The sequence below is a fragment of the Emydura macquarii genome, unplaced genomic scaffold, assembly GCF_026122565.2.
Source record: "Emydura macquarii macquarii isolate MOO-44397 ecotype Brisbane River unplaced genomic scaffold, CSIRO-AGI_Emac_v2 contig_1790, whole genome shotgun sequence".
Taxonomy (NCBI): Eukaryota; Metazoa; Chordata; order Testudines; family Chelidae; genus Emydura; species Emydura macquarii.
The window spans coordinates 2,648,146-2,769,778 of record NW_027131927.1 but is presented as its reverse complement, the minus strand read 5'-3'; the positions used below and the strand labels follow the sequence as shown (position 1 = coordinate 2,769,778).

At 51.4% G+C, this 121,633-nt stretch overlaps 7 protein-coding genes and 1 pseudogene across 12 annotated transcripts; 5 read left to right on the top strand and 3 right to left on the bottom strand.

Annotated features, from left to right (window-relative positions):
• Nucleotides 1-593: 593 nt before the first annotated feature.
• On the top strand, nt 594-8,662 carry LOC137158767 (cytochrome P450 2G1-like). 3 transcript variants are annotated; one of them, XM_067556633.1, is made up of 9 exons: nt 594-737; nt 1,583-1,787; nt 2,127-2,276; nt 3,549-3,709; nt 4,568-4,744; nt 5,797-5,938; nt 6,855-7,042; nt 7,667-7,808; nt 8,481-8,662. In XM_067556633.1, the coding sequence occupies exons 1-9, from the start codon at nt 594-596 to the stop codon at nt 8,660-8,662; spliced, it is 1,491 nt and encodes a 496-aa protein (XP_067412734.1). The 3 variants fall into 3 exon arrangements, with proteins under 3 accessions (XP_067412734.1, XP_067412735.1, XP_067412736.1); XM_067556634.1 differs by having other exon boundaries at nt 594-773; nt 1,625-1,787; XM_067556635.1 differs by lacking the exon at nt 1,583-1,787 and having other exon boundaries at nt 594-786.
• Nucleotides 8,663-14,375: 5,713 nt separating this feature from the next.
• On the top strand, nt 14,376-27,561 carry LOC137158763 (cytochrome P450 2A13-like). Its single transcript, XM_067556627.1, has 9 exons — nt 14,376-14,555; nt 15,387-15,549; nt 17,527-17,676; nt 18,357-18,517; nt 21,509-21,685; nt 21,883-22,024; nt 22,441-22,628; nt 23,631-23,772; nt 25,151-27,561. The coding sequence occupies exons 1-9, from the start codon at nt 14,376-14,378 to the stop codon at nt 25,330-25,332; spliced, it is 1,485 nt and encodes a 494-aa protein (XP_067412728.1). The 3' UTR covers nt 25,333-27,561.
• Nucleotides 27,562-37,167: 9,606 nt separating this feature from the next.
• LOC137158758 (cytochrome P450 2A13-like) lies at nt 37,168-49,500 on the top strand. Its single transcript, XM_067556621.1, has 9 exons — nt 37,168-38,828; nt 39,418-39,580; nt 40,459-40,608; nt 43,884-44,044; nt 44,384-44,560; nt 45,037-45,178; nt 45,588-45,775; nt 46,816-46,957; nt 49,308-49,500. The coding sequence occupies exons 1-9, from the start codon at nt 38,649-38,651 to the stop codon at nt 49,487-49,489; spliced, it is 1,485 nt and encodes a 494-aa protein (XP_067412722.1). The 5' UTR covers nt 37,168-38,648; the 3' UTR covers nt 49,490-49,500.
• Nucleotides 49,501-52,118: 2,618 nt separating this feature from the next.
• LOC137158759 (cytochrome P450 2A13-like) lies at nt 52,119-62,555 on the top strand. The gene is made up of 9 exons (XM_067556622.1): nt 52,119-52,405; nt 53,013-53,175; nt 53,836-53,985; nt 54,611-54,771; nt 55,110-55,286; nt 55,822-55,963; nt 56,372-56,559; nt 57,932-58,073; nt 60,886-62,555. Exons 1-9 carry the CDS (start codon nt 52,226-52,228, stop codon nt 61,065-61,067), a joined length of 1,485 nt encoding a protein of 494 aa, XP_067412723.1. The 5' UTR covers nt 52,119-52,225; the 3' UTR covers nt 61,068-62,555.
• Nucleotides 62,556-64,438: 1,883 nt separating this feature from the next.
• LOC137158757 (cytochrome P450 2G1-like) lies at nt 64,439-76,645 on the bottom strand. 4 transcript variants are annotated; one of them, XM_067556617.1, is made up of 9 exons: nt 76,448-76,645; nt 75,921-76,083; nt 74,261-74,410; nt 74,014-74,174; nt 71,846-72,022; nt 70,942-71,083; nt 70,388-70,575; nt 69,792-69,933; nt 64,439-68,103 (listed from the first exon to the last, which is right to left on the bottom strand). In XM_067556617.1, exons 1-9 carry the CDS (start codon nt 76,631-76,633, stop codon nt 67,922-67,924), a joined length of 1,491 nt encoding a protein of 496 aa, XP_067412718.1. In that variant the 5' UTR covers nt 76,634-76,645; the 3' UTR covers nt 64,439-67,921. The 4 variants fall into 4 exon arrangements, with proteins under 4 accessions (XP_067412718.1, XP_067412721.1, XP_067412719.1 ...); XM_067556620.1 differs by lacking the exon at nt 76,448-76,645 and adding an exon at nt 74,716-74,892 and having other exon boundaries at nt 75,921-76,054; XM_067556618.1 differs by lacking the exon at nt 76,448-76,645 and adding an exon at nt 74,711-74,892 and having other exon boundaries at nt 74,014-74,410; nt 75,921-76,059.
• Nucleotides 76,646-79,132: 2,487 nt separating this feature from the next.
• On the bottom strand, nt 79,133-90,888 carry LOC137159061 (cytochrome P450 2C4-like; annotated as a pseudogene).
• Nucleotides 90,889-93,507: 2,619 nt separating this feature from the next.
• Nucleotides 93,508-102,564, top strand: LOC137158755 (cytochrome P450 2F3-like). Its single transcript, XM_067556614.1, has 9 exons — nt 93,508-93,844; nt 94,558-94,720; nt 96,363-96,512; nt 97,049-97,209; nt 98,106-98,282; nt 100,039-100,180; nt 100,567-100,754; nt 101,401-101,542; nt 102,312-102,564. The coding sequence occupies exons 1-9, from the start codon at nt 93,602-93,604 to the stop codon at nt 102,491-102,493; spliced, it is 1,548 nt and encodes a 515-aa protein (XP_067412715.1). The 5' UTR covers nt 93,508-93,601; the 3' UTR covers nt 102,494-102,564.
• A 6,592-nt stretch (nt 102,565-109,156) lies between these two features.
• On the bottom strand, nt 109,157-119,479 carry LOC137158760 (cytochrome P450 2F3-like). Its single transcript, XM_067556623.1, has 9 exons — nt 119,300-119,479; nt 117,199-117,361; nt 116,302-116,451; nt 115,691-115,851; nt 114,916-115,092; nt 112,227-112,368; nt 111,500-111,687; nt 110,228-110,369; nt 109,157-109,598 (listed from the first exon to the last, which is right to left on the bottom strand). The coding sequence occupies exons 1-9, from the start codon at nt 119,477-119,479 to the stop codon at nt 109,417-109,419; spliced, it is 1,485 nt and encodes a 494-aa protein (XP_067412724.1). The 3' UTR covers nt 109,157-109,416.
• Nucleotides 119,480-121,633: the final 2,154 nt, after the last annotated feature.

Here is a 121,633-nt window from a genome sequence, read left to right as displayed (position 1 = left end):
GCACAGGCCATGGGCTACCCACTTGGCCAGTGGTCCCCACAGTTTTTATCCCGGGCCTCCCCTTACTGTTGTCTGCACTCCCCATCCGGGGCTGCTGTTGAGACTGGGTGGCAGGGCCGGAATAGAGCTCCGGGCAGAGCGGGGCAGGCTGGCGCTCCCTTCCCGCCCCCCCCTCAACATTCCTCTGTGTCCCCTGAGAGGGGGCGTGCCCTGCAGTTTAGGGACCTCTGCACTAGATTATGCTGCACTCCTCCTCCATGTGCTTGGTGCTGTACAAACACAGTCCATGCTGCCCTTTTATTACCCTTCCGAGAGCATTACAGCCGAGCATGTGAACAGAACAAGAGGGAGATTCTCACGGGTGCCAGATCTCTGCACCTAACCTAACCCGCCATGGGGAACCTGACATCCTGGATTCTCCCAAGCCGATTAGTGCGCTGGAGCTGAAACCAGACCCTGTTTACCTGGTTGAGTTTCAGGAGGCCGAGAATGGCGCGATCTCCCCTTACACAGCAGCTGGCATATAACAGCCCAGCTGGGGCTGGCTCTTGGCAGTCACTAGGACAAGTTAGCTGGCTCAGGCGCTGCCCGCCATGGAGCTCGGGGGAGCCGTGACCATATTCCTGGCCATTTGCCTCTCCTGCCTGGTGCTCATTTCAGCATGGAAGAAAATGCATAAGGGAGGGAAGCTGCCTCCGGGGCCGACCCCTCTGCCCTTTCTCGGCAACTTGCTGCAGGTGAAGACCGATGAGCCCTTCAAATCGTTCATGGCGGTAAGCATTGGGCGCTGGCGGGATGGGGGGGTGCAGCAGATCTCCATTCCAGCAGCGTACAGGCCAAGTAACACCAGGGAAGGTTAGAGGCCTGGCGCGTCATGCCTGTGCATCTGTGGAGTAATCGCTAACCATGGAGCCCTGCAAATCCACAGGTAGCTGTAGATATCTGCATCCGCTTGATATCCGGGGACCATTTTTGCAGATTGTGGATTGGATGCGGAGCCAAATTTTATATCTAAAGCCTTGCAACTCTGCGGCTGTCCGCAGATCACTTTTGCGGCTTGGATGTGGGTACAAATTTTGTATCCGCGCAGGGCTCTAGCTGTCCATCCAGCCCCAGAGCTAGCTAGCTATTACTCCAGCCCCATACACCATCAATCTACCCATCCAACCCCCCATGATCTAATCTTAGCTAATCTATCCAGCCAGTCCTGTCCCCACTGCCATTTCTTGGTTCTCCTGACCCCTGCGTGACTAGCTGCATGAAGTGGCTGTCTGATACACCCAGCACATTAGAACGAAGGGTTTGCGCACGGCAGGGTTTCCCTTTGCACTGATGTACGTAGACTGGCGTACGTGGCTGCTCAAGAACCAGAGTCCCAGGGGTTTGGGTCCGATCTGATGTAAATGGGTGCAAATCCAGAGCTGGGCCACTGAAGTCAATGAACTGAATCCCCAGCTGGTGTAAACCAGTATCGCTTCACTTCAGTGGGACACTCTGATTACATCAGCCAGGATCCTCTTGTCCTGCCCTCGCCTGTGATACTCTACGACTGCACCAGTCCATGAGCAACAAGCCAGAACAGCTGCATACCCTAACGGCCTCTTTGTGTTGCTTTCCGCTGCAGCTGAGGGATAAGTACGGCCCGGTGTTCACGGTGCACCTGGGCCCTCGGCGGGTCGTGGTTCTGTGCGGGCACGAGGCGGTGAAGGAAGCCCTGGTGGATCAAGCCGAGGAGTTCAGTGGCCGAGGGGAGCTGGCGTCCATCGAACGCAATTTCAACGGCTTTGGTGAGGAGCAGAGCAGGGCTTGGCGGCTTTGCGCTGCAGGCGACGTCTCGTGCTGGCGGGGGGCTGGTGAGACTCAGGAAGCTACAGGGGGCTCAGCGTGAGGCTGGGAGACGTGACGCGCACTGCAGGGAGCCATGGGGCTGAATCGGCGGGGGGCGGGGGGGTGGCATCAGTGTTAATCCCAGGGCCAGCGCTGCAGGGAGCAGGATGGGGGGGGTGCTCTCCCCTGGCTGTCCGTGCTAACCCCAAGGGGTGCCAGGGGTGCAGTGCGGCAGGCTGTCTCGCTCAGCAGCGCGCGTTTCCAGGGCTGACTCCGTGGCTCTCTCCCACCCTTCCCAGGGGTGGCGCTGGCCAACGGGGAGCGCTGGCGGCAGCTGCGCCGGTTCTCCCTCACCACGCTGCGAAACTTCGGCATGGGGAAGCGGAGCATCGAGGAGCGGATCCAGGAGGAGGCCCAGTACCTGCTGGAGGAGTTCAGGAAAACCAGAGGTCTGCGCGTTTGCATCCCACCGTAACACCAAAGGCTTTACAGTCGCTTTATCACACACCTTTCCCCCTCGCCTAAGTATTATAAGGCTTACGTTGCCTTGGTAACCAAGCACCTCCCTGGGATTTACCTTGCCGTCGGCAGGATGATTCTTCCCATTTTACAGAAGGAGAAACTGAGGCATGGCGTGAGAGACAGTGACTCATCCGGTCACACAGAAGCAGCCCTGGGCTAAGGAAGTATGGCCCAGTGGTGAGGGTGTGAGCCTGAGCTGTGACCTGCTAAGGGTCAGTTCCCGGCTCTGCCGCAGTCTTCCCAGGTGACCTTGGATCAGGTGCCATGCCTCAGTTTCCCCAGCTGTAAAATGGGGATGATAACAATACCTTGTCTTACTGGGGGCGGGTAAGAGAGATGAGGTTGTGGAGGTTGACTCAGCTTCTGCTCGTGAGAGAGCCACGCTTTTGACCTGCACAGAGCTCTGCCTTGGGGGCTGGGGGGAGAGGGGTTGTGACTGTTGCAGATTGAAGAGGGTGAGGTGCTCAGATGCTATGGTAAGATAGGGGCCATATAAACACCTTCTGATTATGAAATCCCAGCTCTCCTGATTCTCCCAGCCTGTCCCATGAGCTCACCCTTTGCTAGGCACCTTGTTCAAGGAGCAAACTAGCTAACCTGTCACCTTAGCATAGCTTGCAGACTTTGCTTAGCAGAGCTGCAGGCGCTCTTGCACCTGGGCTGTATCACAAATGAGCTGTATTTTACTAACCGAGACCAGCAAATCAGCAGGTAGCCAAGGGGCAGTATTTCTGAGTGGTCTGAACATGGGTCTGGGAGCCTGGGATACAAGACTTCTACTCCCGTCTCTGCCACTTGTTTTCTGCACCCTCCCCTGCTTTGTGCCTCAATTTCAGTGGGGCTAAGCAGACTCGCTAATCAATTGGCTTAAGTATATTGCTAGGATTTAAGTGGTGTCCCACGCCCCCAGTTCTCATATGGAACCAGAATCTCAGCTTTTATTTATTTGTTTTTTAAAAAAAAGTTTCTAGCAAATGCAAAGAGAGGCTTGAAAATGTGACTCAGCTAAAAACAGTGCGGCGATTTCTGCCTGAGTCTGCAGAGAGCCTGAAACGATAGCTCCAAGAAGTGTTTGCTGCCACTCTAAACCTTGCTGCCTCCACCCCAGGAAGGGGCGGAGTCACAGTAAAAGGGCGGGGCAACAGCAGTAGAAGATCATGGTGGGGAAATGTCCACCGCTTCCTCTTTGTCCATGTCAGGTTTACCCTTTGACCCGATCTTCTTCTTGAGCCGCACGGTCTCCAACGTCATCAGCTCTGTTGTCTTCGGGAGCCGCTTTGACTACGAGGACAAGACATTTCTGTCCTTGCTGCGCATGATCAATGAAAGCTTCATAGAGATGAGCACTCCCTGGGCCCAGGTACCACCAGCGTCATCCCCGAGGGTGGTGGGCTGAGGCAAAGAATTCCCAAATGTGGCCCCTAATGCTGGGGAAGCCTGAATTGAGACATTCAGGAGAGGATTTCCAAAGCTGCTGAGCAGTGGAAGGGTCTGATTTGAGCAAAGGATGTCCAAATTTGCTCAGGTCTCTCAGAGCACTTCTCTTTCCATCCAGAAAGGCATGGAAGGTGTGGGATTTTTATTTTATTTTATTTTATTGGCCTCTTTTTCATCAGAATCCAAAATCTTGATGAGACATTTTGTCGCAATTTTGAAATCTCCTCTGGGTGGCATGCAAGCCAAACACATTTTATACCAGCAAGAGGAATTAACCGTTGGAAGAACGTTTCTGTGGATGGGGGTGGATTCCCCGTCCTGTGAGATCATGAAACCCACCCAGGCTGGCGATCTTTCTAAAAGGGACAGTCCAGCTAAAGCAGAAGTCACGGGCCGGGTGCCAGGCTCTCTGGGGTGGTTTGCTTTCTGCTTTGCAGGAGGTCGGATGAATCCTCCCTTCAGATCCATGAAACCCCAAACCAGCTGTTGAAAATCCTAGGAGAACTCACTTGTAACAGGGCAGGCTGCCCCTTTAAAGGCCACTGGGGGGCATAGGAGCAGCTGGTCCTGTTCTGGGGAAGATCCTGGCAGGAGAGGACAGGGTAGTGGGAGGCCCTGCAGGCACAATCTGTGTTGGGAAGTTGAGGCGAGGGCTATGCGTGGGTCTCAGAGGGGCTGGTTACTCCCTCCCCCCCCGGTCATTCTTCTGAGGAGGGGCCTATTAGCAGACAGTTCTGTGGGTGATGGGTGAACCCGGTGTCTGCCTTCTTCCCCCGTGCAGCTCTACGACATGTACTCCTGCATCATGCAGTACCTGCCAGGGCGCCACAACCGCATCTACCGCCTCATCGAGGATCTCAAGGCCTTCATCGCCGAGAGGGTGAAGATCAACCAGGAATCCCTGGACCCCAACGCCCCACGGGATTTCATTGATTGCTTCCTCATCCAGATGGAAAAGGTACTGGGCCTGGGACCGGGCCGGGGGGGCAGCTCATAAACCTTCTGGCTTGGAAGCTCTCGAGACAGGGCTTTCTCTGTGGTCTGTGTATGTACAGCACCTGGCGTCCTGCTCCGCTGTAATATACCTAATAGCAATACAAATGTACAGTGCCTGGCACCATGGCATCTTGACCCATGACTGGGGCAGTGCTACCGTAATACACCTAATAGCAATAAAAATCTTCAGCGGCTTGCACAATGGGGACCTGATCTGTGATTAGGATTCCAAGGTGCTACAGTAAAGTGGGTAATAATAAATACTGCTAATAATACAGGGAGTTTGTGGTTAAGGCCCCTGGACTGGGACTCAGGAGACCTGGGTTCAATTCCCAGATCAGCCACAGGCGCCCTGCATGATACTGGGCCTCTCTCTGGGCCTCAGCAGACCCAGTTGTCATCTGGGGCGCCTGCTCCTTCCTCTGGCTAGTCAGACTGTGAGCTCTGAGGGGCAGGGACCGTCTCTCGCTCTGCGTCTGTGCCACACCAGGCACGATGGGGCCCTCCTGGAGGTGCTACTCTGATATAAATAACAGCAGAGAATAGATGGTGGGCATTGTTTCCTAGTGGATAGTGTACAGGATACCTAGGTTCAATTCCCGGCTCTCCCACTGGCCGGTTGGGTGACCAGGGGCAAGTGTGGGCCTCAGTTTCCCCATTTGTAAAATGAGGCTAATGATGCTTACCGCCTTAATAAAGCACTCCGAGTGCTCTAAAAGCGAGGTATTATTATTATATAATCTTCTCAACGGCTGACTTCAGTAGCCTCCGGGCTCTGTGCTGACCCGTTTCACCCAGCCCGAAGCCTGCAGACCCCCAGGAGGCATTCCAGAGACCTGCCAGCCACCCCCAGTTTGACAGCCTCTGCTGGAATGCTCACGTTTTCATGTCAGGAGGCTGCGTGCAGGTTCTGCCCAGAGCAACATCTTCCCTCTGCTCTGACAGACCTGGCGTAACCGATAGGCCCCTGCAGGGATGTTCTCAACCGTCCCTTCCATTGTCCGTCTCCCCCAGGAAAAGAAAAACCCCAACAGTGAATTCAACATGAAGAACTTGGTGCTCACCACTCTCAACTTGTTCTTCGCTGGGACGGAGACCGTCAGCTCCACCCTGCGATTCGGGTTCCTCTTCCTCATGAGATACCCGGAAGTCGAAGGTAAAGAAAGGAAAAGGCTGGATTCTTTAGTAAGAGGGATGTGAGTTTCCATGGTAACAAACTGAGATTTTGTGATTGGCTGCACCATCCGTGACAGCATCAGGGATGGAACCCAGAACCTTCTGCCCAGGCCCCTATCATCTGATAAGGAGAACCTCCATGACCTGTTAGCAGTATAGGGCCTATGGCACATAATTAGGCAGTTCGTTCCACCCAGCGGAGGGCAGCGGCGCTCATACACACCAACACGTGTATAATGAGGCTCATGGGCGGTTCTCTCTGTGCAGAACTGAACCCAGGACCTCTTCTCTAAAAGCTGCCTCTGCTAACAGACCAGCTGTGTTAGCTCGAAGGCGTTAGAGCCATCGTCAACCTCTCTGGGTGCTCTGGCCACTAGATGGCAACAGAGATCACATACAAACACACACCTGCGTGCATTCTAGCCAGCACTATAGTGTGTGACTACGGAGCCCTTTGCAATGTGATTCCAGTGACTGCTAGCATCCGTCCTCTGGACAGGGTCGGCTTCTGCTGCCTCAGAGACACCCCTGTGACCTGAACCCTGCTAGCTGCACCTAAATCAGTAACCGCTGCTCTGTGCCTCCTTCCTTGGCTAGGTGCGGCCACCCCAGAATTCCCGCTGGTGGCCGCTGGTGTTTGAGCTCCGCTGGGCGGCTTTGGGCCAGCCGCTCCTTCCTGTGCCTAGATCTTACCCTTAAATATTAATTACTTCAGCTGCCAGCCCCGCTAGAAGGCCCCTGATGGCAGCAGGCCGTTCCACAGATCATCCCCATCACACAGCGAAATCAGTGAGGGAGGGGGGCTTTAGTGCCGTGAATCCCTGCCTCTGTCCCACGCGGCCTGGGGGCTCTGGTGTGCGCATGGTTTCCGCCAAGCTCTGCCCACGTCTCCGCAGAAAAAGTGCACCAGGAAATCGATCACGTCATCGGTAACCACCGCATCCCCGCCAGCGAGGACAGGATGAAGATGCCCTACACGGATGCGGTGATCCATGAAATCCAGAGGATGACGGACATCGTGCCCATGGGGGTGCCGCACACCGTGATCCGGGACACCCAATTCCGGGGGTACACTCTCCCCAAGGTGCGGGCTGGATTGGGAAGAACGGGCAGGTTTGAAATGGCAAAACCTCCTGGGGTTGGAGTTTGCTTTTCCAAAGCGAAGGGGAAAGGTGGTCTGGAGCTGAGCCCCATTTAGCTGAACTGCCCCAGATGTTCTTAGGGAACATCATGTTACAGTGGCTGTAAATATGCACCTCCCCTCTCTGAAAAGGGAAGGGCAACAAAAACTTCCTCCTAACTTTTCATTAAAGAACGATGTAAGAGGCATAAAATACCGGCACCGACCAAGAAAAAACAGCCCTATCGAGGAAGGGGTGGACCACCACAACCGTCAGCCTTGGGTCACAGATTTATGCCTTGTGCCCTTTTTAGGACACTTGGAATTTCTTGACCTCTCAAGATTTTATGTAACTCTCCAGTCTCGCCAGAGGAGGCGTAGGCTCATATCCCGCCACTCACACCACTGCAGAGATTACAGAGATTCAGGACCCAGATACACAGATATCACTATATGCCCCATTGTGGATCACTGGAACAGTGGCTCTAATGGGCACTCTAGAAATATCTACTATGGATGGGTGGAGGTTGAGATTGGAAGAGATACAGGTGTATTTAATTCTTGCCCCGCTGTTCTCCATTTCGCCAGGGCACCGATGTGTTGCCATTACTGGGCTCTGTTCTACGTGACGCGAAATACTTCAGCAACCCAGAAGATTTCAACCCTGGGCATTTCCTGGACGAGAACGGCCGGTTTAAGAAGAACGATGCCTTCGTGCCGTTTTCCTCAGGTACAAAACCCACCCTCTGTCCTTTTAAGCTCACCTTCTGCTCGCTGGAGCTGGTCATCCTGGAGCTGGGCTTTAGAGCATCCCGTGGGCTTCCTTAACAGATGGCAACTATGGACCAGCCCTATCAAACAATGGTTCCGCCATAAAGTCTTACCTAGTAACTCAGCTCTATGTTCCATTAACTATGTGGTCCAGCTGATAAGGACTGGACTAACGTCCAGGAGACCTAGGTTCTATTCCTGATTCTTCAAGGTGTGAGATCTATTGGCTAGACTGGGAGTCAGGACTCCTGGGTTCTATCCCTGGCTCTTGGAGGGGAGTGGTGTCTAGAGGTTAGAGCACAGGGGCTGTCTGTATGTGTAGCTGAAGGTGTGGGGTCTAGTGGGTTAGAGCAGTGGGAGCTGTTTGCCAGGACTCCTGGATTCTATCCCTGGCTTTGGGAGGGGAGTGGGGGCTGGTGGTTAGAAGAGAAAGGACTGGGAGTCAGAATTCATGGGTTCTATTCCCAGCTGTGCCACCATCCTTGGGCAAATCCCTGTCTTCTTGCTGCTCCTCAGTTTCCCCACTTGCAGTGATACTGACTTGACATGCGCAGATGAAGAGTGCCATATAGAACCGAAGTACCTGTCCATACACCTTCCATCTAGCCCCCGTGTTTCTGTGTCTTTCCAGGGAAGCGAGTGTGTCTGGGAGAGGCTATGGCTCGCATGGAGCTCTTCCTGTATTTCACCACCATCCTGCAGAGCTTCTCACTGAAATCGCTCGTAGCCCCCAAGGACATTGACATCACCCCAAAAATGAGCGGGTTTGGGAACATCCCCCCCACCTACGAGCTGTGCCTGGTCCCTCGCTGAAGAATATGACCGAGGGTTCCACTGAGAATAGATCAATAGATATGAAGGCTCAAGAACCTCCCCCTGTGATTCCTGCATCCAACCCATATCTTGTGGTTGAGCTAGAGCATAGAAAGACACCCAGCTGCAACGTAAAGGCTTCAAGCCATGAAGAATCAACCGTGTGGGTTAGGCTGACTGGAAGCTGGGTTTGATGATACCTCGCTTGCCATTTTTGTACAGGTGGAGTCCCGGTCATTGATAACACCTTGGGAGCTGAATTGATGTGGCTGTGATGGTCCTGTGGGTGGGTTAATCTGCAGGGTTTCAAGTCAGGGTTTGTGGGCCTAAAAGCAAGAGCCCCTAAGTTGTGAATGAAGAAGGAGACTCAGCAACTAGATGGGGCAAAGTTCCACAGGGTGTTAACTTGATTTACATTAGCAATTCAGGGGTGGAATTTCTCTAGTGTTGACTGGAACTGATCAAAATATGGGGACACAATTTTGCTGGAAATTTTGGAGATGTTTTAATTTCTCAAGGTTTGGAAAAGATGCATTTAGAACCATTTTTCTTCCCCCTGCCCCAAATTATTAGAGAAATCTAAATATTTTTCGCTGATCATTTTTCACTTTTCTTTCTTTCTTTCTTTCTTTCTTTCTTTGCCTTTTTCTCTTGTCTGTCAGTCTTTGGTCTTTTTTCTCTTTTCTTACACCTAAAACAAAAGTCAAATGATGGGGGTGGGGTGGAGTGGGGGGTGAAGAAAGAAGAAAAAAATGACCAAGGAATTAAAGATATTATTATAATTCAAAGTTTACCAAAATAATTTCAAAAAGGGATACTTTTTAGTAAAATTTTGACCAGCCCAGCTGCCCCTTTGACTATCAGTAAGGTCATCTTTGCACGGCAGACTCCCATACTGGTTTGTTATTCTTGATCTGGGATATTAGCTGAGCTTAATTTAGCAATTAATTTAAATAAACGAGCCTCCGCATGATTAAACAGGAGACTGTTGTGTTCTGTTTCCAACACTGCCTTATATACCAAAGATTGTTCACTTCACTTTCATTTTTAGAAGGCTCACCCATTTATTATAGAAGAGGTGGAAGGGTACCAGCTTGGAAAACAAAACGTGGCCCATTAATAACGTGTTCTTAAGTAGCTTTTTTGAAAGTGTGGCAAATCAGCTATTTTTAGTCATGTATAAATAACAACGTATATTATCCAATAACACTGTGCTGGGTTCTGACTGTGATTTAGCCCAGTGTAACTCCATTGAGCTTGATCTCGAGCTGACTTACACCAGGTTTACACTCATGTAGCTGCACTGCCTTCAGTAGTTACTCCTGATTTACACCTATTTACCGGGAAGCAGAATTTGCCCTCAGAAACAGTTTTTGCTAAAGTTACCTCTGAGCCCTGACTATTTAAATTTGAAGCAAACCTAATCCACTTGGCAAGAGCGCTCCAGAGTTCCCGATAAACCTGAAGTTAGTGCACAGAGATGGGTTACGCCTTGTGTACGGGAGTGTTTTCAGACTCAATTTGATCCAGTCTGAAACCCCGTTAGAGACAAACTCTACATTCCCCCTGCAGAGCAGGCTGCTTAGACTTGTCCAATTGTTGTGCTGAAAGGGGTTGGTTTGTTGTCCCTGCCTACACGCCTAGTTCTCAGGAGTTTCAAGAGCCTATGGTTTGGAAAACAGTCTGAAAAAATGAGCAAACAAATGGGTTAAGTGAAACATCCTGCGCTGAGAACACAATGAGAACTGACTCAATCAGTGCACATGACAGCAGTGATTGCACTTCACCGTTTCTTTAAGGCAGGACACCAGTTTCTAAGATAACATGGGATTCCTGCCCAGAACATTTTGTTTTATTCAATAGTACAGACAAAGCCGGGATCAAAGTTGTTCTGACTCCCCAGCCAAATGGGGATCCCGATCTTGGCTATAAGTGCTCTTGTAATACAAATTATCCTCTTTTATTAAAGTGCCAACCATAGTTTGCCAGCAGGGTTTACTACTTAGCATCCCAGCATGGATTAGAGCCACAGGAGCAAGTCCCATCAACCCCTCACAGCAGTAAGCTGTTATCTACTAAAGTGGAGCAGCCACTCAAAGGAGATTTGACTTGCAATTTACACCCTCAAAAAGTCGCATGAGATCATGGAGACAAGGGGAAAGGGGGCTGATTTAATCAGGGGTTGAATTTCCAGCAAAGACTTTGAAAGTGACTCGTTTGCAAGCTTCCACTTTTGTGAGTTGGAGCCAGCGTCAGTCATGCCTCTGGTGTCTCTGGAGTCCCTCCAGCCCAGAGAACAATTCCTCATGTTGATCAGCAGGTTCCAGCATTTGGAGGTTGCTGACTTTCCGTAAATTACAGAATATACTAGCGGGTGGGTGGGACCCCAATTGTGCGTGGGGGCACATTTGTTTCAGTGGCACAAGGCCGGGATGTGGGGATCTTAGCAATCACCAAAATATGTGTTAAGTCATTTGTGGCCAGCCCCTCGCTCTCTGCTAGCAGTAGCGCTCTTTGCAGGCAGCTAGCACTCTGTGTCCGTAGGGATCCACGGGGTCTAGTGGGGAGATTTCCTTGGTTTTACTTAAAAACAAAGATGGCAACCTTTCTTCGGCTTGGCTGTGCCAGCCATTCATTTGGCCGCTACGGGAACAAAACGCTTCTGCTGAATAACAGGTGATGGACCCAGATAAAGACAGAGGGCTGCACCACTCCAGGGAGGAAGAGAGAGCATGGTTAGATGCCGAGATGTACGTCTCATGGGTGGGGTGCGAGGGGAATGATCAAGTGTATGGGGGTGGATGAGTGTGAAAGGGTTGGGTGGCTGGATAGACAGACAGATAGATGGGGGAGGGGAAGGCTGTTGCCTGTAGCTGGAATATAGGGTCTCAAAGAGTCAAAGGTGTTAAGATGGCCCTGAAACTGTTGAAGATTAAACCAGGTTTGGGGTTTGAAGCAGAGAGATCTCGGCCGGTGTGGTCCCATGGCAAACGTTATTAACAAGGCCTTTACACTTTTTATTAACTGTGACGTTGGCCTCGGGGAGGGAAGGGGGTATGCTGAGATCTGCAAAGAATGGGGCTGGCAAAGCCCTAAATACAGGTGGTTTTTCTTCCGTAAAATATACAAATCCAGCAACAAACAGCTTCTGATTACCTCACTTGGTCGTTCAGAAGACAAAACACAGTTTCCTTAAAGCCATCCAGCCCTTCGGCTAGCACCCAGACAGCCAAGTCAAATTTGATGGGGATTACTGAAAATCTTTATTCATCGTAAATAAACAAATTCTACCAAGGATCGGACACATTTCCAAACAAGTCAATGAATAATTCTGTTCTTACCCAAATACACGCTTAAAGCCAATGCTTATTAACTAAACTAATATTTACTTAAAGAAAGGAAAGAGAATAATGGTTAAAAGTTCACTATACATACACAGGTGAACATAAAGTTATGTCAGTTTCTAAGTAGAGATAACTGAATTGCAAAGTCTCTGAAATTACCTAGACAGTTTGGGGGTCATCAGAGCTTCTTTGTTAGAAATCCAGTCCAGAGAAATGAAGAATAAATAATCCATGTGCAGAGTTTGTTCAAATTCTCCCATGAGAATTAGCGGGAAGATTCCAGGCTCGGGCTGGGATCCCATTCTTATTATCCAAACTTTCCCTGACAAGTTTGGACAGATTTGAGATAAAAGGAAGCGAGCCGACCGTTTGATCTTTTCTCAATGGGTCCTTCCTCAGACAATACAGTTGTCAATAGCCATTTAAACTATCAAGACAGTTCACAGATGTTTCCTTGAACAGAGAATAGTAATGTATATTGTCCTTTGAAATAAGTCCTTTGCACACATTGGTAATTAGCTGCATTAGCACAGGTAACAGAGAGTTTACTTAAACCCTCAAAGAGCAATACAGGCAAATAATGTTACACCAAAGGTCCATCTAGATGTTAATGTTCCCTTTTGATCTCTTAATCAATAGAACAACAGTAATAGACAGGAAAGCAGATTATCTACATTGCTAACTTCTAACAAGATGTATGTAAACAACATCAAATAACTACCGACAATACACTCGCATATCAAAGCTCTAGTCTACTGATAAGGAATGATCCTCACTACCATTGTATTTTCCTATAATATGTCTTTAAAGGTCAGATTTGGGCCATGCAACTTGCAAAGTTGCTTAGCTTTTTCTGACCCAGTGTCACATTAACGCTACGGGAAAGAAAGAAAGAAAAACAGCGAAGGTCTTTGTCGTGTAAAGTATCGAATAAGGCTGTGGTGGCTGCATGGAATTTTTCTGAGGCAAAACCCCTTGTTTGACAGTCTTTTCGATGGTATGAAAGACGGCAATGACTGTCCGTTGATAAGAGAGGGAAGTTGGCTGAGTTGGGCTGGAGGGGGAAGGGGGGGTATAGGGTTGCTGTTGTTAGAGTCCGATCCTGTTTTCTAGCATGCAAAACAAGACAAACCCATGCAAAAGGGGAATGAAATGGCTGGCAAAGGTCAAAAATGCAGCTGCTGTCTCCCTCGCAGCCTCACAGCTGGAAAAACACAGGTTTGGCAAACCGCCTGATAGCTGTTTTGGGACCTCACAAACTTCTACCAGCCCCGTGCTGCTGCAGGTGTCTCTTGGAGCTGCCACTTTCTTGCAAAATATGCCGTCTTGGCCGGTTACACCAGATTCTTTTTAGACAGAAGGAAAAGTGGGGGAGGGGAAATAAGGTTGAGAAGGAAAAGGACGCAGTGGGGAAAGCAGGCGGGTGTCTAAGAGCTTGTCTACTCTTGAAATGCTACCTAGGATGGCCAACTCTCCAGGTTTGTCCTGGAGTCTCCAGGCATTAAAAAGTCATCTTTAATGAAAGGTTACGTCATGTGCTGAAACCTCCAGGAACATGTCCAACCAAAATTGGCACCTTCGAGCGATACAGCTGTAGTATTTCGCTGTAGACGCCACCTATGGCACCAGGAAGGGTTCTCCCACAGGCGTCGTGAATCCACTGCCCGAAAGGCAGGAGCTAGGTTGACAGAGGCATTCTTTCGTCAACCCAGTGCTGTCTATACAGGAGGCCTGGTCGGCTTAACTACTTCGCACAGAGGGTGGATTTTTCTCACCCCTAAGCGATGCAGCTGGATCGAGCTAACTTTTTAGCATCGCAGGCCTTAGTTGCACATCTCAGGTGGTGTCGGGGATTTAGCTGGAGGTGGTGGTGTCCTCTGGGTCCTGCACTCTGGCCTGATCCAGGCAGGATGCCTCAGAGGCATGAGTTTCTGGGACGGCTGTCCACATGGAGCAAACCACCGAACGAGTTTGAAGTGGGAGCGTGACAAGGTTACGTCCAGGATTTAAGGCTGGGGGTGGCCTGCACTAACAGGGGCTGGATGCGGTGAGCTGGGAGGTCCTGTGCAGTCCTACGTTCTCATGGAAAGCATTTTCAACGTTAGCTTCCTAACATTACCCACCCCACCCCTCGGCCCCTCCAATCTATGTTCAGTAAACGGCAAAAAGCTTTCCTGCTGAAAAATGGGAGCAGACCATCCTCGCAGTGGAGACCCGACGTAAGCCAGCTGGAATCTGACTCCTGATCTTTCTCTGGCAGGAATCCAAATCTTAATTGTAGAACTGAGTTGTGCAACCGTGCTTTCCCGCTCACAAAGCTGTAGCCATTGCAGACGGGCAGTGGAGCGGAGGAAGGTCCCCGGCCTGCCATGGATTTCCTTGGAGCCGTCACCCTGTTCCTGGTCATTTGCCTCTCCTACCTCATCCTCCTCTCGACCTGGAGGCAAATGCAGGGACGGGGCAAAATGCCCCCGGGCCCCATCCCATTGCCCCTCATCGGTAACCTGCTGCAGCTGGACATCAGCGACATGCGCAAGTCGCTCATGAAGGTAGCTGGGCTTTTTGCAGGCGGTCCCGATGTGCTGCAGTGGCTACCCAGCCAGCCTGACCCCGGGTGGGTTGATCGCTCTCATGGACAGGGTCTCAAACCTGCTCCTTCTTTAGGAGCTTTATTGATACCTTGTGAGGAGCTCAACCCAGGATATCTAGGAGGCAGGGAGTGCTGTGTTAGGGGAGGGGCACCTGGAGGTGCATGGGGGGAGGGCAAGGAGGTGTATGTAGGGCCGAAGAGGGGCAGGGTGGGTGGGGTGGGGAAGGGCAAGGAGTGCTCTGTGTTGGGGGGTAGGGGAGCTGTGTTGGGGGAGGGTCAGTGCAGGTGAGGTGGGAAGGGGAAGGGCAGGATTATGGGGCAGTGTTGTGGGGAGGGGGGAGATGGGATGGGGTGGCATGGGGGAAGGGCAGTGTGTACAAGATGGGGCTCAGAGTGTACAGCATTTGGGAGAGGGGGCACCAGAGGTGGTGCATAGAGGGCGGAGGAGGGGCAGGTGTGTGGGGGTGGGACAGGGCTTGCTGTGTAGGGGAGAGGTGCAAGGGTTGGGGGGCATTGGTAGGGGCAGACAGTACCAGATGGTGAGGAGGAGGATGGGCTGGGTGTGTGCGTGGGAAGTGAAAGGTGGTGGGCTGGAGGGTTGGGAGGGAGGGATAGGAATGGGGAGAGGTGATGGTGGGTGGGTGCGGAGGGGGAAGGGTTGGTATAGGGAAGGGAGGAGAGGCCGGTGGGGAAGGGATGCTCTGTGAGGGGCAAAGAGGGGCAGGGGGCATGTCTGTGTGTCCTTGACGTGCCATCCCAGCATCCCACGGCGTCTCCGTATCCACGGCAGATCAGCGAGCGCTACGGCCCCGTCTACACCATCCACCTGGGCCCCCGGCGGGTGGTGGTGCTGTGCGGATACCAGACAGTGAAGGAGGCCCTGCTGGACCAGGCTGAGGACTTCGGCGGACGCGGGGAACAAGCCACTTTCAGCTGGCTCTTCCAGGGCTACGGTGAGTTCTGGCTGCAGATGGGGAGCAAGTCGGGAGATGTCTGCTCAATGCCGACCTGCTCCGGCTGGGAGCTGTCAGTCTGTCCTGTGACAGATGAGGCCATAGGTCCCAGCCGCATGGCAGAGTGAGGGGAAGCCTGGCGCACACCCCAAACTGACTGTTGGCTCCATACTTAGCATTCTCCTAAGATTAAGTGTCAACTCCTCAGGCACCATGACAGCCTGAACGTGGAGTCACAGGCGGTCCCCTTGGGTGCGCCAATCTAGGGGGCCCAACCCTCCAGGATTATCCCGGGGTCTCCAGGAACGAACGATGAAACTTTAATGAAAGATTATGTCCGGGATGAAATCCCCAGGAATACGTCCAAACAAAATTAGCAGCCTCATACCCGCCCCCCACCCCAGCTCCCCGGGTCTGTCTCGCCCTCCTGGTCAGCCTGCCATTGTGACGATGGTCCCACACGTTGAGAATCACATCGTTAGTCGGGTCATTCCCAAAGGACCAATCCCTGACCGCGGGTCCATCACACATCGCACCAAAGACGACACTTGGAGCCGATCCTGCACTAAACTGTCTGAAGAGTTATTAACTAGGGGAAGATAGAGAGAGAGTCACGGAGAAGTTCAAAGCAGGTTGACACAGACACACACACGTGGGTTCCCATCTTATATTTCAAAAAATAATAGGAACGTCTAGAATAAGCAAACTCTCTCTGTCCTTTTGTTAATCATTGGAGATCTTTTGCATCCGCCTAGTGAACTTTGCCCCTCAGGGTCCAACCAACATAAAGATACAGTTTCTCCTAGTTCGGGCTTTTATTCCCTTCTCCTTTACGCAGGGAGCTGATGGAAGGAATTGACTTCCTTGACTCATCTCCCCACCCCAAGAAGAGCAATCCACAAAGTTTCTTGTCCTCTTTGATGTTTCACAAGTGTTCATCTTTTGTCGAGGCGCCTTCCAGGTGGGGCAGGAATGACATACCTTCCAGTGGAGATCTGCCCTTTAATGAATGTCTCTCTCCTGTCTGGAGAGTCACACAGTCACAGAGGCTTATAATACAAATGCTAAAATATTATTGTACAATATGGGATACAGATGTTACAAGTGAGATTAATGTGTGCAGCAATTTACAGGGATTGAATGAAGTCTAAACACTAAACCCATTTTTAGCATTCTTATTCCCATTTTAACATTACTCACACGGGTGAGTCAGACAGGTTCCAGCTAGGTAGCTGTCAGTGATCCACCGAGGCATGGGAGCCTTGGCAAGAGATGGCCCCTGCTTTGCCAGCATCACGGGGATGTGACCTAGAGGCTTGGCACAGAGAGTCTGACTGGGCCATTCCCAGCGACTGGGAAAATAGTTGCTGTCTTTACGCAGCCACAGAACAAAACATGACGCAACTTCCTACCAGTTAGATATGCAGAGACAGATCCAACGCTCAACTCTGTGGCTGTGAGGGGGTCTCAACTCAGTCACCAATCCATAGAGCTTCAATTTTCAGAGGGAAAATCTCATTTCATTAAAAAAAAAGTCATTTTTTTTCCAGTGAAAACCTCAGAGTTTAGAAAAATTCACCTTTGGAGTTCTCAGTGAAAATTGGAGGAGTAAACAAAGTGACAGTATTACCTAGGAAATTTCTGCACTTTTCCCCGCCACACATGTGCCCAGGCACATTCATGCACGTGTACACACACACACACACACGTGAGCTCGCATGTGCACACCTCTGCATTTTGGAGGGCATGAATTGCCTCTTAATGTTATATGCTTGCACAGCACCTAGCGCAATGGGGTCCTGGCCTCTCACTGCTCCCACAGTACAATTACTAAATAAATTCCCCACCCAGCTCTGGGCAGAATCTGCCCAGGGAAAAGGGGCTGATTGCACCGTGCTGCCGTTTCCACTACCCCACACCCTCGTCTGTGTCATGTTTTGGTTAGTAAACGTTCCTTGCTCTCTATTTCCACCCCAGGAGTTATCTTCAGCAATGGGGAGCGAGCCAAGCAGCTGCGCCGATTCTCCATCACCACGCTGAGGAATTTCGGGGTGGGGAAGAGAAGCATTGAGGAACGGATCCTGGAGGAGGCTCATTTCCTGCTGGAAGCCTTGAGGAGCACGAAAGGTTTGTCAGTGTCATATTCCACTGGCGCCAGAGCCACGTGAGCCAAGGGCCAGATCCCCCCAACTGGTATGACTCGCTCATCCCTCCATTACAGTCAATGAACCAATCACTCAATTGACTTCAACACTACACCAGCTAAGGATCTCAAAGCACTTTGCAAAGACGGTCAGCATCAGAACGTCCATTGTACAGATGTGGAAACTGAGTCACAGAGCAGAGACGTGCCCTACCCAAGGTCACCCTCCATGACAGTGATCGGGGTTCTAGCCTAGGACACAGGAGCCGGGGGCCTCAATTCCCTGCTCTGCCAAAGATGGCTTGTCTGACCACGTCTTAATCTCTCTGGGCCTCAAGTCCCCATCTGTACAGTGGGGAGAATGGCCCAGCCCCAGAGGTGGCTGGGAGGGGAAATGCAGTGAAGATCGCAAGAGGCTGAGATATTGCGGCAGTGGGAGCAGATAGTGGCAGAGCCAGGAACAGAACTGGGGGCTCATGAGGGCTGGGTAGCACCCACAGACCCAATCTAGCCAGGTAGGAATGTGGAAGGGGGTGACTGTGGGATCGGGACAGGAGCAACTCGGGACAGCGGGACTGTGGGCTCCGTGGAGAGGAGATAGTCCCTGGCACAACCCTCCCCACTAGCAAGTGCTCCACTCAGCAGTGATTGTGTCCCTCCCTAGGTCTGCCCTTTGACCCCACCTACTTCCTGAGCCGCTCGGTGTCCAACGTCATCAGCTCCGTCGTCTTCGGGGACCGGTTCGACTATGAGGACAAGGAGTTCCTTTCCCTGCTCTACATGATGACTGAGAGCTTCCACTTCACCTGCACGGCCTGGGGGCAGGTATGTGGGGGGAGGGAGAGAGCCCCCCACGCCGCGCCACAGAGAAAGCTATTGGCAGATGAAGCACAAGTTGGGGTGTTAGTTGGCATCTGCTGCAGACCCACCTGGTCGCACTAGGGAACGGGACGACCTGCCTCTCACGCACCTCTCTGTAATGTGTAGGGGAAAAAGCGGCATGACCCAATCTGCGGGATCCCAGTTTGAGGGGCAGATGCAGTTTATGTCATGCTGCCTGTGCCAAAAAACATCTTTGGCATCTCGACATGTGAGCAAGGACAGTTTCCTAGCTCCCAACGTCTTACAGCTGACATAGGGGGATTCTTTGCTGGACCTTGTCAGATTGTAGCAGGGTTCCACCTGCTGCTCTTGCGCCTCCTGCTGGTTAGGCTGGGGAATCAGCTCCGCCAGTCTCAGCGCCCCCTCACAGTGGTGTCTCGCCCGCCGTCACATCTCCACCTTAGGACCCCGCGTCTCCCGCTTCATGACACAGCCCTCCGGCCGCGCCACAATCTGTGCTCCTGCCCCCTTTCCAGGGGATTCTGCAGTCCCAGTCTAGCATCTTCCCGCCATGGTAGCTGCAGTCCACTGGTGTGACGGTCAGCCCTGAGGGCTGTGAATCCTGCAACCTGGGTTCAAGTCTCGGGGGGACCTCATGGCTCTGCATTGGCTTGTGGGGAAGCACTGGAGCTCATGCTGTTTAGATTCCCTGTGTGCAGCTGCAGCCTGCCGTCCAGCCCCCTGCTGTTGAAATACGGGATAAAAGGCGTAAGAACATAAGAACGGCCATATGGGGTCAGACCAATGGTCCATCTAGATTAGTGTCCTGTCTTCTGACTGTGACCAGTGCCAGGTGCTTCAGAGGGAATAAACAGAACAAGTAATCAGCAAGTGATCCATCCTGTTGCCCATTCCCAGCTTCTGGCAAACGGAGGCTAGGGACACTTCAGAGCATGGTTTTGCATCCCTGCCCATCCTGGCTAATAGCCACTGATAGACCTATCCTCCATCAACTTACCTAGTTCTTTTTTGAACCCCGTTATAGTCTTGGTCTTCACAGCATCCTCTGGCCAGGAGTTCCACAGGTTAACTGTGCATTGTTTGAAGAAATACTTCCTTTTGTTTGTTTTAAACCTGCTGTCTATTCATTTCATTGGGTGACCCCTAATTCTTGTGGGATTAGAAGGGGTAAATAACACATCCTTCTTCTGATACTGTACGGGACAGGCAATTTTCTGTTTAAAGAAGGGACGTCCCTTGTAATGTGGGACTGTTGGCAAGCCTAGCTGGGGAAGTTTCAGAAGGGAGCTAATGTTGTGGCAATTTTTTTAAAGGGTAACTGGGATGACCTGGGTAGTTAGAGGCCTGTCAGCCTTACACAGATCACAGGCAAGATAATGGAGTGGTTAACTGGGGACTCTGCTGATAAAGAATTCAAGGAGAAGTAAAATTCAAGCACAGGTAATGTAATTAATGCAAATGAATATGGGTTTATCAGAAAAAATCCTGTCAAATTAACTTGATATCTTTTTTTGAGGAGGTTGCAATCTTGCCTTGTTAAATTAATTGTGTTGATGTAATCTGCATAGACTCCTGTAAGGCGTTTGACTTGGTACCGCATGACCTTTTGATTAGAAAACTTGATAGATATAAAATGAACGTGGCCCACATGAAATGGATTAAAACCTGGTGAACTGATAGGGTCTCAATATGTAATTGTAAATGGGGAATCGTCATCAAATGGGTACATTTCCAGCAGGCCCCCGCAGGGATCAGTTCTTGGCCCTATGCTGTTTCACATTTTTATTAATGACACGGAAGAAAATATAAAATCGTCACTGATGAAGTTTGCAGATGACACAAAAATTGGGAGTAAATAATGAAGAGGGCTGGTCACTGATACAGAGCGACATGGATTGCTTGATAAGCGAGGCACAAGCCAGCAATATTCATTTTTAATACAGCTAAATGTGTACATCTAGGAACAAAGCACGCAGGCCATCCTTATGCAATGGGGGACACTACCTTGGGAAGCAGTGACTTTGAGAAAGATTTGGGGGTCATGGTGGGTAATCACCTGAACTTGAGCTCCCAGTGTGACGCTGGGTGGCTGAAAGAACTAAGGTGATCCTGGGATGTATAAAAAGAGAAATCTCCAGTAGGAGCAGAGAGGTTATTTTACCTCTGTATTAGACACTGGTGTGACCCCTGCTGGAATACTGTGTACAGTTCTGGTGTGCACAGTTCAGGAAGGATGTTGATAAATTAGAGAGAGGTCAGAAAAGAACCATGAGCATGGTAAAACAATTAGAAAACCTGCCTTAGAGTGATTCACTTAAAGATCTCAATCTGTTTAGCTTAACAAAGAGAAAGTGAAGGGGTGACTGGATTACAGTCTATAAGTACCTACATGAGAGTAGATCGTAGGCTCTTCAGTCTAGCAGAGGAAGGTCTAACATGATCCAACGGTTGGGAGTTGAAGCTAGACAAATTCAGACTGGAAATAAGATGTAAACTTTTAACTGTGAGAGTAATTAACCATGGGAACAATTTCCCAAGGGTCGTGGTGGATTCTCTATCGCTGACAATTTTTAAATAATTTTTTTCTAAAAGATCTGGTCTAGGAACTAGACAGAGGAAGTCCTATGGCCTGTGTTATACCAGAGGCCAACGAAATGATCACAGTGGTCTCCTCTGGCTTTGGAATCTCTGAATCTCTGAGTCCCAGAGCTCTGAGACCTGCCTGCCCTGTCCTGCAAGGATCAGGAGGGAGCAGGGATTAACTAGGAGGATTTCAGACAGCCTGGGGAGTGCAGTGAAGAGGATAACTTGGGGTCTCCAGCGATGGACATAAGATAAAGAGACAGAAGGGAGTGAGGATGGATGGACAGATAGAGGGGTGGGTATGGGGACGTATACGGACAGGCAGACAGACAGATCGGCTCTCAATCCCACCGTGTGCTCAGTGGGCATTTTGCTCTCCATTCCCCCCAGCTGTACGAGATGTTCTCGGACACCATGTGCTATCTGCCTGGCCCCCAGCGTGCAGCTTTCAAGCAGCTGGTGGGGCTGGAGAAGTTCATCGAAAGGAAGGTGAAGGCAAACCTGGAGACCCTGGACCCCAACTCCCCTCGGGATTTCATTGACAGCTTCCTGGTCAGAATGCAGCAGGTACTGGCAGGGGGTTTTCAGCCAGGGGGTGGGAAAGGGGGATAATCGCTTGCTACTTGTCTGTGCAGTGCTCGTATAGTGGGGCCCTGATCTATGTAGCACAATGGAGTCAAGGCTGGATTCTGGATTAGTCACACCTCCCGAGTTCTCTCAAGCATCTTGGCTTATTTATTTATTTATTTATTTTCCTTTTAAAGGAAAAGCAAAATCCTTCCTCGGAGTTTTACCTGAAGAACATTGTTATGACCGCGCTCAACATCTTCTTTGCTGGGACGGAGACGGTCAGCACCACCCTGCGCTACGGCTTCCTCATCCTGCTGAAGTACCCGGAGATAGAAGGTAACTGGAAAGGGGGAACAAAGGAAACTCTAAGAAGGGCCAGAGCCTCAGTTGTGTAAATCAGCCTGGCTCTGCTGAGTTCAGCGGCAGTTCCTCTGTTTACACCCGCTCCAGATGGGGCCGGGCATTCACAGCTTAGCAGTGAGTTTGAAATGGGGCCAGGACCTGACTGATTTCACTCCATCGTGATTCAAAGGAAGCCAGCAGCCAGGGAATGCCAGCTTCCCTGGGGTCTGTCCAGAGTCCCACTGACCGCAACGGGGTTGGGGCCGGATGCTGAGCTCAGCTCCCACGGGAAGTTCTCTGGAAGCAGAGGCATCCCCAGGGGGCATGGAGCTGTGCACCAGCCCCTTGCCAAACCCACGCTGAGCCTTCAGCGCAGGGCCCCCCTTTGAGCTCTGCTGACGTCTCTGCAGCAAAGATCCATGAGGAGATTGACCAGGTGATTGGGCGGAACCGCGCCCCGAACATGGAGGACCGGATCCGGATGCCCTACACCGACGCTGTCATCCATGAGTTCCAGAGGTTCTGTGACATCATCCCCATGGGAGTGGCGCGCCGGGTGACCAGGGACACCCAGTTCCAGGGATACACCATTCCCAAGGTACGGCTCCTGGGGCATCTATCCCCTGCCCCCATGGCTGTGTAGGGCTGAGAATTGCCACATTCTCTGCATTTGTGTGCAGTGCTGCAGACAGGGTACTCACCTGAGCTGTATGCCTGCCTGGGAACATGTGTGCTCTAGCGGGTAGGGCACTGGATTGGGGCTTATGAGGCCTGGTTTCTGTTCCCAGCTCTACTACTAGCTCAACCTGTGACCATGGGCATCTCTCTGTGCCTCAGTTTCCCCCAAGTGTCACTTGAACAAAGGGTGTTAACGATCCCTCCTTTTTCTATTTACACTGGAAGCTCTTGGGGACAGGGAATATCGCTCAGTCTGTGCAACAGCTGACACAATGGTGCCTGATCTGTGCAGGCTACTGTAATATACCTAATAATAAAATTTAGAGATGTGGATAAATATTCTTAACCTGGTTTCTAGTGCAATCTCTAAATACACACTGTGGCTAAGGAAAGCCAGGAGGTACATACTGTATAAAGTGTAAGGACCAGAGCCACATCTGGTGAAAATCTACATAGGTACAGTGGCTGGGGACTTGGCCCAGTATTATTATTATTTATATTTTGTATTCCCATAGTGCCAAAGAGCATGCATCATGGACTAGGGCCCCACCGCGCTAGGGGCTGTACAAACACAGAACAAAATGATGCTGCCCCCACAGAGCTTGCAATCTAAGTGTTAGACAACAGTGGCAGCGGGTTTCATGGTTAGAATGCGGAGTCAGGTTTTCTGGCCTCTCTTCCCTGCTCTGGGGAGGAGCAGAGAGCAGGAAATAGAGCAGAGGGCGTTGGGAGACACGTGATGAGTCATGAACTTTGGATTGTAGCCTGGCGAGGCCGCTTGAAATTTAATATTTGCTTTTACTGCAAATTTCTCCCGTGGTTAATAATTACACGTAACTGTGCCCACTGAGGTGCCCAGATACCCAGTGCTGTGGATTATCCATGTTTAATCACTGCTGTTTATCACCTTCTCATCCACCAGGGAACCGAAGTGTACCCGGTGCTGGGATCCGTCCACTACGACCCCACGCAATTCAGCAGCCCTGATACCTTCGACCCCAGACATTTCTTGGATGACAACGGCCAGTTTAAGAAGAGTGAAGCCTTCGTGCCCTTCTGCATAGGTAAAAACCTGCCAGGAGAGCTCAGCTCAGAAGCAGTGAGATCAAGCCCTGTCCCGGCCGTCTGGCTGCTAGAGCTCGCCCTGCTGAGCTGAATTTGCATACAGAGAATTAAGAGGTCAGATCCTTAACCAGTGTAAATCAGCGTCACTCCACTGGAGCCAATGAGGCCAGATCCCCATTGCTTCATTGGTGTCAGTGCAGCTGTTCACACCAGTCAGGATTAGGTGTGCACTGAGGCACCTTGCTGAATCGGGGCCTTGTATTGTGAGTTCTTTGGGGCAGGGACCGTCTCTCCCCTGGGTCTGTCCAGTGCCTAGCACAAGGGCACCCTGATCTCGGGTAGGGCCTACACACACATCAGGAGTAATTATCATCATTATAATCTCTGTGCCATCGAACGGGAGTCGCTTGGTTTCTTTTCTCAGAACGTATTGGCTTGGTTCCTGAGGCAGAACTCTGCACACAAATGTTCCATAAACACAAGTTACTGGGCTCACGGCGTGAGTAACTGGGTGAAATTGTGTGGCGTGTGCCGGGCAGGAGCACAGACTAGATGATCATAATGGTCCCGTCTGCCCTTAGAATCCGAGTCCAGACTCTATTATTACTCTGTCCTCTTTGATGCTCGCAGTCCTTCTCTGCTCAGCACCATTAAAGAGGAAGGTGCAATTCTTCATTTACAGCTTTTTTCGGCAAAACCCAACTGTGTCGCAAATTCATGTCGATTTCGTCAAATTGTTTGTGTTCGGGGGGGAGCGGGGAAGAAGGGGGGGGGGGGGGGCTGGAACCCGCAAACATTCTGAAAAAGTCAAAATGTTTCAACGTTTTCAAAACCAACCCTTTTGGTTTTTCAGCTGGAAACAACTTTACGTTTCACAATTTCCTTTAGCTTTCTTTTTTTTTTTTTTTAAAAAACCAGTAATGTTTCGAAAGGATCAAAAGCCAAAGGGAAAGATCCATGGAAACATTCCATTTGGCCTGAGATGAAATTTATTTTTTCAACTATTCAATTTTACAAAAATATCAAAACTTTTCATTTTCAATTCAACCCAAAACAATTTTTAGTAGGTCTGAGGAATCCATTTTTTGCCCAGCTGCAGTGCGTGGGGCACCCATCAGATCTGTGATTGTCTGTAAATCAAAGACCCACCTGACGGATGCTGCCATCACCTCCAAGCACAGCACGTTATGCAGCTTCCCCTCTTTACATCTTCAGATGAGCTGTGCCCAGTTTCCCCAGCAATCACCACTGCCAGAGTGCTGGTTCCTGACTGGGGCATAGTTTGGACATGGGGTGAGACACTCCACCCAGATTCTCATCTGCCCCTTGAACTCTGCTCCGGCCATACCTTTACGCCTCCTTTTTCTTCTCTCCTAGGGAAAAGGTATTGTTTCGGGGAGATGCTGGCACGCATGGAACTCTTCCTCTTCCTCACCAGCATCCTGCAGAACTTCCGCTTCCAATCTCCCATTGACCCCAAAGACATCGACATCTCCCCGAAGCTGGTTGGGTTCGCCACCATTCCCCACAACTACGAGATCTGCCTTGTCCCGCACTAGCAGTCCCTTGGAAACAGATGAGACTTCTCCGGGCAAACTTGGGGAGGAAGGGGGGAAATCTGAGGATGTCAGGGACCAGGCCAGTCAGAAACAGCTGCTGGTCTGCTCCCTGACTAACTGGACTGCTTGGCAACCTCTGGTTCTGGCATTTGGCTTTTGTCTCTCCACTCCTGATCTCTGGCTTATGACTCTGACTTATCCCTGCCGGCTCTGGGATTTAGCTTCTGCTCCTTCGGTACTGTCCCTTGGCTCATTTCCAGGAGTCCATCCATCCAACTCTCACCTTCACCACTAAGCCTGACCGCCCACGGCCCAGTCAGCAGCAGGGGATGGGGAAAGCGAGAGCCACCCCTTTACCATGTTGAGAATGGGACCCGTCGGAAGACGAAACCAATAGGGTGCATCCATCTAGGGGAATCTGGCTGTGGGAAATTATCATTCAGGGCTAGATGGTGGCTTAGATTTCCCAACTGCTCAAGGGAGTGAGTGAGAGCTTCCCTTTTAAAAAGAAACCTTTTCACATAGCTAGAACATCAGCTTGCCATGACCCAAGACTCCAGCGGGCTCTGTGTTCAAGAAGCTCTATCTTTTGTTCCTCTCTTCCATGGCTCTTTCTCTTGACTTTCTCCTCCAGCACACACTGGCTGGAACCGATCTCCTAGGCCAGGAGCATCCGCAACCAGGAATTCTCTGTTAAACAGTAACTCCCTGTGTTAGCGCTGCCCTGCCATGCAGCACGTCGCCCTGGGCAGTCACCACATTGCTCTGCAGTGGTTTTGACTACAGAAAAGGGGCTCAGTTGCTCCTTCTGTTGAGGCTGAGAGAGTGAACTCAGCACCAGAGCTGGGCACATTTTTTGGATGAAACTTTTTGTCAGTGAAAAATGCAGAGTCGGTGAGAAGGAGCTGTTTCGCGAATCTGCATCCGTTTTGCAAAATTTAAAAAAATCCGAAGAAGCCAAACCATTTAATTTTGACAGTTTCAGGATCTTTTTTTTTAGTTTGAAACAACTTTTCAAAATTCCCTTCCATTTAATTAAAAGCCCATTTAAAATGTTTAAAACATGCTCAGACTCGGAATGAAACACTGAGTTTGGGACTGAAATGTTTTGGGGTTTTTTGACTTTTCGATTTGCTGAAAATGTCTAACATTGGTTTTGGTTCAACCCCCAAAAAGATCTTTTGGACTTGCCAGCAAACCAGAAAAATATCCATTATTAGAATAAGTCTGTTTGGTGCAACCGTTGGCTGGGATTGTCTTTGGATCTGCTCTGGTGCATCCACCAGCAACTCTCAGCATAACACGTCACTGTACGTGAGACTCAGTGTTGGACAGGACTTGTGCCGACTGTCTGCACAGAAATGAATCCGGCCACACTTCTGTCTGCCACTGGAGTGTGCGTCTGTCATTCAGTGTGCCAAAGGACAACCTCCTCTGGGCATCTTTTTAAATATACCCTACAACACAACTTTCTCTTTCACCTTGGTTACACGGTATTTGCAGAAGCCTTTTCTGGCAGCTTGGAGGAAGATGCTCCTCGGAAAATTTCTACTCTTAGGCCTGGTCTACACTTACCTGGCAATTCGGCGGCAGTCGACGGGAGTTAGGTAAGCTACGCAGAGCAGCTTGCGTAACTCCCGTTGACTGCTGTGCTTCCCTTCTGTGCGCCGTCTTCACTGCACTGTGTTCCTGTCAACGCAGCGTTATGCCACTTGAGGGGGTGGATTAACAGTGACGACTTCTGGATCGATTGAGCGGGTCTTCACTGGCTGCTCAATCAATCCAGATAGGTCGATCTGGCGGCGGCGACTTTGGCCACCGTCAGTATAGACATACCCTTAGTTATGTTGGGTCTAAATCTGGAGTAACTCCATTGGTCCTGGTGGAACTCATTGGGTTTACACTAATTTCCTTGAGAGTAGAACGTGACCCATTTGGGGGGAATGGATGCAGTTCTGGATGGAATATAACACACACTCTCCTCTTCCATCACTCCTACAAAAACCTTGACGAGGCTGTTAAACCACTACCTAGCACGCTGATTGGTAGTGTCTCCTTGTTTCCTAGCATTCCTCTGTTTGTACCCATCTGTTCTCTCACACCCTATGTTTGGATTGTAAGCCTTTGGGGGAAGGGACTGTCCTTTTTGTTCTGTGTTTGTACAGCACCTCTCACAGTGGGGCCTGGTCCGTGATTGGAGTTTTAGGCGCTATCACAATGCAAACAATAAATGGGTATTGGATGGCAGTCTAGGAGTCGATCCCTCTCTCACAACATCTGTACTGTGATGCGACGCCATTGACTTCCGTGTAGTTTTCCTGCTGTAGCTCTGTGGAAGGCATTGGAATGACATTAATTTAGCACAGCAGAGTGTACGACTCATTGTGCACTAGGACAGGGACAGCTGGATTGGAAGAGTCTCAAGAGGGCTAGGAACACAGAGGGTCTGGGAGGAGCCAGTATCAGGCGATGATGGAGTTGTTTGGGCTGAAGCTGAGGATCTCAGAGTCTTTGGCAGCATCTGGGAATGTGATGGACAAAGCTGGGTCAAGCAGGAGAACTGGGTTGCTAAGAATGAACGAGGAGGTTGAGTTACATTTTGCCTGGGGAAGAACGAGCCTGATTCTCCACTGACTGCCCTCTTGCATGGACAGTGCAAAGGGGAATGTAACAGAAGGTCAAAAATTTGCATCCACGTAGCCCTGGACATAGGTGACCACTGCAGCTGAGTGAATGTGTCTGTTTTTTTGTTTTGTTTTGTTTTGGGGTGGTTTTTACCCCTTTTTTTTTAGTTTGTTTGAACAAATATAACTGCATTTCAAAAGAAAATGAAAAGACAAAGCATTTAGTTTTGATACGATCAAAATGAGCTGTTTTGGCTTTAAAGAAAAAAATCCATTTTCGGGGGCCAAAATTATTTGCTGAATTTGACCCAAATTCGTGAATAGTTTTGGTGCCACGAAATATGCACTTTTGGGCAAATTTACTATTGGCTGAAAAAACGTCACCAGCTCTCGAGACAACACAAGGCCCAAAACAGGGAAGAATCAGCACTGGATGTTCTCACCTGGGGCTGGCTACTTTGGGGTTTTTTTGGTTTTTTAACACAGCTGTGAGTTCACCAGCAAATGACTCATGTTGCACTGGTGCCACAGCAGCCTTGGAGACATGTGATCAAGAGGCTGACATTACTGGAGGCTTCCGCCAAGGGACGTGCCACTCTCCCCCCCATGTGCTGGCAGCAGATGACTATGGTCTTTTGGCAGCATGGACTGAATAGTGCGCTTTGATCGAAATAAACAATAAACTGGAAGTCTAGAAAATCATGATGATCTGTGACACAGAAATCATGCGCTTTGCACAGGACACCCACAGGGCAAAATATCAGCTGTTACTGCTGTTGTATAGCAAAAAAACCCCAACCCCTGGAATCCATGCATCTGATTTGCAGTTATCCAATCTCTGTGACTAGGGCAGGAGCAGGCTAATTAGAGGGGCAATAAGCTTCCTTTGCTGCCCCTGGTTTTATTTAGAGCAGCCTCAGGGCTGCTCTAACTCATGTTCTGCCCCTTATGGGCCTGGTAATCAGGGAGATGGATCCTACTGACCTAATCTCAGCATGGAAGTCTCTGTCTTTGCAGTTTATTATTATATTCTACTGTGGTACCAGTTTCTGTTCTGGGTGCCCCATCCCCGTAACCCTTTTGGGCGGATGGGAAGTAGATGCCTTTCCAAGTCTCCAGCCCGCTCCCTCCTTCGGCCAGGCTGTCCCCTTTCGTTCAGCCCCCTCTGTACACGTTGGTGGGATTCCCTCCGAGACGTTTTCCACTTGGCTTTATCCAGAACACCTAGTCCAGTTCTGAGAAAACACTTTTTCCAGTTCTGTGGGATCCAAAACACTGTTTGACTCTGGATTTCATCACTCGGGTTCCTTTATTTGGTCTACAGCAAAGCTACGCTGAGTGGATCAGACTCAGAAGTCAAAGGTGCGTACCACCCATCCAAAGTTACACAGACAGCCCCGTCCTTTCTGTACATTTGCACAGGACGTTGCATTTGCTATTCATTGCACCATGCACTTTCAGACTGGCTCGGTTGCTTTGGAGGACCTAAGCTCCGTACAGGCCAGTCCATGGACCATTCGAGTGGTGCCTGATCTCTACATTCCAGGTTTAGCTTATCCACAGTCCCCAGCATCAGGGTGCCGCTGCTTATCTTAGCTCAACCATCCTGACTCCAGCGGGCTTTTGGTCCAGCCCCTCTTTACAATGTAACCTTCCATTCACCTCCCCAGTCATGCCTGCTAGGAAACCAGGCTAATTCCTCACGGCAAGGCGGACCCATCCACGTTTTCAAAATGGCAGCCAGGCCGGCCAAGCAATCGGCTTTTATCGTGGTCGTTCCCCTGGCGTGGCTCGCGATTCCCTTCTACTCCTGCAGCCCCTCTGTGTGGAGACCGACTGGGCGCATAACTTCAATGTGCAGCTCGCCGGTCTGCCATTCTCTGCTCCTCGGTCACCTGCCTCAGGGAACGTCCTCCAGAATCAAGACCCCCCAAGATGCCAGCCACTGACCCCCCCAACGCCAGACAAACCCCTCAAGGCACAGCTTGAATGGCAAAACTCATGGGCTGCTGGTGAACCCGCCTCTTAGGGGAGACTAGCCTGTGGCCCCGCCCCTTCTGCCTGGGGCCACGCCCCTCCCACCCCGAACTGAGCCCCCTACCATAGCTGGTGGGAAGGAGAACCCCTTCCAGCCGGCCCAAGCTGCCAGCCGCCCAGGATGGCTCAGGCAGCCCTGAATCCCAACCGCACGTGACCCCAGCACTGGGTGGCCCCTACCGCCCTGAGTCCCAGCCAGGCCGCACATGGCCCCAGTGCCGGGTGGCCCTGAAGCACCAGCCAGGTGTGGCCACAGCTGCCCCAGAGCGCCAGCCACCTCAAGTCCCTGCCAGGCGGTGGGAGGCCCCAGCGTCGCGTGGCTCCAGCCGCCCCGAGTCCCAGCAGGGTGGCGGGCAGTCCCAGGGCCGTGTGACCCTGGAGCGCCAGCCGTGTGTGACCCCAGCCGCCCTGGAGCGCCAGCCGCCCTGAGTTCCAGCCGGGCGGCCCCAGCACCATGTGGCCTGGGCTGCATGTGGTCCTGGCCATCCCGGGGCACCAGCCGGGTCACATGTGGACCCGACCACCTCAGACCACTGGGCGGCCCCAGAGCATCAGCCACGCATGGCCCCGGCTGCCCTGAGTTCTGGCTGGGTGGTGGGCAGCCCCAGCGCCGTGTGGCCCCTGTCACCCTGAATTCTGGTCAGTGGCCCCAGAGCTGGGTGGCCCTGGCTGCCCTGGAGAGCTGGCTAGGCATGGCCTCAGCCGCTCCAGAGCACCGGAAGCCCTGAGTTACGGTCAGGTGGCCCCAGTGGTGGGTGGGGCTGTGCAGCTGCCCCAAGTCCCAGCCGCATATGGCCCCAGCGCCGGGTGGCCCCCGCCCCCCACATCCCATCCCCACCTGCTTTGGGGGAGGCTGAACTGCATTGCTACTGCAGCGCCCACCAGCCTGGGTGGAGCCACGCCTGGTTGTTTGGGAAGGCTGAGCCTTCCCCCGCCTATTATACTGACCGCCCCTGGCAAAACTGCTGCACACCCCAAAATCCCAGTCCAGCCACTGTCGCACCCCAGGTTCTGGCTCTCGGGCCCCACGAGACTGGGAAGGATCTCAGGGAGGGGAAATCAGAAATACAGGTTAAAAACCTGTGACCCTAGCCTCTCTGGGATAGGAGGGATTGCTGGAGGCGTCTGCTAGAAATGTTCTTTGGGGGGCTATGCCGGCCATGCACTCACCCCACAGCAATGGCTCCCTGTGGGGCTGGGCCCGGCTCCCCTCCCCCCCACTGTTGGCTCTCCTCGGTTGCAGATTCGCAGCCTCTCATCTCCCAAGGATCCCCTCTTCCCCTAGGCACCCCTTTCCTCCATCCTCCAAGGATCCCCCTTCCCCTGGGCACCCCTGATTTCCCTGTCCCCTCAAACTAACCCCTGCTTCTCGACACCCCTTTCTTCTATCCCCAGAGGATCCCCTCTCCCATGGACACCCCTGAGCCCTCTGTCCCCTCAGGATACCCCCTTCCCCCCAATCACCTCAGGATGCCTCCCTCCCCTGGGGTTCCAATCCCCCCAAATCCCCTCAGGCTCTGCCCTGAGAATCTTAGCTCCTCCCAGCGAACCTCACCTCGATCCCCAACATGGGGACTCCACACTCTGCCCCTGCTGACCCCACCTCCTGCTCTCGGGACCCCCCCCCCCCGGACCTCCACTTGGCCAGGGCTCACCTGCTGGTGCTCCCCACATGCCAGAGCCCCTCTCTCCCCATGGCCTGCTCCAGCCGCGGCCTGCCAGCCCCCCGCCACGCCACCTTCCTGGCCCCGGCACCGCTGGATGCGAGGTTGCACCTGCAGAGCTGGAAACGACAAAGCAGGACTAGATCGGGGGGCTGAGGCCTCCTCTACTCCTAACCACACTCTGCCTGTGACAACAATAACCACATGGGTTTTTTTTTTCTCCCCACTCCCTCAGCAGTGCGGCCGGGCCTCCAGGATTGCCCTGCAGTCTCCAGGAGTTAAAGAGTCACCTTGAATGAAATGTTATGTCAGGGGATGACCCTTCCAGGCCAGGAATACGTCCCCCCGAAGTTGGCCAGCCCTCACCCCAGCCATGGCTCCTGCAGCAACCTGACTCCTGTAAGCTGATTTTTAGTTGCTTGACTATAGTTACTCCATTTTTGCAGCTTCTTTGTTTATAAGACAAGGCCGTTCCACTCTGTGCACTAATCATACAAAGTTCTTAAAAATACAAAAAAAAAAATAAGCCTCGGCTAAATTCAGCAAGCTATGCAACCTAAATAAATAATTTGTAGTTAACTACAAAACATTTATAAAAGTATTTTATAAATAATGTATGCCAAATAATATAAACCAATAGTTATAAAAAAAATAAGTTTGTGCCCTTATAAAAAAAAATGTATAATTTTGTCATAAATGTTTAAGTAGTGAAGGAAAATAATTGTTTGCTTGACCATAGTTACTCCATTTTAGTTGGTTTTAGTGTTCCGCTTTCTGTTGAAATCACCCACCCCCTCCTCTTTTCTTTGTTTATGGTGCTTATCTCTGCCAAGGTCAGAGAGAGAGATTAACAGGAGAAATGAGGAGTAGTTTTTGCTTTCTTTTTAGTCTTGGGAAATAGACCAGACAATTTCGATAGATAAGTTGAAATCTTCTGCCCTTATCTTTTATGTTATGCATATCTTTATAATTAGAAGATGTAGAAAGTGTAAAGCCAATATCAATAATAATAATAATTTGAGTGTACCAATAAGCATTAAGAATTTATGCATATGTAATTTCTTTGTTTGTGTTTGTATAAATATGCAAGAGAGCATGCCTTCGGGGTCTCACACTGACCACTTGCTGGGAAGTAAATAAATACTGCTATAAATACTGCTGCAGAAATAAAACTTGGAGACTGCCCAACTACCTGCGTGGATCTCTTTTCTATCTGGTGCAGGGTAAACGAACCTCATTTGGAATCTTTTTCCAACAGTAGCAATAAAATATAAAACTGTCTGTAATCCTTTGTTCAAAGTCTTTTTCCACTGTCCACTTGTGGGCTTAAAAATTAACCTTCTGCAAAATAAACTCTTTTAAAGACTGTCCAGCCTAAAATCCTGTGTGAGTCTCTTATCGGTGCAAAATAACAAACCACACTTAAAATCTTTTTCCAACACTACCCTGGGCAGGGCCTTTCTCCCTGGCTCGCTAACCAGAGGGGGAAGGACCGGAAAACTCAGGCGGAGATGTCTGGAGACCTCCTTGCAGACTAACACCCTGTCACGCTGGCCAGATTGGTGGGGGGGCATTTAGTATATTGTTTGACATCAGTGTGTCAAAATCATAATAATTCACGTGAGATATGCCATGTCAGGTGCTGTTAGAAAGTCTGTAATGTGCTAAGTAAGATGATAATACTTATGTTCATGTGTTATATGTGCAATGGAAGTTATAGATATGTTTGGTATATCAGTATTTCAAATTGTGCTGTCTGAGCGGCATCTCAGACAGGATGGCTGCAGAACAATAGCCTGCTTAATGGCCCATTGAGACACTCACAGGTGCGAGGGGCCCAGGGGGAGAAGCCAGGGATATACCTGATGAGTCACCAGGACTGGCCCATGTGACTCTGGACTCCATTTTAGATCCTGTAAAACTCCACAAACAGCATGGCCAGGGCCAGGAGGTATATAAGGCAGAGGCCTGGGGAATCCATTTTGTCTTTTGTTCCTGTTCAGCTACAGACACGTACCTACCTCTGGATCAATTCACGGGCAACTGAACTGGAGGACTAAGACCCATCCAGATACTGGATGTATGCCAGAGGATCTGTACAAGCCTGCAAACTCCACAATTCTTCTAGAAACCTGATGTGTATGGACTTTTAATCATTTGAATGTATGTGATTGCTTTAATCCTTTAACATTTTTTTATAGTTTGTTTCTTTCCTTTTATTAATAAACCTTTAGTTTTAGTTACTAAAGGATTGGCTGGCAGCGTGGTTGGTATTTTGGGTAAGATCCAAACTGATATTGATCTGGTGCAGTGGCTGACCCTTTGGGGTCAGAGGGAACCTTTTTAGCAAAGAGCATAAAGTTTAACTAACTGGTCTCTTTACTGGACCTAGGGGCTGATTGGGGGCTGGAGACTGGAATGCAGTAAAGGGGGCTGTGTGTATTTGTGTACTGGCTTCTTGATAACCAGTGTGGGGAATCAAAAGCACAGTTTGTGGCTGGTTGGGAAGCCTGGCTTCAGTGCCACCCACCAGTGCTGGGAGAATCTGCTCTCTTTTCACAGCCTGCCCTGACCTTGGCGTTCTCAGGTGGCTGCCCTAGGCACGGAAGGGTCACACCTCCCTCACCCCCAAAGTGAAAACAGTGGGGAGCGGGAGGTTGGAGAGGGGAAAAGCCAGGGCGCTGTGCAGAGAGAGCATTGAGATGGCCAGAGAGGCCGTGGTCAGGGGGTCACCGTGGTCAAGAGGCAAGGGGTGGTGCAGCCCTGGGGTGCAAGGCCATGGAAGGGAGCTCGGGGCACTGGGTGGGAGAAGCAGTGGGGAATTGGGGAGGGGGGGCAGCAGAGGCCAGGGGCACCAAGATACGAGTTCGCCCATGGCACCATTTTCCTAAGGCCAGCCCTGCATGCAGAGGCAGTTGCTGGAGGCAATACAGCTGCCACGCCAGTTCTGAGGAGGCAGGAGCGGCTGAGGGGAACCCTTTGGCCCGGCCGTTGACGGATATGCCGGGAACCGACCCCCAGACCCAAGCGCTTGTGAGGCAGACCACCAAGCGCTACGGCCTCCTGTCGTCTGCCCTGTGGAGGCAGGCGGTGGCGACTCGTGGGAGCTGCTGGTGGGACGAGGTGAACGGAGAAGACGTTGCGCAGGCGAATGAACAATAGGAGGTGACGCTCGAGGACGGGGTGTGATGGGATCGGAACCGACCCGGGGCTGCGTAAATCTAAAACCGGCGGGGCTCAGAGCTGTTTCTTTTCTGAAAACCTCTTGACAGCTCGACGATGCCTTTCCAGGAGAACCTGGACAGCGGTACCTCAGAGAGCCAAGGTGACGCGGGCCCAGCTCGGTTTTGCTCAACACCAGGACACGTTGTTCAAGAGGAGCCCGAGTGTAAAGAGGATGACAGCGATGTGGATTTAAGGGAGACCCTCGGCATACAATTAACGGAGCCAGGCCACCTCGTGAGCACGTGCACCCCGCTGTACGTGTTTCCCTTGATGCTCTCCTTAAACACTGTCTCAAGGAAAAGCTGTTCGAAGATTGTGACGCACCAGGCCAGTGGCACCAGGACTGTGTGAACTGGACTTCAGAGGATATAAACTGCAAGCTCCGGGCCCTGTGTGCTGACCTGTGTTTGGAAAGCCTATTCAATACGGTTATTCCTGTAGGTTATACATTGCAATATCTGTGTGCCAACAGGCAACCGTGGTAAAGGCTATTCAAAACATTCAAGACCCTGAAGAAAATGACCAAACCAAAGGCAACCCGTGTGATGCATTATATTGAGTGTCTGGTCCGCACAAAGAATGACATAACGCTGCTTAGAAAAAAGACAGTTTGTGAGGGGACAAACATGATATAACACTTGGGAGCTGTAAATAAAAATATCTATTGAAAAGGGCTTGGTGACTCTCTGCGTTTCTGTTAGAAGGTCGGCGTGGTTTTGATGGGGCATCTCGGTTTGTTTTCCAGGGGCCGTATGTCTTTTAGATACTAATCCTTTGAGAGAACCCAGTTGTTGTGTCTTTAAGAAAAAAGGCCTATTTACAGCAAAAAGCTGAAATGAGGTAGTAGAATTCAGGGGGTGGGCCAACAAAACGTGTCTAAAATAAAGAAAAAGAAGGCTCCTTTATTCTGTATAAAACAGGGATGTCTAAGAGGTGTGTTTGAATACAATAGGGCTGACTCAACCCTCTTGAACTGATTTGATTTGCCCACTACCTACTCAAATGGCAGGGGTGACTCTTCAGTGATTCTGTAGGCCTAAGTCTAGAGGTGATCATCTGATATCCACCCTTGTTTGTGAAAGGGTTAAAGATAATAGTTATCAGAAATTAGGCTTGCTGGGCATTCACCCCCAGGAAGGGGGTGGGGTGGAGAGGCCGGTATGCTGTGATCAATATTAAACCTCAGGATTTCACAGAACGCTATTAGATGGTTTAAATAAAACCCCAGCAGTTTGTAGAATGCTTTGGATCAGGTTTTTCTAGCAACTCAAAGTCATTAAACATGAAGAATGGAGATATTTGCAAAAATAAACAAGGGTCTAAAACAAAGCTGAAATGTTGCTAGGATTCACAAACCTCCACCACACTATTGTAAAATGAGAATGTGCTGTATGAACAATCGAATCTTTCACAGCCATGAGTTGTCTGGTTGTGCTACATCCATTTTTTTTTATTTAAAAACCAACCAGAACTTTAAGCCCGAAAGAAACATGTTTAAAATGAAAAAACCACCCCAAGGCATTTGCTGACATCAGCAAGGTCCCTCAGGCAGGAGCAGGTACAGTAACTTTATGGTGATTTACTGGTTAATAGTGTAAGAAGACCCTGTAATGCTCTGTTTTTGCATTGAAACAGGAAAATGTGTTTTAACTAAAAATTAGCCAAAAGCATCCCAGTTTGCAGACAATTACATTTTCACCCCCGAGCCACAAAAGGGACCATTTGGGGAGGGGTACCTAGATTCCTTATGCATCTATTCATTAGGAGTTGCAGTGGTCAAATCAGCCTGCAAACAACACTACAGGCTTTGCAGCTTGTTTGAAACAAAAAGTTAGGATGGTATGAAAACCTGAGCTTTTGGGGGTGAGGAGAGACGGTCTCCTTATAACAGAAACAGTCTTGGACAGAATGGCTGCTGCTGGACAGGAAGATGAGGTGTGTTGCTTGGTTTTTTATATAATGTTACTCTATATCCAAGCTGTCCTTAGTAATAAGGATACAGGTTTTTATTGTGGTGTGATCTGTTTACCGTGGAAACAGCAGCTTCAAGCTGTATTTCAGTAGGGCAAGATAAAACCCCATTTTAACTATAGTTGTGCTTAATACTGTTTAAACAACAACAACAAATAGCTGCTATTAAATAGGTTGTATAGGTGTTTGATGCATTTAGAGAATAATGTTAACTCAAATTTGGCTCGTTCTTTAACCCAAAAGCCCAAGTGTGCTTGGGGGAAGATAGAATAACCTTGTGCCAGCTCTCCTTTATCCTGTGGTGGAAGGTAAATTTCTGCAATTGGTTTTTAAATGTGTGGTTTTTTTTAAAAAAAACGGGTCTTTAAAAAGTTGTTTTTAATGTTGAAATGGTTTGTGAGTTAGCGCATATACAGGAGACAGGTGTGGATTTCTTAAAAGGTATTTTGTTGCAAACTGTTGGCTTGGAGTGTTTTAAAATACTGGGTTTTTTATTCTGTGCAAAGTATGTGTGTTTTTTAAATGGTTAAAAAAGTTGATTTTGCTGTTTAAATTGTTTGTGAATTGGGTTGTGCAAGACGTGTGGTTATTTAAAAATATTTTGTGGCAAACAGTTCTGAGTGTTTTTTTAAAATACTGGAGTTTTTACTCTGCAAAACATGTTGTGTGTAGGGCTGCCAATTTTGGTTAGACGTATTTCTGGAGGTCTCATCACATGACATAAGCTTTCATTAAAAATTAATCTTTAATTCCTGGAGACTTCAGGACAATCCTGAAGCAGAGGGTTGACAACTCTATTATGTGGTTTTAAAAGTTGGTTTAAATTGTTGTTTGTGATTTAGGGGCATCTGCAGGAGATAGGTGTGGTTTTCCTGAAATGTATTTTGTTGCAGACTGTTGCCTGGGAGTGTTTAAAATATTGGGTTTTATACTCTGAAAAATGTAGGTGTATGTGTGTGTGTTCGAATGGTTGAAAAGTTGGTTTTGATGCTTAAACGGTTTGTGATTTAGAGGCATCTGCAGCAGGTAAGTGTGGGTTTTTAAAGGTATTTTGTTGCAAATTGTTTGTTTGATTTTGAGTGTTTTAAAATAGTAACTCTAGGTAAAATGAAGGCTGCAAGGTGAACTGAGTGCCCTCTGTAAATGCCTTGGGCGGAGGTGGGGGGAACACCAGGGAGGGAGAAGAGCTGTTGAAGCTAGAGGATAACGTTGGTACAAGAATAAACGGGGATGAATGGGCCAGGAATCAATGGAGGCCGGGAGTGTGAAAGTTACTAATCGTCAGAAGTGTGATGTTCTGGAGCAACTGCCCAAGAGAACCACCGAACTATTTTGACAATGGAGCTTGATAAGTTGATGCACAGGATTCTCCGCTGCGATTGCCTGCATTAGCTGGGGATGGACGCGGTGAGCTGGGAAGGCTCCTTCCAATCCCATGTCCTTGTGCGAAGCATTTTCCGACTCTGGTGTCTAATGCCCCTTGGCACCCATGTTTATTCATCTGGAAAAAAATGTCCTGCTGACAAATGGCAGTGGGCCAATGGGAAAACGGACAAACAAACTCTGCCTAAAGCTCCAGAAGACATCACCGCAGCCTTTGTGCCTCTGGAAACCTGAACTCCCAGTTCTACCTGCTCTCACCAGACTTTGAAAGTAAATTGAATCTTGATTGTGCAAATGGGTTATGCAATGAAGGCACCGATACCAGGATTCCTGCTGGCTGTGTATATAACTGCGCTCGTCGCAGGCCGAGCTGTATTGCAGAAGGACAGGGTAGCGGAGGAAGCTCCCAGCCATGGATCTCCTTGGAGCCTTCTACCTTTTCCTGGTCATCTGTCTCTCCTGCCTCATTCTCCTCTCGACCTGGAGGCAAATGCAGGGACGGGGCAAAATGCCCCCAGGGCCCACCCCGCTGCCCTTGATCGGTAACCTGCCACAGGTCGGTATCAAGGACATGCGCAAGTCGCTGATGAAGGTAGGTGGGATTTTTGTGGGACATCCCGGTGCACTCCAGGGGCTCCCAGTGGCCTGTCCCCATGAGGGACTCTCCAGTTCCCATCGACAGCCCCTCGGGTCTCCGACCCGATCGTTCTCAAGGAGCTCTATTAATACTTTGTGACATGCTCTGCGCAGGGTATCCATGTGGGGGGCCTGTGCTGGGGAGAGGGGCAGGGGGTAGTGGCGGGGCAGTGGTGGTGCATAGAGGGAGGAGGAAGGGCAAGTGTATGGGGTGGGGGCAGGACAGGGTTCGCTGTGTAGGGGACAGGTGCATGGGTTGGGGGGCATTGGTAGGGGCAGACGGTACCAGATGGTGAGGAGGAGGATGGGCTGGGTGTGTGCATGGGAAGAGAAAGGTGGTGGGCTGAGGGGTTGGGAGGGAGGGATAGGAACGGGGAGAGGGTGATGGGTGGATGGGTGCGGAGGGGGAAGGGTTGGTATCGGGAAGGGAGGAGAGGCCGGTGGGGAAGGGATGCTCTGTGAGGGGCAAAGAGGGGCAGGGGGTGCGTCTGTGAGTCCCTGATGCTCCGTCCCCATGTCCCACGGCATCTCCGTATCCGCGGCAGATCAGCGAGCGCTATGGCCCCGTCTACACCATCCACCTGGGCCCCCGGCGGGTGGTGGTGCTGTGCGGATACCAGGCGGTGAAGGAGGCCCTGCTGGACCAGGCTGAGGACTTCGGAGGGCGCGGGAAACAAGCCACCTTTGACTGGATCTTCCAGGGCTATGGTCAGTCGTGTCTGCGGGAGGGGATCGAGCCGGGGGACGCGGAGGGGGTAGCTCCCATCCAGGGCTGCAGTTGGTGCAAATTGCTTGGATCATCCGCTCAGTCCCAACTTGCTCCGGCTGGGGACGTGGCCAAAAGCTTGGGGCAGAGCATGGGGAGGAAGGGGGGGGGGGAGGGAATGTCTGGGCCATTTCCAGCAATCGTGAAAATATTTGCCAACTTCATGCAGCCACTGACTGAAGCAGGGAGCAGCATCCTACCTGTTAGATACCCAGAGACAGATCCAACACTCAGCTTCACCAGGCTATGCCTGGGGAACGTCTCAGCTCAGTTACCAATCAGTGGAGAAGGTCCAAATTCTTTTTTTTAGCGGATAAAAGTTCTCATTTAGATGGGGGGGAAGGCGTTAAAAAAATTCCCTCCCCCTCTACATTTCATTTGCTGTCTTTTTTACATTTGTTTTCAATGAAAACCTCATTGAAGTTAAGAAACGAGGGGATACAAAATTAAAATTTGGAGACCTCAATGAAACTTGAGAGTTCAGGAGGGGAAAACAAGTGACAACGGTTTTCTAGGAAATTCTACATAATCCTTCCCCCCCCCCCCTCAATTCCCCACTTCTGCATTTTTCAGGACACAAACTGTCACTTAGCATTATATGTTTGTACAATACCTGACCCAATGGGGGGCCTGGCCTCTCGCTGCCCCTGCAGTACATTTAATAAATAAATTCCCAGCCCTGCTCTGGGCAGAATTCACCTGATGAAAAGGTTCTCATTAGCATCCCGTAGTAGCTGATTGCCTTGTGCTGCCGTATCCTCCACCCCACCCCAGCCCCTGTATCACGTTCTGTTTCCTTGCTCTTGTTTACCAACCCCAGGAGTTGCCTTCAGTAACGGGGAGCGAGCGAAGCAGCTGCGCCGATACTCCATCACCACGCTGAGGAATTTCGGGGTGGGGAAGAGAAGCATTGAGGAACGGATCCTGGAGGAGGCTCATTTCCTGCTGGAAGCCTTGAGGAGCACGAAAGGTTTGTCTGTGTCATATTCCACTGGCGCCAGGGCCACGTGAGTCGGGCCAGAACCCTGGTTATTGTGAACTGTCATCACTGCCCTGCCCTCAATACCGGTTTACACCAGTTGAGGTTCTTACCTGTAGATCTTTGCAAAGATGGTCAGTGCCTTAATGCCCATTGGAAAGATGGGGAAACTGAGTCACAGAGCAAGGAAATACCTACCCAAGCAAAACCATGCTCTGAAGTGTCCCTGGCCTCCATTTGCCAGAAGCTGGGAATGGATGACAGTGGGGGGGTCACTTGATGGTTGCCTGTACTGTTCATTCCCTCTGAACCGCCTGGCATCAGTCGCTGTCGGAAGACAGGCTGCTGGGCGAAATGGACCATTGGTCTGACCCAGTCTGGCTGTTCTTACGTTCTTAAGGTCCCCCTGCAAGCCAACAATTGGCGTTCTAGCCTAGGACACAGAAGGCGTGGGCTTAATTCTCTGCTCCGTCACAGATTGCTTGTGTCAGCCTTCTGCCAGTCTGAATCAGCAGCAGCAAGGGCTGGCTCCATATCTAGGGCTTCCTTTCACCAATACCACACAAAACCAGCTTGAGCCCCCACTCAGTAACCTGGGGCACTCACACAGCACTCCTCGGACACCTATAGAGGCAACACTTCCCCTCTCGCAAGCACGGAGACTAAGTGTAGAAAAGAGACTTAATAAAAAGGGGGGAAAGTAACCCAGCATTAACTTGAGAAAACACCGCGAGCAGGATTCACACGCATAAAACCATGAACAAAACACTCGCCCCAGAGTACCAGGGGCAGGTTCCTCTTGCTTCAGGTTCTTAAGTCCAACAACACAAAGTTCCTGTAATGCGCCCCTCCCTGTACAGCTCATAGGTGTTGTCCTTAGTCAGGGCCGACCCAGAACCTAGGGGTGCAGCCGCAGAGTTCACCTCCCATCCTGGTTGGGGTGCAGAAGAAGGCACCTTGCTCGCTCTGCTGTCCGGCCGCCCTGTTGGCCGCTTGTTGCTCCGCAGGCCACTCCTCCAGCTGCCCACGGTCCGATCTGCCAGCTGCTCTGCTGCACACCATCACCTTCTGCTTCTCCACCACCACCTCCGCAGGTCGGCCTCTTGAGGTTCCACTCGGCTCTCAGCGACTGTCAGCTGTTAGTGGGGGAACCTCAGTGCTGAACCTGGGTAGGAACGCTGCCCCGCTGCCCGTGATTTCAGCTCTAGCGATCACTTAAGGGACTCTTAACTAGCTCTCCCTCTTTGGGACAGGGAGGTTAAACTAGGCCTGGAGCTTCTAGGCAGAGCCCCCACCTTCCAGGCAGGAATACCTGTCCCCACTCCCCATTGATCTTCAGACGGCTCTGGCATCTGAGCCCCTTGCTTAGCCAGTGCGGTTCAGATGTTAATGACCCTTCAGTCAGAACAGGCTGAGCACCGTTCTGCTTCCCTTTGCTCATACAGCCAGGGGAACGACATTTCGTTACCCCTGCATTTAACACTAGCGTGATTTGTAACCCAGCCCCAACCAAAGGGATCATTTGGCCAACGCAGTTCCATTATGCTCAGCACCTAAGCAGGGCGGGTGTCCTCATGCAAATACTGTTAGGTCCTGACACCTGATTCCTTCCCCCCAGCCAGCTTGGCGGAGGAGAGCTCATTCAGACCCCGCTTACACCTGTCTGACCGTGTCTTAGTCTCTTGGGATCTCTGTATGTAGAATGTGTATTTGAGGTGTTTGGACATGTGAAAAGACACCGGCTTGTCTGGCAAGGGAAGAGAACAGCCAGGTAAACAGATCAGGTAACCAGCTGGGCCAGCAAAGTAAACTTAGCGCTGGGCAGAAAAAGTGTTTCTCTATTATCTAATGAATAGCTTCGTAGCTGTGTGTTTAAGGCTTGCGTTCCGCCCTGCGCTGCTCCCTGTTCTGCTGGCCTGATCCGTCTCACAGAACAGACACACTGCTCCAGCGCAAGGGCCTGTCTGGCAAGCTGTGTGTTCTGGGTGGCAGGGAAGAACCGCTCGACAAGGGGGCTGATAGCCCTGCCCTGCCACACAGGGGGGCTGGGAAGGGAAATGCAGTGACAATCGTGAGGGGCTCAGATACTGCAGCAATGGGAGCAGATAGCGGGAGAGCCAGGAACGGATCTGGTGGCTCATGAGAGCTGGGCTAGTGCCCACAGGCCACTGTAGCCAGGTGTGAGAGGACTGACACCTAGTGGGGCTTTTTGGTGGCCTTCTCCCAGTACAAAAAGAAAGGGGAAGGGCTGACGAGAAATCGGGATCCTGAGACTGACAGTCCACAGGGCCAATGGGGAGAGGCCAATGCTCCAGATCAGCCTGATTGATAGGGTGGGCAGGCCAATGAGGTAGTCAGGATCCCGGGGGCCCGTCCTCCATGTGAGCTGGGCCACAGGTGGGCAGAGCTAAGGGGAGAGCAGCAGCTCAACCTGGGCTAGAGGCTGAGCTGGAGCAGCCAGGAGCTGGGGCCGCCCTGACAAGGAGCCGGGACCGAGCTCCATGCTCTGAGCCAGGACAGCAGGCGTCCGCCGTGTCACATGTAACCGTGCAGCCGAGTGCGGCGAGCAGCTGGGGAGAGCCGGGAGAGGGGGCTCAGCGCAGGGAGAAATCGCCAGACAAGAGACCTTGCAGGCCGGGCTCGGAGGGGGGCCATGAGGCTGACGGGAGGGACAATACTGGGGAGAAGGGTCCTGCCACCTAGCGCCTGAAGGTGTGTGGCCACCTCCAGAGCCGTGGCTGTCTGCGGTGTCCCTGCAGCGCAGCCAGGGGTTGGGGCGGCTGGGACATAGGCTGTGAACTTTCCTTACTTCCCAGGGACGGCTGGTTGTCGTGTAATGATCAAGGGGTCAGGGAAACATCTGGTGCGGAGCGAGCACCCCCATTGGGGACACCTAAAAGACCACGATGACACTGAGGGGTTCAGCCCCCCCTCACCCTCCCAGGAATCCTGAGCCCAGCCTTGTCGGGGTTAGGAGGACTCCGCTGAATGGGTGGGAGGGAGGAGATCCCTCGGGAAAGGTAAAGGGAGTGGGAGTGAGGACTCAGATCTTTCCGCTAGCCCACTCCAGCAGGACAGCGCACAATAGCGGGACCGTGGCCCTACTTACACAAGTGTGAACGTGGATGGTGGTGGCACAACTGCGGGATAAGGACAGGAGCGACTCAGGGGACAATGGGGGCTGTGGTTTCCATGGAGGGGAGATGATCTGTGGCACAACCCCCCAGCTAAGGTGTGCGCCCCCCAACACGGGTTGCACCCCCTAGGTCTGCCCTTTGACCCCACCTACTTCCTGAGCCGCACGGTGTCCAACATCATCAGCTCCGTCATCTTTGGGGACCGGTTCGACTACGAGGACAAGGAGTTCATCTCCCTGCTCTGCATGATCACCGAGAGCTTCCACTTCACCTCCACGGCCTGGGGGCAGGTACACCAGGGACCACGGAGCTGGGGGGAGGGAGGGCCCCAGGCCACATCCCACAGCCATGAGACATGCCTGCTCCGGGCTGTGGGGATCGGGAGGCAGCACTGATTAGCTAGGGGAATGGAGGGAGCTGGGAGCGCGGCGAAGAGGATAACCTGGGACCTGCGGTGATGTGTGTGAAATAAAAAGATAAATGGGAGTGTGGGGGGATGGATAGAGGGTGTGAATGGACAGAGCTAGCTAGAGGAGTGTGTATGGGGATGGAGGGAGGATGGATGGACAGATCAGCTCCCAACCCCAGCCCATGTTCTGTGGGGTCTTTGCTCTCTGCTGCCCTCCCAGCTCTACGAGATGTTTTCGGGCACCATGCGCTACCTGCCTGGCCCCCAACGTGCAGCTTTCAAGCAACTGGCGGGGCTGGAGAAGTTCATCAAGAGGAAGGTGAAGGCGAACCAGGAGACCCTGGACCCCAACGCCCCTCGGGATTTCATTGACAGTTTCCTGATCAAAATGCAGCAGGTACCGGCAGGGGGGTGGCGGCAGTAATATGAGAGGATGGCTCAGCGTGGTCAGCATCAGGCTAGAAAGGCCAAACTGCCTCATTGTAACCAGGAGTTCAACTTGGAACGGGGGCAGTTTAGGCCTCAAGCCTTCCAGGGCAGAGAAGTTGAACCCCATAGACAGCAAAGAGCAATGAGCTTGGGAAAAGGCACTGGGCTGGAACTCAGGAGATTGGGGCTCTGCCACTGACCAACTGTGTAGCCTTAGTCAAATCACAGCATCGCTCTGTGCCTCAGTTGCCCCATCTGGACAAGAGGGATGGAGATCCATCCTCTCAGATCATCTTTTGCTACTTTTGGGTGCATCACCCATCACGTTGACTTGTGTCTGTGCAGTGCAGTGGGGTCGTGGCAGGATTGTGATCTCCAACACATCTCTGGAGTTCTCTCAAATATCTCTTTATTTATTTATTTTTTTGGGGGGGTCTTTTAAAGGAAAAGGAAAATCCTTTCTCTGAGTTCTCCCTGAAGAACATTGTTCTGACCGTGCTCACTGTGTTCTTTGCTGGGACGGAGACAGTCAGCACCACCCTGCGCTATGGCTTCCTCATCCTGCTGAAATACCCACAGATAGAAGGTAACTGGAAAGGGAGACCAGAGGAAACATTAGGGGCCAGATTCTCACCTGGTGTGACTCAGCCTGGCTCTGCTGAGTTCAGTGGAGGTTCCCCCATTACACCAGCTCCAGATGGGGCCGGACATTCACACCCCAGCAGTAAGCTTGAAAAGAGAACAGGATCCTGTTGGTTTCACTCCATCGTGATTCAAAGGCAGCCAGCACTCCAGCAATGCCAGGTTAGCCAGTCACATGCTGCTATTTCAGATTCAGATTCTCGGGGCTGGATTCAGATCTCAGCTCCCCCAGGTCAATCCAGTGTCACCCCATGACTTCAATGGGGGCAGGGCCAGATTCTAATCTCAGTTCCCCCAGGGCCAATCTGGATTCACTGAGGGGCCCCCTTTGAGCTCTGCTGATGTCTCTGTAGCAAAGATCCATGAGGAGATCGAGCGGGTTATCGGGCGGAACCGCGCCCCAAACATGGAGGACCGGAGCCGAATGCCCTACACCAACGCTGTCATCCATGAGTTCCAGAGATTCTGTGACATCATCCCCCTGGGACTGGCACGCCGGGTGACCAGGGACACCCAGTTCCGGGGATACACCATTCCCAAGGTACAGCTCCTGGTGCCTCTATCTCCCTGTGTATCTCCCGCACCAACCCCAGGCTTGTAGGGCAGAGCATTGGCACATTTACTGCATTCCAACGCAGTGCAGCAGGGGCCCTGGAGCTCCGGACCCCTGGGCTCTATGCCTGCCTCGGGGAAGTCATGTGATCTAGCAAGCAGGGCACTGGACTGGGTCTTACGAGACCTGGCTTCTATTCCCAGCTGTACTACTAGCTCATCCTGTGACCTTGGGCATCGCCCTGTGCCTCAGTTTCCCCCAATGTCAAATTAACAAATGGTGTTAATGATCCCTCCTTTTTTCTATTTTCACTGCAAGCCCTTTGGGACAGGAAATATCGCTCACTCTGTGCAGTGCCTGGCACAACGGGGCCCTGATCTTAATCTGGGCCTGTGGGGGCTATCATAATACACCTAATAAGAACATTCAGACATGTGGATAAATATTCTTAACCTGACTTCTAGTGCAATCTCTAAATACACACTGTGGCTAAGGAAAGCCAGGTGGTACGTGCTGTATATAGTGTAAGGACCAGAGCCACATCTGGTGAAAATCTACATAGGTACAGCGGCTGGGGACTTGGCCCAGTATTATTCTTTTTTATATTTTGTATTCCCATAGTGCCAAAGAGCACACGTCATGGACCAGGGCCCCACTGCGCTAGGGGCTGTACAAACAGAACAAAATAACGCTGCCCCCACAGAGCTTGCAGTCTAAGTATTAGGATAACAGCGGTAGTGGGGTTTAGTGGTTAGAATGCGGAATCAGGATTTCTGGCCTCTCTTCCCTGCTCTGGGGAGGAGCAGAGAGCAGCAGATAGAGCAGGGGGTGTTGGGAGACACGTGACGAGTCATGAACTTTGGATTGTAGTCTGGCGAGGCCACTTGAATTTTGATATTTGCTTTTACTATAAATTTCTCCCGTGGTTAATAATTACACGTAACTGTGCCCACTGAGGTGCCCAGATACCCAGTGCTGTGGATTATCCATGTTTCATCACTGCTGTTTATCACCGTCTCATCCACCAGGGAACCGAAGTGTACCCGGTGCTGGGATCCGTCCACTACGACCCCACGCAATTCAGCAGCCCTGATACCTTCGACCCCAGACATTTCTTGGATGACAACGGCCAGTTTAAGAAGAGTGAAGCCTTCATGCCCTTCTCCATAGGTAAGAACCTGCCAATGGAGCTCAGCTCAGAGAGCCCCAAACAGCAAGATCAAGCCCTGTCCCAGCCGTCCGGCTGCTAGAAATCAGCCTGTGTCCAGAGAATTATGAGGCCAGATCGCCCCCTGGTGTAAATCAGTGTCACTCCATTGGAGCCAGTGGGGCCAGATCCCCACCGAGTGCAAGTCTCCGGCTTGGTGTACACGGGCGGCAGTCGACGGGAGATATGCAGGCTGGGTACAGTAAATTGCGTATCTCCCATCGACTTCCTAACGCCTACTTACTGCTGTGTCTCCACTGCACTGCGCCGAAGGGAAATGCCTTCCCGTCGACGCAGCGCTACGCTACGTGCCGGGGTGGATTTACGGAGTCGATTTCCAGGTTCGATTGAGCGAGTCTTTACTGCCGCGCAATCGAACCTGCAGAATCGATCCTGCACTGCTGGCTGTGCTGCCGGCAGTGTAGACATAGCCCCAGTCGCTCCATTGGGGTCCCTGCAGCTGTTCACACTCAATCAGGATTAGGTGTGCGCTGAAGCACCTGGCTGAATCGGGGCCGGTATTGTGAGCTCTTTGGGGTAGGGACCGTCTCTCCCCTTGGGTCTGTCCAGCACCGCACAATGGCACCCTGATCTCAGGTTGGGTGTGGGGCCTACACACATCTAGAGTAATATCATCATCAACATCTCTGTGCCATCGAACAGGAGTAGCTTGGTTTGTTTGCTAGTCTTAGAACATATTGCCATGTTGGTTCACTCTTCACACTAGTTGATACAGGTATCCCAATGGTGCGCTATGGCGTACTCCTGCCCAGGGCACAGAGGGGAATATGGAGTAGGAGCAGACAGGTGACATTACCTCAGTATGCAGCACTTGTGAGACCGTGACTGGGACTCTGTGTCCAGTTCTGGTGTCCACACTTCCAAGCGGGTGTTGACAAATCAGAAAGGGTTCAGAAAAGAGCACCGGGCTGCCTCTGAGGTCTGGAAAACCTGCCTTACAGAAAGAGACTCAAGGAGTCCAATGAAGAGACGGTTCAGAGGTGACTTGACCCCAGTCAATAAGCACCTACTGGGAGAGAACTGGTTTCTGCCGGCAGAGGGCTCCTTAATCTAGCAAAGGCAGAACCAGGTCCAAAGACTGGAAGCGGAAGCTTGATAAATAGAAACTAGAAACGAAGTGGCAATTTTTAACGTTGAGGATAAATAGCCATTGGAAGAGCATCCCTGGGGCGAGGTGTATTCTCCCTCGCTTGGACTCTTCAGATCAAGACTGGCGGCCAGTTTAGGAGAGAGGCTTTAGTCAAACACAGACAATTGGCTCAGTAGCAGGCGTAACAAAATGAAATTCTCTGGCATGTGCTATGCCGAGTGCAAATTTTTAACGTTGAGGGGAATTAACGGCTGAAACGGCTTCCCACCACTTGGACTCTTCAAATCAAGACTGGCTGCTTTTCCGAAAGAGACGCTTTCATTAAACACAAGCTGCTGGGTTCACTGCATGTGTAGCTGGGTGACGTTGTGTGGCGTGTGCTGTGCAGGAGGTCAGACTAGGTGATTACAGTGCTCCCTCCTGGCCACAGAATCTCTGAGTCTCGAGTTTATTCTTTCTCTGTCCTCTTCGGTCCTCATGGTGCTGCCCTGCTCAGTATCAGTGAACAGAGCGGAGGGTGTAATTCTGCTTTTGCAGCGTTTTTTAGTGAAACATGACCACATCTCAAATTCACGTCGATTGCTCCAAATTCTTTGTGTTGGGGAAAAAACCAGCCAAAATTCCGGAACAGTCAAAACATTTCACTTCGATGTTTTCAAAGCCAAACGTTTCGATGTTCCCGTGAGAAACGAGTCTCTTTGGACATTTCCTTTCACTTTTTTTGAGTGAACAGCCTTTAAAAAGATGGAAATCAAAACTAAAGGTTCTGAGTTTGTCAAAATGAAACGTTTCGGTCGACCCGAGATTAAAAAAATTTCAACTCTTCAATTTGTTGAAAATATCAAAAAATTTCATTTTCAGTTTGACTCCAAACAATTTTCCCCCCTTTTCTCTGAAAAATCCATTATTCGCCTTCCTGCAGCACTTAGAGCACCACCAAGACCTCTGATTGTCCATCTATAACTGAAAGAGGAGCCTGACAGGAGCCATTAACCCCTTCCAGCTCAGCCACATAATTCAGCTTCCCCCTTCAGATCTCCAAATGAACTGTGTCCAATTTCCCCAACAATGGCTGCTGCTGGGGTGCTGCTCCAGACTGGGGCCTAGTTTGGACACGGGGTGAGACACCCTGCCAGATTCTCCTCTGCTCCTTGAACCCTGCTCCAGGCAGAACATTACACCTCCTTTGTCTTCTCTCCTAGGGAAGAGGTATTGTTTCGGGGAGGTGCTGGCTGTCATGGAACTCTTCCTCTTCCTCACCAGCATCCTGCAGAACTTCAGCTTCCGATCTCCCGTTGACCCCAAAGACATTGACATCTCCCCGAAGCTGGTTGGATTTGCCAGCCTTCCCCGCAGTTACGAGATCTGCCTTGTTCCGCGCTAGTAGCCCCTTGGAAACAGATGAGACTTCTCAGGGCAACCTTAGAGAGGAAGGGGAGGGGGGGAAATCTGGGGATGGGGAATGAAAGACCCAACCATTCATCATGTTGAGAACTGGGCCCATCAGAAAAATGAGACAATAGGATTCATCTCCTGGGGGAAAATGGCTGTGTGAACTTGCTGCTTATGGCTAGATGTTCCAGGTGCACAAGGGAATAAGATACTATTGCATTCCAAGCACTTTGAAAATCTTGTGAAAACTGGGGACCTTTCGATTTTGTGAAGATTTAGGGGGCATCTACAAACAGTTGTAATTTCACTGCAAACAAATCTGTTGCCAGCCGAATTTCAAAATTCACAGTCGTTTTCAAAAATCCAATTTCGGGCTCAGCAGTTCAGGGTCTATAGAGTGGGAAATGAGTTTTGTTGAAATGCCACATCTTTAACGGTGAATTTTGTGGCGAATGTTTGTGACAGGCCCCAAACAGGTCAGCTTCCCTTTTAAACAGAAACCTTTCCACATAGCTATAACATCGGATTGGCATATGGATTCGCAGGGGGTGGCGATCCTTCATGTGGGGAGTGACAGGACTTGTGCTTGCTCTCTGCACGGGGATCAATCTGTCTGTCACTGGAGTGTGCGTCCATAACTCAATGTCTCAGGGCAACGGGCACTGGTCACCTTTTAAAATAAAGCCTTTGATGCAACTTTCTCTTTCAACTGTTATTAGCAAAATTAATTCTTCTCCAGAGAATCCAGGCACACAGATAGAATCAAAGAGTTGGAAGGGAGCTCAGGAGGTCATCTAGTCCAACCCCCTGCTCAAAGCAGGACTAACCAGGACTAACCTCAGCTAAATCATCCCGGCCAGGGCTTTGTCAAGCCGCAGCTTAAAAACCTTCAAAGATGGAGATTCCACCACCTCCCTAGGTAACCATTCCAGTGCTTCACCACCCTCCTAGTGAAAAACTTTTTCCTAATGTCCAACCTAGACCTCCCCCACTGCAACTTGAGCCCGTTGCTCCTTGTTCTGTCATCTGCCACCACTGAGAACAGCCTAGCTCCATCCTCCCTGGAACCCCCTTTCAGGTAGTTAAAGGCTGCTATCAAATCCCCCCTCATTCTTCTCTTCTGCAGACTAAACAAGCCTAGTTCCCTCAGCCTCTCCTCGTAAGTCTTGTGCTCCAGCCCCCTAATCATTTTGGTTGCCCTCCGCTGGACTCTCTCCAACTTGTCCACATCCTTTTTGTAGTGGGGGGGGCCCCAAAATTGGACACAATACTCCAAATGCAGCCTCACCAATGCCGAATAGAAGGGAATAATCACTTCCCGTGATCTGCTGGCAATGCTCCTACTAATGCAGCCCAATATGCTATTAGCCTTCTTGGCAACCAGGGCACACTGCTTATTCATATCCAACTTCTTATCCACTGTTACCCCCAGGTCCTTTTCTGCAGAATTGCTGCCTAGTTCATCGGTCCCCAGTCTGTAGCTGTGCATGGGATTCTTCCGTCCTAAATGCAGGACTCTACACTTGTCCTTGTTGAACCTCATCAGATTTCTTTTGGCCCAATATAGATAATACTAAGATAAGATAATACTAAGCAATTTATTTAGCAACATGTTGGGACGGCTTAGCAAGTGACTTTAAAGTACAGTTGTTACAGCCGTTTTTTAAATACATTTTACTTATCAAGAGAAACTAAACCAGTTTACACTAATTACCAAAAACAGTTCTTGTGTCTTGCGGGGAAACAATTCCATATATAGTGGGGAGGGGAGGGTGAGAGGAAGTGATCTCAACAGATAAGGAAGATACAGTGTGAGGGGCTTGAATAGATATACGTGACAGAAGGCAGGGTCACAGTGAGGGGTATGTGATAACATGCAGGAACAGCACAAAAGATACCTCGTTCACTGCTTATCTAGGTACTCTCTGTGCTTGCAGTTCTTGGGTGTGTTCTACATAGAAGTCTTACCCTAACACAACAATGCAACTTTCTCATTCATCTTTGTTACAAGGTATACACAGCAGTTGTTGCTGACAGCGTGGAGGAATATACTCCTAGGGAAAATTCTGCTATGTCTCGTGTCTATTCGAAGTAACTCCATTGACCTTGGTGGAACTTGGAGGGGGAGGGGATGTTACGCTGATTCACTTAAAGTTTTTTTTTTTTTTCAGTTTCTCACCAGATCAGAAAAATAAAAAATAAATGGTCTCAGAAGAAAATCCACCTGAAACTAAATTGGAAACCCCCCAACATGCTATTTTAACCATTTTTCATTTAGTTTCTCAGGATGGCTTTTGATCCAAACCAAAATTTGTGCAGTTTTTTGTTTAGTTTAGTTTTTCGGTGGTTTTTTATCCTTTTTTTGTTTGTTTGTTTGTTTGTTTGTTTTGGTTATAAAAATATTGCTAAATTTCAAAACAAAACGTCCTTCTGTGAAGCATTTTGAGGCTTAGGTGTCCGATGTCACCCCCAGCCCCTAGCACCCAGGTTAATTGATCTGAAAAAAATGTCCTGCTGACAAATGGCAGTGGGCCGATGGGAAGACGGACGAACAAACTCTTCCTGAAGTTCCAGATTTTGGATGGAAACCAAGTCTCGCTTGCACAAGTGGGTTATGCAATGAAGGCACCGATGCCAGGATCCCTGCTGGCCGTGTATATAACCGCGCTCGCCGCGGGCAGAGCTGTATCACGGGAGAAGGGCAGGGTAGCGGAGGAGGCTCCTAGCCATGGATCTCCTTGGAGCCGTCACCCTTTTCCTGGTCATCTGTCTCTCCTGCCTTGTCCTCCTCTCGACCTGGAGGCAAATGCAAGGACGGGGCAATATGCCCCCAGGGCCCACCCCGCTGCCCCTCATCGGTAACCTGCTGCAGGTGGACACCAAGGACATGCGCAAGTCGCTGATGAAGGTGCGTGGGAGTTTCGTGGGACGTCCAGGGACTCCCTGGGGGCCTGTCCCCGGCTGACTGTGCCCATCGACGGCCCCTCATCTCAGACCCCATCATTCTTTAGCAGCTTTATTAATACTTCACAACAAGTTCAACGCAGGGTACCTATGGGGTAGGGGACTGTGTGGTGGGAGGATGGCTGGGGGGAATCAGAGGCTGCTGTGCTGGGGGGGAGGGGCACCAGGGTGGTGCGGGCTGGAGGGGAAGCGCAGGGATGTAGGGGGAGGGTTAGAGAGCGGGGTGGGACAGGGCTTGATGTGGAGGGGAGAGGTGCAAAGGTTGGGGGGCATTGGTAGGGGCAGACGGTACCAGATGGTGAGGAGGAGGATGGGCTGGGTGGGTGCGTGGGAAGTGAAAGGTGGTGGGCTGGAGGGTTGTCAGGGAGGGAAAGGAACGGGGAGAGGGTGATGGGTGGATGGGTGCGGTGGGGGAAGGGTTGGTATAGGGACGGGAGGAGCGGCCGGTGGGGAAGGGATGCTCTGTGTGGGGCAAAGAGGGGCAGGGGGCGCATCTGTGTGTCCCTGATGCTCCGTCCCCACATCCCACGGCATCTCCGTATCCACGGCAGATCAGCGAGCGCTATGGCCCTGTCTCCACCGTCCACCTGGGCCCCCGGCGAGTGGTGGTGCTGTGCGGATACCAGGTGGTGAAGGAGGCCCTGCTGGACCAGGCTGAGGAGTTCAGCGGGCGCGGGGAACAAGCCACCTTCGACTGGATCTACCAGGGCTATGGTCAGTGGCGTCTGTGGGAGGGGGACGCAGAGGGGGCAGCTCCTGGCCGGGGCTGCAGCTGGTGCCAATCTTGTGGTTCATCCACTCAGTGCCAACCTGCTCCAGCTGGGGACGTGGCCAAAAGCTTGGGGCAGAAGCTGGGCCGGTTCCAGCAATCGCGAAAATATTTGCTGTCTTTATGCAGCCACCGACCAAAGCAGGGAGCAGCCTCCGACCTATGAGATACACAGAGACAGATCCAATGCTCAGCTCCACCAGGCTACATACGGGGAACGTCTCAGCTCTGTCGCCAATCCGTGGAGCGGATGTAAATTCAATTTTCGGGGGGGGAAGGGGAAAGGGAATTTCTCATTTTGATGGGGGAAAAAGAAAAATGTCATTTAAAAATATCCCCCTCCCCACTTTTCATTGGGTGTTTCGTGCTTGCTTTCCTCCCCAGCCCCAAAGGAAATACCTCAACAAAGTTTCGAAACTCAGGGAGGGCATTTTTCAACTTTTGAGACCTCGATGAACGTTGACAGTTCAGGGAGGGGAAAAAAGTGACAAGTTTCTAGGCCATTTTGGTACAGTTCCTATTCCCCCAGCCCCCGGAGGCTGATTGCATTGTGCTGCCATCTCCTCCACCCCACACTGGTCCTTGCACTCTTTTCCTCATCTCAGGATTTGCCTTCAGCAGCGGGGAAAGAGCAAAGCAGCTACGCCAATTCTCCATAATCACACTGAGGAATTTCGGGATGGGAAAGAGAAGCATCGAGGAACGGATCCTGGAGGAGGCTCATTTCCTGCTGGAAGCCTTGAGGGGCACGAAAGGTTTGTCAGTTTCGTATTCCAGTGGTGCCAGGGCCTCATGAGTCAGGGACCGGATCACCCCAGCTGGCCTGAGCCGGCAGCCGTAGGGTCATTGGAATCAATAGGGACAGACCTGGAGCTGGAGTTAATCAGCCATAACTCCATCGTCTTCCACACCGATTCGTTCAGCAGGGGGTTGATCCCAAAGTGTCTTGCAAAGGAGGTTGGGAGCATTAGCCCATTTTGCAGGAGGGGAAACTGAGGCACAGAATGGCGCCATGCCTGGACCAAGGTCACCCCACAGGCCAGCGCTTAGGGCACGAGCCAGGCATTCAGGAGACTTCGGTTTAAAGCCCCGCTCTACCACGGCCTCTCTGTCCTGCCTAAAAGCAGAGGGATGGGAGAATGAATAGGGTGAAGATTGTGCGGTGCTGAGACGTTCTGGTGATGGGCACCAGCGAGTGGCAGAGCCATGCACAGGGTTGGTGGCTCATGGGCAGCAGTCCGCTGTCCACCTGTAGGCTTTGTGGAACTCTTGCCCCAGGGCAGAGCCCACAGGCACAAGCTAGCCACAATCTAGGAGAGATGGTCCGTGGCCCAGCCACCCAGCTAAGATATGCGCCCCAACACGGGTTGCACCCCCTAGGTCTGCCCTTTGACCCCACCTACCTCCTGAGCCGCACGGTGTCCAATGTCATCAGCTCTGTCGTCTTTGGGGACCGGTTCGACTACGAGGACAAGGAGTTCCTCTCCCTGCTCTACATGATCACGGAGAGCTTCCGCTTCACCGCCACGGCCTGGGGGCAGGTATGCCAGGGATCCCGCAGCTGGGGGAGGGAGCGCCCCAGGCCACATCCCACAGCCATGAGACATGCCTGCTGCGGGCTGTGGGGATCGGGAGGCAGCACTGATTAGCTAGGGGAATGGAGGGAGCTGGGAGCGCGGCGAAGAGGATAACCTGGGACCTGCGGTGATTGGTGTGAAATAAAAAGATAAATGGGAGTGTGGGGGGATGGATAGATGGTGTGAATGGACAGAGCTAGCTAGAGGAGTGTGTGTGGGGATGGAGGGAGGATGGATGGACAGATCGGCTCTCAACCCCAGCCCATGTTCTGAGGGGTCTTTGCTCTCTGCTGCCCTCCCAGCTCTACGACATGTTCTCGGGCACCATGCGCTACCTGCCTGGCCCCCAGCATGCAGCTTTCAAGCAGCTGGCGGGACTGGAGAAGTTCATTGAGAGGAAGGTGAAGGCGAACCAGGAGACCCTGGACCCCAACGCCCCTCGGGATTTCATTGACAGCTTCCTGATCAAAATGCAGCAGGTACCGGCAGGGGGGTGGCGGCAGTAATATGAGAGAATGGCTCAGCGTGGTCAGCATCAGGCTGGCAAGACCAAACTGACTCATTTGTAACCAGGAGTTCAACTTGGAACGGGAGCAGTTTAGGCCTCAAGCCTTCCAGGGCAAAGATGTGAAACCCCACAGAGAGTGGAAAACAACAGGCATGGACAAAAGGTGCAGGGCTGGAACTCAGGAGATCAGGGCCCTGACACTGACCCACTGTGTGGCCTTAGTCAAATCACAGCATCGCTCTGTACCTCAGTTTCCCCCTCTATCTGATTTTGCTGGATAGCCATCCTCTCAGATGGTAAGCTGCTTGGAGCAGGGATTGTCTCACACTCTTATCACCTGGCCCAAAAGGGACTGTGATTTCGGCTGGTTTTGTGCAGCTCCCAGCACTAATGAGCGTTGGTCCCGGTTGGCGTCGATGCAGTGCAATGGAGTCAAGGCCGGATTCCGATCTCAGTCACACTCTGGAGTTCTCTCATCCTGCTTTTTTTCCCCTGTTCTTTTAAAGGAAAAAGAAAATCCTTCCTCGGAGTTTTTCCTGAAGAACATTGTAATGACCACGTTCGACATCTTCTTTGCTGGGACGGAGACGGTCAGCACCACCCTGCGCTACGGCTTCCTCATCCTGCTGAAATACCCAGAGATAGAAGGTAACTGGAAAGGGAGACCAGGAAACACTAGGGGCCAGATTCTCACCTGGTGTGAATCAGCCTGGCTCTGCTGAGTTCAGTGGAGATTCCCCCATTTACACCAGCTCCAGATGGGGCCGGACATTTACACACCAGCAGTAAGCTTGAAAAGGGAACAGGATCCTGTTGGTTTCACTCCATCGTGATTCAAAGGCAGCCAGCACTCCAGCAATGCCGGGTTAGCCAGTCACATGCTGCTATTTCAGATTCAGATTCTTGGGGCTGGATTCAGATCTCAGCTCCCCCAGGTCAATCCAGCGTCACCCCATGAATGCAATGGGGGCAGGGCCAGATTCTAATCTCAGTTCCCCCGGGGCCAATCTGGATTCACTGAGGGGCCCCCTTTGAGCTCTGCTGACGTCTCTGCAGCAAAGATCCATGAGGAGATAGACCGGGTGATCGGGAGGAACCGCGCCCCAAATATGGAGGACCGGAGCCGAATGCCCTACACCGACGCTGTCATCCATGAGTTCCAGAGGTTCTGTGACATCATCCCCCTGGGACTGGCGCGCCGGGTGACCAGGGACACCCAGTTCCGGGGATATACCATTCCCAAGGTACAGCTCCTGGCGCCTCTATCTCCCTGTGTATCTCCCACACCATCCCCAGGCTTGTAGGGCAGAGCATTGCCATAGTAGCTGCCTTCTGCAAAGAAGCCACGTGGTGCAGCAGCAGAGTGGTGACCCAATGCTCAGGACACCTGGGTTCTCTACCTGCTCTGGAAAGTTGTGTGGTCTAGTGGGCAAGGCGCTGATGCTTGTGCAAGCTGCTCTTTGTTCCCATCTCTGGTGCAGGACTTTGGGTAGTCGCTTTCCCTCCCACCCTTTGTCTGGGTCCCATTCCTAGCTCTGCCATTGACTCATCTTGTGCATAACTCTATGCCTCACTTTCCCCCATCTGCCTAATTAGCATACATACAGTTCATGAGCCGCCTTCTGTCTATTTAGACTGGAAGCACTTAGGGGGCAGGGACTGCCTCTCACTCTGACTGGCCAGCGCCCGGCACGACGGGGGCCTGATCTCAGCAGGAGGCTCCTGTAACATACTTAATAACAATCTATAGATGAGGAGAAGTATTCTCTAGTTCAATCTTAATAGAGCCAGGAGGTATGCGCTGTATAGTGTATGGGCTAGAGCCCTGTCTGGTGTTTCTCAGCATAGGTCCATCAGTGGGGGGCTGTGTATGTCCTGTATTATTATTATTTTCTGTTTGTATTCCCAGAGGGTCTAGAAGCCCCACACACGGATCAGGACCCCACTGTGCTCGGTGCTGTACAAACACAGAACAAAAATAAACTGCCCCATAGAGCTTAGCATCTAAGTCAGGAGTTCTCAAACTTTTTTTGCTGGGATCTCCTCTGAAAATAGTTCAGGCTGTGATGACCCTCCCCCTATTCCTTTCCTCCCCCCCCCCCCCCAATACCATGCCACCCTTACTTCTGCGCTTCTGCTGGAGGCAGTGTTATCTTCAGAGCACCCAGTCAGCAGCTGCTGCTCTCCGACCACTCCGCTCCAAAAGGGCTCTGGTTATCAGTCATGCATGGAGCTGACAGTCACAGCCATGGCATGTGCAGGAGCTGACAGCTCACGACTCCTCCATAATAACCTCACAACCCCTTGAGGGGTCCCGACCCCCAGTTTGAGAACCCCTGGTTTAGTGGTTAGAATGAGGAATCAGGGCTCCTGGCTTCTGTTCCCAGCTCTGGGGAGGAGCATTGTGCAGTAGATAGAGCAGAGGGCGTTGGGAGACACAAGGCATGAATCTTGGATTCCAGCCTCTCCAGGCCACTTGAATTTTGCTATTTGCTTGTATTGCAAATTCCTCCCATGGTCAGAAATGACACTGAACTGTGCCCACCAAAGGGCTAAAATGGTCCTGTGGATCATCCGTGTTTAATCACGGCTGTTTATCACCTTCTCTTCCACCAGGGGACCGAAGTGTACCCGATGCTGGGATCCGTGCTCTATGACCCCACGCAATTCAGCAACCCCGATACCTTCGACCCCAGACATTTCTTGGATGGCAACGGCCAGCTTAAGAAGAGCGAAGCCTTTGTGCCCTTCTCCATAGGTACGAACCCGCCAACAGAGCTCAGGTCAGGAGCAGCGAGATCTAGCCTGTCTCAGCCATCCAGCTACCAGAGCTTGCCCTGCTGAGTGGAATATGAGGCCAGATCCTCAGCTGGTGTAAATCAGCTTCACTCCATTGGAGCCACTGGGGCCAGATCCCTAGCGAGTGCAAGTGGCTGTCATTCCATTGGGGTCAGTGCAGCCGTTCACACGTACGCTCAGGGTTAGGTGTGCGCTGAAGCACCTTGCTGAATCTGGGTCTTGTATTGTGAGCTCTTTGGGGCAGGGACCATCTATCCCCATGGGTCTGTCCAAGGCCTAGCACAATGGTGCCCTGATCTCGGGCAGGACCTACACACACCTCTGGAATATTATCCTTAGTATCAGCTCTGTGCCATGGAACGGGAAGTATCTTGGTTTCTCTTCTCGTCTCTGAATGTTTTGGCTTGCTGCTTCCCGCTAGTGGATACAAGTATCCCAATGGCGTGATATGGGGTACTCCTGCCCAGGGCACAGAGGGGAATATGGAGTAGGAGCAGACAGGTGACATTACCTCTGTATTGATGAGAGACACCTTTATTGGGACACTGTGTCCAGTTCTGGTGTCCGCACTTGCAAAAGGGTGTCGACAAATTGGGAAGGGTTCGGAGAAGAGCAATGGGCTTCCTCTGAGGTCTGGAAAACCTGCCTTACAGAAAGAGACTCAAGGAGTCCAATGAAGAGACGGTTCAGAGGTGACTTGATCCCAGTCTATAAGCACCTACTGGGAGAGAACTGGTTTCTGACTGTGACGCTGGGTCTCTCTCAAGGCTTGCAGCTTGATTGCTTTATCTGATTGTGAATCACTCATTCTGCCTAACTTTAACCTTTAACACTCTCAATATCAAATTTTAAAATTTAGAGCAGCAGGAGGTTCTGATCCAAAACCCAAATGTTCTGGTTCTATGGATCCTGCCGACTACGCCACTGTGACCCGTCCGTGCCTAGGGTAGCCACCTGACAATGCCAAGGTCAGGGCAGGCTGCAAAAGGAGAGCAGATTCTCCCAGCACTGGTGGGTGACACTGAAGTCAGACTTCCCAACCAGCCACAAACAGAGCTTCTGATTTCCCCACACTGGTTATCAAGGAGTCAAAATACAAATATACACAGCCCCCTTTACTGCATTTCAGTCTCTGACTCCCAATCAGCCACTAGGTCCAGTAAAGAGACCAGTTATTTAAAACTCTACGCTCTTTACCAAAAAGATTTCTCCTCACCCCAAAGGGTCAGCCACAGTACCAGATCAATACAAGTTTGGATCTTACCCAAAGTACCACGCTGCCAGCCAATCCTTTAGTAACTAAAACTAAAGGTTTATTATGAAAGGAAAGAAACAAACTATAAGAGAAGTGTTAAAGGATTAAAGCAATCAGACTAATACAATTGATTTGAAAGTCCATATATATCAGGTTTCTAGTAGAATTGTGGAGTTTGCAGGCTTATATAGTCCCTCCGGTGTACATCCAGTACCTGGATAGGTCTGAGTCCTTTGTTTCACAGCTTCAGTTCAGTTTTAGATGAGTTGATCCAAAGGTAGGCTGAAGACTGAAGACTGAAAACATAATGGATTTGGGGCAGCTGCCTTTTATGTCCTTTGGCCTTTACAATGCTGTTTGTGGGCATTTACAGGAATAAAATGGAGTCCAGAGTCACATGAGTAAGTCCTGGTGACTCATCAGGTATATCCCTGGCTTCTCCCCCTGGGCCCCTTGTACCTGTGAATTTCTTAATGGGCCATTAAGCAGGCTAGTGCTGCAGCCATCCTGTCTTGGGTGTCGCCCAGAAACACAGTACAATATGAAATACAGATAAAACATATCCATAACCTCCATTACACACATAACACGTGAACATAAACATTATCCTCTTACTTAGCACATTATAACCTTTCTAATGGTACCTGACATGGCATATCTCACATAAATTATTATGATTCTGACGTATTGATGTTAAGAAATATAATAAATGCCCCTCCAATCCAGCCAACGTCACACCCCCAACGCAAGATTGGTGTAGGAAGGAGTAATCAGAGCTCCTGAATACACCTCAAGCACCCCCTAATTCAACCAGAGTCACACTGCCGGCAGAGGGCTCCTTAATCTAGCAAAGGCAGAACCAGGTCCAAAGACTGGAAACTGAAGCTTGATAAATTGAAACTAGAAATGAAGTGGCAATTTTTAACATTGAGGATAAATAGCCATCGGAACAGCGTCCCAGGGAACGAGGTGTATTCTCCCTCGCTTGGCCTCTTCAGATCAAGACTGGCGGCCAGTTTAGAAGAGAGGCTTTAATGAAACCGAGACGATTGGCTCAGCAGCGGGAGTAACCGAATGAAACTCTCCGGCATGTGCAATGCTGAGGTCAGACTAAATGATCATAATGATCCCTTCAGGCCTTAATATCCCCATCCCGAGTGTCTTATTTCTCTGTCCTCCTTGGTCCTTGCAGTTCATCCTCAGTCAGTATCATTAAACAGAGCAGGGGGAATTTTCTCCCCTGTTATTTGCCCAGCTGCCATGCTCAGAGCTTTAACGAAGTCAGTGACTGACTGTCGCTCAAAGACCCACCTCATTTGCCTCTTCTAGCGTAAGAATATCATTTAGATCTTCAGATGACCTGTGCCCAATTTCCCTACAATCAACACTGCCAGAGTGCTGGTTCCCGACTGGGGCAAAATTTGGACAGTGGGTGAGACACCCCACCCAGATTCTCGGCTGCCTCTTGAGCCCTTCTCTGGCCGTAACATTACGCCTCCTTTGTGTTCTCTCCTAGGGAAAAGGTATTGTTTCGGGGAGCAGCTGGCACGCATGGAGCTCTTCCTCCTCCTCACCAGCATCCTGCAGAACTTCCGCTTCCGATCTCCCATTGACCCCAAAGATATTGACATCTCCCCGAAGCTGGTTGGGTATGCCACCATTCCCCGCAGCTACGAGATCTGCCTCGTCCCGCTCTAGCAGCCCCTTGGAAACAGACGAGACTTTTCGGGGCAACCTTGGGGAGGGAGAAACACGAAAGAATCAGCCCTTTATTGGACGGAGAACTGAGCCTATCAAAAAAGGAGCCAAGAGGGAGCATTGCTTGTGGGAATCTGTCTGTGGGAATTTGCCACATAGGGCTAGATGATAATTTGGATTTCCCTGCTGCACAAGGGAATCAGAGCTCCCCTGACACCTTTACATTGTCACCCCAGTCCTTGGCCTGGGATGCTCCAAGAACCTAGTCAATGAGCCAGAGCACCACACTGCTTCGCAATCACACTGAACAACTGCTTGTTGATAGTACTAGGAGACTTCCATAGCAACTTTTAACCCAGTGCCCTGCTCTTTTGACTGAGTAAACAATGTACGAACCGTGACAGCCAGGGAGATACTAGCCGGGAAAGCGATGAATAAACAGCAAATGCCTGACTGTTCCTTCCTTTGATGAACGACGCTGGGACTTTGGGCCTTTTCACCAAGCTGGTCACTGGAGGTTTTCAAGAACAGGTTGGACAAACAGCTGTCAGGGCTGGTCTAGGTTCACTTGGTCCTGCCTCAGCGCAGGAGCTGGGCTAGATGACCTCTTGAGGTCCCTTCCAGCCTTACATTCCCATGCTTTTAGGCTGGTGTGACTCAATGTGGTGGCAGGGCTGGATGGACTGGAAGGTTCTTAAGAGGTTTAGAAGCAGACAGAGCGTGGTATGGGCAGGTATCAGGTGCAGGGCTTGTCTTGGATGAATTTGAGGATCTGAAAACTGTGCTAGCATCTGGGGATGTTATGACTGTTAGCCAAGATGGTCTGGGATGCAGCTCCATGTTCCAGGAGTCCCTGAAACTTCAGCTGCCAGAGGCTGGGACTGGACAATCACTTGAAATTGCCCTGTTCTGTTCATGCCTTCTGAAGAAGCGGGCACTGGCCACTGTCGGAAGTCAGGATCCTGGGCTAGATGGACCATTGGTCTGACCCAGTCTGGCTGTTCTTATTACGGACAAAGCTGGGTCAAGTGGGAGAGCTGGGTGACTAAGAATGAATGAAAAGATAGAGCCACGTTTCTGCTTGTGATTGTCCACTGACTGGCCTCTTGTGTGGTCACTTTCACCAGTGCACTACAGAAGAGTCAAATGTTGCACACTTCAGAAAAGTCAAACGTTGGGCTCGCTTGGTCCCGGGTGTATGCGATGACTAGAGCTGAGTGAAAACTGAAAAATCTGTTAGTTTCAATCTGAAACTGAATTGTTTTTACCAGAGTGAAAAAAAAAAGGGGGGTGAGGGTTGAATCAAAAAAGAACCCAAAATGAAAAACCAAAATTAAATGAAATTGGGGGAAAGAGGGTGGTTTCATTTACTTTTTCAAGGTTATTTTCCATCCAGAATGAAAGTTTTCCAGTTTTTCACTTTCTTTGCTTTCAGTTGGCTTTTATCCTTTTGGTTTGTTGGCTTTCTTTAAATAAATATACTCCATTTCCAAACAAAATGAAAAGCCAGAACATTTAGTTTTGAAAGGATCAACAACTGTTGTGAGGGGGAAAAAATCCATTTTTTTTTTCAGACCAACCTATTTGTTGAATTTGACCCAAGTTCATGGACAGTTTTGGTGCCTCCAACTCTGCATTTTTTGGCAAATTCAATATTCACCGAGAAAATTTCGCCCACATCTAAAGACGACCCCAGGCCCAAAGCAGGGGAGAATCGACACCAGAGGGTGTCACATAGATTCATCCATGGTATTTTTTTTAACACAGCTCATTCACAAGCGAAGGACACACGGTGAACTCGTGCGTCAGACACCTCCACAGACACATTAGCAAAGGTTCAGAGGTTGAGTGGCAACGAGTGTTCATGGAAACTGACTTCCAAAGACATGCCAATCTCTGCACACGTGTTGGCAGCAGATGACACCGGCCTTTGGCCAGCAGGGATTGAACAGTCAGTTTGATCAATTTGAACAGTGAAGACCCAGAAAATCATGAGGCTTCGTGATGCAGAAATCATGCACTTTGCACATGACATAGGCCAGTGGTTTTTCAACCTTTTTTTTCATTTGCGAACCCCTAAAAAATTTCGAGTGGAGGTGCAGACCCCTTTGGAAATCTCAGACATAGACTATGGACCACAGGTTGAAAACCACTGACATAGGGCAAAAGTCAGCTGGTGCTGCTACTGTATAGCAACAAAACCCCCTGAAGTCCATGGCCTGATTCACAGTTACCCCATTCCTGCGACTGGGGCAGGAACAGGGTGTTAAAGGGGTTTAAGCTCCCTTTGTGTCTCTTTGTGTTAGTTAGGGTAGCCCTGAGGCTGCTCTAATTCATGTCCTGCCCCCTATGGGTCCCGGGGAGCAGAGAATAGCCACAGCACTGTGTCCTGTTGCCATGCCCTTGATCTGATTCTATGCCAAGGGCCAGGAGCAGTGCCCTTACAATAGCTTCTCACTGGCCATGGTGACTCCTGTATGGCGGGGGAATTCTCAGGTGCTGTTTCCTCCACTTTATGCCCCCTTTACACTGGTACAGAGGGACCCCAGGGTGACTGAGAATCAGACCCACTGGCTTAGGCTGTGACCTGAATTACCATGTAGGAGCAATTCCAGCCCAGGAGAAAAGAGAATCCTGTGTCTGGTTAGACTGGGAGCTTTTGGGGGCAGGGACTGTCTCTCACTCTGGGTCTGGGCAGTGCCTGGCACAACAGGACCCTGATCTCAGTCGGGGTCTGGGCAGCTTCAGGCACGATGGGGCCCTGATCTCTGTTGGGGTATGGGCAGCGCCCAGCCCGATTACACCTCTAGGAGTTAGAATAATAAGCCCAATAAATGAGAACATTAAATACACATATGTGAGACTTTTTGACCTCAAGGTCAAGCTGCGGGGCTGACATTATTTTTGGTGGCACCTGGGACGTGCTCGAGGAGGTACCCAGGGCTGGGAGGCACCTTGCTACCATCTGCCCTTCCCTTGTCTGTGCCCGCTGGGGTTTGACGTTCCTCCCCTGCAATTCAAACCGGTGTGTAACTGTGTCACCCCAATTCTTCGCTCCTGGGCCCCAACTTACCCCGCCTTGCCGCTGTGAACCACCCACTCCTTGGTTGGCCCACGCCCAGTCTCCTGTGTGTAATTGGTTCCTCGGCTAGTGAAGGAGCGCTCTGGCCAGCCACTCATGGGATCAACCCCCAGCGAACACCCCCAGTCCTAGATGCAACCCCGGGAAGTGCCGTCTAGCAGGGTTCAGTGCTGCACACTGCACCCTCAAGCTAATTTACATTTGTCCGTCAATTTATCAAAGAAATTGATATGCACCAGCTCTGTCCCTCTAAGGGAGGGCTCTGCACACACTCAATCCACATGCACCGTTTTAGATAAGACAAACTATTACGTTTATTGATTACAATAAGATTTTAAGTGACGCTAAATCAGATTATGAATAAGTCAAGGAGTTAATCACAATTAACAAAAAGATAAGTCACATCTTAACCTAAGATGAATGTGTCAGTCTGTATTCAGCTTGCCAGACAGGCTGGGTGCGATGCCTCTTGAAACCAGGCCCTCGCTCCCTGTGGGTAGATTCTCAGTCTTTGGTGTTGCTTAGAAGATGGATTCCAGGGGAGCCAAGAGACAAAGACACCTCAGCTTTTAACAAGTTTCCCCAACACCCCCTGGGGTCAGGTGATCGGCCCTGTCCGGCAACGGGCATGATTTCTTCCACTTGAGCCAAAGGGCTCACAGGTGCTTAGGCCAGTCCATTGTTTGTGTATGCATGCCTCTGCGGGGCGTGGAAACACAGCCTTGTGTTCGTCTGCATCTATTCAAGCCACGTGAGACACCCATTTGGGGATATGACACAGCAGAGTTTCAGATCTGTACATACGTGTGACATTGCAGGAAACATGCTACCAGAACAATAATGTTCAGTGTGCCATGAGCATTTCAAAAACACCTCCCATGGCATACTTTGCATCGGACAATACACAGTTACACTGTAAGGGTGAACATGACTGATACACAAATCACACCATAAGGGTGTACATGGGGTACAGACTCGGTCTGAATAGAGACTGGGAGTGGCTAGCCCACTACAAAAAATAATGTTCCCTCTCTTTACAGTCACACCTTCTCATCAGCTGTTGTGAACAGCCTCATCCACCCTGATTGTGTTAACCTCGTTAACACTGCCCTCCTCGCTGCGAGGTAACTCACCCATCCTTGCATGTGCATATTTACCTCCCAAAGTGAAGTTTCCGCTTCATGCATCCGATGAAGTGGGTTTCTGCCCACAAAAGCTTATGTCCAAATAAATTTGCTAGTCTTTAAGGTGCCACAGAATTCTCGCTGTTTTGCTAAAAACAGACTAACACGGCTACCCCGCTGGAACTCGTGGGGTACAGCATGTCACATGGGGGTCAGCACGAGGGCTGCCCTCCAAGCCCTGCTGGCTCTCTCCAAATTAGCGATAGGCACGTGCTCACCTGTGAGCCCTCCGAGCGGCTCCCTGGCATGTCCTGCCCCCCCTACTATAGAAAAGGAATGTTATGCCATTGTCTGGACCATAAAACAGCTTCAACCCTATTTGTATAACAGGAAGTTTACTGTGGTCAGTGATCACGCTGCATTGGTGTGATTACACAAAGCCAAAGGGACCAATTCCAGGCGACTCGGTTGGAGTTTAGCCTTACAGGAATGTGATATGAACATAGTTCACATCAAAGGTAAAGAGAATTTTGTAGCTGATGCACTGTCAAGACTGGGGGGTCCCTGAGGTGTATTCAGGAGCTCTGATTACTCCCTTCTACACCAGTCTCGCGTTGGGGGTGTCACGCTGGCTGGATTGAGGAGGGGGCATTTGTCATATTCGTTAACATCAGTGTGTCAAAATCGTAATAATTCATGTGAGATATGCCATGTCAGGTACCGTCAGAAAGGCTGTAATGTGCTAAGTAAAATGATAATGCTCAGGTTCATGTGTTATATATGTAATGGAAGCTATGGACATATCTGATGTATCTGCGTTTCAAACTGTGCTGAATAAGATACCGCCCAGACAGGACGGTGGCAGAACAATGTCCCGCTTAATGGCCCATCGAAACGTTCACAGATGCAAGGGGCCCGGGGAAGGAACTAGTGACATACCTGAGGAGTCACCAGGACTTGCTCATGTGACTCTGAACTTCGTTCTGGTGCCTGTAAAATTCCACAGGACGGCATGGCCAGGGCCAGGAGGTATATAAGGTGGTGGCCTGGGAAACCATTTTGGTTTTTGTTCCTGTTCAGCTACAGACACATACCTGCCTCTGGAACAATTCACTTGCAACTGAACCGAAGGACTAAGACCCATCCAGATACTGGATGTATGCCAGAGGAACTGTACAAACTCCACAATTCTTCTAGAAACCTGATGTGTATGGACTTTCAAATCTTTTGTATGTATCTAATTGCTTTAATCCTTTAACATTTCTCTTATGGTTTCTTTCTTTCTTTTTATAATACACCTTTAGTTTTAGTTACTAAAGGACTGGCTGGCAGCATGGTATTTTGGATAAGATCCAAACTGATATTGATCTGGTGCTGTGGCTGACCCCTTGGGGTCAGAGGGAACCTTTTTAGTAAAGAGCAGAGAGTTTTAAATAACTGGTCTCTTTACTGGACCTAGTGTCTGATTGGGAGCCAGAGACTGAAATGCAGTAAAGCGGGCTGTGTGTATTTGTGTGCTGGCTTCTTGATAACCAGTCTGGGGGAATCAGAAGCACAGTTGGTGGCTGGTTGGGAAGTCTGACTTCAGTGTCACCCACCAGTGCTAGGAGAATCTGCTCTCCTTTTGCAGCCTACCCTGACCTTGGCATTATCAGGTGGCTGCCCTGGGCACGGGACAGGTCACAGGGTGGAGTGTGAGTTAGAGCAGCCCAAAGGCTGATGTAATGGGCACCAGGGCCAGACAGGGACCAGAAGACAGGGAGGGCAAAGGGCTTATAGCCAGTCACCCCTTGCCAGCCCCAGCCATTCAAACCACCCCATAGCATTGGCTAAGTAGGCAGAATGCTCAAGGCAGAGTGACTTGAATCATCTACTCCCCCTGCACCCTGGGCATTGCCGCTGCCCCCCAGGAATCAACACTCCCATCAGAGCTGGAATCTCACAGACACAGCATCCCACACTGAGATGCCAGCCAAGATCAGGGCCCCTTTGTACCAGGTGCTGTGCAGACCCTGACTGAGATCAGGGCCTGGTTGTGCCAGGTGTTGGCTAGACACTGCAGGAGAAAGCCCCTGCTCTGAAGAGCTTGGTCTGACTAGAGAAAGGATGGAGCATTGTGGCCGTGTTACAGATGGGGAAACTGAGGAAGCAGGCAGTGACTTGTGCAAGGTGACACAGCAGGTCACTGGCAGAGCTGAGGATAGAGGCCAGGAGACCTGATTCCGAGCCCCCTGCTGTAGATACTAGACCCAGAACCCAGGAATCCTGACACCCATCGCCTGCTCTAACTACTAGACAACACTCCCTCTCATAGTTAGAACCCAGGAGCTCTGGCTGCCAGCTTCCCTGCCCCTTGATCTAACACACTAGATTCTGCTGCACATCCAGAGCCAGGGTCCTGGCTCCCAGCACCCCTGCTCTAATGCACTAGTCCTCACTCCCCTCCCAGAGCTGATGCTAGAACCCAGGAGTCCTGGCACCCAGGCCAGGCCACGACCACTGGAGTACAGTGTACTTAAGACTATGACTGAAATTTACATGGAGCCTGGTGAAGGGAGGCCAGAAAACCCCTTCCGAGGTGAGTCTGAGACAGACCATCCCAACAGACCGAGGCTAAATCCGGGGATGGCTGCAAGGACCCACCTCCGTCAGCGCCGGAGGAGGCAGAGCTGGTAGCGCGGCGGCACTTTCCCTAAATTGCTCACGTCGGGGACCAGGCTGAGCCGCGAGGGGTCGACAGGAGAGCTCAGGACAAAGCGCTGCAGGACGGCGGTGAAGAAAAGGAAGAGCTCCATGCGGGCCAGGCTCTCACCCAGGCAGACCCGCTTCCCTAAGTGAGAACAAATTATTAGCCTTGACGGGCTGGGCTGGGCAATCACGGTACGACCTAGGCGGCTGGAGCTGCTGCCAACTCAGCCCTGGTGTTTCCCTGTAATCCCCTCCCGCCTGGGCTAGAGCCGAGTTCCACTGGGGCTGGTAACCCGCCCACTTGGCAGTGTGGACGCAGGATAGAGCTGTCAGCTGCTCACAGTCCTCCAGCGCCTTCTCCCCATACACACGCTAAAGGACAGGCAAGTTCACCCACCATTCGCTGGGGCAGAATCAGAGCGGCTCTGCTCACCGCAGCGTTAAACCACTGGATCTGCCCCCCCCCCCCGTGGTCCTGGCAACACACATGGTTAAGCACGGCACCAGTGGGGACACAGTCACCCCGGTGGCTGCTCACACCTGGGCTAGGCTAACCTTGGGGCTCAGACCCAGGTGCCTATCAGCTGGAAATGCTCTGCACTGAAGACAGACTCTAGGCCTGGGGGAGCTGTCCTCAGCTGACACAGATCAGGCTGGGTCCACAGAGGCCATCATGCTGGCAGGTGCTACCAGCCGGCGAGTCTTTATTCCAAAGACAATCACAGAGCTCGTTAAAGTCAACGGCTGTGCTGAGTGCTAGGAGCAAACACGCCCCTCTTCCGTAGGAAGGACAGCTAGAAACAACGGAGGGACCCCCCAAAATGCATAGCAGGTCAGTGCTCACCCTTCAGCCCTCACCCCTTGTCTACAGTGACTGGAACAGCTATTGAAGAATGGCTTGCCATGGGGATGCTTTGACTCAGTTTCCCTCTGTAGACAAGCCCTGAAAGGTTTCCTTCCCTGGTTGCAAATGCAGAGGCTAGGAGATGCATTGCAGGCTGTGTGTGTGTTGGAGGAGAACACCAGGAGAAGCAAAGAGAGACAGCTTCTTGGACACAGAGCCCACTGGAAAGGCAGACTATGGAATTTCTGAGCAAGGAAACTGCCTGTGGCTGTCTGTTTCTCCAGCGTTCAGGGAAACGGGACTCGGTGGGCATTCTCTATCAATAAACAAGAGGACAGACCTGACTCGCAACCATCGATTTCTCCTCCTCATGGAAACCAGCCAGTGATTGGCTAAACTGCACTGACTTAAGGGGCAGCCAAAGACACGCCAAGAGCTGCCTGTGTCCAGTCTAGCCAAATGAAGGCTGCAGAGGGATCTGATTGCTCTGTATAAATACTTCAGGGGGGCTAAGCCCCCAGGAGAGAGAGGAGCTATTGAAGGCCAGGAACAAAGAGGGATGAACTGGCCAGGAATCAATAGAGGCTGGAAATGAGAAGAAAGTGAGAAGGGAGCCTCCCGGTTCCCCCTCCAGTCCTATGTTTCCGTGGGGCACCGGGGAGATATCTTAGCAAGAAGCCACCAGTAGAAAGTGTGAAAATTGAGCAAGACAGCTGGAATTTTCACAAGCCCCTAAAGAACCTGAGAGCAACAGCCTGAGTGAATGGGGACTCGTGCTCCTTAGCCACTCCCACCCACTTCCTATCACTTCCCCCTTCACCAGGGGCTCTGGGCTTCCCGAGCATTATAGGGAGGGAAAGCACTAGCCCCATTTTACAGTCAAGTAAACAGAGGGGCCGAGATGGGCAGGATTTGCCGGGCCGGCTGGAGCAGAGCGAGGGACTGAGCCCAGCGCTCCTTGACAACAGACATAGAGAAGTACACACCTGCAGAAAAGGGCATGAAAGCGTTCTGTTTCTGAAAGCACCCGTTCGCATCCAGGAACCTCTCGGGGATGAAATCCTCAGGGTTTCTATGTTCTTCTGGGTCAAAATGCACAGTGTTCAGCAGGGGATAGACGTACGTCCCCTGGGAAAGCACCAGAAAAACAGAATTAGTCGCTGGGATGCTGCCTGTTGGAGCTGAATTTGCTGCATGTCCTTAGTCCTGAGGAAAAGCCATATCAATGCAGACAGCTTTAGCAGCCTAGGCAGAGGGCCATGTTTAGCTCTCATCTCCCCAGTGTAAATCCAGAATCAACCAGTGAGTGCAATGGGGTCTGGGCTAGATTCTAATCTCAGCCCTCCCAGGGTCAATCCAGAGTCACCACTGATTGCAATAGGATCAGGGCTGGATTCAGATCTCAGCACCTGTGGGATCAATCCAGAGTCACCACCAATTGCAATGGGGTCAGGGATGGATTCGGATCTCAGCCCTCCCCCTCTCCACCCCGGGGCTATCACTGCTTTAGGAGTGCCTCGCTGATCATGGGAATCACACTGAAGGGAGTCAGAGCTCTGCTGAATCTCCCAGGTTGCCTCACCTTGGGGATGAGGTATTCCCGGAACCAGGTATCTCTGGTTGTCATGTGCGGGAGGCTCATGGGCAGGATATCGCTGAACCGCTGGATCTCGTGCAGCGTGGCATCTGTGTATGGCATCTTGTGCCTGTCGTCCATGGTGGGAATTCGCTCCCTCCCGATCACCGCATCAATTTCCTGATGGATTTTCGCTTGGAGGGGTGGGAGAGAGGGGAATCAACAGCCTCCAGCTTGGTCACAGCAGGGGCCTCGGGGTCAGACTCTCAGGGCGCTTCGCACACTGGGCTGTTAGTGGACTATAACGCAGGCTGAGCCTGGGAATCCTAGCAAAGGTCTCTGGGGACCCTGCCATTGGTAGGGAGCTGACAGCTGGGTATTTACGGCACTGTGGGACCAAATCCTCACCTGGCGGAAAGCGGTGTCATTTCCACTCATGACAGCTGGGCTCTCTCTTGGGTTTGTCCCAGTGGGGAATGGGGAAAGTTGGGGAAACTCGGCTATTGTTGAAAGCTGGGAAAAATGTTTCTTGCTGTTTTGAGGGCCACTTCTCCCCTTACCTTGCACCTGTGGGTATTTCAGTAGGATTAGGAAGCCATAGCGCAAGGTGGTGCTGATGGTCTCGGTCCCGGCGAAGAACAAATTGAAGGTGCCCATGACCAGATTCTCCAAGGAAAACTCAGTAGCTGGGTTCTGCTTCTCCTAGAGAACGGTATAAACATCACCAACCCGCCTAGCTCTTATCCAGCGCTTCCCTGCATGTCAGTGGCATTATCTCCTTTTAAATGGACACACAGAGGGCGAGGTGCCTTTCCCAACATCACCCAAGGAGTGGCAGACTGTATCCCGTCCCAAGCTCTATCCAATAGGCCATGCTGCCTCCCTGAAGGCCTGTTAGCGAAGGTACGAAATTCTAAGTGTCATGTCTCAAGGCTGGTCCAAGTATAAGATAACAACCTACTACTCCTGCCAGCGAATGGGCTTACTCCTTAAGCTCACGGAGTTGAGGTCTGAGCTGAAGGTTTGAAGTCAAAACCCTGCTGCCAAAAAATTAGAACATTTTTAGTTTTCTCTCATTTAGGGAAAAAAAAAAGAAGTTTCAAGGAAAGCAGGCGTTTCCCAAGGAAAGATTTGTGTCGTCAGAAACCGAATTTATTGCCAGAATAGAACATTTCAATGTGAAATTTTCAACCAACCCTAATAAAATCATAGAGTAGCTCCACAAGCAGAGGAAAGTTTTTCGGATGAAATTTTCACCCCAAAACACAGATTGGGGGTCAACTGAAACATGTAGCGAATTCATGGTGAATTTGCCAAATTGTTTCAGTCAGAAAAAAAAAATCTGAAAAACAAACATTTTGTTTGGACATTTTCAAAACACGGGGAAAAGGTGGGTTGGATAAGGCGGCACACAATTTGCAATCACTTTAAAGTACTCTAAGGAGATATACCATTGTTAATTACCTCCTCCATTTTAACCAAGAAGCAGTCGATGAAGTTCTGCGGGTCGTTAAGATCCACGGTCGCCTGCTGCATTTTGATTCTCTCTGAAATAAAGCTGATTATCTCCTGGGAGCATTTACTTCCCATGTGGTGAGGCCCAGGAATCTTCTCCAGGATGCCAGGGAAGGTATTGTACAGCTGTAAGGAAATCCGGCTATTTAATGAGACCAGATCTAGTTAGGGTAACATACTTGCAAAGTGGGTCACGTCCCTCGCTAGTGACTGCTCCACATGGAGGGTAACAACCTACTATGTCTGTTGATTCCTACTGTAAGGGGTCTATTAACCCCTTACTGAAACTGAGTGGGTCTTTTGGGTTGGCATCTCTTGAGGAAGCAGGACCCTGAAACAGACACAGCCTATGGGGCCAGTGGAGAGAGGCCAACTCAGGTCATCCTGATTGACAGGGCGGGCAGGCCAATGAGGGAGCCAGGAGGGCAGGGGGGAGGCCCTGTCCTCCCTGTGAGCTGGAACTGCATGCTTGTGTCTGTCTGGGCAGAGACTGGAGCCCAGTTAATGACAAAGCAGGCAGCAGCTGGAAGGCCAGAGAAGAGGCACAGGGAGCTGAGCTGAGCTGAGCTGAGCAACCCACAGCAGCAGAGCCAGAGGGACATCCCAGAGAGCCGAGCACAGCAGAGCCAAGCACAGCTGCACTGAGCAGAGCGGAGCAGGGGTTGGGGCTGGAGCCAGAGCCAGAGCCATCTGGAGTTGGGTGTGGTGAGCAGCTGGGGAGAGCGAGGGGGACCCTGGGTAGGGCCTGGTGCAGGGAGACGCCGCCAGCCGAGAGGCCTCGCAAGCCAGACTCAGAGGGGGATCGTGACCCCGACACGGGGGCTGACGCTGGGGAGAAGGGCTCCGTCCCTAGAGCCTGGGAGTGTGTGGCCACTGCCAGAGCAAGTGTCTGACTCTCTGCATCCCTGCAGCACAGCCAGGGCCTGGGCAGGGGCCTGCGACGTATGACACAGACTGTGAACCTCCCTGACACCCCAGAGATGCTGTGTGTGGTGCCCTGTGCCAGGGGCAGTGTTGGGTGTTTTCCTTTCTCCTCTTTTCTTATTTTGTATTTGGTGTTTGGTTGCTGTTTGTGTAATACATTGTATTGCTTTGCAGTGTATGCAATGATCAGTGGGTCAGGGAAGCGCCCAGTGCAGAGGTAGTACCCCAGAGTGGGGACACCCTAGCCCCTGCCCTAAGGGACCACGGCAAGATTAGGGGTTGAGCCCCAGGAATCCTGGGCCCAGCCTTGTCGGGGTTACAGGGACCCCACCACACAGGAGAGTGGGAGGGGAGCCCTCGAGGTCAGGTGGGCCTCTGGGTAAAGGGAGTGGAAGCAGGGACTCAAATCCTTTTGCTAGCCAACTCTACCGGGGTAGTGTATAAGCAAGGAAAGTTCCCCACAATAGCGGGCCCATTCCCCTGCTTACACTAGAACTGTCCCTTTCCTGCCAATGGTGGGGGTCTGTCCTCTGGTGCTTAAGTTTGTGGGTTCAGATCCTGCTGCTGCCCTATAGGGGAGGGTGTTACAGTAGCTCATTAGCTTTCTAGGTGTTGGATTGTCATAGACACACCGGTCCCAGCTAGATACCTTAGACAATGGTAATGGGTGCTTTGGCTGGATTTTGTTTAATAATTAGATCATCTTAAATTTCTGCAGCAAGCTCCACTTCACGTGCCTTTACAAATGTAACCTGAAATGCACAGGTATCATCTATCAGTGAAATCCAGCCAGCTCTGGGATGGAGCTTGGCAATTGTTTATACAAGGATTGCTCACCCAGCATTGAAATGCGACAGCTTCTGGGGTGGGGCGCACAGCAGCTGTTTATAACAAGGTCACCCACCCAGTGCTGTGATGCAGCTCCTTCTGAGATGAGGCATGGCAGCTGTTTACACAGGGATCACTTGCCCAGAGTTAAAATGCAGCCACATCAAGGCTGGAACATGGCAGCTGTTTAGCAACAACAGTTTAGGACAGGAAGTCAGGATGGGGAATTTTTGTACAAGGGATGGAGGGGAATTGTCACTAGCCAGAACTCTGGATTTATTCTCATTTCTGATCATTGTATGGTTCAATTCTGGATGCATGTTGGAAATTGACATGGAGGGGGTCAGAGTCCCTGCCAGCCATACCTGGGCTGAAGTTAAACCTGCGGCACGGAACCGCTTGAAAATGAGCTTGTTCAGGGCGATGAACTTCTCATCCTCGTAGTCAAACCGGTTCCCGAAGACAATGGAGCAGATGACGTTGGAGACAGCCCGGCTCAGGTTAAAGATGGGGTCAAAGGGTGCCCCTAGTGGAGAAGAAGGAAAGAGCAATGGGACCGGGCAAATGCTCTTGGCATATTGCAGGGGACAGAGAGACCCAAACTGCCCAGACCTTTGGTTTTCTGGAGCTCTTCCAGAAGACACTGCACCTCCTCCTGAATCCGCTCCTCGATGGATCTCTTCCCCATCCCAAAGTTCCTCAGCGTAGTAAGGGAGAATCGACGCAGTTGTTTCCACCGGTCTCCGTTGGCAAAAACAACCCCTGGCAAGCATACAATGGAGAAGCTTAGCGCTTTTCTGGAGCTGGATGGAAAATCAGGCTGTTCACATGCACACACACACACACAAAAAGAATCAGGCTATTTACACACAGAGAGAAAATCAGGCTGTTCGCACACACACATGCACACACACAGACAATCAGACTTATTCACACATGCGCACACACACAAAGAAAAACAGGCTACTCTCTCACACACACACACACACACAATTTTGCTTTCGTCAAAAATTTTGAGGTTTTGTTCAGAAAACCAAAATCTGAAGTGCTTCGATTCCTTACGCCACCTGATGCCTCACGGGAGAGGTAAGTGCAGTTAAGGAGCCTGGCCCATGAGTGCATGAGACTCCCAAACAACATCTCCCAGGGTGCATCTGGGTCCTGGTGAGGGGCAGGTGGCACCTCATGGCAGTTATATAGCTGTGGTGCATCATGGGAGATGTAGTCCAGCTAGGGAGCCTGGCCTGTAGAGGAGAAAGGGAGCATGAGGCACCTGAACCACGACTCCCATGAAGCACCACAGCAGCATTTCAGGGATCGGAATATTTTGGTTTTCAGTTATTTAGGGCTTGGGCAAGAAAACCAAAAGATTTCTGCAGAAAACAGACACTTTTCACAAAACGTTTTGTTTAATAAAAAACCCAATTGTCCTTTGAAGAACAATTTCAACAGGGAACTTTTGACCAGACCCATACTTTTCATTGGCTTAAAGTCATGAACTGCTAAAGAGATCTTCTTCACACAACATATAGTCCACCTGTGGAACTCACTGCCAGGGGATGTTGTGAAGGCCAAAAGTATAATGGGGTTCAACAAATAATGAGAGAAGATCATAGAGGACCAGGTCCATCAATGGCTATAAGCCAAAATGATCAGTGATGCAACCCCATGCTCTGGGTGTCCCTAAACCTCTGACTGCCAGAATCTGGGCCTGGATGATGGGGTGGATCACTTGATATTTGCCCTGTTCTGTTCATTTTCTTAACTTACCAAGGGGGGTGGATTCACCATCACGGGAGAGGCTTAAATTAAAATGGGCTGTTTTTTTCTAAAAGATCTGCTCTAGTGCAAACAGGAAGTAATTCGGGGAAGTTCTCTGGCCTGTGCCACGCAGGAGGTAAGACTAGATGATCACAATGGGTCCTTCTGGCCTTGGAATCTATGAATCAACACCCCAGCAGAGAAGCCAGCATCCATCCCAGCCAAGAAGTGCTACAGTTTCTATTTAGATTGTAAGCCCTTTGGGTCTGTTCGGGGTTTACACAATGCCTACGGCCGTGGCTGGGGCGCTGCAATGAACAGACAGATAAAATGACTTGCCTCAGTCAAGCAGTTGAGGTGAGAACAGAGCCCAGGTTACCTGGAGCCCAAACTGGGGCACCACCCCGCCCCACGACATCTCACTGCTGCCTTTGCTCTTGCGTCTGTGCAGCAGCCCATGGGATTCCATTGCAGGCGCCACACGTGGGGGACCGGGGAGGAGAACGCTCACCGTGCCCATTGAAATCCTTTGAGAACGCCGGGATCTCCGCGCGTCCACTGAACTGCTCAGCTTGGTCCACCAGGGCCTCCTTCACAGCCTTGTAGCCGCACAGCACCACGACCGGCCGGGAGCCCAGGTACACCGTGAGCACCGGCCCGTACCGCTTCCGCATCTGTGGAGAGGGAGGCCGAGACAAGGGGTTGCACTTCTGAGCACCCATCAGCGGAGGAGGGAGGGGGGCCTGGCCGTGCCTGCTCCATTTCCTGCCCTGCTGGACCAGAGCATGAAACGATGGCTGAACCTTCATACGCTAGAGCTAAACGGGCCCACCCACCCATCTCTTCCACTACGTACCCCTCTAGCCATCCCTCCTAACGACACCCCTCTAGCCGTCCATCCCTTCCTCCATCCATCCATCCTATTACCATCTATATCCAATGCTAATGGACTACGGACAATTGACACCCCCTAGGGGTCCGATCCCAGTGACTCAGGGGAGCAGGGCTGGTTTCCCCAGCTGGGGACCTGAACTCGACCTTCTTGAGGGATTTGATAACATCCTTTCTATCCAGCTGCAGGAAATTCCCCAGCAGGGGCAGAGGTGCGGGGCCCGGTGGCAGCTGCCCTCGGTGGTACGGCCTCTTCCATGCCACAGTGAGAACCATGCAGCAGAGGCAGAGGAGGAGGAGGAGGGACACCGACGCCGGCGAGGCCAGCTCCATTGGAGACGATCTGGCGGGTGGCGCCGGACAATAGAGCGCTGACCCAGGCAAGATGGCTGGTTTATAAGGGCAGCGTGGGCTGTTATGCAATCGTTTCTGATGCACTCAGGTGACTCATTAACCGGCTTTAGGTATGAATTTCTGCCACCGCAATGAAATTCCCCACAGAGCCCCGGCCCCAGCCAACCCCATCCCCAGGCGCTCTTTCCAGGGAAAAGTTGACTGCCTCCCCCTCTCAGCCTCATAGGGCACGTCTACCCTGCAAAAACACCCAGGGCAGCGAGTCTCAGAGCTGGGTCAACTGACTCAGGCTCCTGGGCTAAAAATAGCCACATAGACCTGGCCGCTTGGGCTGGAGTTCGGGGTCTGAGACCAGCCCCCTGAGACTTGCTGCACCGAGGGTTTCTTTTGCTGTGTAGATGCGCCTTGTGGGGTCCAAACTCACCCCACCCAGCCCAGGGTGCTCCTGCATGATTCAGACCTGGACCTCTAACCCCAGCACTGTGGACCTCGGGCCCGGTTCTCAGTTATTCCTGCTTTAGGGAGGTGGAGGAAGCTGGGCCTTTAAATTGCCTTTGTGCTTCTAATCACCTGGGCCATGGAGGAAGCTAGAGCAGCCCCAGGGCTGCTCTAACTCATGCTCTGCCCTCTCTAGGTCCTGGGGACAGAGAATAGCCACAGCACAGTGTGCTCCAGCCACACACACCCTAGCCTCCCCCACACACATACACTGGGAAGCGGGATCCTTACACCAGCTCTACACCATCTGGGGAGGTGCCTGCAAAGGGGAGCGGATTCTTAGGCCCAGGAGGTCCCAAGTAAGGCTGAGAACTGGAGCCTCTGTCCCTCTCTGCCCAGAGACCTGATGCACACTTGGATTGCTGCCATGCTCCAAGCTCTGGCCTATTCCCATGTCTCCTGCAGATCCTGTGACTCTCTTTTCACAGCGAGCTCCCTTGGGTTGGCTTCAGGCACCCCCTTCCAGATCTTTGCCCTCCTCCCTCCAGCTTCTAAGTGGTGCTAAGATCCAGCTGGCAGGGATCACTGGGCAAGAAGGCACTGGGCACGGGGTTATTAAAAAGTCACTGCACCTGGTAACAGATAAATCCAAAGTCCTCTGTGCTGAGAAGCCAGAAACTGGTTTATTCAGTAGCTACCCAGTGCCCCAGGTACCAACTTCCTGGCCCCTGGGCTGATATAATTTGTGAGGAGGTAGGTTAAAAGGGCTGACCACTTTTACCCAAGGGTTCCTTCTCCACGGTGATAATCATTGAGCAAATTGTCTTACACTTTAGCTTTGGTTGCGTTTTCCTCTGTGGAGTTAGCAATACCCGAGGTGACAACGAATCACCCTGTGTAAGGCCCGGGTTCAAGGGTCTCAGTCAAAACCCTAAACAAAGTCTGTTTCCCAGGATAGCAGACAGAAGTGTTATTTCCTATTGTGCTTTTATTACTGGATTCTGAAAAAGCGACTGATTATCTTACTCACTAATTCTCTTGTTTATAAGCCAAGCCAAAATCCATAGTCCAATACGTCTTATATGTAGGTTTGGCAGAATTTGATTTTGATTTTTGATTTTTTTATAATTATGACGGATAATTAAAGAAGTGTGGATTGGATGAATGGACTATAAAGGTGGATAGAAAGCTGGCTAGATCATCGGGCTCAATGGGTAATCATCAACAGCTCAATGTCTAGTTGGCAGCCAGTAACAAGCAGAGTGCCCGAGGGGTCGGTCCTGGGGCCGGTTTTGTTCGACATCTTCATTAATGATCTGGAGGATGGGGTAGATTGCACCCTCAGCAAGTTTGCAGATGGCACTAAGCTGGGGGGAGTGGTAGATACACTGGAGGGTAGGGATAGGATACAGAGTGAGCTAGACAAATTTGAGGATTGGGCCAAAAGAAATCTGATGAAATTCAACAAGGACAAGTGCAGAGTCCTGCATTTAGGATGGAATAATCCCAGGCACTGCGACAGACTGGGGGCCAACGGGCTAGACAGCAGTTCTGCAGAAAAGGACCTGGGGGTTACAGTGGGCAAGAAGCTGGATCTGAGTCAACAGTGTGCCCTTATTGCCAAGAAAGCTAATGGCATATTGGGCTGCTTAGTAAGATCATGGCCAGCAGATCGAGGGAAGTGATTATTCCCCTCTGTTCGACACTGGTGAGGCCACATTTGTGTCCAGTTTTGGGCCCCCTACTACAGGAAGGATGTGGACAAATTGGAGAGAGTCCAGCAGAGGACAAGGAAAATGACTAAGGAGCTGGAGCACGTGGGTTGCTGAGGGAACTGGGCTTGTTGTCTGCAGAAGAGAAGAATGAGGGGGGATTTGATGGCGGCCTTTAACTACCTGAAGGGGGGGGGGGTCCAGGGAGGGTGCATCTAAGCTGTTCTCAATGGTAGTAGATGACAGAACCTAGGAGCAATGGTCTCAAGTTGCAGTGGGGAAGGTCTAGGTTGGATATTAGGGAAAACGTTTTCACTAGGTGGGTGGTGAAGCACTGGAATGGGCTACCTAGGGAGGCGGTGGGAATCTCCAGCCATTGAGGTCTTTAAGGCCTGGCTTGATAAAGCCCTGGCTGGGATGATTTAGTTGGGGTTGGTCCTGCTTTGAACAGGGGGTAGGACTAGATACCTCCTGAGGTCCCTTCCAACCCTCATCTTCTATGATTCTATGATAACGCTGATGTTTATTTTTAAGCAATTTTTATTTACATTTTCACAGTTGCTCAAAATTCTGGGTTTTAAGCATTTTCCTTATTTGTATCCATTTAAATGTTCACAGTTGTGGGCTATAACGTTGCTCATTGCTGTTGCTGTTAAAATTAAGTTCAGCTTTCTAGTTCTTTTCTTTCCTGAAGCAATCAAAATCCAGAGAACCCTAAGGAAGGAAGGGGATACAAGTCAGCAGTTTGCTTAACTAGGGTTTATTTTCTACCCTGTGTTGCATCCAGGGGATCATCTCAGCTTTGCGGGGAGCTTTCAATGAGGGGCGTGCCCTAGCGTGGGAGCAGCCTGAGTTTGTAGGGGCGAGGTATGTTCCCCAGCCCACTTTCCATGGGGCTGTGGTCAAGGACGCCAGGGTCGCTGAGAGGCTCCAAGGTGTAGTGTTGCAGAATGGTGGTGAGGAAGAGGAAGACCTCCATGCGTGCCAGGCTCTCCCCGAGACACACCCGCTTGCCTGTGGAGGAGACAAGTGGGGTGAGAGGGAAACAACGTCCGGGAAATCCAAGGAGTAAATAATGGCAGACACCGTGCAGAACGGCCAGAGCCTTAGGTTCCATTCCCAGCTCTGAGAGGGAACAAGACACAGTCAGAGCAGGGAGACAGGACTACTGGGCGCCAGCACCATGCTCTAACCACTAAACCCTACTCCCCTGCCAGAGATGGGGAGGCAACCCAGGAATTCTGACTACAAGCCTCCCCTGCACTATTCACTAGGCCCCACTCTCCTCCCAGAGCTAGGGATAGAGCCCAGGAGTCCAGGCTCCCAGCCCTGCCACTCTAACTACTAGACACCACACATTCCTGACTGTGGATACACGTCTCTTACCTGCAGAGAACGGCATGAAGGCTTCGCTCTTCTTAAAGTGTCCGTTCCCATCCAGGAAAAGCCCTAGGTTGAAGTCCTCTGTGTTTTTTAACTGACTTGTATCCCGTAGGGCTGAGCTCAGCAAGGGGAAGACGGTGGTGCCCTGATAACAGAGAAAAGCCCCTGGGAAATGAAGGGACACGGACAGCGTTAACACATCCTACCCATGAACATGCCACCAGCTGAGCACCAGGTCGTCTTCCAATTATTTCCATCCTGCGGCCCATCCCCTTTTGCTTATTGGTTGGCCTTCACCCTGAGCACATCCAGTGAAGCAGAACAATCGCCTGCCTGTGCAGAGGATGAATACCATCTGGGGACAGCCAGGACATTGTTTGCATCGTCAGCCATGGGAATTGAACTTGCAACCTCTGGCTCTTAAGGCAGGAAGCCACTACAGAGGGAGCTAAAAGGTGCATCTCCCCCAGTCACCAGCAGAGGGAGACAGAGCAGGTAACTTTGCCTTAGGGCTGCTCGCATATTTTTCTTCAAAATGATGGAAAATGGGGTTTTCAATTAAACATACTTTTCATGAAAAAGGCCTTTTTCCTCTGGAAAATGTAGATTTTCTCATTGGAAAAAAAAAAGTTTGATTCAGAAATGCTGCCAGATGCCTCATGGGAGTTGTAGTTTGGTTGTTTTGTGTCCCCCATTCTCCTCTACATCTCTCATGATGCACCATGGCTTGGGACACCCAGGATGCACCAGCTCTCCTCGTCCAAGAGGGGACCCTGTGATGCAACATGGGAGATGTAGTTTGACCATCAAGTCTGGTTTATAAAGGAGAATGGAGGCATGAGGAATCTGAACTACATCTCCCATGGTGCACCATGGCCCAGGACTCCCATGATGCAGTGCCAATCTTTGTCCAAGAGAAGATGCTGTGGTGAATCAAGGGAGTTGTAGTCTGACCAGGAAGCCTGGCCTGTAGAGGAGAATGGGACATGCAGAACTCGAACTGTGTCTCCCATGAAGCTTTGCAGCAATAGTGTGGAAAGGAAATACTTCAATTTTTGGCCAAAAGTTTTCAGGTTTCAAATTTTTGTCCCAAAATTGAAATATTCCCCGTTTTCATGAAAAATGTCCACACACACATGCCCGAAAAACCTTCACCCCTCCCTTTGATGCGCTCTGCTTATCTCTGTCCACCCCCTACCATGCCCCCATTCCTGATTGCCCCCTGGGTCAGAGGTTCAGGGGGCAGCTGGCTGCATCTGCTTCATGTCAAATGGGGGATGCAGAACTACTCAGAAGCGAGGGTTCCATCAGGGAAGGGAACAAGGCTGCCAGTATTGCATTGCATGCTGGGGGCCAAGGGAGCATGGGTTCAATGGTTTCTGAGTCATCCAAAGCCCATGAAGGGGCTTTCCATGGACTTCAATGGGTCAGGTGCTGGAGGGGGCAGGGTAGCTCCTGGGACAGCAGGAGAGCAAGTGTTCTCAGTGCTCCCCAGCACCTTGGAGATGTGGAGAGTGCTTAAGAGCTGCCCTTGCCCTGGCGCGGGAGTCTGACCTTGGGGATGATGTATCCTCTGAATGGGACATCCTGGGTCGTGACGTGTGGGAGGTTCATGGGGAGGAAATCCGCAAATCTGTGCACCTTGTGGATCACGGCCTCGGTGTACGGCATGCAGCTCCGGTCCTCGGTCACCGGCTGGTGGGATCAGCTGATCACATGGTCAATCTCCTTTTAAACTTTCTCTGCACCGAGAGGAACAAGACGGAGCCCAAATGGGGGGGAGGAAGGGCAGTGGGAACAGTGGCCTTGATCCTTCGCTCGCGGTAGCTCCCACATCCACAAAACCCCAGTTACATACAAGGTAACAGCCTACTATTGCTACCAACAAATGGAGTGACTTCAGATTCACATTGGTGCAAGGGAGCGGAGAATCAGACCTAACCTAGCTCCACTATATTTGTCCAGGCAGCATTGCAGGAGCGGATGGGCACTTTGGGCCAAATCCCCTGCGGGTGTTATCTGGCACTGCTCCGGTGGCCTCAGTGGGGCCAGAACTCCACCTGGTAGGACTCAGTGGCACTTCGTTGGAGCTCCCTTGATTTACAGGAGCTGAGACTGCCCCAGTGAGTGTGAACTGATCCTACAAAGTAATGCACCTGGTATGCAGGGGACACCAGCATTCAGGATTCACCACACGGGACCTTTGCTGTAGCTGATGTCCTGCCTCCAGCCACAGCCAGATCTCTGCTGCCTCAGCAAAAGGTAAATCAGTGTGGGAAAACCAGGCCCTGGATCTCTTGCCGCTGCAAGAAGCTTGTCCAGTGCACATAGACCTCTCTGGTCTTTGGCATAGCATAATTCACAACATGTGGGTCTGCTAGACCTGTAGCCCCATGGAGACGGGTCCAGCACCCTGTTTAAGCTTTATAAAGGCCACCTCCAGATCTTCTGGAGAAGAGACCCCCACCGGTACACACACGCATGCTCCGCCCTCTGAATTAAGGACGCCGTTATTGATGGTCGTGTTCTTTTCAGGGTTCCCAAAGGCTGCCTAGTGTCCGGATGGCTCTTCACAGCTGACCGTGACCCCCGTTTGTGCCCCTCCTGCTTTCTGAATGGGAGAATCTCGTTTCTCTTTTGCATGGAGGGAGACCCCCATCCTCTCCGTTGTGCCCGGAGTCTCTGACGGCCTGAAACATAAGACGAGGTAAAGAGTGAGTCGTGTGTGGACAGGGCCGGCTGTTCAGGGACTAGCTGGTGGCCAAGCCAGTGTAGAGTAAATGCCACGTCAGGTGCAAATGGATCGAAAGGAAAAGGTTTGCGGCGTAACTCTGGATGTGCGGCGGGGCCTGTCCCCACTCCCTACGCTTGAGTCTCATCAAGGCAGCGTAGCTTTGCTGTCACCTAGAGAAAAGCCCATGCGTGCTGAGATTGGAATCGAGCTGTGTTCTTGGGGAACAGGGCCTCGGAGGGGATCCCAATGGTGATGGCCCCAGGGAATGCAGATGAGAATGGGCCCACCAGGTCTCTCGAGCCAGTGTCGTACCGTGGGTCTCCAGTGCCCGGGGGCCAATGCCCCTCGTTGGCAGCAGCGGCAGGTAGGGTAACAGCACCCTGCGTATGGGGGCTCGTTTCCCGCTCTCCCCTACTGCTCCCCCTGTTGTGGGGGTGGCAGGTGCAGGCTGGGAGTGGGAGTGACAGGGGAGGGAGGGGGTGCTGTGTCGGTCCCGGAGCCCCACCGTTGGGTTGGCTGCCTGGCCCCTGTGCGGCTGGGATCCCCACGGCTCCCTGGTGTCACTGCACCTAATGCAGGGGTGGAGGGTCCAGGCAAACTCTTGCTCCCTCTGCAATCGGAGCCCTCAGCCACCAGCAGGCCTGAGCTGGGGTCAGCGCAGCTGCTGGGGATCTCAAAGCCCTGCGGCCCCTGACCGCCTGCGATAGCGGGGGCGGATCCTCCTCCGCGGGCCCGGCCAGCACCCCCACTTCCCATCCACCCCTCCCCATCGGTTCACCACTATCTTGAGCCAAAGGAGTGACTCCACTAGTCGGTAGCAATATTAGGCCGTTACCATCATCGTACACCAGCTGCGAGGGGGGCTACGCAGTGTGCGCAGTGTCAGGATGTTCCACGGGGTGCTCAGCGGAGACGTGCGAAAGACAAGATGGAAGGTGACACTCTCCGGGAATTTCTGTTATTTCACATCACCTCCACACGCAGAACTTTTTTTTTTTTTTTTTTTTTTTAAAGCTGCATTTCTGGAAGGCCCAAAACGAAAGCAGCAAGAGCTCAGACCAGGTAGGCCCAGGACAGCTGACGGAGCTCTAGCGCTGAGCATGGGGGCCTTTGATATCTGCAGCTGGGACTCAAAGAGTTTCCCTTCTTGTTATGATAACATCGAGGCATTGAGATCAGGGCTCCGTTGTGCCAGGCGCTGCCCAGATGCTGACCGAAATCAGGGCCCTGTTGTGCCAGGTGCTGCACAGACACTGACTGAGATCAGGGCCCCGTCGCGCCAGGCGCTGCACAGATGCAGAGACAGTCCCTGCCCAAAAGAGCTCCCAGTCTGAAGAGACAGCAGGTAGGAGGGGAAATAGGAATAAAGGGATTTCCCTAGGGCCACCCAGGGAGGCTGTGGGAAGGGAGGGCCCTGGTCTCGGATCTCCTGCATCCTAGCACAGGGTCCTCACTGTCGCACTCTGTTACCTCGCCATCTTGAGAAGGAAGCAGTCAATGTAACTGTGGGGAGAGCTGGGATCCAGCAATTCCTGGTGCTGCTTGACTCGCTCCGAGACAAATCGTTTGAGGGCATCTGCGTTCTGGAACATTGGAGGGATAGAGGGTGTGTCTGGGGATGAAGGGATGGCTGGATGGATGGATGGAGAGATAAATAGAGGGTGTGTCTGGGGAGGAAGGGATGGCTGGATGGATAGAGGGTGTGTATAGGGATGGCTGGATGGATGGAGAGATAAATAGAGGGGTGTGTCTGGGGATGGATGGAAGGATAGATAGAGGTGGAGAGGACGCATCTCAGGAGGAAGGTGGGGTCGAAGGGCAGGCCTGGGGCGAAAGGGGCGAGAGCTCCATAACTCGGTCGCTGCCAGAGGGTTCCTGCTGCCAATGGTGCTAGCCTTTCAGCACCATGGAGAGGGCAGGGGCAATGGACTAGCTTGGGCGGCTCAGAGCAGGGCCCGTCCAGCCCAGAAACACACAGACATTTCGCCAGGCACTTTAGAGCAGCGATATTCAGACTGTGGCTCGCCAGCTGTGAGTGGCTCTTTCCTGTGTCCCTGGCGGCTCCGGGTGATTTCAATATTAACCCTGCCAGGTGAGGAGCCAGTCAGGATGCTTCTGCTATGTTATTAGCCAATTACATTATTAACTTGCATTAAGTTGTTACCTTATTTGCGGTGAGAATAACCGAGCTAGATAAAACAATGGAATATTTCCCGTCTCATCCTGTTTAAATCTGACTAGCTGGGGCTATAGTAACTGAAACAAGGAATTCACGCAGCGGCGGCTCTTTCGGGTAATGCTGATTGCTACTTTGGCTCTGAAGCCCTGAGATCTGAGTATCACTGTGCTAGAGGAAGGTGGAAGAGGCAGCCCTGCTGGGCAATTCTGGAATAACCTGCAGAGGATTCTTCAACCTCATTAGTTACTGGCGGTTGGTCTGTGCCCCAAGCTTAATAATTATTACAATAGCATCTAGCAGCCCCATGCCAGACTGAGGATCCATCATGCCAGGCGCTGCACAGAGCCTGACCGAGATCAGGGCCCCATTGTGTCGGGTGCTGCACAGAGCTCGACCGAGATCAGGGCCCCGTCATGCAGAAAGCTGCACAGAATGTGACTGAGATCGGGAGTCCCATCACTTCAGGCACTTCACGGACACACTGTGAAAGGTAGTTGCTGCCCCCTAGTCTGAACAGACAAAGGAAGGGTTCTCATCCACCTTGCGCAGGGCAGGGATATGAGGCCAAGAGAGATGCACAGAGCAGCAACTTGTGGCAAAGGCAGGACTCGACCGTGGAGTTCTGACTCCGAGCCCAGTGGTGTTCACACAAGCCCGTCCGTTCCCCCTTGGACTAGCTCTGGCTTTTTATAATCCCGGCTCATGGAACGATGGGTGTTCTGCTTCTCCATACGAGCTTCAGGGCTTGTGGCAGTGAGTTCCACTGGATCCCTGGGAGAAATCTGAGCAGAGAGCTGAATGGATAATAAAGAGGGCGAGGTGCATGGCAGGGGGCTCCAGTGACCGCAGGTCAGACAGGAAGCCCCTACCTTTTGTGTTCCAAGCTCCTCCACCAGGCACTGGGCCTCCTCCTGGATCTGCTCCTCCATGGTCCTCTTCCCTGTACCGAAATTCCTCAGGATGGTGACGAAGAACCAGCGCAGCTGCCTCCAGCACTTCCCGTTGGCGAAGACAAGTCCTGGGGGATGGGGGAAGAGGAAGGAGGAAGCAGGACAAAGAGCAGAGAACAAGGTGCCACCCGTGACCAGGAGATGCTGAGAACCAGGGGGCCGACTGGCTGGCTCAGAAAGGGATCACCAAGGGACAGGACTTGGGACCGGACTCTCCTTTACTGACTTGAATACTGCCTTAGTCACTGGTTCATATCCCATTGACCATGGGGGCACAGAGCAGCCAGTGTCTGGTTTGTCCCTTCGGGACACCTGGGCTCATTAAAAGGTCGGGACCCAACTAGCATTAAACCCAGAGGTTGCCATCCAGCCCCAGTCTGCTCTGGCACAATCAGAGTCTGCATTCAAGAGGCCAAATATTACATAACAGGATACCATGGGGGTGCCATAGGTCAAGACTGAAGGGCCCAGGCAGACCTCTGTAGGGGGGGAGCAGGGCTGGGATAGCAGGGAGCTTGCAGGTTGGGATTGAGGAGCATCAGCAGAGGCTAACAAAATGCAAAATAAAAGCTAAGATTCGCATCTCCCCAGGGAAAGAGGCCAGTAACATTATCCCAGTTTTACAGATTGGGAAACTGAGGCACAGAGTGACCTGTCCAAGATCACATGGGAGTTAGGGAAGGAGCTGAAAATAGATCCCAGCTGCTTGTGCTCTAACCACTCATTCCTCTCCCAGAGCTAGGGATAGAACCCAGGAATCCTGGCTCCCAGCCTCCTTGCTCTAACCACTAGAACCCCCTCCCCAATCCGGGAATAGAACACAGTCCTGGCCCCCAGCACCTCTGCTCTAACTACTAGGCCCCCATCCCCTCCCCAAGCCAGGAATAGAACTGAGGACTCCTGGCTCCCAACTTTAGCTATTAGACCATCTGTCCCTTCCATATCATAACATCCTAGCGTTGCCTCTTTCTCCTTGGAACATTTTCCTCACCAAACCCTTTGCCGATCCTCGCCCCTGAGGCCATATTCCCCTTACGGCCAAACTCCTTCCCATGGTCACCCAGGGCTTCCTTCACTGCACAGCACCATGAACTGCTCCGAGCCCAGCTGGAGGGTGAACACAGGGCCGTACTGATCTGTGAACTGAAACAGACAACAAGAAAGTGGGTGGAGGGTGGGGGGTGAAGGAAGCTGGCGTAGAGCACCCAGCCCCCAGCTGCTGCACCAACAGCCGTCTCTCTAAAGCCTGGTGCTTAGCACGCCGGGGGAGAGGGGGAATGTTAGCTGAGGGCTCCTGGGGCTAGACCGGGACTCTGGGCTGCCCCATGTGATCTTGGGCAAGTCATGTCTCCTACCTGGGCCTCCAGTCCCCCTTCTGTAACAGGGAGAAGGATCTGGATTGCCTGGTAAGATGGGCACAAGCAAACACTCTATATTTTAACACAGCTCAGTGGGAACGCACACATCTAGGAAACAAGAAGGCTGGCCGTGCTTACAGGCTGGGGGACTCTCCTGGGGAAGCAGCGGAAAAGATTTGGGCCTCGTGGTGGATAATCAGCGGCACATGAGCTCCCAGCACAACACTGTAGCCAAAAGGGCTGATGTGATCCTGGGATGCATCAACTCGGGAAACTCCTGTAGGAGCAGAGAGGTGAGTTTGCCTCCGTGTTTGGCACTAAGGCAACCTCTGCTGGAATTCTGGGTCCAGTTCTGGCGCCCACAATCTGAGAAAGGCATTGATCAATGGGAGAGGAGTCCGAGAAGAGCCTGAGACTGATTAAAGGATTGGAAAACCTGCCGTAGAGTGAGAGACTCCAAGAGCTCCATCTATTTAGCTTAACAAAGAGAAGGTGAAGGGGTGACTTGATCCCACTCTCTAGGTACCTGCCTGGGGAACAAATATTTAACAACAAGCTCTTCAGTCTAGCAGAGGAAGGTCTGACACGCACCAATGGCTGGAAGCTGAAGCTAGACAAACAACCACCTCTGCAAAGAATCAGTAGCAGACTCGGAATTGTCAATCCCAGGCCCAGCCACGAGATGGCGATAACGAGCCACACTGGGTACTGCATGGTGTCTGAACTCTTGGAACCACATTTCTGGTGCAAACGCACCTGATTGCACATACATAATTGACTCCCCATAAATTTCTCCCCCATCTCAAAATCCTGGGGGGGGGTAGGGCTGCACTTCCCCATTCCTCCCTCACCAAAGCCCCTTGCTTTGTGGGGTTGGTGTGGGGGCTCTAGAACAGTGGGGTGGGAAGATAATACCCCATCAAGACGCACAGGGACAATTCACCTGCTCAGAGCAATTGGTTCAGGCTCTCTGCAAACTCAGACAGCATCACTGCATTGGTTGCACTCAGGGCAGCTCCCCCCGCTGAGAGCATCAGGTTCAGCCTCTCTGCACACTCAGGCAACATTGTGGAGTCAGTCACACTGGGCTCCCATTTTCGTGCTTTTCTTTGCAAGCAACAGGGCTGCTCTAATCACAGGACTCCAGGAGCTGGGACCCTCAGCACAGGCCTTTCCTGTCTGTGCCTTGGCAGAGCACTCATGATTTGGGGCGGAAGGAAGCAGCTACTGCCATTGCTGGCTGCAAAAGAGGAAATGGTCTCGGGGAAGAAGGAGCCCAGAACGCTGCCATACAAACAGCTTCAATCAGCTCTTCTCCTGGCCCAGGAACGCTTTGCTGGTGTCACCATCAGTGGCCATGTTAAGGGTGGCAGCTACGTCATGCAAACCTGTGCAACTGCTCGTTCCCTTTGTCATGCGGGCTGGCTTGAGTGGGGGGGCATTTAGTATATTGGGTGACATTAGTGTGGCAGAATCATAATAATCCATGTGGGATATGCCATGTCAGGTACTGTTAGGAAGGTTATAATGTGCTAGGTACGATAATAATACTTATGTTCATGTGTAATATTTGACATGGAAGTTATAGATGTATTTGAGATACCTGTATTTCAAATTGTTCTGCCTGGGCAACACCCCAGATAGGAAGGCTGCAGAACAATGGCCTGCATAATGGCCCATTAAGGTATTCCCAGGTGCAAGGGGCCCTGAGGGAGAAGCCAGCATCACCACTGAGTCACCAGAACCTGCTTATGTGACTCTGGACTCCATTGCAGGCAGCCTACCTGATGAAGCATCAGGACTGTCCCATGTGGCTATGGACCCCAGGCACACCAGAGGAGTCACCAGGATTGGCCCATGTGACTATGGACTCCATTTTAGGTCTTGTGACTGCCCACAGGCCGCATGGCCAGAGGAGGGGGTTTATAAGATCAAGCCGGAGAAACCATCTTGTCTTTGTTCCTGTCCAGTCTGCAGACATACACCTATCTCTGGACCAATTCATCTTGCAACTGAACCGAAGGACTTAGACCCAGCCAGGTACTGGATGTGAACCAGAGGGAACTATACAAGCCTGCAAATCCACATTTCTTCCAGAAACCTGATGTGTATGGACTTTTAATCATTTGTATATCTGTGATTTACTTTAACCCTTTAACATTTCTCTCATGGTTTATTTCTTTCTTTTTACAATAAACCTTTAGTTTAGATACTAAAGGATTGGCTGACAGCGTGGTATTTTAGGTAAGATCCAAACTTATATTGATCTGGTGCTGTGGCTGACCCCTTGGGGTCAGAGGGAACCTTTTAGCAAAGAGCAGAGAGTTCTAGTAACTGGTCTCTTTGCTGGACCTGGTGCTGATTTGGGAGCCTGGAGCTGAGATGCAGTGAAGGGGGCTGTGGGCATTCGTGGACTGGCTTCTTGGTATCCAGTGTGGGGAAATCAGAAGCAGTTCGTGGCTGGTTGGGAAGCCGGGCTTCAGTGTCACCCACCAGTGTGGGGAGAATCTGCTCTCCTTTTGCAGCCTGCCCTGACCTTGGCATTATCAGTTGGCAATCCTGGGCATGGACGGGTCACACCCTTTCCAAAGCGTGGGCAGTGTGCAGGATCAGAACTGATACTACCAGGAACGAAATCAAGGTCATCCTACGCCAGCACAATCGGACCCTGCTGGGTGCAGCGCCTCATCCTTACAAGGGCGAGGAGTTTGTCCGTGCTTGCTGCCAGGTGTCTGACCATGAACATTGTTCTGTAACCCCGTTAGCATGAGTTACTAAATCGTTCAAGTTTCTAAATCTACAGAAGGGCCAGGAATAGAAAGGCAGAGAGTTTGCCAGGTGCCGACTGCCTGCGACAACGGGCTGGGGGCAGCTGTGGATGCTCACTGCTTCTCACCCAAGGGGGATTGTAAAGTGCTTTGCAGATCTCAGGGAAGCGGGCGAGATGATCTCTGTTTTACACCTGGGGAAACTGAGGAAGAAAGAGGCAAAATGACTTGGAATGATCACTACACCCCACTGCCCTGCCCTGCCAGACCCAGGAGTGGAACCCAGGAGTTCTGACTCTCAGCTCTAACTGCTACATCCCACTGTCGTCCCAGAGCCAGGATACAACCCAGGAGTCCTGGCTCCCAGTCACCCCTGCTCTAACCACTACACCACACTCCTCTCAGAGAGGCTGGGAGAGAACCCAGGAAACCCAGGAATTCTGACTCTCAGCTCCCCCACTCTAACCATTAGACCCCACTCCATCCCACGTGATGTCTAGCCCTGTGTAATGCTAAGGAAATGGTCACTCACCTTAAGGATTGATTTGGCCAATGCCTTGTTGTCCAGCTGCAGGATGTTCCCTATGAAGGGAAGTGGCGTGGGACCCAGAGGGAGCTTTCTCCTCACCAGATACTTTCTCCAGGAAGCAGTGACTATGAGGCAGGAGATGCAGACCCCCAGGAGGAGAGAGAGGACTGCAGACATCTCCATGGTGGACTGCTCCGGCCCGTTAAGATGCCCGACCTGCTCAGTGACAGGGTGGGTAATAATTCAGTGCTGCGCCACTCACCTAGACCATTGTGGTTAGGGTTTTGCCAGCTAGATCCCTTTTATGTTCCTGCCTCTGCTGGAGCATGTGTCCACTGATTCTCCTGCCAGTGTCGGCTCTGCCAACTCGTCCCCTTCCACTGATTCAGTAGGGAAACATCATTCAAGAATTAGACCATTATTCATTCCATGAGTATTATTGTTACATGTATCATGGTAGTGCCTGGAGGACCCAACTAAGACTGAGATGTCATTGTGCTGGGCACTATATATTGTGACCCTCAGCCAACCCAGGGTCTCACTGACGTCCCAGTGACTTCCCATTGGCCCCCTTGACTTCTTCCCATTGACTGCTTGTCGGCCCCATTGACTTCCTTTTGAATCCCCATTGGCCCCATTGACTTCCTGTTGAATCCCCATTGGCCCCATTGACTTCCTGTTGAATCCCCATTGACTTCTTGTTGGTCCCATTGTCTTCCTTTTGACTCCCCACTCTCTTCCCATTGACTTCACCGATTTATGACTCAGTCACATAACAGCTGAGCAAAAATTGACTCCGGCCTTCAAGATTTGGCCCCTATTCAATTATCTCCCAAGCAATGGGGGGGTCTCAGGAACCCAAACTCCACCTAAGCCACCCCAATTTAGGGTGGCAGATTTGGGGCTGCTGTATAGTAATTTATTAATCCTGTCTCTTAGTCTGGTTATTAGGTTGTTCATTGAATGCATGGATTGGGTTGACTCAATGCAGGACTGTCTGGGAAAACAGGCAAGAAGGGAAAGAACAACTCAAGGGATACAACACTCAAGAGCTGTTAAAGGACAATGCCAGAACTATTAGCTCGGTTGATTTTGACTTGATCTGCTGCTGAGTCTACAGGACTGGTTTTGATGAAGCCTGTGAACTAGAGCAGGGATGAAAAGAGGCCTTCTTTCAAGGACCAGACTGAGACACACTACACCCCTGTGGGGTATCAGAAGAAGTTAGACCTACTCAGGTTATCCTCTGGGGATGGGAGTGATTTAGGGAAGATAGACGTGTGTGTCGACTGTTGGTTCTAAACTTCTTTTGCTCTGAAACATTTGATCCCCCTGCTAAAACAAACAAGACTTTGGTTTTATGTGGAGTTGTGCAAATAATGGATTTTTTTCAGGTTGCTCACGGGTCAGAAAAATTGAAAAGAAAACCCTTTGTTTTAGGTCAACGTGAAAACAATTTCTGGCAAATTGAGAAGTCAAAAAAAATTAATTTGGGGGCAAACTAAAGGTTTTGTTCAGCCTGAAACGAACATTTTGTTTGGCTTCTGAGCTTCCTTTTTTCCTTTTTAACATTTTTTTAAAATAAAATTGGGTGGCTTCTTGTCACGTTAGGGCAAGGGAAAGTTTAATCATTAATGAAAGGGAAAGGAGTTTGGCAAAGGATCGGTGTCTGGAATAAGAATGACCCTCTCTGCCTACCCACCCCACTTCCCGTTATGGTTTATCAGTGAGCTCCTGACACAAGGCAAATAAACACGTCAGCTGTGGTGAGGCATGATGGTCTTGGGATTCAAACAGTGGGTAAGGAGCCAGCAGATCTGCCTTCAGTTATCATCTCTGCCACAGCCTCCATGTGTGACCTTGAATCTCTCTGTGTCTCACTTCCCCATCTGTAAACTTCTTGTTATTTCTTTTACCAGCTCACATCTTGGGCTGGTTTTCTCATTATTATTTAAAAAATTTACAGTAGTGCCTAAGGACTCCAACCAAGACCCCATTTATCTACAGCCAGCCTCCACCCTAAAGAGATTTCATTCTAACTAGACAGACGAGTGATCCTATGATCTCCATTTTACAGATGGGGAAACTGAGGCACCAGAGCGAGCGAGTGACACACCAAAGGAGTTGGTGGTAGAACCTACACTGCTTGCACACCAAGCCAGTGCTTTAAACCACAAGCCAACACTCTTTTCCACAAAGAGAAGGGGGATAACAATTTCCTAGCACATGAGGAGTTTGTGAAGTTCGCCCCATAGATGTTGGCCAGGTGATCAGCTACTCCAGTGATGGGGGAACCTGGACAAGTTGTGGAATCCCTGTCACTGGAGTTTTTAAGAAGAGGTTAGACAAACACCTGTCTGGGATGGGCTAGGTAAACTGAATCCTAGTATGCCCGGTTGGGGGGAGACGGACTTCTCGTGAAATCCATTCCAGCCCTAGATTTCTATGAATCTTAGGTAGGAAATACCCATCACAGTTTCTCATCCCAGCAGGACAGACTGGATAGTTGGTCTTCCCAAACTGAATAACCAGCTCGTGTGGCAGAAGTCCTTTCCGGGGAATAACGTCCCAGCCTGTGGAAACCCACCAGTAACATCGTAAATCACATTGAAGGGCCTTAGCTAGCATCTGGTCCAGAGATGAAACAAATGAGTCCACCCTGGAGTGGACACAGCAGCTGCTCCATCAGTGGAGGCTTGTGAGCAAGTTCATGGGTTCAAGCCCCCGAGGAAGAGCTGTCCCAGATAGTCACTGCGCATGGCTGGATGGCACAAGGTGTACCAGAGGCTGTTCCAAAGTTTACCATCCTGCAGAGTTGCAATTATTTACCCAGAGCTGTGATGCAAAGAGGGACGTTATCAGCAAGGCCCCCAGGGAGGGGGGGCGCTATATAGACATGGCTGTGCCAGTTTCATCCGGGAGCTCATGTGAAGAGCGGTGGAGACAGGAGACCGTCTCCAGGATGGATTTCAGTGGGACCCTCGGCATCCTCCTGGCAATATGTGTTGTGTGCTTGTTATTCCTCTCAGCCCGGAAGAAGAAAAACTGGAGCAACCTGCCGCCGGGGCCCACCCCCCTCCCGATCTTCGGCAACATGCTGCAGGTGGAGGTGAAGGAGCTGATTAAGTCTCTGAGAAAGGTGAGTTGCTCCCCAGCCTCAGTTTGTTCCTTCGTATTATTAGCGTGGGCAGGACATTTTTCCTCTGAAAAGTGGCTTTTTGTAGAATCGTAGAAATGGGAGGCTGGACACACCCTTAGGCCAAAGTCCAGGCCCAGCTCCTCACTGGCGTTTGGTGGCCCAACATCCATGGATTCCAGCAACACAGAAAACCTTTGCCACTTGGGAATTTTTTCTCAAAAATGGGATTTGGTTTGTCAAGCAGCTCCAGTTATTATTCATATCACCGGTGAAGCCAGGTGTCTAGGCTGTGAGACCCCCCCAGCTCTATCCACTGGACCCCACTCCTCTCCCAGACCAGGGAACAGAACCCAGGAGTCCTGGCTCCCAGCGCCCCCTGCTCTAACCCACAAGCCCCCACTCCTCTCCTGGAGCTGGGAACAGAACTCAGGAGTCCTGGTCCCAAGCCCCTTGCTCTCGCCCAGCTATATCAGGGCCCCATTGTGCCAGGTACTGCACAGACTACACGCCAGAGACAGGCCATGCCCCCAACAAGTTCACAGTCTAAACAGACAAAGGATGGTAGGAGAAACATAGACGGGAAGTGTCGTGTCTAAGGTCAGACAGGGGGCAAGTGGCAGGCTCTGGGTGTTCTGATTCCCAGCTGCATGCCCCAACCACTGAGCCCTGCAGCTAGGGGTTACCAGCCGCCTTCCTTTCTTCCTTCCTTCCAGCTCAGCGAAACTTACGGCCCGATCTACACCTTTTACCTGGGCTCCCGGCCCTGCGTGGTACTGTCTGGATACCAGGTGCTGAAGGAAGCCCTGATCGAGAAGGCTGAGGAGTTCAGTGGCAGAGGAGACTTCCCTGCAGTGCAGATGTGGAGTAATGGAAATGGTAAGTCTGGGACGGACGGACGGACGGACACACACACATGTGACTCATTCTCCTTAACCCCCGGTTATGTTGCTGAAGCTAGAATCTTTCCACAGATGGGCGTGAAGTCTTGGGGCAGAGATCCCGGTCAATTCCGGTCAATTTCCCCTTCCTAGGAGAGTCCATGCTCTTTAGTGGTTAGAGTGGGGGAGGCTGGAAGTCAGGACACCTGAGTTCTGCACCCAAGTCAGGGAAAGGACTGGTGTGTAGTGTGTGGCACGTAAGGACGGCCAGACTAGGTCCGACCAATGGCCCATCTAGCCCAGTATCCTGTCTTTGACAGCAGCTGGTACTAGAAGCAGTGAACAAAACAGGTCAATTATCAAGCGATCCATCCCCCGTCGTCCAGGCCCAGCTTCCAGCTGCCGGACCCTGACGGACACCCAGAGCCAGGGTTGCCTCCCTGACCATCTTGGCTAATAGCCTTCGATGGACCTACCCTCTGTGAACTTATCCCATTCTTCTTTGAACCCAGTTAGACTTTGGGCCTTCACAGCATCCTCTGGCAGCAAGTCCCACTGGTTGACTGTGCATTGGGTGAAGAAATACTTCCACGTGTTTGTTTTAAACTCGCTGGTTATTGACTGGTTTGCTAGGGGACCCCCAGGTTCGCGTTATGTGAAGGGGTAAATAACACTTCCCTATTCACTTCCTCCACCCCATTCCTGAGTGTATAGACCTCTCTCCTAGCCCCCCTTAGTCGTCTCTTTTCGCAGCTAAACAGTCACTGTCTTTTTAATCTCTCGTCATACGGAAGCTGTTCCATACCCATAATCTGTTTGTTGCCCTTCTCTGCACCTTTTCCAAATCGAATGTATCTTTTGTGAGGGGGGGTGGCCGGATCTGCACACAATATTCAAGGTGTGAGCGTACAGTGGATTCATACAGCGGCATTGTGATATTTTCTGTCTTTTTATCTATCCCTTTCCTAATGGTTCCCAACCTTGGGTTCACTTTTATGACTGCTGCTAACCACTGAGTGGATGTTTTCAGAGAACTATCCACGAAGATACCCAGAGCTCTTTCTTGAGTGGCCACAGCTAATTTAGCTCCCACCATTTGGCATGTATAGCTGGGATTAGGTTTTCCAATGTGCGTCCCGTTGCATTTATCAACATAGAATTTCATCTGCCATTTTGTCACCCAGCTTAGTTAGATCTCTTTGTAACTCTGTGCCGTCACCTTAGCACTTTACTCCCTTGAGACATTTTGTGTCCTCTGCAAATCTCAGCTCTGCGGCCCCTGGGAGTCCAGAATCTGAGGTCTGGGAGGGGGGTATATTGCAGTGGGGCAGTGAGAGCAGGGAGGGCTGGGAGTCAGGACTCCTGTGTCCGATTCTCAGTTCTGGGAGGGAAGTGAGGTCTAAGAGTTAGAGCTGGGCTGCTGGGAGGACACCATGGGCTAGCAGCCAGTTTTGAAGACTAGTAGTCCTGCATGGCCCTGGCTCACAGCTGGGTGGATAATGCCCAGCTATTCCAGAGGGCTGGGAGGTTCCACCTCCCACTGGAGCAACGAGGAGGACCGGGAGGGGGTGTGGACGTTCCCAGACATGGGCAAGTGCCTGTCTCTCCATCTTGCCTCCTCTTCTCGCCTCTCTGCCCAGGGATAGTCTATGGCACCGGGGAGCGGTGGCGGCAGCTGCGCCGATTTGCCATCTCCACCTTCAAGAACTTCGGCATGGGCAAGAGAAGCATGGAGGAGCGGATCAAAGAGGAGGCCCAGTTCCTGGTGTCCGAGTTCCGGAGAACCGAAGGTTCGAGTCTGTACATGGTTGAGCCGGGGGGCAGTGACCTGGAAACCCAGAGACCTGGGGATCCAAACCTTGCGTCCTGATCCCGACTTTGGGGTTCCGCCCCCAGTCTGCACGACCCCAATTCAGGGCTGATTTCAATGCAGTGCCCTCAAAGATGCTTGGGGGTGGGGAGATGAGGGGCTGGGAGCCAGGACACCTGGGTTCTATCCCAGTTTTGGAGGGGAGTGGGGTCTAGTGGTTAGAGCAGGGAAGGGGAACTGGGACTCAGCACTTCTGGATTTTGTGTCTGTACACAGAGTGTCATCTAGTGGGTTGAACTAGGAGTCAGGAATGCCAGGTTACATTCCACTGAGTCCATGACCTGGGCCTGGTCGGTTCCCCTCTCTGTGCCTCAGTTTCCCCATCTGACAGGCAGAGAGAATGCCTGCTTCCCAGGGTAAAGTGCTGTTTAAATCATTAACGGTGCTTTGAGATCCCTGGGGGAGGTTGAGGCAACAAGGCCTGGGATAGCAGTAGGCTCTCCCTCTCTTCTCTAGGAAAACCCTTTGACCCCACCTTCTTCCTGAGCTGTGCCGGCTCCAACATCATCTGCACCCTAGTCTTTGGGGACCGTTTCGAATACACCGACGAGAAGTTCCTCACCCTGCTCAACTTGATCAACAGCAACTGGAAGCTCATGAGTTCCACCTGGGGGCAGGTGAGCGAGGATTTGGGACAGAGAGGAGGGAGCCCACTGGCCCAGTTAGATGCAGATGCCCTTCTCTAGTAAACATTAAAGCCCAAAGAGACCGCGATGGTCCTCTAGGCTAGTCTCCAGCGTTGTACAGCCCTGAGAACCTCACTTGACAATTCCTGCATCCAGCCCATATCTGGTGGTTGAGCTAGACCGTGTCTTTTAGAAAGACACCAAGGGTGGCTTTAAAGACTCCAAGTGACAGAGAACCCTCCCCATCCGTAGGTCAGGTGTTCCAGTGGCTAATCATCTCACAATTAAATGTTTGCTCCTTATTTCCTCTCTGCATTTCTCTAGCTTCAGCCTCCACCCATTAGATCTCACGTGGCCTTTGTCTGCTAGGTTAGAGAGCCCTCTGCTGTCCGAAATCTCCTCCCCCTGTAAGTACTTATGGACCATGATGCAGTCACCTCTTAACCTTCTCTTGGATAAGCTAAATCGATGACGCTTCCTAAGTCTCTTGCTGTGAAGCAAGTTTCCCAGACCACAAGTCGTCTTTCTCTGAACTCTTCTCCAATTTATTCACCTCTTGTTTGAAAGGCCGGACCCCAGAACAGGGCATGGAATTCCAGTAATGGTCTCACTGATACCTTACACTCTGCTAGCAGAACCTCCCTACCCCTTCTCACTATTCCTCTGCTTATCCAGCCGGGGACCCCATCTCATTCGTCCCAGAAGTCCTTGATCAAGGTTTGTCTAGAACAGCCATAATAAAGCCTCCTCAATCTGGAGGCCGGGCTTAGATCTACATATGGTCATGTCTCGCTTCAGCCTCGAGGGGAACCCTTCCATTGAGTGTGTATCGGAAGAACACAGCCACTCACAGTTCTAGTTTTCCCCTTTCCCCCTGTTCTTTCCAGTTGCTCTTCACGTTTCCCAAGATCATGAGACACGTCCCCGGGCCCCACAGGCAAATCTACAAGAACTACCTGAAATTGGCTGCTTTTGTCGATGAGAGGCTGAAGATGAATAAAGAGACTCTGGATCCCAACAACCCGCGGGATTTCATAGACTGCTTCCTCATCAAAATCCAGCAGGTACCTCGGCTCCCTTCCTCACCATCAGGAGCCCCCCGAGTTGGCCACAACCCAAACAATCGTTTCAGAGCACAAAAGGTGCTTCTCCTGGAAAATCAGCATCTTCTGGTCACACACCACCATCCCGGCACCAAAACCCAGAATTCTACCACTGGAGCACAAAGGGTAACCCCATTCTTTGGCAGCAGTAGTGAGCTGTTACCCATTCTCTGGATCAGCCAAAAGAGGGTGCCAGGATGCATTTCACGTGTGTTCAAGTCTGGATTTGACGCAGAGGCAGGTGAATTTGATAGCAGGGGACTTTTGTTCCAGTTTTGTGCTCCTAATTGTTCCTTCCAGTCCTATGTTCTTCATTCAGTGGAGTTGCAGTGGGAGATGAGTTATGAGGATCCCACAAAAAAATTTTGGTGGGCAGGGAGAGAACTAAAATCTCTTTGGGGTTTGCCGACCATTTTCTCTTAATTTGAAACAATTTGTAGATTTAAAAAGGGATTTGGGGGGAGGAGGATGAGGAAAGATGCAACTTCCATGCACACGGGGGTCAGAGGGTGGAAGCAGTCTGAATGGAACTGCTCAGGTTGGAATCTGACAAGTCACTGTGTTTGCAAAATATTTGCAAGAAAACTCCAGTTGATCTTTAATGAGCACAAGCCATCCAGGGCAGAGCTGAGCAAATACTTGGCCAAACAAAAAAAATCGAGGGAAAAAAAATTGGTTTTGTTCCAACTAAATCTGATTTTTTAAAAAAAAATTACGTGCTAAAACGAAAAAATGTTGTTTCGGGTCAAAGTGAATGGTTTGTTCAACCCAAAAGCACGTTTTCATTACCATTTCTTCATGTAGTCTCAGGACATCTTAAGGTGTTTTTGCCCTTTTTTTAAATCAAGCTCCATTTTTAAATGAAAAATTAAAACGAACCATTCGGAAACGAACTGTTTCAACATTTTCTGGGGGAAATAAATTCTTTTTTTTTTTTCGCCAAACTCTTTGCTGGATTCAAACTGAATTTGCAAATAGCTCTGGTGCCCTGAAAAATCTACTGTTTGCTGGGGACAGTGGAGTGGGAGGATGGTGGAAATCGTCCAGCTGTAGTCAAGAGGCCCTTGATTTTACAACTGACCCAATGAATAGCACCACTGAGCGGGTCAGCAGTGACACGGGGACAGAACCTTCTGCTAAGCCAATCGCCTCCCAGAACCGTGATGAGTCTCAGGATGAGATACAGAGCAGCTTCTGCAGGAACTAATTGCTCCTTAAAGATCCCATCCAGGTACCAAACCCAACCCTACTTAGCTTCCGAGGATCACACAGCGCTGGGAAAGAAGCAGCTTTTTCTATTTGTTGGCAATTTTGAAAGAAATCAGGGGACCAAGAATTGAAATTTTTTGCCAAATCAAAAAGTCGGGAAAATTTTCCTTTCATTTTGATTTCAACCATCCTCAAACATTTTAAAATTTGTTTCCTTAATAAAATTAAAGGATGTTTTGAAACAAAGCTGTTTCAAACCAACCAATCAATATATTGTGATTTTTTCCCCAAATGTTCTTTTAATGCCCAACTTGGCAAAATCGACACAAATTCGCCAGGTGTTTAGGTGCGGCCTGCTTGCCGAAAAAAGTTGCAGCTGAAAGTTTCAGCTATCTCTAGCATCCCTGTAGAAATCTCCCACAACAGTCAAACTCCATGATGGTCTCACACAGACAGACACGCACAGACACACACATGCTCTTAACATTCTTCCATCCTTCCTTCGCAGGAAAAAAACAACCCCAACACACACTTTAACGATGATACGATGTCTAAAACCACTGTGAACCTGTTCTTCGCTGGGACGGAGACTGTCAGCTCCACGTTGAGATACGGGCTCCGGATCTTACTCCGGCATCCTGAGATAGAAGGTAGTCACAGGACAAGGGGATGAGGAATTCCCAGATGCAGGGATTATCCCAATTTAGATCGGTTTCAGGGAAGCACCCAGCGGAGGCGTAAGGGGGGCTTATGTCAGTAAGTCACCCATAGAGAGCTGCTCCTCAAATTTCATGGCTAGTAAAGGCTTCCCAGCTGGGGTACACCAGCCATACCTCCACAGGAGTCAAGGGGGCCAGATCCGAGCTGTCATAAAGGGGCCAGAGCTCCACCGGCGTCAATGGAGCCTGGGTCCCCAGGAGGTATCTCCGCAGACTGCCATGAAGTGATGTGGATCTAAAGAGCTGGGCACCTGGCCTTGGGGACTTTAAGGCAGCTGCAGCACCTGCGCCTTTCTCACCCTTCCCCTGCTCTCCAGAGAAACTCCACGAGGAGATCGACCGGGTGATCGGCCCCCACCGCAGCCCCTGCATGGAGGACCGAAGCCGGATGCCCTACACGGATGCCGTCCTCCACGAGATCCAGCGCTTTGCGGACATTGTCCCCATGGGCGTGCCCCACACTGTCACCCGGGACATCGAGTTCCGCGGGTACACGCTGCCCAAGGTACGTAGGACCAAGACACGATGGCGCACCATGCTGGGCTCGAGGACAGCCTTGGGGCTGCTCCGACTTACGCTGGGCAATGATGGCCACACGGGATGAAATCACAGACTGGGAGGGCATCCTGGCCCCGCCCCCTTCCTCCAACCACACCCCTTTTCACTAGTCACACCCCTTTGACTGGTCACACCTCCTTCCCCCACAAGCCAGGCTTGCTTTTCCAACCACAATTTCTTTCCCAGCCCTATGCCTCCTAATTGGCCACACCTTTTTTCCATAGCCACGCCTTCTTTTCAGAAACCACACCCCTTTGCCAGTCACTCTCCTTGCTGGCCACGCCCCCTTTCCCGGCCCGACCTGCAGCAGGCTTGGAGGTGGGGCTTGGTCTGCAGGATGTGCCGTGTGCTGGAGTGAGCCAACCTGGGGCAATGAAGCCAGCTCTATGGCCAGATTGCTGGGCACATGCCGTCTTCAACCCATCGCCTCTGCCTCGGGTGACCAGACAGCCAGTGTGAAAACTCAGGATGCTCTTTTTTCAGGGGCGGGGGTAGAGTTGCCTATATAAGACCAAGCGCCCCCTATATCGGGACGTCTGGGCACCCTACTCCCACCTGAGCTCTCACCGCTGCCACCCCTGCTTGTTCCTCAGGACATTAACATCATCCCGCTGCTTTGCACCGCCCAGGCTGACCCCACCCAGTTCAAGAACCCCGGCCACTTCGACCCCTCCCACTTCCTGGACGAGAACGGGCGCTTCAGGAAAAACGAGGCCTTCATGGCCTTCTCGGCAGGTAAAGCCGCTGGGGTAGATCTGGGCTGGGGGCGCCGCCATGGCGCTGCAGGGCAGGAGTCTCTCCCATTGCTTTGAGTGGAGTGGAAAGAGCACGTCGCTGCTGCCAGGACTCCTGGGTTCTCTCCCTGGCTCTGGGAGGGCAGTGGGATTTGGTGAGTTAGAGCTGCCACAGCTGGGAGCCAGGACTCCTGGGTTTTATTCCCAGCTCTGGGAGGACAGAGGGGTCCAATGAGTTAGTGCTGGGAGCCAGGACTCCTGGGTTTTATTCCCAGCTCTGGGGGGACAGTGGGGTCCAATGAGTTAGTGCTGGGAACCTGGACTCCTGGGTTCTTTTCCCAGCTCTACCAGTGACTATTTGCCAGTAGAAAAATTGCTGCTTTTCCAGCGTTCGGAGGAGTGGTGGCCTCCTGTCACCACGCAGAATCTCACTTCCCGTGTATATCGCCCCGCCGACTCCCAGGGACTCGCTGCAGACTGACGCTGGTAGCGTGGCCCTGCCCTGGGGCACCCCCAGAAAATTTCCCCATGATACACCTCCCGGGTTCCCTTCCCCAGCCAGCTCCCCCGTACGGGCACTCGCGTGTCGCAGGTCCTGCAGGCAGAGCGGACAGGAGCAGCTGGAGGTGGGGCAAGGCACGCAGGCCTCTGGGGGCTGCGTGCCCTGGTGCAGGAGCTGCCGTCAACTCCTGTTGGGCCCCGGTGTACAGGAGAGGTAACCGCACCAGCAGGCTCTGTTTGCACAGCGCATGGGCCTCTCTCCCTTGCAGGGAAGCGGGTTTGTCTGGGCGAGAGCCTGGCCATCATGGAGCTCTTCATCTTCCTCACCACCATCCTCCAGAACTTCACCCTCCAGGCACTGGTGGAGCCTACGGCGATCGACATCACGCCCGAGTCCAGCGGCCTGGGGAGCATCCCGCGGCCCTACCAGTTCTGTCTCCTTCCCCGCTGAGGAGGGGGCCTCCCCCCAGGCTGTCCCTTGCTGCTTCCCCTTTGCTCTCCAATAAAGTGACCTTCCTCTCACCTGCTGGCATCCATCTCTGCGGCCTTCATGAAGGGCTGGCCAGGGAAAGCCCCATAACCACCAATGTCATCGAGGCTCAACTAGACCCCCTGCCTGTAGCCCTGTACCCTGGAGCCGCGGGAGCAGTGCTACGCCCCAACTCTTAAACCATCTCTTGGGGGACCCCCATCATTGCGCCAGCCCCTTAGGCGGTCCCGCCCTTCCCTTGGGGTGGACCACGGGGCCTCAACACCTCCAAGATAGACCCTCTGGGCTGCAGCCCTCCTGCTTCGCATGGTCAGCGCTGCCTGACTCGTCCTGCCGAGCTCCACTCCCGGGCAGAGATTTGTCCCTTGTCCAGGATCACTGCAGCCCCCCTGAGTGTCTGTGGCGACGCCTGGCAGCCTTTTCAAAGCAGAGGCAGGTTTATGAGTCCCCTGGGATGGCCTATGGGTCGCACAGAGCTTTTCAACCCTTTGGCAGGGTTCAAAGTGCAGAGGACAACTGAGGCATGTGTAGGAATCATACAAATACCACAGAAAATTCCCTCTTCATCACACCTTGACTGGCAGCTCCGGGTCAGACGAGGCGTGAGAGGCAGGGCTGGCTTCTTAGCCACGCCCTTCCAGGAGCGGGGCGGGAGGTGTAAAGGAGGGCGAAGATGCTTTAATGGCTTATTTGCCTTCCCTGTGTTCTGCGCCCTGTGTGTATCAGAGCAGCCTCAGGGTTACCCTAACTAGAGCTGACCTTCCCCCCCCCCATTGAAAATTTGACAAAAGGTGTGTGGGGTGGTTTGAAATGAGTTATCATCAAAATTTGCCCATAGAAATATGCGGGGGGTGTTTTGAAGGAGTTGGAGGGATCCAAACCAGAAATATTTGGAGTCAGGAGTGCCTCATGGGAGTTGTAGTTCTGGTGGATCATGGTTCATGGGAGTTGTAATTCAGGTGGCGCATTGTCCCATTCTCCACTATAGGCCAGCCTCCCTGTGAGGACTATATTTCCCATGATGCACCCAGGTCTCTCCCCCCCCTGCATTGAGAAAGAAAAGTGTCAGCCAGTCGAGACTCTTAACTCATGTTCTGCCTCACTCTGGCCCATGGGGAAGCAGAGAATAAATATAAAGTGGTGTGGTACAGCCACATGCTGTCCCCCCATCTATTCCCCTACACCCTGGGATGGGAGAAGGCCCACAGACGAGGCCCACACAAGAAGGGACTCCCATGGTGCCATCTGTGCCCACCTTGGATAACTCTGTTGAGCTGGGAATTTTTTGACAACTTGTTCCCCCCGCTTCTCCCCCCCAATTGAAAAATACTGATTGGTCAAAACAGTTGGTAAAACAGGATCGGGTCTAATGGATTTCCCGACACGGAAAAAAATGTTGGGGGCAGGGAGGGAATGTGTTTGACCTTGGTGAAAAGTTTTGACATTTTTCTAGGGGAACCATCCCAGGTTTCCTATTTTCGTCTCCAAATTGAAGCGGATTAGGCCCAACCAACCAAAAAAGTCGATGAGTTTTGAAATGATTTGATCAACCCAAAACAAAAACACAAATGACAGTTTTTTCAGGTGGGAAAGATTTTTGAGTTTTCAACTTTTCATCCCGATTTGAGACAGGGGAAAAATTTCAAACTCTCAAAAATATTCGTTGAAGGGAAAATTATGTTCTGTCCAATATTTAAGCCCTCTTTCAGCCCCAGAGGATATTATTCAGGCCAAGAGGTTGAAGAGTTTTCTTTTTACCAGCCTCCTCTGTAAATAAGAACATCTGCTATTAGCCTTCTTTATATTATTCTACATATCTGGATTCTAGTCCTGGCTCTGCTGGGACAAGCCATTTCACTGCTCTGTGACTCACTTCCCCAGCTGGAAAAATGGCGATATTGATACCACCCTCCTTTGTAAAACACTTTGAGAGCCACGGATGAAAAGCTCTACGTATTATTATCATTACTCCAGCTTCCAATAATGTCACCGGTTTCCCTCAACAGTATCCAGTGGCCATGAGTCCCGCAGGTTCACTTTAAAATGAGTATTTAAAAAGTGTCCATTTGTCTGCTGTTGTGATTCACAAAAAAGTCTCATCCTTTTTAAAAAAAACCTATTTCCTGCTATAATATCCAGTGGAAACAGATATTTGCCTATCTGACTCAGTAACTATACTGTGAATTAAGCCTATTTTTTTTAAAAAATCCATGGGATCACTCTATCAGCATCACTAGGAGTTACGTAATTTGGCCAATCACTCACTGAGTTATATTTGTCCCCATGGTGACCTGTCTTCCCCACCACTCATCTATGAGCCTGCAAATCTGCAGCACAGGTGAAAGAGAAAATAATCCACCTGGCGCTATAAAACTGGTTTTTATTTAACTCGGAACAAAGTAAACAGCTTGCATAACATTCACCCACAGCCCCCACTATCCACCCCAACTGGACAAAACCAGCGAAAGCCGCAAATAGACTAAAGTGGTTTTAACAGGGAGCCAGCCAAGATGTTGAGTAATATTTGAAAAGGGCTGTGTGTACATCTGGCAGTTTAGTTGTCATGTGGAGGTCACGCAACAGCTTAAAGAATCATAGGTATGACAATTAAAAGATCGCTTATATAACTCTCTTGTTGTAATAGAGGAGTTAAATAAATGTTTATATACTTTACACATGGAGCATCTGTTTTGTTTTAGGAGGCAGTGTTACCTAGTGCCTAAAGCACTGGCATAGACTCAAGGGGCCTGGATTTTAGCTCAGTTCTTCCACTGGCCTCCTGGGTGATCTTGGGAAAGTTACTACCCCCCCTTTGCCTCAATTCCCCCATCTATTAAATAGGGATTATGATATTGCCCTCCATTGTAAAGTGCATTGAGATCTATTGCTCAAAAGCACGCTATAAAAGCTAGCGAGGCATGTTGATTATTATTGAACATTTATATTGTGATAACACCTACAAGCCAACCAAGTTGGGCCTCTATTGTGCTAGGCGCTGCACAAACATGAATGTGGTATGAGCCCCAAAGAAGCTTAAAACAGAACCTTGGAAAAGTGATTGAGTTGAGGTCAGGCTTAGCTAGCTGGTGGGAGCCAAGGCCTCGCCTACACTCAATCTTTTTCCAGTCTTGCTCACCTCAAAGGGTTAAAAAATTATGAAGTTGGTACCAAAAAAGTAAAAAAAAAAAAAAAAATAGCAAGACTGGCTTAAAAAAAACATGACCTTTTTATCTAGATTACCTTTTCGGTTCTTTTTACTTGGCTCCTGGTTCTGTAATTCACGTACGTCACATTTTCAAGCTTTTCTCTGCCACCGTGAAGACTAGAATTTTGCTTGAAAAAAACCCAACCAACAAAAACTGAGCTGCCATAATCCCATGAATCAGGGAACTGGGGATTTAAGACAGCCACTAAATGTTACAGACCTCACTGTGAAAATCCTGAGGCTTGCCGACTCTGAGCGGGTCTGTCAGTGTTCTGCCAATTCACACCCGACAGGGAGCTGGCCTGGTTTCCCTTCAACTCTGAAGTCTACATTTATCAGAGTAACTAATGAATTCTCAGCGCCTCCATTTTGGGTTCTGTTGACTCGCGACAATTTAAAGGGACTTTTTGGAAAGTGCAGCACCTCCACCCTACGAAAGTCAGGCCACTTTACAGTGTCTCAAGTTGAGTCCTTAAATGAATGAGTCATTTTGGGAAACCTAGGAGGTGATTTTTCTCTGCAAGGCACCTTATCTTCAAAAGCACCAGCTCTCCGTGACTGCTGCTTAGCTCAGTGGCAGCTGAAAATGTCCATCATTCATCTGCCTCCCTCGTCCCCCAACGGCTCTTTCAGCAACCTAAACACTCCAGAGATTATTTCACAGCAAAAGGGAAGGTGTTAAACAACGATCCCTTTAATCAGCTTAACCATGGGCGAGCTGACAGCACCGCTACGACGGGGTAATTTAAACCTTCTCCTTTCACAGAGGCCTGGCAAGTTTGTGCCAGTGGCCATTCAAGAAGAAATAAAGACACAGAGGAAATCCAGACAGTCTGGCTTTGGTGTAGCTCAACTGGGCCAAATTCTGCCCTTCCGAAAACAACCAGAGCAGGAGAAATGTTCGTTTTTGCCAACTTCCTTCTGGCTGACGGGTCTTGCGGTGGAAGACATCGGATATGATTGCTGCATGCGTGTCCCTCTTGGGCCAGGTACTGTGAAGCGTAAGCGAGCGCTCCCCAGCATTTCAGACCTAGCCAGAAACACTCACCACAGGAGCCTCTAAGGGTATGTCTGCACTGTAGAGTGAAGTCGACTTACTTAAAATCGACTTTCACTCACCAATGTTTAGAAGTCGCTGGAGCGTGTCCACACCACGCTCCTTGCGCCGGGCTTGTACGTCCACACTCGCAACACTTGTGTCGACATTCAAAGCAGTGCACTGTGGGTTGCCATCCCACAGTGCAACTAGCCGCAGTGGCTGTTGGGACGAGTTTCATCATCCATGATGCAAAGGTCCTTCCCCCTCCCTTTTTCCCCCATACAAACAGGAAACCGGTTTGTTTATGCCGCGCGCTCGCCATTGCTGCAGAGACATGGAGCCAGCTCAACTCTGCACTATTATTGTGAGTGTCACAAATACATCGCGGCTTATCCTTGAGTATTTTCAAAGGAGAGCGAGAACCTGAAGCACAGGCAACTGCGATGTCGCCAAGGCTGCCCTGCTACAAGACATTGAGTGGAACAATTCCCGATTCCTGCAGGCCGTAACGCATCATCTGCAGTCCATGAAGCGCCAGTTCTGGTCCCAGGAAACAACCACAGACTGGTGGGACTGCATCGTTATGCAGCTGTGGGATGATGACCAGTGGCTGCAGAACTTTCATATGCGAAAGGCCACTTTCCTTGAACTCTGCTCGGAGCTGGCCCTGTCCCTGAAGCACGTGAACACTCGCTTGAGACAAGCTCTGACGGTGGAGAAGCGAGTGGCCATCGCTCTGTGGAAGCTGGCAACCCCCAACTGTTACTGCTCGGTTGGGAATCAGTTTGGAGTCGGTAAATTTACTGTGAGAGCTGCCGTGATTCAAGTGTGCAGGGCCATCAATAGACTTCTGCTACAAAGGGTAGTGACTTTGGGAAACGTGCAGGACATAGTGGACAGGTTTGCTGTGATGGGGTTCCCAAACTGTGGGGGGGCCATTGATGGCACGCACATCCCTATCTTAGCGCCTGCCCACCTAGCAACAGAGTACATAAACTGCAAGGAGTACTTTTCCATGGTGCTGCAGGCCCCTGTGGATCACAGGGGTCTTTTTACCAACATCCAAGCTTGGGGTGGTCTGGAAAGGTGCATGACTCGCGTGTATTTAGGAACTCGGGGCTGTTCTCTAACTTGCAGGTGGGCACTTTCTTCCCAGACCAAAAAATTCACATCGGGGGTGTGGAAATGCCAATAGTGATCCTGAGGGATCCAGCTTACCACTTGCTCCCTTAGCTAATGAAGCCGTACACCGGGCACCTTGAAAGCGACAAGAAGCATTTTAATAACAGGCTAAGCACTTGCAGAATGGTGGTGGAATGTGTGTTTGGGCGTTTAAAGGCCAGATGGAGATGTCTCCTTACTAGGCTGGACATCAGTGAAAAGAACATCCCATCAGTTATATCTGCATGCTGTGTTCTTCATAATGTATGTGAAGCGAAGGGGGAAAGGTTCCCCCAGCATTGGGCTGTGGAGGCAGAAAGACTGGCCACCAATTTTGAGCAGCCAAATGTCAGCAATACGCTCAGAGCTAACCACGGAGCACTTTGCATTCAGGAAGGATTGAAAACCAGGTTCTGCAATGAGACCCAGTAATGATTTCTGTTCCTGTATGCAGTTGGTAAAAAGGCCAAACATTCTGGGTGGATGAACTGGAAAATTTGGACTTTTCAGGTGTCCTGAAAGAAATACCCAGGACGTCCCACGGGAAACTGGGATTGTCCCAGGAAAACTGGCATTCAGAGATTTTAAGGCCAATAATGACTATTATGATCATCTAATTTGACCTTTAATGAAACCAGTAACTTGTGATTCATTCAAACATCTTCCAGGAAGTGATCTGGTCACAGAAATACCCCAAAATAATTCCTAGAACTGAGCTTTTAGAAAACCAGCCAGTCTTGATTTCAAAGATCTCAGTGGTGGAGAATCAACCATTTCCTCAGGAAGTTGGATCCGTAAATCTGTGCCTCATTTGTAATTCAGATTTGTCTGGTTTTAAATTCCAGGAATTGGTTTTGCCTTTCTCCTCTAGCTAAAAGGGCCCTTTCGTCCCTGTGAACGTATTTATAAACTGAGATCAAGACACTGATCAATCTTGCTGATAAACTGAACAGACAGACATAGGGAAGCCACCCCCTGAAAGGCATTTTCCCAACCCTCCCATTGTTTTGTGGCTGTTCTCTGCGCCCCCTCCAGTGGCAGCATTCCCAGCTCTGCCCCACCTGGGCCAGGATGCATAGTCACTTTAAGGACAGCAGCTTGTCCAGCCCTGAGCATTCAACAGATCACAGGATTAGCTTTAAAAATCCTGAGATTTGGGTTCGCTTTCTTTGCTTCTCGGTTATTTACTCGAGTCGGGTCTAAACTTTTCTCTACGAGAGATGGAAAAAAATATTTTATTTGTTTTTCATTAAAGCTGGAACTAAGCCCATCAGTCCAGGGCCCAGGGCTTTAAAAAGAAAGACCTCCACCAAATATCACCGTAAAATCTCAAGAACCGGCGACACCAGAATCATCCAGATTAGACCCTGCAAGCGATGAGCTCATCTCACACGTGCGCTTGTAACTGGCAACAAACGCCACAGGACACAAGGCTACAAAAGGGGGAGCAGAGGAGGGATGCGGTGGGCGGCGGCTCGGTCAGCGAGGGATGGCACGGAATTCATAGGGGTGTGGCACATTCCCCAGGCCGCTTATCAGGGGTGAGAGATCGATTTCCTCCGGGCGGGTGAGGGGTGTGAGAGTGAAGCGCTGCAGGACAGTGGTGAAGAAGAGGAAGAGCTCTATGCGGGCCAGGCCCTCGCCCAGGCAGATCCGCTTCCCTGGGGGAACGAAACACAGTGACTTTGGGGCCGTACATGGGGCAAGATGCGTTTCAGGATCCATCATGCCCCAATTCTTGGTTACCCTCCCTGCAGTTGAGCTCAGGTGCCTTTAAGACCCTTTTCATGTTCCCTGTATTCTGGGGACCGGCCTCCAGAGTCAGTTACAGCAGCCTTGGGGTTGCTCAAACTCCTGCTCCATCCCTTAGGGGGCAAAGAATACCCAGAGTGTGGTGCACTCCAGCCATGGCCCCGATCCGCCCCCTATGCTGGAGGTTGGGGCAGGGTTCCTACACCAGCTCCACAACAATAGAGAAGCCCCTGGACTCTCCGGGATTTATTTCCGCCCCACAGCAGCACAGAGCACCCTGAATGTGGCTGAGAATCGGGCCCTCCCTCCTTGCCATGGCCAAGGGGCTGGATCCCCAGGCCGTGCACACGGCAGCTCTGCCACCTCCGTGGAGCCTCTCTGATTTACTCCGTCTGAGGCCGGGGCTGGATCGCGCAGTCGCTTCCACTGAGGCCAGTGCTGGAGCAGACTCATTAGGGGAGAGTCAACCTTCCTCCCCTTGGCTTCCAGCCCTTCTCCTACCCGCCCCAGATCCCCAGCCTGAGGAGGTCACACGCACCCGCGGAGAAGGGCATGAAGGCGTCGTTCTTCCGGAAGCCTCCTCTCTCATCCAGGAAGTGGGCCGGGTCGAACGTGGCCGGGTCTTTGAACTGGGTGGGGTCGTAGTGGACAGAGAACAGCAGTGGGATCACGTTGGTGCCCTGGGCAAGGGAAAGGCACAGCTCCAGCGCACGCGTCCAGAGGATCTCTCTGCCCATCCAGCTGTCCCTCTGTCTGTCTGTCAGTCTATCCATTCAACCACTGTCCAACCGTCTGTCTGTCTATCTACCTATCCATCCAACATCTGGTTATCCATCCAAATTGATGTCCCTCTATCTTTTAATTCACCCATCAGTTTCCACAACCATCTGCCTTTTTGTCTATCCATCCCTCCTATCTATCTTGACAATCCATCCATCTCTCCCCATGCATGGCTGAGCAGCCATCTATCTCATATGGTTTAGACACAACAAATCCTGCGTCCTGGGAGGTGGTTAGACTAGATGACCCTTGTGTCCCTTCTTACCCGATGGTTCTATGAGTCTACATCCATCTTGCTCATCCACCCATGCACCAGCCTATCCACACATCTGTCTGTCTGCCCATCCATTGACTCCTCCATGCCCCTGCCACCTGGGTAGCCATCCATCCATCCAACTCGTCTAGCCATCTGTCCTTCTCTCAGCTTGTCTATCCATTTATCCAATGATCCACTCTCTATCCACTGAATGTATCAGGATTATTTTCTATCTTTCTACCCATCCGTCCATCTGGATTGTCCGTCCATCCATCCATCTTTCTTCCGTCTGTTCCATCCATCCAGCTACTCACCATCTATCAGTGAACTTGTCGATCTCCCCATACATATATCTACCTTGCCGTCCTACTTATTCAATCAATCTGTCTGTCTGTCTCTCTACCTACCTACCCATCTATCCCCATACACCCCTAGCTATCTAGCTATCTATCCATCCATCCATCCATCCCAATGCACAGACCTCAATCTAGCCACCCATTCATCCTGACCGTCCATCCATCCATAAAACCCATTGACCAGTCTATCCAACCACAGCTCTAGCTGTCTGTCTGTCTGTCCCTCTCTCCTTCCCCTTTGGAAGCTGGGATGCAATCTGAGAAGAGGGGAGGGGGAGACATCTCAGCTCCCCTGGGTTCAATCCAGAGTCACCCCCTAGCTGCAATGGGCTCAGGGCCGGATCCTGATCTCAGCTCCCCCCAGAGTCAGTCAAGGGGGGATATTTGCTCGAATGTGGGGAGGAGAAAACCCCGTTACCTCTGGAAGCAGGAAACCCCTGAACTGGGTGTCCCGGGTCACCGCGTGAGGGACACCCATTGGGAGCACATCACTGAACCTCTGGACCTCGTGGATCACGGCGTCAGTGTAGGGCATGTGCGCCCGGTCCTCTACACAAGGGCTGCGGTGCCGGCCAATCACCCGGTCGATCTCAGCTTGGACTTTGGCTGCAGAGAAACAAGCGGGATGGAAAGCGGGTTATGACTGGGAAGGGCGGCCTGACATCACAGCTCTGTGAAGCAGCCATTGGTCAAGGAGGCAGCAAGGACACCTGAGATCTGGAGCTAGTTACATCTGAGACTTGGCTGGAGATTCTGATCTCTGCCATTTTGAAATAGAGACAGTGGCTTTGATTCTGATCTCAGCTGCCCTGGGGTCAATCCAGAGTCACCCCCTAACTTCAAAAGAGTCAATGTCAGACCTAGCTTCAGCTCCCACTCTGCCACCGACTGCCTGTGCAACCTTTGGAAAGTCACTTGACATCTCCCCCGTCTCAATTCCCTTCTGCACAGGGGGGATAATGATCCTCCATTCGTTTGTCTTTTCTGTTTAGACTCGGAGCATGGGAGACAAAGAAGTGTCTCGCTCTGTGTCTGTGCAGCACCCAGCACATGGGGAGCCTGGCTCTCGGCTGGGGACCCCACATTAGGAATAACTATAGAGAAAGTGTCTCCGCTGTTTCTCCCCCCTGCTCCCCCCCGCTCACCCTGTATCTCCGGGTACTTCATGAGGATGAGGAAGCCGTATCTCAGGGTGGTGCTGACTGTCTCCGTGCCCGCGAAGAACAGGTTGTGCGCCGTCTTCACCAGAGTCTCCGTGTGGAAGTAGCTCAGTGGGTCCTGGTTTTCCTGCAGGGGGAGGCGTACGCAGCTCCTCATTGGGCACCTGCCCCGCAGAATTCAAACCCACAGTGTTCATGTAAGTCACACCAGAAGAGGGGAGTGTTTCCCCCTAGTGGCTGCTCCACAGATGCAGTTTATGGGTCTACTGCTGCTGCTGGACGTGGGAGCTAATCCCTTAACTCAGAGTCTCCCTGGTTTAAACCCCATGGCTGGTGACAGCCTCTCTGGACAGCCGGAGCTGAAGTAATGCTGGACTTTCAGGGCAGCTCTACTCATCCCCTGCAATATTCAGCAGAGGTAGTCTGCACTTCTCATTAGCACAGGGGGGCTGGGAGTCAGGACTCCTGGGTTCCAGCCCAGCTGGGGGAAAGGAGTGGGGTCTAGTGGTTAGAGTTGAAAACTGGCCTCAGAACTCCTGCATTCTACTCCTGATCTGCTGAGTGACTTTGGGCAAGTCACTTCCCTGTCCCATGCCTCAGTTTCCCAAGTTCTAAACTGTCCTGCCTTCTGGGGTGGAGCATCACAAGACTTAAGCCATTAATTTTTCTGCAGGCAGGGCTGTGAGAACCTGATGTAACAGATCTTGGGTTACCGCTTGGCATCTGTCCTGCCCCACCCCACAACAGATTAAGAAAAGGCCATGGAGATTACCTCTGAGCAGCAACAGAGGCAAAAACCAGTGTGGCTGGTGATGGAGCAGGGAGCATCTCCAGGGTTCTTAAGCAAACCTCTGCTCCCTACAAATGCCGGGAGAGATTCAGGGCTGGTCAAGGGCCACCTCAGCCCTGTGTCTACGTGCCATGGTGCTCCACGGGCTGAGCCACAAGCCCTTCTATTCTAGCATCAGCCCAAACAAACACATCTGCTCCTGGAGGCAAATTGCCAGATGAGGGCAGAGGCAGGTTTAGTTTTTGGGAGAGGTTCTTGTGTCCTTTTAAGCCACTTTAAAGGTTGAAGGAATCTGGAGACAGGAAGGCTGAGCAGGGACGTGCTCATGGATTTCCAGTCTATAAACGGTTGTGATAAAGGGGACGGGGTCAATTGTTCTCCGTGTGCACTGAAGAAGGTGGGACAAGAAGCAATGGGCTGAATCTGCAGCAAGGGAGATTTAGGTTCGATTTTAGGAAAATCTTTGTAACTCTCAGACTAGCAAAGCACTGGAACAGGTACCTATGGAGCTTGTGGCAGCCCCGTCACTGGAAGTTTTCAAGAGCAGGTTGGACAAACCCATCGGGGAGAGTTTGGGGTTATTTGCTCCTGCCCCAGAGTGGCGGCTGGAGGGGGCTGAATGAGATGTTCACTCGAGGTCCCTCCCTGTGCTACATTTCCATGGTTCTGTGATTATTAATTGTTAGTCCTTTTGGACCAAGGAGTTTATGACAACTCCAGGGTCTTGTGGGTTGTTGCAGTGAGGAGGAGAAATTGCTGCAGGTCGGTTATTTTCTTTGGTGCACCCTATTTATTCACAAGGCTGCACAAACTCCTGTTTCCCTGATCAAAGGAGCCAGACTCCTGACTCCCAGCTCCCAGCCTCGCTCAGCCGCCATCCCAACCCACACCTGCTTTCTAGCTTTATCCCAGGCTGCATCTGCTTGGCTTTTTTCTCCTTCTGTCTCTCTCTGGCCCACCTACAGAGCAGCTGGGACGTGATTCCCAGCGTGGGTAGACAGACTCACACTGGCTGTGGTTGAGCTAAGGCACTAAAAAGAGCAGCGAGGCCACTCCAATACAATCCTGTCATAGATCCTAGCTACGTCCTTGGGCGGCTCCCATGAACCACTCGCCCCGCCCCTGTTATTTTTAGTGAGCTACCTCCATCAAACCAAGCGAGTGTGCATCAGGAAATAACCCGTCCCGGCTGCACCGTAGCCCAGCCCTGTGTCCGTGTGTGTGTCTCTCTGTCCTTATGTGGTCTCACGCACACAGAAACGGAGCCCCATCTATCCAAAGCCAGCCCCTCCATCGGAAGCCCCTTGGCCACATTCTTCAAATTCTCCACCAGCTTGGCCATGTGCCCGTGTTTTAGAGGCGACTGTTATTGTGTCAGCCACTTCCTCACCCGCACCCTGGGCACAAGGCAGTGATTACACCCGACCCGTAACAACAAGTTTTAAACCAATAAACCCTAACAATACCTGTATTACCGGAGCACCTGGGAACCCCAGGAATGGGCCAGGCCCTGCATTGTGCCAGGCTCTGTACAAAAACAGAACAACACTAACTGCATTTCTCTGGCACCCAGAGGACCCCCCCCCCTCCAAAAATTAGAGCCCCAATTGTGCCAGGCGATGTCAGACCAAGGGACAGTGCCTGCCCTACAGAGCTCACAGTCTGTACAGGCAAAGGACGGACCATTGTTCCCATTTCAAAAATAGGGAAACTGAGGCACAGGGTGGTCATGCAGCAGGCCAGGAGTCAAACTAGGAATAGAACCCAGATCTCCTGAGGCCCCGTCCAGTGCTCCAGCCATTCGGACACCCAGCACCCCATACTGACGCAGGCACAGTTTAAAAGGGGTCAGTCTCCCCCCGCCCACAGCCCACAACCCTTCACCTGCTCCATCCTGAGGAGGAAGCAGTCAATGAAGTCGCGGGGGCAGTTGGGGTCGAAGGATTCCTGGTGCATCTTCACCTGCTCCGACACGAAGAGCCGCAGCTGCTCGAAGTTCTCAAAGATCCTGTTGTGAGGCCCCGGGAGGTAGAACATGGGGCCGGGAAAGAGGTTGTATATCTGGGGAGAGGGACATGAGTCACCCCACAGCAGCACATGAGCTCTGTGCGCGTGTCACCATAACGAATGGAGCAGCAGTGTGTGTGCATTACCGCGGTGAGCTCTGTGCGTGTGTTACCATAATGAACAGCACAGCGCTGTGTTTGCATTACCGTAATGACAGGACAGCAGTGCAGGGGCATGCACATGACCACACTGAACTGTGCGGCGTGTGCACTTTGCTCTATGCAGTTCATTACAGCGTGCGCACGTCATGCTACCAGAATGAATTGTGCACGTGTGTGTCACGTTACTACAATGCACCGTGCAGGGTGCGAGTGTGTCCGTGTGAATACGGGGATGTTAACGTAACAAACTGTGCAGGGCGTGTAAGTGAGTGCGTCCATTGCCATGAGGAACCGTGCGGAGCACGTCGGGGTCACACGTCGCTGCCGACTGCTGGACGCGTGTTTGGTTTCCTGAAGTGGAGGCTGAGCAGGGACCTGACAACGTCTCCCGATAGGGTGTTATAAAGAGGACGGAGACCAACTGTTCTCCATGTCCGCCGCGGGGGGAGACCCCTGCCCAGACACAGCTCCCACCCTGCACCAGCACCCACCTGCCCCCACGGTGAGCTGAGCAGACGGAAGATCTGGTGGAAGAGGCCGACTAAGGTGAGAAAGTTTCTGTCCTCGTAGTCGAACCGGTCCCCAAAGACAATGGAGCAGATGACGTTGGCGACGGAGCGGCTGATGAGGAAGGTGGGGTCGAAGGGCGCGGCTAGTGAAGGGGAGGGAACAGGCTGTGAGCAGCAGGAAGTCACAAGTGGGAGCTCCGGCTCAGTCACTGCTGGGCAGGGAATCTGTGGGGGGCCTCAGCAGCGGGGGAGGGTCTCCCCTTGGTGTCTGTGCAGTGCTAGGGCGTGTGCAGCAGGAGGCGCTCTCTTCTCTGGGCTGAACCCAACGCCCCAGCGTGGCACTGGGCAGAGGGCGCTGGGCTGCAGGGAGCAGGGTGCGGGCTCAGTAGGGGGCGCTCTGCCCTGGCAGTCTGCACTGGCCCCAATCCCCAGTGCAGCACTAGGGGGCGCTGTCTGGCCCGCAGCAGGGATCTCGCTGCAAAAGGCTGCAGTGCTACACGGATGATGTGTGGCAATAATCCCGGCTGAAGGGAAGCTGTGACCCCGGGGCTGGGAGGCTGCAGCCTGGGCCAGCACCCACCCGGCTGGTGCACCTTGGGTCTGGGCAAGCTCCTGCACCAGGCACCGCGCCTCCTCCTGGATCCGCTCCTCCAGGCTGCGCTTCCCCATGCCGAAGTTCCTCAGCGTCTGCAGGGCGAATCTCCGCAGGACCTTCCACTTCTCCCCGTTTGAAAAGACGATGCCTGGGGGAGGGGGAGAGGGGTGAAGAAAGGGCTCAAGAGAGCCCGGCTCCACTGAATTCAGCTGGGCTTCCCCCATGTACCCCTGCCCCATTCTGGGAACAAATGACAATAACCAACCCCTGCTCATCAACAACTGAGAGTCCTGCCCCCACTGTCCTCCCAGGGCTGGGATAGAACCCAGGAGTCCCTGCTCCCAGCCTGCTCCTGCTCTAACCACTACCCCCACTGCCTCCTAAACTGGTCACTCTCTCTCTTACTCAGTACACACACACACACACACACATGCCAGGACTGAGGGAAACTAGGAATCCAGGTCACATGGAGATGGCCTGTGACACTGAGTCTTGTCTAACACCACCTCGATCTAATGTCTTCTGCAGGGGCAGAGTCATTATCCCTGTTTTATAGGTGGGGAAACTGAGGCCCCGTGAGAGGCAGGTATTTGCCCATGGTCACTCAGGGAATCAGTGGCAGAGCTGAGAATTGAACCCTGATCCCTTGGAGCCTATTATGATCTAAGCAGCCAAAGGGTGGCAGGGGAAACTGAGGCTGAGACTGGCCAGGGAGTCACCCAGCAGGTTATTGGGGAACCCAAGTGTCTTGGCTCCCAGTCCAGTGCCTGAGCCACGAGGCCAGCCAGCCCCTCTGTGGGTCCTTCCCCACTTCTCCTGAGTCTGTAGGAGGGTTGAGATACTGAAATCTGGGAAGGGCCGTCCACCGACACCAGGTGGGGGGATGATTCCTTACCGTTCCCTTGGGTGAAGCGGAAGACCACGGGCAGGTCCCCGCGTGCACTGAACTCTTCGGCGTGGTCCACCAGGGCCTCCTTCACTGCCTGGTATCCGCACAGTATGACACAGGGCTGGGAGCCCAGGTGAATGGTGAAGATGGGGCCATAACGCTCGCTCAGCTACAAACACAGAGAGACCCGAGGGTCAGAATACGGGGGCCCCAAGTCAAACATACAGCCCTGCAATCGCGATAACCAGCCCCCTCTGCTCTAGCCACTAGAACCCACTCCACCCTCAAAGCTGGGAAAAGAACCCAGGATTCCTGGTTCCCAGCCCCCTGGCCCCTGCTTTAGCCCACTAGATCCCCCTCCCAGAGCCGCACCCAGGAGTCCAGGACAACCTGTGACCCAGGGGCTATTAGCACTTGAGTTGGGCAGGGAGTTTCCAGCAAACCAGGGTTTTAATGGAAAATGCCAATGAGTCAAATGTGAAACATTTCTGACAGAATCCACCTGGTTTCCTTGTGGGAGTGTGGGGGTCAGAGCTTCTGGGCAGGCCTGCCCTGGACACAGCCTTGGAGCCAGGGCCCCCAGGCCTTCCAGACTGTCTGATTTCTGCACCCTGTTGAGCCAGCTGCCCCGAGAGCAAGGCAGCCCAGGAGCCAGATGGAAGCCCTGGGGTCCCCAGTCTGGGGCCCTCCACCTGGCAGAGGAGCTGCAGACCTCAGCACTGTCAAGTGAAATGGACATGGCTGTTGTCAGTTTCACTGGGGCTGTTCAGTGAGGCAGGTCAGCCTGAAACTGACAAGAATCAAGTCCATTTCATTCAGCTGGTCTCATAAGTTTCATAGATGTCAAGGCAAGGAGGGTCCCCTGTGACCATCTCGTCTGCCCTCCTGTATCACACAGGCCAGAGAATGGCCTCAAAGTAATTCTTACAGCAGAGCTTTCAGACAAACGGCCCATCCAGGTTGCAAATAAACAATGAAAAAACAAATCAAAACCCTGTTTTCAAAACAAACTTTTTTTGGAATTTCCGGTTCTCAGGGGAAATTTTTTTTTAATTAAAAATTGGAACAAAACCAAAATATCAAAACTTCCCAGGAACCATAAATTCCAAGTTTCACCTGGTTTTCGTTGTCGGGGGGAGGGGTCAGAGAGCCCCTGGTCAGGACACCTGGGTTCCATTCTGGGCTCTTCCACCTAGCTCCCTGCGTGATCTTGGGCAGGTCACAGCCACTCCCTGGGCCTCAGTTTCCCCATCTGTAAAAGGACTGGGGTAAACGCACTTTGAGCTGCTCTGACCCAAGGTGGCAAGGGTTGCCCAACATGGGTGATACCAAACATTGCACTAAGATGAGTCATTACTGGGGCTGCCCCTGCAACATTCTCCTACGTCCCCAGCTATTCGTGTTAAGGACTTTGCTCCCAGTGTGACCTCATCAAAACCTTTCCACCGAGCAGTGAATTCTTTTGCTTTAATACGACCCTTGCCCCGGTGCAGTTCTGCGTTCCACGTTATTCATCGTAACTATCATGTGCTTCGGTAGCTGCAGGGGGCAGGGGTGGTGGGAGCCGGGACTCTTGAGTTCTATCCCTGGCTCTGGCAGAGGAGTGCAGTCTAGTGGTTAGAGCGGAGCGGTCTGGGAGCCAGGACTCCTGGGTTTTATACCTACTACTGGCTCTGCCACTGATTACTTGTGCGCCCTGAGCAGAAGCTGCAGCACCCAACACAAGGGATCCCCGATCTCGACTGGGGTCTCCAGGTGCTATAATAAGGGAGCAAGGTGCTACTATAAGATACATAATAAGAAGCCCAGGGGGGGTTGAGTCCCCCGTGCTAGTGCTGTCGTTTGCACAAGCACATTAATCTGAGAGGCTGCACTCAGCACTTGAATGAACAACAGCACAAGGTGGGATCAGGTCCTGGCTATGCTTAAATCTCAATGCCAGCCCATCTGCTAGAAGGGTTGGGGACCTGCCTGGGTGGAATTATCCTTCCCAGCCCCCTTAGCAACATCCACAACAACAAATTGTAGCCAGAAATTCACCAGCATGGTGCAGACATTTCCCACTGTTCACACACCACCACATCTCGGAAGGCAAATCCCTCCTTACCGTGAGAAGAGATTTGACCATGTCCTTGGTATCCAGCTGCAGCAGATTCCCCAGAAGGGGCAGCGGGCGCGGGCCTGGGGGCAAATGCCCTCTGTTCTTCTGGCCCTTCCCATTGAGGAACAAGAGCAGGCAGGAGACACAGATGACCAGCAAAATCAGTGTGGTCGCACCAATATCCATGGCCCTGCGTCGGGTTCAGCACCACTGGGTAACGCAAACCAGAGAAGCCAGGCTAAGCCAAATGCAGGTGCTGCTGGCTACATTTGTATTTAATGACTTTGGGATGATATCATTCCTGACAGCTCAGGAGGGAAAGGGGCGGGTTTTGAAGCTGAGTCACTCAAGAGGCAGCCAGGCTGTGTGGCAAAGGTAGGTGGGGCCTGGTGCTGTGTGCCAGCTGCTCTCAAGCTCAGGGGTGTCTCTTGCCCAGGTGAGCTCTGGCCAGGAGGCTAAACGCAGTGACATGAGCATGTCACAAGCCCACTTTGAACCAGGCGCCTGTCAGGCACCCGCTCATGTCTTTAGGTTGTAAGTTCTTTGGCACATTCTCCCCCCTCTAAGAGCCAGGAGTGGAACCCAGGAGTTCTGGCTTCCCGGCCTAGCCGCTTGGCCATGCTCCCTCTGGTGTAGAGCGAAGGCCTCCTAGAAACGTAGGCCTGAGAAGGCTCATCTAGCCCAGCCCCTGCACTGAGGCAGAACTCACTATAACCCCCTAGACCATCCCTGACAGGTGTTTGTCTGACCTGTTCCTATAAACCTCGAGTGACGGAGTTTCTACAAACTCCCTAGTAATTTGTTCCAGAGCTTCACCACCCGGACACTCTGGTAGGTCTTCCTAATGTTCAACCTAAACCGCCACCAGCTAAAGAAACAGATCTTAAGATGTTTAAAAACAATGAGATGCATCTGACGAAGTGGGTTGCAGCCCATGAAAGCTTATGCCTGCAGAAATGTGTTAGTCTTTAAGGTGCTACAGGACTCCCATTGTTTTTGCTGTATACAGACTAACATGGCTACCCCTCTGGAACTTTTCACCAAAGGTGTTTAAAGAAAACTTTGATAGATTCTGTCTGGCAAGGAATCACTTATCAACAGTCGTGGTTGTAAAATCTACACTTCTTATTGTTTTGTCTTGTGGTTCCCCCTTGTCTATTGTTTATTGGAATGATTTCTGTCTCATTCTTTGATTGTTTCTGTCTGTTGCATAACTAATTGTGCAATATAAATCTGCTAAGGTGGTGCGGTATGATTGCTTAAAGAACTGTTTTGTAATGGGCTAGGAGTGGTGTTTTGTAACACTTTCATTTCATAGGATTGATTCAGGTCTAGCTAAGCAGGACCCAAGTTTTAGCTGTATAAACTGGGGTCCAAAAGGAAGTTCTTTGAAACCTAACTCCAGGACACAGCCCAAGAGAGTTGCCAGACCTCACACCTGGCCAAGTGTATTTACAGAAGCTGAAGTCCCCAGATGATCTGATCCTGATTGGCCACCCACCAGGTGAAGTTTCTCTGCTTTGTGGCAGTGGTGAATAGTGCTTACCATGTGTAGTGTGTGTTGGTAATTGTTAACAAACAGAGGTTAAGGATAGTACCTTGAAAGGCTCTGTCACTGGAAAAATCCTGCAAACCCACAGAGAATTACACCCAGAGCCCTAACAATTGGGAACAGGCAGGTACTTCAATTAACTAGGTTATGCCCGGAGCCCTATGGCCTTGGAATGGGTGATCCTGCCCTAGAGTGTGAGCTGAGTAAAGGCAGATGCCTTACCCCCGGAGCCCTACAGACTGGGAAAAAGTGAGGGTGCCTTAACTGGGTTAGGACTTGAGCCCTACCGACTGGGGTGAAAGTGGGATGCTGTAGTGTGCAGATAACACTGAAACTGGAAAATGAGCCATCATAGCAATGTTGATTTTTTTTAAAAATACAGTGGCGTGTTTCATAGCCCCTCTAGTGCTAATAAAGAAGAGAGATTCCTACCTCAAGCAGTGGGCCTGGGAAACGTGCCCCCGCCTTACCTCTTCTGCATGATCCCTGAAGCCAAAGATGTCCAGGCATCCAATTCACCCTCTCCCCCCCAACTTCCTCCCCAGCTCACTTGCTGGCATCCGTCACTTTTGTTACCCAGCACAGAGCCTTTAGGAGCAGGCGGGGGCCCAGTGCCAGGTCCATCATGAACAAAACTGCTCTCCTGCCATGGATCGACCTGCAGATCTGAGGCCTGGCATGAAGGGACAGTGGCAGGCTATGGAAGGGTCACTCCCCCACCTAATTTTCTAGGGGAGCTTTGGATACCTAGGAATTAACTACACACCCTGCCCCACAACACACACACA

Bases quoted from the DNA above. Each gene is read 5' to 3' on its own strand.
- LOC137158759 (XM_067556622.1), top strand. From the start codon at position 52,226: ATGGATCTCCTTGGAGCCGTCACCCTTTTCCTGGTCATCTGTCTCTCC. The intron at 55,287-55,821 runs GTACCGGCAGGG...GTTCTTTTAAAG, and splicing joins TCCTGATCAAAATGCAGCAG to GAAAAAGAAAATCCTTCCTC. The intron at 56,560-57,931 runs GTACAGCTCCTG...CTCTTCCACCAG, and splicing joins GGGGATATACCATTCCCAAG to GGGACCGAAGTGTACCCGAT.
- LOC137158755 (XM_067556614.1), top strand. From the start codon at position 93,602: ATGGCTGTGCCAGTTTCATCCGGGAGCTCATGTGAAGAGCGGTGGAGA. The intron at 94,721-96,362 runs GTAAGTCTGGGA...CTCTCTGCCCAG, and splicing joins GATGTGGAGTAATGGAAATG to GGATAGTCTATGGCACCGGG. The intron at 98,283-100,038 runs GTACCTCGGCTC...CTTCCTTCGCAG, and splicing joins TCCTCATCAAAATCCAGCAG to GAAAAAAACAACCCCAACAC.
- LOC137158760 (XM_067556623.1), bottom strand. From the start codon at position 119,479: ATGGATATTGGTGCGACCACACTGATTTTGCTGGTCATCTGTGTCTCC. The intron at 117,362-119,299 runs GTAAGGAGGGAT...CTGTGTTTGTAG, and splicing joins TGGTCAAATCTCTTCTCACG to CTGAGCGAGCGTTATGGCCC. The intron at 110,370-111,499 runs GTAACGGGGTTT...TCCCTTGCCCAG, and splicing joins GGGGTTTCCTGCTTCCAGAG to GGCACCAACGTGATCCCACT.
- LOC137158767 (XM_067556633.1), top strand. From the start codon at position 594: ATGGAGCTCGGGGGAGCCGTGACCATATTCCTGGCCATTTGCCTCTCC. The intron at 4,745-5,796 runs GTACTGGGCCTG...CGTCTCCCCCAG, and splicing joins TCCTCATCCAGATGGAAAAG to GAAAAGAAAAACCCCAACAG. The intron at 5,939-6,854 runs GTAAAGAAAGGA...ACGTCTCCGCAG, and splicing joins GAGATACCCGGAAGTCGAAG to AAAAAGTGCACCAGGAAATC.
- LOC137158763 (XM_067556627.1), top strand. From the start codon at position 14,376: ATGGATTTCCTTGGAGCCGTCACCCTGTTCCTGGTCATTTGCCTCTCC. The intron at 14,556-15,386 runs GTAGCTGGGCTT...TATCCACGGCAG, and splicing joins TGCGCAAGTCGCTCATGAAG to ATCAGCGAGCGCTACGGCCC. The intron at 15,550-17,526 runs GTGAGTTCTGGC...TTTCCACCCCAG, and splicing joins CTGGCTCTTCCAGGGCTACG to GAGTTATCTTCAGCAATGGG.
- LOC137158758 (XM_067556621.1), top strand. From the start codon at position 38,649: ATGGATCTCCTTGGAGCCTTCTACCTTTTCCTGGTCATCTGTCTCTCC. The intron at 44,561-45,036 runs GTACCGGCAGGG...GGTCTTTTAAAG, and splicing joins TCCTGATCAAAATGCAGCAG to GAAAAGGAAAATCCTTTCTC. The intron at 45,776-46,815 runs GTACAGCTCCTG...CTCATCCACCAG, and splicing joins GGGGATACACCATTCCCAAG to GGAACCGAAGTGTACCCGGT.
- LOC137158757 (XM_067556617.1), bottom strand. From the start codon at position 76,633: ATGGAGCTGGCCTCGCCGGCGTCGGTGTCCCTCCTCCTCCTCCTCTGC. The intron at 74,411-75,920 runs GTGAGCGTTCTC...TATGCTTGCCAG, and splicing joins AAAGGATTTCAATGGGCACG to GGGTTGTTTTTGCCAACGGA. The intron at 69,934-70,387 runs GTGAGGCAACCT...GTGCTTTCCCAG, and splicing joins GGGAATACCTCATCCCCAAG to GGGACGTACGTCTATCCCCT.